Source organism: Brachyistius frenatus, unplaced genomic scaffold (genome assembly GCF_029030835.1).
Source record: "Brachyistius frenatus isolate BFR_SWC_R1_liver_20210118 unplaced genomic scaffold, ASM2903083v1 Contig_328, whole genome shotgun sequence".
NCBI classification, from domain to species: Eukaryota; Metazoa; Chordata; class Actinopteri; family Embiotocidae; genus Brachyistius; species Brachyistius frenatus.
The window spans coordinates 47,501-152,500 of NW_027210927.1; the positions used below are offsets into that span (position 1 = coordinate 47,501).

General features: G+C 40.9%; 1 protein-coding gene across 1 annotated transcript; it reads left to right on the forward strand.

Moving 5' to 3' along the window:
- Window positions 1-9,405: 9,405 nt before the first annotated feature.
- On the forward strand, window positions 9,406-90,624 carry plcl1 (phospholipase C like 1). The gene is made up of 12 exons (XM_069723451.1): window positions 9,406-10,209; window positions 65,690-65,764; window positions 67,388-67,675; window positions 67,807-68,094; window positions 69,903-70,294; window positions 70,799-71,915; window positions 73,239-73,415; window positions 75,825-76,187; window positions 80,656-80,859; window positions 82,001-82,076; window positions 82,752-82,861; window positions 83,200-90,624. The coding sequence occupies exons 1-12, from the start codon at window positions 10,033-10,035 to the stop codon at window positions 83,401-83,403; spliced, it is 3,471 nt and encodes a 1,156-aa protein (XP_069579552.1). The 5' UTR covers window positions 9,406-10,032; the 3' UTR covers window positions 83,404-90,624.
- Window positions 90,625-105,000: the final 14,376 nt, after the last annotated feature.

Here is a 105,000-nt window from a genome sequence, read left to right on the forward strand (position 1 = left end):
CCATAGTGTGTTAAGCTGATTTTTTTTTATTTATAGCCCAAAATCACAGAATTTGCCTCAAGGGGGTTTCTAAAGCTCCCCAGACAAACATTAATGGTAAATCGACCACCATTTTTACATTTGCGATAGACCTTTGCTTTGACTTCCTCACACCAGGATGGCAGCGTAGCACAAAGGCACGACTTTCAAGCAGAGGGACATTTGGAGACGAAGTCATGCCAGTTTTTTCTCTCACTGTGTCCCGTCACCCCGACAGGTCGAAGCAGACGGCCGCCGCCTCTGAGCCGGCTTCTGTCCCAGGTTTCTAACGTGAAGGGGGAGTTTTTACTTCCTATGGTCTGAACCTTTCTTTCTGTTAAAGGAGAAGTTGTCCTTCGCTTGTTGAATTGTTGAATGGTTTCTCTGTATAATGTTGGAAGATTCTGTTTTAAGGACTTTACTGAGTTAAGTGCCTTGAGATAAGTTGCGACTTAGGGCAACAGATATAAAACTGAATTGAATTGAAAACACCAATAAAAAAAAAAAAGTAAAAAAAAAAGTAATGTTGAAAGACCTAAAAGCACAATAGGTGTCTTCCTTAATTCTTAGAGATCTGAGGGAAATAAATGATGAGGGAACACAGCCTGTCACACTTTTAAGCAGAGTTTCTCAACCCTAGTCCTGGAAAGTTTGGAAAGAGTTTTCCAGATGATCTTTAAAGTTAGATTAAGGGTTCAAACTGAAATGCTGGAGAGCTTCATTTGTTGAATAAATGTAAGAATACAGGAGCTCTAATACTTACAGCAGATAGCAGGTCAGCCACCACAAACCTGCTGCTGAGGTAAGTGTCAGCTTTACCATGTACTTGTCTCATTCTCAGCAAGGAAGCAAATTAATGTATTTCTATGAATGTCCAGTGGCACCTTCACGTGTTTCCACGTCCTTGAACCTCGTTACAATTTCTTAGAAATAGTGACTAAAGTAAACCTCTGACTCTTTAACATTTACTGATAGTAGTAAATGGAAGTCACACAATAGTTCACACAAAGTATCATGTGGAAATAGGGCAGATATTAAAAATATGAAATATAAACAGAATACAAAAATATATATTTATGTAAAAAAAACAACACATTTGCTCCTCTTTGAAACAACGCTTGATAAAGATGGTATACATGAACAACCCCACTAGTAAAATCTACTTTTTAATCATTTATTCAATAAAAAAATCAATAGATGTGATGTTTATCAGAGGAAGAGGAAGGTCCTATTCACGAATAGCTTTATCGTAGGCATTTTCCATAACTATCCACCCCCTCTAACTGTTAGGATCGCTTTTCAACGTATGCACAGTATTTAACTGCTCTCTATTTGATCAAAAGCTGTTTACGCTATGAAGTCCTCCATGTTGTTCTACTGCCACTTGTACAGTTAATCGTTTCCCAAGAATGAGAGCTTGAGTTTCTGCAGTTTTATTCCAGCAGCACAACAATTGCTTTTTGGATTCAGTACAATAACCATGACTAGTGTGACAAGTACATGTTTCAACTTCCCACCTCGTTCACTCCTGGTTTTGAGACACAGCTTATTTCGTAAAGCTATATGAATTTGTTTGTGTTGAAATGTTCCAAACTGCATGTTTTATCAAACATAAATATAATTTCTAACAATCACTGATTCGATTTAACTTGGTTGCTTTATTCCTAAAAGTTATGAAGGAAGACTACATGCTGGAAAACTGAAGGGAAGGAGACCATGAAAAGAATATGCAGTGGCCATTGACAGTTCTGTTACTGTGCGGCAGCCCGAGCTGGCGAGTGACCTGGTTTGATCTCGCGGAGGCACAAGTTCACCTCAGAATTGACAGAACAACTGCAGTGCACTGGAGCATCCCTACCGACACACACCTGGGGGGGTCTTCATCTCATCTCGGCGAAGCCAGGTTCACATTGAACCACAAGAAATTGCAACTTGGCGCAAGCGTGAAAAAATGCAAATGCGCTTTGATCTGCACTGCACCGGGTACAAGAATAGGTCTCAAGATGTCTGACAGCTAAAGACAGGTTGAGGAGATTTGAATTACTGCCACCCTGTATTCTGGAACCTGTGATTGTAATTTTAAGGATTAAAAGTAGTGAAAGTAGTGGTGTACTTACTTTTTCAATGTCTGTAATCTGATATGTACTTTTCCTTTATTATGAAAATAACTGCAAAAGATTGATTTGATGTGTTTTTCATGTCTAAATGCATCAACTTTGACACTGTTTCAAAGATAATCAATCTTCACGTTCCCTTCTTGGTTTTTCTGTCATTATGAGAAAACATAAACATGACAAATTCCTCGCAGAACGAACGCTGGTTTCACACATATTAACAGCGAAGATACGACTGCAGAGCTTCATCCCCACTAGCCGGCCACATTCCACAGCTGTGTGGCTCAAGGTCCAAACACATTCATGTCTTCAAAGTCAGGAACGCCTTCAAATATTAATTCAGGGGATTCAGCGAGTTTAAGTCAGATCCCGACGACCTTCAAAGTGCTTTCGCAAAATGAAAAGAGGGCTCAAAGTTCAGCTGAGATTTAGAACACTTTCATCCAGGTTTTGTGGGATACAAATACATCACTTCAAGTGGACATCATAAGTGTGTCTTCTCATGCTGGAGTTGATCTTAACTGCAATATATTTTGCACAAGGATGTGTGAGAACAGTTGTTCCAAAACCATTCATTACATAATTGTATGTATATAATATTTCCGTCTCTTGGAATGACAGTGTTGGCCTGAGTCTGACCGCTGATAGATCCAACTATTCGGCTGTTTTGTGCAGATATTCACGTTCTCCAAAGGATGAATTCGATGGACCTGTTGATGATCCCCTGACTTTTCATCCAGCACCACCAGGATATTTGTATTTGATGTCTTGAAATATCTAAACGACTGTAACATGGGTCAGCATGACTTTTTTGAATTGTTCCTCTAGTCTTAATCACCTCCTTACCTTTCTTGCAGCGCCACCAAAGGTTTGTATACATTTCTGTCTTTAATTTACAAGAACAAGACAAAAATAATGAAAGACAGAACCTAACTGTTTTTGTCTGAACATACATGAGAGTTTTTGATCTTACTGTATATTCACAGCTGTGAGTTTTCTAAGCTACATTCAATCAGTTTAATAAGTCACAGGTGGACTTCAGGCAACTTCTAGACACATCTCCAGCACAGTTAAAGTAAACATACACCTGAACACAGTTTGGATCCACAACAAAGCCTCTGACCGCTTTTGTAAACGACAAGTTTTTTCATTTTCATATCGCTACAAAAAAAATACCTAAAACACGTTTTTCCTTGATTATCAGAGGTTACTGGGTGTAGATTGATGGGAAACTGTACATTTTATCCATTAAAAATTAAATCTGTGTGCCGAACATGAAGGGGTCTGAATACTTTCTGAAGCAACTGTATGTGTTACAAAAATCATCGATTTTGTTAACTTCAACTACAATCTTTCCACATTTCATTAGAGCCTGCACGTTTCCAAGAGGACCAGGCTTTGAGTTTCTGCATCAGTCCACCTGATGTGTCCATAAGCAGCCCGAAGGCCTTCAATCCCTGCCAGCTCCAGCACGGATGCTGCCTTTCTGACTCGGACCTCCTGGGAAGAGGCCCAAGAGGGAAAAGACCATTCTGCCCCTGCAGTGATTAATAATATATCAGTTTTATTACACCTCTGCAGAAATCATAACTGGTCTGCGTTTCACTCGGACAGACACTTCACAGACTGGACAATGTCATGAGGTCAGAAGTCAGGCAGCTCAAACATCTCAATGCTCAGATGTCTGAAGACAAAGAAGGCAATTTGTGTTCTTGGTTCACAGCCAGCAGAGTCCTTCAGATGTTGGAGGCTTTGTAATATTCAAAACTAGTGCATTTTTCAGTTGGAGGAAAAACAGACAGGAATTCAATGCACAAAAAGTTTGATTTGGGGATTTTAACTAAGGGTATGACTTTGACTTAAAAAACAAAACCAAAACAGACAAAGCCAGGTGTTATCACACATGCAACAGGGGACATCCTCTTTCTTCAAGAAACTCATCTTAAACCTTCTGATATCTCATGCATCAGGAGACCGTGGATGAATCTTATATTTCACTCTAAGTTTTCAGATTGATCAAGAGGGGCAGCTATTATTATCGGTAAATATACAACATTTGAACCTCCAAAATCAGTCGAAGACCCAAATGGTCGCTTTGTAGCAGTCTCAGGCAGGCTATTTAATACCCCGTGATATTAGCAAGTATTTATGTCCTTTTCTGGGACTATGTTAGATTCATCACCCACCTCTTCTCATCTCTCCCTCATAGACAGCCATTACTTGATCCTGGGAGGTGACTTCAATCTTACTCAAGATCCCAATCTTGACAGATCTTCCTCCAGACCATATACCATCTCAAATTCTGCAACAGTACTGAAGACTTTTACAGAACAACTTGGCTTCAGTGATCCATGGAGAGCCGCTAATCCATCTGCAACGTCCATCACACATATTAAAGAATTGACTTCTTCCTCATTGACAATAGACTTTTACACTGGACCAGCTCCAGTACATACTATAGTATCATGATTTCAGACCATGCCCCGACTTCAATTGACATGTTTTCCTAATCATTGCCTCTTATCGAGGCAATGGAAGCTATCTCCCACAATACTATCAAAAACACAATTTAAAAGATTTTTGTCAGAAAAAATTTCAAACATTTTACATGTCTCAGAATGTAAATAAACCCCGTCACCGTGGTAACCACACCGTCGATCTGGTTCTGTCGTATGGCACGGAAACTGAAAATGTAATAGTATTTCCTCCAAACCCTGTTTTGTCGGACCACTTCTTATTAACATCTGAAGTTACAATAATGGACGACACAGCATGTGGGAATAAATCCCACTACAGTAGATGTCTGTCAGATGATGCCGTGGCCAAGTTTAAGGAAGCAGTTACATGTTTATCCTCTTCGATGCCGTGTGTTAAAGCAGTGGAAGACATCTACGTTGATCTTAGTCCCACACAAGTGGATCATCTGGTAGAAAACACTGCAGTATCTCTGCTACAACTATAGATGATGTCGCCCCTCTGAAGAAGAGAGTCATGAACCAGAGGACGTTGTCTCCATGGTACAACTCAGAACTACGCTCTGCTAGGCAGCGACTAGAAAGATGGAAAGGAAATGGAGTTCCACTAATTTAGAAGAATTTCACCTGTCTGGAAGGAGAGTCTAATAATATATAAGAAAGCTCTTCGTAAGGCCAGGACTTTATATTATTCATCATTAATAGAGGACAACAAGAACAAACCCAGGTTTCTTTTCATCACTGTAGCAGGCTGACAAAGAGTCCCAGTTCTGTTGAGCCCTCTATTCCTTCAGCTCTCAGCAGTAATGACTTCATTAACTTCTTTACTAATCAAATTCTTCCTATCAGGGAGAGAATCGGGCCGACCCTTCCTGACACCATCACTGATGTGATGTTAAGCACAGCAGCACTGAAAGCAACTGTAGGACCAGATGTATACTTGGAACATTTCTCTCCTGTTGAGCTCTCTGAGTTAACTAGAATTATTTCTTCATCTGGATCCTCTAGCTGTCTGTTAGATCTCATCCCAACTAAACTTTTTAAGGAAGTCTTCTCTTTAATTAATATTTCCATATTAGATCAGATCAACCTATCTATTGTAACCGGCTATGTACCGCAGGCTTTTAAAGTGGCTGTAATTAAACCTTTACTTAAAAAGCCGACTCTTGATCAGCTGTTTTAGGAAACTACAGACCAATTTCCAACCTGATGTTTATTTCTAAAATCCTTGAAAAAGTTGTTGCAAATCAACTTTGTGATCATTTACAAAGGAATGATCTGTTTGAAGATTTTCAGTCTTTAGAGTTCATCATAGCACAGAAACAGCTCTGGTGAAAGTTACTAACGACCTTTTATTAGCCTCAGATAATGGACTCGTCTCTGTACTTGTTCTTCTGGGCCTCAGTGCTGCTTTTGATACGATTGATCATACGAACTTATTACAGAGATTAGAAGACGTTACGAGGATTAAAGGAACTGCATTAGACTGGTTCAAATCCTACTTATGGTAGGTAGGTAGGTAGGTAGGTAGGTAGGTAGGTAGGTAGGTATATACTTTATTAATCCCCGAGGGGAAATTTTTTCGCCACAGCAGCATACATACAGGAGCAATAATAGAAACAATAGAATAAAATAATAATAGAATAGAATAATATAATAGAAAAGCAATAAAATAAAAATATAAATATAAAATATAAAATGCACAGTACATACAGTATATATACAGTACATTAAATATCTATATATATTATATACAACAAACCAATAAACACAGTCAACATATATATATATATATATATATACATACGGTACAGTATATATCTATATATATAATATACATATAATATACAAGCAACCAAGAAACACAGTCAACAGTGTTTTTGTACTGTGATGGATTTTGCCAGAGGTGAGTTATTGTAAAGTCTTATGGCAGTGGGCAGGAATGATCTCCTGTATCAGGAATGATCTCCTGTATCTGTCCTTGTGACAGCGGAGCTGGAGGAATCTTTTAGAGAAAGTGCTCCGCTGTCCCTGCAGCAGGTGGTTGAGAGGGTGGACAGAATTATCCAAGATGGACAATAGTTTGTTCAGCGTCCTCCTCTCCACCACCTTTTCCAGACTATCTAGTTTGTAGCCGATGATGGAGCCGGCCTTCTTAACCAGCTTGTTGAGTTTGTTGGTGTCACCGGCTCCAATGCTGCTCCCCCAGCAGACCCCAGTGAAGTACAACGCACTGGCCACAACAGACTGGTAGAACATCTCCAGCATCATGCTGCACACATTGAAGGATCGAAGTTTCCTCAGAAAAAAAAGTCGACTCATCACCTTCTTGTAGACAGCATTGATGTTGGTCTTCCATTTCAGTCTGTTGTCGATGGACACACCCAGGTACTTGTACTCCTCCACCATGTCCACCTCCTCTCCCAGAACTCTCAGCGGTTGTGGAGCCGTCGCCTTCCTCCTGAAGTCGACCACCATCTCTCTGGTCTTGGCCACGTTCAGGAGCAGGTGATTATCAGATAGATTCCAGTTTGTCCATGTCAACAATGAGTCTTCCAGACAAACAAGAGTTAGTTATGGAGTTCCACAAGGCTCAGTGTTAGGCCCAATACTTTTTACTTTCTACATGCTTCCATTAGGAGATGTCATCAGGAAGCACTGCATCAACTTCCATTGTTATGCAGATGACACTCAGCTATATCTTTCTATAAAACCAGATGAAACTAATCAGTTAGTAAAACTTGAAGCCTGTCTAAAAGACATAAAGGCCTGGATGACCAAAAACTTCCTGCTTCTAAATTCAGACAAAACAGAAGTTCTTGTACTTGGTCCTAAACACCTCAGAAACTCTTTCTGTAATCACTTAGTTACTCTAGATGATGTTGTCTTGGCCTCCAGCAAAACTGTGAGGAACCTTGGAGTCATCTTTGATGAGGATTTGTCCTTTAGACACCATATAAAGCAAATCTCCAGAACTGCCTTCTTTCATCTACGTAATATTAATAAAATCAGGAAAATCCTTCCTCAGCGTGATGCAGAAAAACTCATCCATGCGTTTGTTACTTCTAGACTAGATTATTGCAATTCCTTGTTGTTAGGATGTCCAAATTACTCATTAAAAACCTGCAGCTGATCCAAAATGCTGCAGCAAGAGTACTGACAGTATTTAACAAGAGAGATCATATTTCTCCAGTTTTAGCTTCTCTTCACTGGCTTCCTGTTAAATCAAGAATAGAATTTAAAATTCTCTTGATGACTTACAAATCTCTACATGACCAGGCTCCATCATATCTTAGAGATCTTATAGAACCATATAATCTCAGCAGAGCACTTCTCTCTCAGTACGCTGGTCTACTTGTGGTTCCTAGAGTTTCCAGAAGTAGAATGGGAGGCGGAGCTTCAGTTTTCAGGCTCCTCCCCTGTGGAACCAGCTCCCAGTTTGTGTTGGAGGGGCAGAAACCCTCTCTAGCTTTAAGATTAGACTCAAAACGTTCCTTCTTGATAAAGCCTATAGTTAGGGCTGGCTCAGGTAGACCTGAACCAACCCTTAGTTATGCTGTTATAGGCCGAGGCTGCTGGAGGACCTCGTTACATGCTGAGCTTCTTTTCTTTCCTCCTACTCTTTAACTGACTCATACCTCACCATCTTCTTCTCTCCCATAGTTTCTTCTTATTATCTGTTGTCTCCATTCAGTTCCTTCGCTCGTGTAGTTTCTGTTCTTTCTTTTCCAGATGTCCCGTCATGTCTCTGCTCTGTGATTGTCATCTCCACCAACAGTTCTTCTCTTCTATCTCTATGCTGTCCTTTTCTCTCTCTGCTCTCCTCTCACCCCAACCGGTCGAGGCAGATGGCCGCTCACCTCTGATCCTGGTTCTGTTAACAGATGCTCCGCCCACCCCTGAGCCTGGTTCTGTTAACAGATGCTCCGCCCACCTCTGATCCTGGTTCTGTTAACAGATGCTCCGCCCACCTCTGATCCTGGTTCTGTTGGAGGTTTCTTCCTGTTAAAGGGAGTTTTTCTTCCCTCTGTTGGAGGTTTTTCTCCCTTAAAGAGGAGTTTTTTTTCCTCCTAGTTTATGTGGGAATTGTTGAATTGTTGGTTTCTCTGTATAATATTGTGATGTCTTGCTGTAAGGACTTCAATGTGTTAAGTGCCATGAAATAACCTGTGTTGTGATTTGGTGCTATATAAATAAAGTTGAATTGAATTGAAGTGCAGATTTAGTTGTTTTACCTTCTGTTCATAATGAAGCAAGATGTCTTCTACGTCTTGCAGCAAACTTGATATTTTAGTATCTTAAAGTATAAAAACGTTTGTTAATTTTGTTTAAATCTTGGTCATTTGATGTAATACTTATATTTCTGTCCATCCTTATAGCCAGTAGTTGGATTTAAGTCGAATTCAACCACAAACGAAGTGAATAGATCAGGTCAGCACATTGTTTCTTCAATTTGGACAAAATCATGTAAAGCTGCACGCAGCTGGTAAAAGATCAAACTCAAACAACACCTTATTTTTGCACTGACTCCACCCCACTTTAAGAAGTGTCAGGACCCCGGGACTCCCCCTCCACCTATCAGAGGCTCTGACTGCCTCCAAATCTCCACGCGGCTGAGCGCATTGGCTCCGTCGCGCGTCAGTCTGCTTTCAAGGCGGCGTGTGGGAGGAGCTGATGGGTTTGATGAAGGGAAGGGAAGGGAAGAGGCGGTGCGGCTGTCAGCGGTGTTCCCTGTCCTCCGCAAAAGTCGGCTGTTGTTGCTTTGAGTCCAACTAAAACGACTGTTTGTCAGAGCGACGCGCGAGTGGATGTTCAGGTAACTGACGTCCAGTGAAGCGCGAGCCGCTCCTCACCTCACTTTGACATCGATGTGTTTTGGGGAGAAATGAAAAGAGCTTTAGATCAAGGAGACTCGTGCTTTCGAACATTTTCTTTCCACGAGCAGCAGCTCGCTTTCTTCGCTTCTCAACACGCACCAGGCTTTCCGCGCCTTTCGATGTCTTGACCACGGAGAAGACAAGTCAGATTGGGACCGGAGAAGACTTGTTGCGCGTCCCCGGGGAGCGCACCACTTCGGTTTTTGTCCAAATCGGTTGTACCTGCGTGTGATGCTTTGATTTGAGTGGTTTTAGTGGCGCCGGGACGGACTGTCGGCATCAGCTCGGTCTAACAGCCTGGACTCATTCCGGATTGGAGCTCGCTGACAATGAGGATCTGTTCATAATTAAGGACATTGGGGTGATTAGTTTCCTTCAGGCCACCAGAGCTGCTTTGGAACCGCTGACGCTTTAGGGAACCAACAACCCGTTTCTCCCGTCAATGGCATCCACGCACCGACAAGACAAACTTTATTCGGGTCGGATCCAACGAGTTGATTAATCTTCCGTCCTCCGCTTGCTTCAAGTCGAGCCTTCCTCTTCGTTGACATGTCTGAACGGGATGAAGGTGGAGACGCGTTGTGCGGCGACGGGGCACCGGAGTACATGCCCAGAGCGTCCCGTGGTCGGCGCAGCGGTGTCGTCCTCCCCGGGGGCGGCCAGGACACCGACACCATCCTCCTCGAGTCGGCGAAGGCAGCACCTCGCCGGAGCAGTATCATTAAGGTAAAGCGCTGTTTCTGTGGCTCACCAGTTGTTTTGGCTCAGTTTGACCTGTAACCTCCTGAAGAGACTACAGGAAGCCCGAGTAGCCTCCAGCTGACTGGACCCATTTTGTTCAAAATGGTCAGATGTGGTGTAGAATAGCAGCTTTGGAGATATGCTAATTAAATATGAATATTGTACATTGTTTCAACAAGTGGGCAATTCATAAATGAGTGAAGCTGGAGGAAAACATTTCACAGGTCTGCTTTAAATTTGGTGCCTTTCCAATCCCCGGAAGACCAGTTCGTACCTTTTTGTGTCATTGTGCCCGTTTTTGTGTTGGACAGGCGTGTGTGTGTGTGTGTGTGTGTGTGTGCGTGCGTGCGTGCAGCTGCAGCATATCGCGGCACACCTCCGCTGATTATCCACCATTTTGCGTCCTTTTAGGCACATCACGTGCGTAATTTCAAATTCCACGATGTCCGTGTTTGTCCTTTGACGGGTTTAAAAGCAGCTATACCACATTCTCAGATGAGATGACATAGCTGAGCAAGGGGAAACAACTTTTTGACGCAGCTGCAGGGAGGGGAACGGCAACTAAAAGCCCAGCAAGGATTCATTTTGCCTTCCAAGAATGACATGTCTTTAAGAATGAAACGGCAATGACGGGAACAATCTCAGGCCATAGGCTCATCTTTAAACTGGAAAGATTGTTTTATTGTGGAAAGACACGTCATCTGTTCACCTCATGACATCGTGGTGACGTCACACCTCTCCAGCATCACCTGTGCTCAGGTTGTGAGGAGGATGATATTTAAGGGGTGATCATGTGTAGAAGTGCTCAGCAGGAGGCTCCTCACCACAGGTTATGCTTCAGGTGTTGCTGTTGTGGTGGAATGCAACAAAGTAGTCTGCACTTACAAATATTCTCCTAAAGTTGCGTACAATCTTAAGCCACTTGTACTTTATTTGATTTATTTACATTTTCTGCTACTTGATACTTCATACGCTACATACTTGTACTTAACTGTATTTTCAATTCAGTTTTATTGACATGGCGCCAAATATCAACTGAAGTCATCTCGGGGAACTTTACTTCAGGACTTACAACATTCTGTCGGACAGCTTTGGATTTCTGGTTTTCATTCTACATGACCAAAAATACAAGTTTATTAAATGTGACGGGTTTAACATTGAACTAGTGGATCCAAATATCACTCATAATCCATAATTAGCAATACAAAATTTAATAAAAACAAAAACAAAGTTAACATCTGAAATTCAGGTCAGACGAGGCGACAGTGGCGATGCGTTTTGTTCAGAGTTGTGCTGATGATGTCGATGTCACTCCGGAGAACTCGCAGCTCTCCCTCAGAAACAGCTGCTCATGTTTTATTAGCATAAGCTAGCTGCACTACATGTTTCATGGTCTTTGCCTAAAGAGCAATCTGTAAGATGTTTTGTTTAAAAAGTGTAAAGATGTACTAAATCTTTCCTCGGTATGTGAACAAATAGCAGAGTTGATGTTTCTTTTTAGAGATGTCTGCCCAGTCAGCACATTTATGTCACTGCAACGTATTTGTGATGTTTTCAAAATCCGCCGGAAAGACGATGTATGAGATCGTTTGCTCATCACGCCGACGTCCCTGAGACATCGCGGTCGCTCTTTAAACGTTGCACTTGAGATCTCTCTGCGACCTGTATTTATACATCCTTCCCACCTCATTTCGACCTTTTGCAGATCTCAGTTTATCGTTACATTACATTTCATTACATTACATTTCATTTATCTGACTCTTTTATCCAAAGCGACTTACAATAAGTTCATTTCAACCATGAGGGTTCAAACCAGAACAACAGGAATCAAGAAAATACAATTTCTTCCAGAAAGCCAAACTACAAAGTTCTATCAGTAAGTTCTATTTTAAGATACTAAAGTTCTACTGTTCAAGGTAAAGGAGGAGGAGTGTGAGTGAATCTAGGAGGTTAAAGACCAGTTGAGCTGCTGCATTCTGGATGAGCTGCAGAGGTCAGATGGTACTAACAGGTAGACCTGCCAGGAGGGAGTTACAGTAGTCCAGATGTGAGATGACCAGAGCCTGGACCAGAACCTGGACCAGAACCTGCGCCTCCTTCTGAGTGAGAAGAGGACATACATGTATTCTCCTGATGTTGTGCAGCATGTATCTACAGGAACGTGTTGTTGCAGTGATGTTGGCAGTAAGAGAGAGTTGACTGTGGAGTGTCTCCGAGGTTCTTATCAGTCAGGGTCGGGATACCAGAGTTGTTGAAGGTAGTAGTCAGGTCGAGGGTGGGAGAGTCTTGTGTATTGAAGACGTCTCACAGCTCTCTGCAAACTTCATCAGCCACGCCTTCCTCCTCTCATCCGGACATTGAACAGAGAAGGTGTACAGTCCACCATATGCCAAGTGCAGCACCCATTCTACCCTGGGCTCTGTATCCATGGTGATAATGGATTAAACTAAGTGAAAAATTCAGGGGCAACCACATACTATATTGAAAAAATACAGAAATATTTAAAGTTTTCAAACAACGACTCAGATTATGATAACGCACATTGTGATATAATCTGTAGCATATTGTAAAATAATGACTTAAAAATCACAGCACCAGTGGTGAAGAGGAGACCTCCAAACACGTATTAGAGGTGGACAATCACATGTATTTCTTTAATAATAGAAGATGTTTACATTTAGATCTGGATTTAAAAAAAGATACATTTATGTTTTTATTGTTTCATAGCAAATAAATGAAAATAGCAAATAATATCGTATTTGTGGGCCTACACTACGGCTGAGTTATTGGTACATCTCACAGGGCCGTATGTCCTGAGTGTGAGTCCCTGTTTGGGCCCCTGGACACCTGCAGTCATTCATCACATTTATTTTCAGTCAGGCACTAAATGTTTTTTTTTTTTTAATTGCCGAGTCATACAGCATCCCACAAACGTGTTGTTTGTAATTCTCTTAAACAATTGTCATTCTGAATTTCTGTCGCTTATAATTCAGGAACGGTCAGTTTGAGGCAAACAACAACAATGATCATGTTAGCCTCTGTTTTCAGAGCAGAGGGGCGAACTATAAAGTGAGATTAGTGGCTTAGTGAGGTATGTTCAGACTAACACAGAGGTTGTCAGTGTCACGAAGGTGGATCTCTTTTAAGCTGGCTAGATCACCATGGTAACTGATGCTGCAACTTGACCTGGTAAGGAGCAGGTTAAGTTGGCGATATCGGATCAAAACGTAAGAAAGTACCACCTACTGACCAATCAGATCTCTCTGAAAATGTTATCACCAACTGGAGAAAATCTTGTGGAGCTTGGTACACGGAGTGAGACAGTCCTCTGTGGCGTGAGGCAGTAAGACAGTGAGACAGTCCTCTGTGGTGAGATAGGCAGAATGTTCAGAGACTGATAAACCTCTTTGATTTTTGAGGTATAGATTAATATCATGTTTTTCACTGATATCTGGGACTGATTGATGAAGTTATAAGATATGATAGTAAACCTACCTCGCTTTGAATTATGTTTTTATATTTATTTGTTATTTGCTCCTTTTGACGCTCTTACTTTTTTGTTGGAAAATCTTCAGTTCATAATTATATGGATATGGCTCTATACATGTGTCTTTAGGAAGTGCCCCAGTGCTGTGATGAGTTTAGATCTTGATTCCAAATGCATGAGACAGAACTGGAGGTCAAAGGTGAAAAGGTTTATTGAGCAGAATGGAAATGGATATTACTGCTCAGTGTCTGTCAGCTGTGTAGAGATGAGCGAGGCAGCGCAGGTTAAATGTGTCCGTCTCAGAGGATGGAGGTGGAGGTAGGTGGTCCGGGATGACTCCAGGGAACACTTCAGGAGACGAAGAGCAGACGGCGACTGGCAAACATGCTAACTGGAACTGAGCAGAGAAAACAGAAGTCAGACTCGAAGGATTTGGGTGAGATCAAAAACTGACAGAGCTCCTTGTGATCGGAGTCGCAATACTGCCGTCACTCAAAGTTACAAAAAGACCCTCAGGACGACTTAACAAGACCCTAACAAAACATACACTCTCACACGCAATACACACACACACGGACAGACACACACACACACACACACACACACACACACACACACACACACACACACACACACACACACACACACACACACACACACACACACACACAGTCGTGGGAAGGTCTGGTCAGACATCTCCCTGACATGCCTGTGTTCGCTGGCTTCCCACTGAGAGGCTGAAGGACACGTCTCTATCTCTGCTGTTGTGTTTGGACTGCCACAGAACCTTGAAGCCTCACAGTTCCAATGTGCTTCTACCCACAATCTCAGACTTTGGTGGGTTTGAATAAGATAACTAGAGAATATAAGTGGTTCATGTGAGTTAGATCAAAATCTGACAGAACAGCGATTTGACCAACTTATAAATAATTTCCAATCACATTATGTGCAACAGGCACCGTGTTATTGGCATTAAGAATCATGTGCAATAGCCTCGGCTGCATGTTATTACTCCACCTTTTCTTCCCTCCATCCGACCAAACCTCATACCTACGGTATCGGACTTCCTTTTTTTCTCCCATCAATTGACAATATGCCCACTAGGGGGCGCTGTGACCATGAAACATAAGCATTGGTTGGATGTTGTTTGCACAAACTCACAGTTTCCAACATTTTGATTAGTCTTCGTATTCGCCAACGTTGGTCAACGCAGGCATCCACCCGATCCTTCTCATACTGACTTCATGGATCTATGACGGAGTTACCTGAACTCGTTCTTTGCTCCCATCAGTATTTTTATGACAACTCGGAGGCTCTGCCACAATGAAATGTAACTATGGGGTGTAATAGGTTTCCTGCCCATAGACTGTATATTGAGGTAGACATAGTTTCCAGGTCTGAAATGTGATGTCGGTGCAGAAGAGCCTTTAAGTCCTCTAAAAAGCATCTGGCTCCATAAACTCCTATTAACCTTCTCGGTGACCGGAAAAAAAAATTATGAATGTTCTTGTTCTGCTCATTCAACCTGCTGGCGTTCCTTAAAAGAATAAAAAAATATGCTGTACTCAGGACACCTTGGTGGACACGTGCTGATTGGTTCAAACGAACACTAGATATTCTCTATGCAGCGTGGCCACAATCATTTACGCACCAGGATAATGCCACATCTTACGCATGGTAAAATTCAAACAAGTCATAGTCATTGTGGTTCATCTCCACTTTAAAAGTGCAAAGTGAACAAATGTGCCTTTGATCCATTATGGAAAGTCATGGAATTTCATATCAAGTCCACAGTGGAGCCATGTTGATGAATGATACGACTTTAATTTGGTCCTTACTCAGACAGAACGCCATGCGAGCACCTCAACCCACTCTGCCTCCGTCTCCTCTCCCATCCAGCTGCTCTGTGTCTGAAACTCTCCAATCCCACTTTCTTTCTTTTATTTGGCACCACGTTAGTGATTTCTGTTGTTTCCCTTGGCATTGTTCTCACTCTGCTCTAATTCTCCATCTGCCTCCTGCTGTGCCGAGAAGTGAACAATGATTTGTTCCCAGTGTACTCCTGGAAACCCATCAAGAGTAATGACAATGCAGCCCCTGTGATTGTGTGTGTGTGTGTGTGTGTGTGTGTGTGTGTGTGTGTGTGTGTGTGTGTGTGTGTGTGTGTGTGTGTGTGTGTGTGTGTGTGTGTGTGTGTGTGTGTGTGTGTGTGTGAGAGCAGTGGTGGCCACTGAGGGCCCTCTGTCTCCCCGTATCATTCAGCTACTGGTGCACATCTCTCGGGGAACAGACCTCATCACAGCTGCTGGATTGTCAGGATTGTGTGAACGAGAGACGAGACGAAGCCGTTTGTTAGTGTTATCATCCTCAACACGTGTTCATCTCTCGGCCCTGGAGGAGTTCAAAATACTAAGATTGAGAAAACGACATTTCTTCGCCTCTCGGTATAGAACTCCAGTACACAAAGAAATGTTTAGGGGAGATGTTTGATCACGGTGTCGGGATTTTAAACTACTGTGTGTGAAAATGGAAAAATCAAGATTCACTATTTGTTCCCCTTGCACGTACAGCCTATTTAATTCATCTTGGTCTTAAAGGAGAATTTGTGTAACCATATATTTTCAATTCATTTGTCTGCTGCGGCTCTGTGCATAATGTTAGATTTGCTCTTTAAACCTCTGTTGTAGACATTCGGAACAACAAGGATTTGCATAAAACGTTGTATCAGGACAAAAAGCTTCATCAACCCGTTGCTGCTGGGTAAACACATCTATGAACAAAACGTGATCAACTTTCTTGCTGAACTAATCATACATATTTTCAGTAATATTATTTTCACTCCAATCAGAGGCTGCACAGGTGTTAACTTGTTAGTTTCTATTATCTTAGCTATCTGGTGTCTTCTTTTTCACTCCTGTATCATTAGATTTAGCTGCTACATTATTTATGTGATATACAAATTCAGATACGAACATGTTGGCGCATACAAGTTATTTTTTAAAATACAAGGAACACGAAAATTTGGTTAAATATCTTTAGCTATTGCTATCTCGCCAACTACCCAACCAACCTTTTTTTTCCCCACAAATTTCCGTGGCATGGTATTTGAGGTAAAATGATCTTTAGGCTATATTTATTATTGTAACTAAAAATGGCAACAAAGAAGTTAATCAACATGTTCAACTTTCTTGCCCGTTTGAACTGATAATACATTCATTTTAATTAAATGCATTTATTTTACAATACAATGATTCAGCTGCTTTATTATTTATATATTTAATGTAAGCTACTGACATGTTGGATCAACAAATTATTTCTTTTAATTCAAGGAACAGGAAAAAAGTGAGATTCTTAGTTACTTTGATTTGGACTTGTAGGGCAGCATAACGGGGACTTCAATTTGTGGTTTGTAAGGTGAAGTGACTTTATAGTAAAGTCAGAAGCTGTATTTTGTCTGAATAATGCACAGACAGCAGAGGGCGTCGAAAATATATTGTGTTTTGTTATTTTTCAAAAATACAAGAGGTGCCATTTACAAAGCAATCCTGTGTGCTGCTGCAATCAGAACTACGCATTGTAATCTTGGTTGGATTTTAACAGTTTACCAGATGACAAGCGTTCCTTGTGTAGCCTGAGACTTGTATTTCTGGAAGGTAGAATGAGCTGGAAATGGAGACGCTTAACACGTGTCAGACAGTTTTTGTGTACGTGACGAGAGTTAATGGGACTGTTGTGGGATTTAAACTGACCTTCACTCCCGAGGCTGCAAGGTCTCCAGTGCTGGAATTAAAACACCAGAGCATAAAGAGGATTTTAGATTTGAATAACACAAACTAGTTTAAAGTTGAGTGTCTTCCATGCAAAGAGAGATGAGAGCTGAATATCTACAAGTCAGCTCCTTGTTGAACTGCCTGCATCTACACACATAAACATGTCTCGAAGTTACACAGATCTCATGTCTTTGTTTCAGTCAGTCTTTTTGACTTTTCTCAATGAAAAAACAGGAAACAAAGAAGGAGATGACAAGACTGGAGTTGCTGGAAGTTTCAGTGGTCGACAGACTGAGAGCAGGGAAGTGGTGGACTGCTTTGAGGTGTGGGAATTACCATCTCCCATTAAATGTGGGGGAGAGGATGGAGATGGTTCTGGGCTTCAGGAGGACCAGGTACCTGTTGAACATCATTTTAATTGCGGGAAAGAGGTGAAGGTGTTGGAGGGCTACAAACACTTCGTGCTCACCTTGACAACAGATTAGAATGGAAACAGGACACTGAAGATGTTGATAGGAAGCGACAGAGTAGACGACTTCTTGAGGAAGCTCAGGTCTTTTACTGTGTGCAGCCACATGTTGCATATTTTCTTCAAGTCTGTAAGTGAAATTTTCATTGCAGCCATTTGTTGAGGCAGCAGCATCACAGCCAGCAACACCAACCTGCATTTTCCACCAACACGGGTCCGATATGTGGTGTGTGTGCCGTGTTGTTCCGTCAGCTGCTTCATACCCGACAGGGAGCGTTTCAAAATCAGAATCGGCTTTATTGACCAGGTATGTTAACACGTACAAGGAATTTGACTCCGGTTATAACTTCAGCTCTCAGTGTGCAACAAACAGACAGACATAAATAAACATATAAAACATAAATACAAATATAAAACATAAATAGACATAGAAAACATAAATATAAAACATAAATAGACGTATATACAGCTGAGAAAGAAAAATAAATATATACACCTAAAACAAAGGTGCAAATGGTGCTGATGGAGTTGGGTCTAGTGCAAAAAGGTCCAGTTATATTGAACATATTAAGTGTTGAGCAGAGTGACGGCCTGCGGATAAAAACTGTTGTGTTTCCCAGTGGTCTTGGTGCTCAGTGCTCTGTAGCGCCTCCCAGAGGGGAGGAGCTGGAACAGCGGGTGTCCAGGGTGGGATGATCTGCAGAGATGCTACTGGCCCGTTTCCTGACTCTGGATGTGTACAAGTCCTGAATGGAGGGCAGGAGAAGCACAGTGCTTTGTCTGCCGGTTTTTTCTTGCTTCCTGATTTGGTCATGTTTCCCAGATGTTTGTGTTTCCAGCATGGGTAAAAGTTTTTTAAATGTTTGTTATTTTGTACTGTTTTGTGTTTGTTGTTATGTCCCAATTTGTGCAGTCGCCTACAGACAAAGTTCATACAGCTTGTGGGGTTTTAGCTATTAAAAAACATTAATCTCTCTATTTGTGTTACTATTTCCCTGAGTGCTTGTAGCAGGAGAACCATTTCTTGGTCTAAATTAAATGGGTAGATGCCGTTTTATGGCTGATCTGCTCCAGCAGCGCAGAGATTGAAAAGTGCCTGTTGGTAAGTCACTTGGTTGAGCAGCGGTACGTCCGATTCCTGGTGGTCTGGACTTCTCCTGTTGTTGGCTCCTGTGATGACTCCTTTTAAATGGTGTACCACCGGTACGACTCCATCCGGCCTCAACGACTACCGACCGGTTGCCCTCACATCTCATGTGATGAAGGTGCTGGAGAAGCTGGTCTTGGCCCACCTCAGACCGCTGGTGAAATCTCTGGACCCTCTGCAATTTGCGTACCAGCCTCATGTGGGAGTGGACGACGCCATCATCTACCTGCTGCAACGAGCTCAGTCTCACCTGGATGGAACCGGTGACTCTGTGAGAATCACTTTCTTTGATTTCTCCAGTGCATTCAACACCATCCAACCACTGCTGCTGAGTGAGAAGCTGCGGGTGGAGGGGGGGGCACGTCATGTGGGGGGGGTTCAATCAATACCAATACTGCTTATTGGTACTGATACGTATTGATACTCTTAATGACACGAGTTTCTGAATGACCGCTCAGATGATGTTCGTATAATTTAGCAGATCTACTAACGACGTGCAGCGAGGATTTCATCTTCCAAATGTGCAGTTTAACACACGTCGTCCATTCTGCCTGTTTTCCTGCATCTTATGTAATATTGGATGTTTCTGCTTGAAGGGGTGAAATACTGAGAGGAAACATGCAACTAGAACAATTTACCACCTGCAATAATATTTACTGAACCTGGAAGTAGAAACAGGAGAAGTGATTGTTGTGTATTTTAGTACAACTGAAGGTTTTAATCGGATGAACATCAGGAGAGACGGCTGCTCTTATTGTGAAGGAGACACAGCTGCTCTTATTGTGAAGGAGACGCAGGAAACCAGAGAATACGTAGAGAATGATGTTTTACACCCGTTAAACATTTCTGATGGTAAATGGTCTGTACTTGTATAATTTTATCACCTTTCGGTCTCAAAGCTCTTTAACATGGTTTTTCCATTCAAACACTAATGAGACAGATCACCATGCAAGGCATTAGGAGTATATTCACACACCGATGGTTCACCATCGGGAGCAACTTAGGGTTCAGTGTCTTGCTCAAGGACACGTAGGCATGTGGACAGGAGGAGCTGGGGATTGAACCACCAACCTTCTGATTAGTGTGCGACCCACTCTACCAACTGAGCCGCAGCCTCCCTTTGTCTGATGTCAGAGGCAGAAATTATTCAGACATATCCTTTGACAGAGATGATATTTCTGAGTTATTGAATGAACTGAATGATGATTGACAGCCAACAACAAGTAAACTATATGTATGGTAAACACTGAATATTATATTTAAGGAATACCTGCAGGGAATTCCTTCAAATGTTACATAATCATTCACTTTGCCTCAAGGATACACTGATTGGAGTTTGGTGGCCACTGTCACCTCTCACCTCTCTTAACAATGAGAATACGATGAGGGAATTTCTTCAAACTTTGCAAAAATTTTCATTTGGTACCAACAATGAACTGATCAGATTTTCAAGGTTAGAGTTTAAGGTCACTGTGACCCCACGTCCTTCTTATTCTTGTGAAGTCTGCAGTGCATCCAGAAAGTATTCACAGCGCTTCACTTTTTCCACATTTTGTTATGTTATGAAGTTGGACTTTTCTTCCATATTGAAAGGAAAAAAAGTTTTTTTTTCCCTCAAAATGTATTTATTAATTGATCTATTAATTGATTCATCAAAATCAATTGAAAAGACAGGGTTTCCTTCCCTGTTTGAAAATGTATGGCAAAACATGTAAATAAAATTCATATGAAGTAAACAGCCTATGTATGTATGTGTGTATATATAACACACACATATATATATATATATAAAACCAGGTCTTTCTCTGAGAATGCACCTTCATTTGCACCTTCATTTTCTTTTATTCAAACAGACTTCCGTGGTTCAGGAAGCGTCTCGTCTGCGTTGCTGCTCTCAACTCATTTAACTTGCTCTATTCTTTGTGACAGGACTTCATTACGCGCTGTACAGTTACACGTACACTAGTTCTGCTCACGCTCTCACAGCCCTCTCCTTCTTTTAGCGACTTTCTTGATGATCCCACAGTTGGTTACAAGCTCGTCAGATCTACTAATGACTTTAGCTTCGTCTGCGGTAGATATAATGGGACATGTAACTAACGTAGTTTATCTCGGCTCACGTTATTGGATCATCCCCTTCGGTGTTTACCTCCACTGGCAGAGTCTCAAAGCGTTACATTAACCGTGGGAGAATATTCATTTTAATCACCTCAACTTCAACCTCAACATTATGCTCAAAAACTGAATTAAATATCAGATTTTATTTTGGAGATTAATGAATCAATTGATAAGGTTTTGCCATCGAATGAACCCGAAGTTCCCAGTTAATCCCATATCTTTCTCTACACACTTAGTCTGACTTGTTGAGTTGACATAAGCTCAGGAAAGGATGCGTTTTGTCCCGACGCATACAGTACATCCGGAAAGTATTCACAGCGCTTCACTTTTTCCACATTTTATGTTACAGATTTATTCCAAAATGGATTTAATTCATTTTATTCCTCAAAATTCTACACACAATACCCCATAATGACAACATGAACAAAAGTTTTTGGGAAATTTTTGCAAATCTATTAAAAATTTAAAAATTAAAAAAAAAAAAAAAAAAAAAAAAATCACATGTACATAAGTATTCACAGCCTTTGCCATGACACTCAAAATTGAGCTCAGGTGCTTCCTGTTTCCACTGATCATCCTTGAGATGTTTCTACAACTTGATTGGAGTCCACCTGGTAAATTCAGTTGATTGGACATGATTTGGAAAGACACACACCGTCTTAAGGTCCCACAGTTGACATGTCAGAGCACAAACCAAGACATGAAGTCCAAAGAATCATCTGTAGACCTCTGAGACAGGATTGTATCGAGGCACAGATCTGGGGAAGGGTACAGAAACATTTCTGCAGCATTGAAGGTCCCAATGAGCACAATGACCTCCATCATCCGTAAATGGAAGAAGTTTGGAACCACCAGGACTCTTCCTAGAGTCGAAGGTTCATCTTCCAACAGGACAACGACCCGAAGCACACAGCCAAGATAACAAAGGAATGTCTTCGGGACAACTCTGTGAATGTCTTTCAGTGTCCCAGGCAGAGCCCAGACTTGAACCCGATTGAACATCTCTGGAGAGATCTGAAGATGTCTGAGCACCGACGCTCCCCATCCAACCTGATGGAGCTTCAGAGGTCCTGCAAAGAAGAATGGGAGAAACTGCCCAAGAATAGGTGCTAAGCTTATAGCATCATACTCAAAAAGACTTGAGGCTGTAATTTCTGCCAAAGGTGCTTCAACAAAGTATTGAGCAAAGGCTGTGAATACTTATGTACATGTTATATTTTCGTTCTTTATTTTAATTAGATTTGCAATAATTTTAAACAAACTTTTTTCACTTCGTCATTATGGGATATTGTGTGTAGAATTTTGAGAAAAAAAAAGAAGAAGAATTTAATCAATTTTGGAATACGGCTGTGAAGGTCATGTCAGGGAGTGAAGGGAGGTTGGGGAGTGAAGGGAGGTCCGGGAGTGAAGTCTTTGCTAGGTGAGTGGGAGAAGCTACAGGACATGGCAGTTTGCTGTGAGGGGAGCGGATAGAGAGCCATGAGCATCAGAACAAGACCATCCAGCAATGGAAGAAGGTGGTGTGATCTGATGAATACTGTTGTGTTCTACATCATCAGTATGTCCTGGTCACGTTCTAGCCGTGCTATAAATGCTTGGTGTGTCAGATTTAGTCATGCCTCCTCGACCTGCCTCCTTTAGTGGAAATGGTATTTGTAATAATTGTCTTTTCACAGCATTGGCGGTGAACCTCACTGAATTGGAAGTGTAGTTCCCCACCATGAAAAACAACCCATTAGCTGTAGCAGCTAACCAGGCCTTGGGAGACTGGGTGTCATTGTGTAGGAAGGATAGCCTGAATGAGATGCCCATGGTTCACCACTAACCAGTTCACATTTCAAATCCATTTTCCCACCTTAGTGACACATGCACTGAGAAATGAACTCTGGTAATTGGCAGTTTTACTTTGAGAAATGTGAAGTTAGTGATTCTGGTGACCAAAGTTAAATGTGTTCCTGTGGCCAGAGTGAGCGATGCTGAATCCAAACAGAAAATGCTGGCTAAACCTAAACGTAAAAACAGTAATGATGCAATTCCTATTTGCGGTAATGAAACCGATTATGGAAATCACTAAAATTGAGCTTAAGTGGCCCTAAGAGGCATATTTTATTTTTCAAGCAACATTATCAATGCCAGTTAATTTGCTCGTAGGACTGTGTGAGTGTACTCAGTGTAAGTGTTTTAATGCCAATGTGTCTTTTTTTTAAGTTTTGTTTTCAATGGCAAAGTTTATTTTGAGCCTTAAAATGAGCTGTTACAGCTTTGGCTCTATGTATTCGAGAATTTTTCAAACAAATGAATTTACATCAGTGTCACTGACTTGCATGTTAAAATAAGTCTGTTATTCACTGTAATTTACAGTTTTGATTGGGTGGAAGTAAAATTGTCAGTTGAGCCTGGAGTTTTTCAAATGTGATGAGGACACAGAGACTTACTGCACTGAATTGCGCTGTGTTTTCACACCCATTTTGTTTGTTCCACACCTTTGGACTTTTCAGTTTGGCCTACCCCAAAATAGCAGGTGTGAAAGGTTCTTAAGACCAAAGGACCAAAATATGTTCCCACTTAAAGATGAGGTCTTGGTCCAGCTAAAGTTTCAGATTGGTTTGTTCTTGGTTCTTTCAGACCAATTGCAGAAAATTGCAGCAACATATCATCACTTAGTCCAGAATTTTAGGTGTGCAAATGCTCTCAATCCTTTCAAGTGTCTCTCTTCTAGATTATTTTGGCTTTACAGTTTTGATATTCTCTAAATAAATGTTTAGTTAGATTGATGTAGTCCTTGCTCTATTCTCTGTATTTTCTTCATGCATAGTCACATTTTAAATTGAGTTTCAGACACGACACAATAGGTGCCACAAATCATCTCATGCAACCTTACCATCGTTGAGTATTTTTTAGGGATCAAATACAAAATTATTGTTGGAATCTATTTAAATATTCATACAGCAGGTCCAGTTTCATACTGTTTATTTGAACACATCAAAAAATTAAATTACCTACATGAATGGCTATCCCAATTTTTATGTGAAAACGGAATAAGAGATGAACAGAAAAAGTGTTTTTCTGAAGGAAAAGAAGCACTGATGTCATCTTGTCAATTAAGTTTCATAAATACTAAATTCAACTATTAATCCATGATAAAGCCAATGTAAGACAAAACCCATGTGCAAGGATTTGTCACTTTTACAATATTTTCTTAGCTCTCAATTCTTCAAGACTTTTGGAGTTCTGAAATTATAAAATGTGTAATACCAATGCTTTCTTTTTCTCTTATTTCATCCTTATGGTCGGTCTCACCTCACTCGCTTCATTCAGCCTTTCAGAACTAATTGTTGGAGAGCGAGAGCAGAGAGGGAAATGATAATGGCATGAAAGGTGGATAATTTAGAGTATGTGAGGTATTCGAAGAGAAGGACTGTCAAGTCCATTTGAAGGAACAAATCACTATGAATAATCATGTGGAGGTAGCAAGTTGAGAAAGGAAAGAGCAGAAGAAATGGAGCAAAAGTTAAACTGGAAATGTACCAACAAAAGAAGCAACGCAGCTCATTCTGCTGCTGCCAAAAGGCAGTTTTTACCCCAAAAATAAAATTCCTAAAATGTCCTTATGTTTTCTTTTTCCAGGTGCATAATACTGCCTTTAGTTGATTGTCCTGTTTTTTTCTCTTTGCAGTCCAATAGACAGCTTATAAACTCCTCATCATGTTATGTTCTAGTTTCAAACCGTTTCAAACTTTCAAACCTAATACTTTTCCCATGTTGTTATCTGCTGCATTGTCTACACTGTGTGAAACCCCCTACTGTACTGCATATAGAGCTAATAACACTGCCGGCCACAGGAATTGTTACTATAAATACTGACTTGCCTCCTGTGCATTAGGCAGTAGTAGCATTATGAAATACAGAATTTAATTGCAAAACAACTGCCAAAATAGAAAACAAGATCAGCGATGTCTGTTGTTCGTTATCAATGTTGAATTAACCACACTTAGTCAAGGCCGGTGTCATTTGTTTTCTTTCAGAAATAGGTCAAATGATAGGGCGTGATATGAGTCACAAAAGGACAATATACCCAACCAGGGAGTGATTTTGGGTGTCTGTGTCATCATTTTCAACAGTCTCTCTTTCTGCCTATTTAGACTTAAATGCAATTCTGGAGCTTTCAAGCTAAAACGGTGTCAGCAGTGTTTCTAAAGGCTATGCAATGTAAATTCAGAGATTTGCTTCCAAACACTAATCTTCTAATTTTAGAAAGTAGTTGCTGAAAACGTAAAAACACCATCATCATTGTGGCGTTAGAACTTTAAACTATTTCTAATTTTTTAGTTCAGGATTCTTTTGGGCGGGGCCGACGTCTTGTTCACCTGACACTACATCTGTCAACTCCAAAAGTCCTACAAGAAAACAAGCTGGATGAATTTGCTTAAACAGTAACCGCCCATAAGGGACGCTGTAAGACGTAAAGCAAGTGCAAACGCAAGGAGGAAGTGACGATTTTGTTGGTTATTGTCATACCAGGCATTCTATTACTTGGGGAGTTTTGACAGGTTCATTTTGGGATACTTTGCAAAAATTTTAGAGCGCAAGCTTATATCTGATTGCGTGCATAAACAGTGCAAAGAATTTTGGGATTTCATCATCGATAGTACATAACATCATTAAAAGATTAAGAGGAAAAAATTCTTTCTATGCAAGGGACACGGCCAAAAATCATTGTTGAATGGCCATGATGTTCAGGCCCTCAGGCAGCACTGCATGAAAAACAGACAACTCTTTAGTGGAAATCATTGCATGGGCTCACAGACACTTGGCATGGTTATCTTGAACATCTGGGCAGTAACCATTATTGCTTGACTATATATCGGTTTGGCTGTTTTGGCCAACTGTATTCTGCACATATTACAACAGCAGGCTCTGTAGTATAGCAGTCTGCTACTAAACTGGCCTGCCTGCAGTCCGGACCCGTTCCCTATTAAAAACATTTGGTGCATCATAAAACAAAAGATACGCCAAAGGAGACCCTTAACTGTTGAGAAGCTAAAAGTCCCATGTTAGGCAATGATGGGATGACATTTCACTTTCAACACTCCAGCAACTGGCCTCCTTAGTTCCCAAACTTTTACCAAGTGATGTTAAAAGAAGAGTTCAATTAATTAAGTTCTAATCATGCCCTTGTCCCAATTTATTTGAAATGTGTTGCTGTCATCAAATTCAAAATGAGCATACATTTGTCACTAAACAATACAATTTCTCATTTTCAGTATTTGATACGTTGTCTCTGTTCTACAACCCCATTTCCAAAAATGTAAATAAATAAAAAATTCGATGATTTATAAATCCTGTAAACCCATACTTAACTGGAAATAGACCAAAGACAACATATCAAATGATGAAATGGAGAAATGTTATTGTTTTATGAAAAAATATATGCTGTCTTTGAATTTGATGGCAGCAACACGTCTTAAAAAAAGTTGGCACAGGGGCAACAAAAAACTGGAAAAGTTGTGTAAAGATAAAAGAAAAACTAATTAGGTTAATTGGCAAAAGATCAGTAACATGATTGGGTATAAAAAGATGATTTCAGAGAGGCAGAGTCTCTCAGCAGTGAAGAGGTGGTGCAGTGGTTAGCACTGTCGCCTCACAGCAAAAAAAAGGTTCTGGGTTCGAATCCGGTCCTGGGCCTTTCTGTGCGGAGTTTGCATGTTCTCCCTGTGCTTGCGTGGGTTCTCTCCGGGTTCTCCGGCTTCCTCCCATCATCCAAAAACATGCACCTCAGGTCAGGTTACCTGGCGCCGCGGTCGTGGCAGCCTGCTGCAGCATCTCCCCCCTGAGAGCCCCCCTGCTGTAGTGAAGAAATTTCCCCTCGGGGATTAATAAAGTGTATAAAATCAAATCAAATCAAAAAAAAAAAAAGAGAACAATCTAAGAATAATGTTCCTCAACGTAAAACTACAAAGAATTAGTGGATTTCATCGTCTACGGTTCATAATATCATTAAAAGATTCAGAGAATCTGGAGAAATCTCTGAACACAAGGGACAAGGCTGGAAACCAATGGTGGTGATCTTCGGGCCTTCAGGCAGCACTGCATTAAAAACACACTATTCTGGAGTGGAAATCACTGCATGGGCTCAGGAACACTTGTGAAAACCATCGTCTGTGAACACAGTTCATCGCTGCGTCTACAAATGATGTTAAAACTCTCCAAAGAAGAAACCACATAGAAACATGATCCAGAAACACCGCCGCCTTCTCTGGACCGAGATCATTGAAGATGGACTGAGGTGAAGTGGAAAACTGTCCTGAGGTCTGATGGATCACAATCTGAGATTCTGTTTGGAAATCATGGACGCTGCATCCTCCAGGTTAAAGAGGAGAGGGACCATCCAGCTTGTTATCAACTCAGTTCTAAAGCCAGCATCTGTGATGGTACAGGGATGCATTAGTGCACATGGCATGGGTAGCTTGAACATCTGGAAGGAAGCATTAATGCTGAATGATATATTCAGGTTTTGGAGCAACATATGCTGCCATCCAGACAACATCTATTTCAGGGAAGGTCTTGTTTATTTAAGGATGACAATGCCAATCAGTATTCTGTGTGAAAGGTGCATTGGACTAAAGGCCCAAAATTCTATCTGACCAAAAGTGGTGGTCCCAGACTGGATTAAACTTAACCATGGGTCGGGTCATCTGCAGTGTGAAAACACTTTTTGGATTGCTTGAACCATCGGACCAATTCCAGAAAGTAAAGGCAGGCTATCCTCACATTAAACAATAGGAGAAGAAAAAGAACCAGAAGAGAAGTAAAATGAGCTGCTAAAGGACATGGGATGAGGAGTAAACTAAAGTATTTAATTGTAATGTGCTCTGATGAAGAAATAAAGTCAACTTACAAAAAATGCATAAAAATGACAAAACTCAATAACTTCTTTTCTGGGAGGAAAATTTGTGTTGCTAGTAATGCCATAATAATAATAATAGTTAAGTCACAACATAATTCATTAATTCATTTATTTTTCTCAATTCAAACGGAAAAGGCTGACATCAGGCACACGGCTGTCTCCAAACCAATTAATGTCAAGTATATGGAGATGCAGCATATGTAGGTGATGACAACAGGGTACAGGTATGTCATACAAAGTTTTCTTGCAGAAGTGTAATGTAAAGCCAAAACTTAGGAGAAAAAAATGTATACAAGGTAACAACAATATTAAGCTTGGTCAAGACTTTAAGGTGTGAATACGCCCTCAGTCACATTAGTAACACAAATATACTAATAGCACTGTTTATACATACATACTGTATGATGCAGTTTTGTTAAATTAACTTTTTAAATAAGAGAAAATATACAGTATTCAGAGGCATCCATGATATAAATATGGAGACATAATAACCAAATAGTACATTTAGAACCTTACGAGTAAGATCCTTTTCTAGAAAGAATCATAGTCGATGAGGATATTCCACAGTTTTAATGAGGGCAGTCCAAAATGGTGATAGAAACCACAGATATGCATTAAACCTGTGACTGAAAAAACATTGAGCTTAAAAAAAAGCTGACAATGAAAAAAAACTGAACAAATCTGAAGATTGATGTGTGAAAAGCACATCGTAATGCAAAAAATATTTTATTTTGATAAGATAATGACAGTGTAAGATTACAATTTTTAATGACTTAATAACTTTTTCTAATGAAAGTTTTTCAATGCCAATGATTCCGTTTTCAGTTTCAGGTTTTATTTCTCAATGCTTGGTTTTATTTTCAATACCACACTATAGCTAATGGCTGGTTGAAATAACATGATTTGACACCACGAGTCATCAAATCGGACTTTGTTTAATGACCTTTTACAACTGAATCAAGTCTGATCTGGATCCAAAAAGAACTAAAGACGCATATGTTTGAATTGTATGACTAGGTCTTTACTCACTGCTGCACATATCGTTGTGGATTTAGATAGGTCATTATGCGTGAATGCTGGGTGGAGTGGATACTTCTTACATACTCCATAAAAACCTCCCCATTAAGACCGTTCATGTACTCCTCCTTGTCTCTGTAAAACTAGCTGGAGCTTAAATGATAGTCACATCTGTCTCCAGCAGCCATTTCCTCTACGTCACCCGCGACCTGTGACCTTGAATAAGGACATCTTTGTTTCCTTGGCCACCGAGAGGAGAAAAAATAGTGGCTTCTCCGACTTCCCCATCTGTCTCTTTTTATGCACACACCCACTTTTTTCTCTCAGTGGATTTTCGAGGGGTCTCAGCTGTGCTGAGAAATTGTCGGACGTATGATGCTGAGGATGGCAGTGGAGTTTCCATCCAACTGTTTTTAAGTGCATTTCCAGTTCTGCATAAAAAACAGTTGAAACATTAAAAATAAAAAAAAGCTAAATAAAGTGCAAAGATTTAGGCTTGGTTGAGGTGGAAAGGGGTATATTGATAATGGCTAAGCAGAACTTATGATGCACTCAAAGCATTTGACTTATCACTCAGATTTGGTTGAGACATTTTTGCAGTGATGGACAAATAAGCTGATAAGCTGTTTGTCCAGGCTTTAATGAGAACACTACATTTTGGTTTGTAGCTGCTGCTTGTCTGATTTGTCCTTTTTTCCTTTTGCAGCACTGCCTTGCTTCTCTTCTTCTGGCTTATGACTTTGGTTGATGAGAAATTGATACATTTTTATTGTTCTGGCACCACATTTTAGCTAGCATACAACCTTTAAACCAGTGAACTCCATCCATGGATCCATCTATTTTTTTTTAATCACTAATCTGGGGTCAGATTGTGTTTGCAGCAGGTTGAGCAAGTTAACCCAAATGTCCCTCTCATTCTTTCGGTCACGACCGTTCCTACTTCCTAGTTACCTCTTCACTATAATGGTCTCCTCCAATGGCTGCTCTGGTTCACTGGCCACACCATTCCGCCCATCAATCTGCCACTCCACCCTACCTCACTAGTTAAAAAGGAAAAGAACTTTGGGGATTTTGTATATATTAGTGAGTAATACTATTTAGGCTTTTACTTGCCCTGGCACATTGCTGATTTTAGATTTTACTTTAAGGGTTGGACACATTTTGCTCTATAAATTTTCACCAGACAACAAATTGAGAAATTATTCAATTTGTAGGATTAGTTTTTATGATAATCAGCTCATTGTTGCAGTTCTTTATCACATCATGTATCAAATGTAAATTTTTGCATCTTTTTGTAGTTAAATATTTATTGTAGTTTTTTTTAAATTTTCAAGAATTTTATAGACCAACTGATTTATTTAGAACAAGTATACTGTCACACTAGCAGTTCTGTCAAGGTAAAGTTGTGATTTGTTTGATTTTAAAATGATTAAAGCAATTCACATTTAATTGTTCAAATAGTATGTCAAAGAAAAGCATATATTAACAATGAATGTGTGAATTTATGGGAAACCCAAGCGGCAACTGACAATGATGTGAGTAATGCAATTTAAGGCACCTCCTCAATGGGGAAACCTAATGATGGTAGTTATTCTGTATAACTAATGACAATGTTCTGAAAATATATTGTTTTGAGCTACATACAGAGATGCTTTTATTTAAAGTTTAAAGGAAATATCCTACCCTGTGCACTGACGCTAGTTCAGAGATGATATGTGTGTACACCACGTTGGGTGCGAATCAGTTTATTTTCCTTTTTAAGACTCCAACATATTGGTGAGGAAAATGCGAACATTGGCATGCAAACATGCTGATTTTTAGGCATGTTTGCCATCTTAGTTTGGTGTTGCATGCTTCATTTTCTAATTTGCATTAGAGCTCAGGCTCATGTGAATGTCATTACTTACGCAGGTATTTATTTGGTCGCAAACCAAAGTATTGAATCAATTCACATTTTGTTCTGTGTAGTACAGAAGTGGCAACATTTTTTCCTATGAAGGGCCAAAGTTCTGGTTAAAGTAAAGTACAAATTTAAGTGAAATTACAGTTTATTAAAATGAACTCCCCTGGACTTGCAGCCCAAAGTCAGTGACTGACACAATAACAGCACATGAGCATTTGCAGGATCGAGAGAGAGAATATCATCATACTTTATAGATAAGACGTAGACCAATGTACAACCCTGTTTCCAAAAAAGTTTGGACGCTGTGTAAAATGTAAATTAAAAAAAAAGGTGATGATTTGCAAATCACACAAACCCATATGTCAAATGTTGAAACGGAGAACTTTTATTGTTTTCTGAAGAATATGTGCTTATTTTGAATTTGATGGCAGCAACACGTCTCCAAAAAGTTGGGACGGGTCCAACAAAAGATTGGAAAAGTTGTGTAACTTTAAGAAAAAAAACCCACCTGCTTGAACATCTCACAACTAATTATGTTACCTGGCAACAGAGCAGTAACATTATTGAGTATAAAAAGAGCATTTCAGAGAGGCAGAGTCTCTCAGCAGTCCAACCATGAAAGGATAATGTTCCTCAACGTAAAACTACAAAGAATTAGTGGATTTCATCGTCTACGGTTCATAATATCATTAAAAGATTCAGAGAATCTGGAGAAATCTCTGAACACAAGGGACAAGGCTGGAAACCAATATTGGATGGTGGTGATCTTCGGGCCTTCAGGCAGCACTGCATTAAAAACACACTATTCTGGAGTGGAAATCACTGCATGGGCTCAGGAACACTTGTGAAAACCATCATCTGTGAACACAGTTCATCGCTGCGTCCACAAATGATGTTAAAACTCTCCAAAGAAGAAACCAGATAGAAACATGATCCAGAAACACCGCCGCCTTCTCTGGACCGAGATCATTGAAGATGGACTGAGGTGAAGTGGAAAACTGTCCTGAGGTCTGATGGATCACAATCTTGACACCATGACAACTCCTCAATAGATACTCCTATTTATTGATGAGTTGTCATGGTATTGGAGAGATAATCCACTACGGTCAACACTGACAAGATAGCTGAGAAGTCATGTCAGCTTCCCCTCGGGTCAGTTTGCATGCCTAATTTTTCCCTATTCAAGGAAGGCACATGTGGGGTAGGAGGTCAACACTACAGGCAGCTAACTAGTGGTGGGTGGTATGACCAAAAAGTTGTATCACAATATATTTGTTTAAGATTTTAGTTTCACAGTGTTCATGGCATTCCTTTTTTCTCTTTGATGCCTGACTTGGTCTTTCTAGAGGTCTTTTATTCTCCTGTCAGGAATAAATATAATAATAATAATAATAATAATAATAAAAGAGTATAATAATAGTTTAGTGTCAACATGTGGATATTGCAGACTTGAATAAAGCCTCTGAGTTATTTTCTATTGGATATACTCGTTGCATTGCGGTTTGTCCTATGCGCGATGTATTAAATGACAATATCTCGAACATTGAGTATAAATGAAGCCGCCATGACTTTACACTTCTCTCTCCATCCAGCTGTGTGCCTCTGTCCCTCACACACACATCAGTGTTTCCATACGTATACTTTACTGTGTCGAAGCTGTAAGCGAGCGGAGGTGGACGGCTGTCGGTCTGCAGCCGACACTCACTCAGAGACACCCTCCTGCACTCCAGGCATCAGCGGACAGAGTCAATGTGGTGCGGTTACTCTTCACTGCAGTCCATGCTGACAGTCGTTTACATGTAAGGGCTGTAAGACGAGCCGTTTATCGAGATATCCTGAAAGTCCCTCACATACAGGCGGAAAGATGTCGGAGAGCATAGAGAGAAAAGGACAGCATAGAGATAGAAGAGAAGAACTGTTGGTGGAGACGACAAGCGCAGAGCAGAGACATGCAGCTCCATGACGGGACATCTGGAAAAGAAAGAACAGAAACTACACGAGCGAAGGAACTGAATGGAGACAACAGATAATAAGAAGAAACTATGAGAGAAGAAGATGGTGAGGTATGAGTCAGTTAAAGAGTAGGAGGAAAGAAAAGAAGCTCAGCATGTAACGAGGTCCTCCAGCAGCCTCGGCCTATAACAGCATAACTAAGGGTTGGCTCAGGTCTACCTGAGCCAGCCCTAACTATAGGCTTTATCAATGTCTGAATTTAGAAGCAGGAAGTTTTTGGTCATCCAGGCCTTTATGTCTTTTAGACAGGCTTCAAGTTTTACTAACTCATTAGTTTCATCTGGTTTTATAGAAAGATATAGCTGAGTGTCATCTGCATAACAATGGAAGTTGATGCAATGCTTCCTGATGAGATCTCCTAATGGAAGCATGTAAAAAGTATTGGGCCTAACACTCAGCCTTGTGGAACTCCATAACTAACTCTTTTGTTTGTCTGGAATATTCATTGTTGACATGGACAAACTGGAATCTATCTGATAAGTAGGATTTGAACCAGTCTAATGCAGTTCCTTTAATCCTCGTAACGTCTTCTAATCTCTGTAATAAGTTCGTATGATCAATCGTATCAAAAGCAGCACTGAGGCCCAGAAGAACAAGTACAGAGACGAGTCCATTATCTGAGGTTAATAAAAGGTTGTTAGTAACTTTCACCAGAGCTGTTTCTGTGCTATGATGAACTCTAAAGACTGAAAATCTTTAAACAGATCATTCCTTTGTAAATGATCACAAAGTTGATTTGCAACAACTTTTTGTAAACATTTCAGTCGTATGGAGCGGCAGCGCTGGCCGATTTATTCAGCACACAGCGATTTAGTGTCTGGCCACACATAACATGTTATGTGTAACAGCAGTTTCTCTGAAAGATAATAACTGCTCATCTTTGCAAAACCCAAAAAATTGCAGATTGGCAAAGTTTATTTTTTTTAATTCACAGGAGTGAATATTTTTTCATCCAGATAATTACAAGAAATCCTCCTTTAAACTCAAATATTGTGCTCGTAAATGTGAGGCACTGATTTACGAAGGTTTTTTGAGGACTACTTTTTAAGTTCCCTCAATACTTTTCTTCTTCCGTTCACTCTAGGCCATATGTCTGTTTGCACTCAGCTGTTCTGGTCCTCATGAACCGGTCCAGATCATTCAATTATCAATAAAACATCACGCGAACATGGAAGCGCATGGACCTGCTTACTCTTTTAACAGATGTTTTTGGAAGTGCCAACTTTATTTCTTCCACAAACGGGGGCTAAACCACACACATGCATGGGTTGTATTCTATAGCATTCATGTATTTTATAGAATATCTGTTGGTCAGAAACATAAACTGCAGTAAACTGCTCTTTAAAAAAAAAAAAAAAAAAAAAATTAATTGTCCATCCTGTAGTGTGAGTCTAAAGCTGTAGCTGTTTTAAACCAACATCAACCCAGAAAGGTGACATAATAACTTTATTGCAGCATGAGGTGACAAAAATAAAGAGGGTTTGCTTTCAATTTGGGCTGCAATTAAAGATTGTTTTTACAATTATTCTGTTAAACATCATGAAATGCTCATTTAGCAGAGCAAAATGTTAAAATGTTTCTTTTTGTTTAATCAACAGAATAAAAATATTTAGTTCAAAATAAGATTAGGCACAGAAAAGTATCAAATTCTGTCATTTGAGGGGCTGGAATAAGATAATGTTTGCGTTGTGTTTCTATCTGTGTCTCACCATATTTTATTCCTTCATGCTTGAGGAGGTTTTGTCTATAGACATCTTATTAAAGTCAATAACATGGAGCGAGTAGAAGAGATTCCTTGAGACAACTTTTTCTTCTTTGAAGGGTTTGTGCATATATATATATATATACAACACATTCACGTATATATATATCCTTGTGTGGATATGTTTGTATATGAATATGATTTTTTGTAATCTGTGTTGAGCCACTGGGAGAAGTTTGCTCTTATCTGAGGGCTGAGTTAGAGAGCTACCAGTGAAGCATGAAACTGGGGTGAATGCAGAAATTCTGACTGCACACCTTGGAGCTCCGCTTGGCAGATTGAGTGTGTCTGTGTGTGTGTGTGTGTGTGTGTGTGTGTGTGTGTGTGTGTGTGTGTGTGTGTGCGTGCGTGCGTGCGCGCGCGCTTTGGTGTGTTCCCACATTATGTAATTGAAGTTTGAAAAGGCATGACCCACAACATCCTTATTAAACTATTAGCTGTACAGCAGAGTGTGTCATTTTTAGATTTAGATAAATAAATGTTTAGAGCAGATGTGATTTTTTCCGTTTTAGCTTTTCTTTCTTTTGGGGAGTCTCTTGCCCGTTGTTCACATATGTGGTTGACAAGCATCTGGTTGCGGAAGACTCAGTCTGAAAGATGAATGACATGTAAAAGGTTTTTATTTACTCTTCCATTGTTTTTTCCTTTTGAATATGAGATGCCCACTGATGACGTTCACGCTTCCGGTCTTACCCGGAACAAGATCAGTCATACACATCTTATATTGTCTTTTTAGTTTCAGCCTCTTTATTTTGTGGCTCGTGTGGTCACTCAATCCTCCTGACCTCTTTTTCAAATGGTGTTCGCTTTTGCAAAGTGCTTTTGGATTTTGTCTGTGAAAAGTGCTATAGAAATATACTTTACATACTTACTTGCAACATTTACTGATGAAACACTGTAGTTTCCACATTTATTGACATAGATATTAAATGTATCTTTTGTGGACTGTATCCCACTTGTTGTACATGACAAAAAGCATTGTTTTAACGTATAACATTTTATCTTTGTGTCCATTTACGACGTAAATTGTATATTTTTAAGCTGATGTCCATTTTGGATCTCTGTTGTATATTGTCCTTGAGGGCCTCGGTGTGCTGCCCACATCCTGGCAACCTGCACGGAGGACAGATTTTACAGACCGAAAGCATTTGTTGTCAGAAAAGCTGTGAGCTCTCACATCTGTATGAGTGTATATGTCACCACTGTGCCACTTATTTCCATGGTTACGGTAATCCAGGGTGGGCTATGAAAGCCTGCATCCTGCAGACATCACTGTGTGCTCTCATTACTGCCCTGTGTGTGTCCTCTCCAGCTGAGAGGAGGGTGAGAGGGATGGAGGGGGCGAGGCGACAATGAAGAGCCTGTGGGAGAAAAGATGCATATACGGGAAAAGGAAAACAGCGGAAAGTGGAGCACAAAGGAGAAAAGAAGGCATCGGAGATGGAAAGATTACTGGAGGGCTTCTTGTGAGAGACACTTAGCATAACAATGCAGATAGATTGACGGCGAGAGAAGAAAATGTAACAGAAGCTGTAGCTGTGATACTGAGTGTCGAGATGGCAATAGACTTACAACCCTCCAGACAACTCCCCATTTATTTTTTGAATGTGCAGTATAATATTTATTGCAATTCTTTTAAACATGACTAATCTTCAATTTTGTAATTCATATCATTGAATTCATGCCACAAAGCTTTTTAATAGCCACACTATGTAGAAGTAATTGCAAGGTCTATGAAGGGGGGACCAGTCAGCGAGCAGCGTTGGTGGTGAAGCGTGTTTGTCCCGCCCCTCCTTCACTGTGAGTGGACGGCTGGTGACGGTGACATGCGCAGAGTTCAAATTCTATTACTCTTGATGACAGAACAAAACGCTGAACGCAGATTAAACACTCAGCGCCTCGTCACACTGCTGGTCATTAGAAACAATAAAAAAAGGAACTGCTCAAGAAAAGCTGGTTTGGTGGGCACGGGCGCTGGTAGCTGCAGCGGCGGGCCGGCCAGTTTGGGCGCATGCTAATTGGCTCAAATTAACCCGAGGTCTACGCCCAGTAGGATGGAACGACAGATCAATTTCCTATGGGGCGTGGCCTGACTCATATAGTCACACAGTGAATTTGGGTCACAGTATATTATAAGTATATTACCTCACAAATTCAGAAAGCAGTAATAAAGGGGGTATGAAGATTGAAGGCTCTAGTAATCATTATAGAAATGTAATGCCAAATGTTTGGACACAGAGTTTTAGTGGAGTGCGGGTCCTTGGCAAGCCTGGAATGAATAGTTTGTTTTTGTTCTTCAGTTAATTTTTTTTTTTTTTTCTTTATTCAGAATCAAAAACTCCATTTTGCAGTCCAGTCATCTTCAATTTAACAAAGCGATCCATGTTTTCAATTTTTTACAGTATAATAAGAACAAAATTGGAACTTAGGTTGTTTTGTTTTTTTATGAAAAAAAAATATACTCATAATGATGTATAAACAGATATACATGCATTGAAAAGATGTTTAAATAAAAGAAGGGCGTTCTTTCCATTACAAAAATGTCATACGTAATATCATACCAATCTTCTAGATGGAGTGTCTGGTGTAAGCCTTTCTGGCAGCTACACTGAGTATACTGAATACATATTTTGTTTTACCATTTATAGATGAATGTAGAAGTCCAAAAAGATCATGCACTTAAAGGTAACTTTTGACCCAATTCTGTATACATTCTACACCAACAAGTATTTACTTTTGGTCCAAACCCAAAACAAATGGCAATGAGTTGATTCTTCCAGCCAAACACTCTTCATGAGGCTGAACTTCATATCCTCCATTGAAATTCACGGTGTTTGTCAGGACTTCCTTGGGATACAACTGTTTGATTACCTTTTCCCATTTTTGTTTTATTTTGCTATTTTTATCTCTATAGTGTTGAGAAGATTTTGAGTCACAAATCCCCTTTGTAGTCACTAATTAATACTTGCAAATAAATGACCGAGAGAGAGCTGAAGACATCTAGAACTGAGAATACATTCAGATGGGTTATTCATAGGGGGAGATTTCAAACTACAGACTTAAGCACATCACACATTATTAATATTTATTTAATGTGGTCTGAACAGTTCACGGGTGATGACCTTAATAATCTCTATGGATTCATGTGTACAGTACTGTGGCTCAAATATAGGTAAAAAAAAATAAAATCAAAAACTGTGACAGACATGGATGGAGAAGAAGAGGGCCCATAGAGCCTGTGAATGTAGGAGCCTTGGAACAGGGACTCATTGCTTCAGTTTAGGATGCGCATATGCCGCTTGCTGTTGATTTAAATTTAGTCTTCAAATGAAAGTGAGATCTAGTTATAGACTTATCTTCTTGTGTGTTAGTTGATAAAAAAATTTAAAAAAACGAAGACATTTCTGTCTAGTTTTCCTCAGTCAAAGTTTAATCTAGTTGTTCTCAGTTACATTTTAGTTAAATTTTTACATTTGTAATTCTCATGTGCTCTACATGTGTTGAGGCTACAGCTGTCACCACCATGGTTACAAGGGTTATTCTGGTGTATGGCAAGGTTAAAGTCCCTCTCTTCTGCAGAGATACAATAGAGCTCTTGGAACAGAACCACTAACAAGTGTTAGTGGTTCTGTTCCAAGAGCTCTATTAAGTACCTTGTATTAGCTGCTACCTGTTATCCCTACTGAGGAGAAAAACTCCTTCAGCAGATGATTGCCTCACTGGTTCACAAAAATCCTGTTTCCTGTCTGGGTTAAACTGAGGACCTTGGGCTATGTTAATCATCCATATGCTCATCATCCATATGCTCATCATCCATATATTCATCATCCATATGCTCATCATCCATATGTTAATCATCCATATGCTCATCATCCATATGCTCATCATCCATATATTCATCATCCATATGCTCATCATCCATATATTCATCATCCATATGCTCATCATCCATATGTTCATCATCCATATAGTCATCATCCATATATTCATCATCCATGTTAATCATCCATATGTCATCATCCATATGTTCATCATCCATGTTAATCATCCATACGTTCATCATCCATATATTCATCATCCATATGTTCATCATCCATATGTTCATCATCCATATATTCATCATCCATGTTCATCATCCATATGTTAATCATCCATATATTCATCATCCATATTCATCATCCATATGGTAACCATCCATATGTTCATCATCCATGTTCATCATCCATATGGTAACCATCCATATGTTAATTATGCATTTGTTAATAATCCATATGTTCATCATCCATATGTTCATCATCCATATATTCATCATCCATATGTTCATCATCCATATGTTCATCATCCATATGTTCATCATCCATATATTCATCATCCATATATTCATCATCCATATGTTCATCATCCATATGTTCATCATCCATATATTCATCATCCATATGTTCATCATCCATATGTTCATCATCCATATGTTCATCATCCATGTTCATCATCCATATGTTCATCATCCATATATTCATCATCCATATGTTCATCATCCATATGTTCATCATCCATGTTCATCATCCATATGTTCATCATCCATATATTCATCATCCATATGTTCATCATCCATATGGTAACCATCCATATGTTCATCATCCATATGTTCATCATCCATATGGTAACCATCCATATGTTCATCATCCATATGTTCATCATCCATATATTCATCATCCATATGTTCATCATCCATATGGTAACCATCCATATGTTCATCATTCATATGTTCATCATCCATATGGTAACCATCCATATATTCATCATCCATATGTTCATCATCCATATGGTAACCATCCATATGTTCATCATCCATATGTTCATCATCCATATATTCATCATCCATATGGTAACCATCCATATGTTCATCATCCATATGGTAACCATCCATATGTTCATCATCCATATGTCCATCATCCATATGGTAACCATCCATATGTTCATCATCCATATGTTCATCATCCATATATTCATCATCCATATTCATCATCCATATGGTAACCATCCATATGTTCATCATCCATATGGTAACCATCCATATATTCATCATCCATATGCTCATCATCCATATATTCATCATCCATATGCTCATCATCCATATGTTCATCATCCATATGTTCATCATCCATATGTTCATCATCCATATAGTCATCATCCATATATTCATCATCCATGTTAATCATCCATATGTTCATCATCCATGTTAATCATCCATATGTTCATCATCCATATGTTCATCATCCATATATTCATCATCCATATGTTAATCATCCATATGTTCATCATCCATATATTCATCATCCATATGTTCATCATCCATATGGTAACCATCCATATGTTCATCATCCATATGTTCATCATCCATATGGTAATCATCCATATATTCATCATCCATATGTTAATCATCCATATGTTAATCATCCATATATTCATCATCCATATTCATCATCCATATGGTAACCATCCATATGTTCATCATCCATGTTCATCATCCATATGGTAACCATCCATATGTTAATTATGCATTTGTTAATAATCCATATGTTCATCATCCATATGTTCATCATCCATATGTTAATCATCCATATGTTCATCATCCATATGTTCATCATCCATATGTTCATCATCCATATGTTCATCATCCATGTTCATCATCCATATGTTCATCATCCATATATTCATCATCCATATGTTCATCATCCATATGGTAACCATCCATATGTTCATCATCCATATGGTAACCATCCATATGTTCATCATTCATATGTTCATCATCCATATGGTAACCATCCATATGTTCATCATTCATATGTTCATCATCCATATGGTAACCATCCATATGTTCATCATTCATATGTTCATCATCCATATGGTAATCATCCATATGTTCATCATCCATATGGTAACCATCCACATGTTCATCATCCATATGGAGCCATCCATATGTTCATCATCCATATGTTCATCATCCATATATTCATCATCCATATTCATCATCCATATGGTAACCATCCATATGTTCATCATCCATGTTCATCATCCATATGGTAACCATCCATATGCTAATTATGCATTTGTTAATAATCCATATGTTCATCATCCATATGTTCATCATCCATATATTCATCATCCATATTCATCATCCATATGGTAACCATCCATATGTTCATCATCCATATGTTCATCATCCATATGGTAACCATCCATATATTCATCATCCATGTTCATCATCCATATGTTAATCATCCATATATTCATCATCCATATTCATCATCCATATGGTAACCATCCATATGTTCATCATCCATATGTTAATCATCCATATGTTCATCATCCATATGTTCATCATCCATATGTTCATCATCCATATGTTAATCATCCATATGTTCATCATCCATATGTTCATCATCCATATGTTAATCATCCATATGTTAATCATCCATATGTTCATCATCCATATGTTCATCATCCATATGTTCATCATCCATATGTTCATCATCCATATGTTCATCATCCATATGTTCATCATCCATATATTCATCATCCATATGGTAACCATCCATATGTTCATCATCCATATGTTCATCATCCATATATTCATCATCCATATGTTCATCATCCTTCATCATCCATATGTTCATCATCCATATGTTCATCATCCATATGTTCATCATCCATATGTTCATCATTCATATGTTCATCATTCATATGTTCATCATCCATATGTTCATCATCCATATGGTAACCATCCATATGTTCATCATCCATATGTTCATCATCCATATTAATCATCCATATGGTAACCATCCATATGTTCATCATCCATATGGTAACCATCCATATGTTCATCATCCATATATTCATCATCCATGTTCATCATCCATATGGTAACCATCCATATGTTAATTATGCATTTGTTAATAATCCATATGTTCATCATCCATATGTTCATAATCCATATGTTCATCATCCATACGGTAACCATCCATATGTTCATCATCCATATGTTCATCATCCATATGTTCATCATCCATACGGTAACCATCCATATATTCATCATCCATGTTCATCATCCATATGGTAACCATCCATATGTTCATCATCAATATGTTCATCATCCATATGTTCATCATCAATATGTTCATCATCAATATGTTCATCATCCATATGGTAACCATCCATATGTTCATCATCCATATGTTCATCATCCATATGTTCATCATCCATGTTCATCATCCATATGGTAACCATCCATATGTTCATCATCCATATATTCATCATCCATGTTCATCATCCATATGGTAACCATCCATATGTTAATTATACATTTGTTAATCATCCATTTGTTCATCATCTATGTTAATTATACATATGTTAATCATAAATGTTTCTCATACATATGTTAATCATCCATTTGTTCATCATCTATGTTAATTATACATATGTTCATCATAAATGTTTCTCATACATATGTTAATCATAAATGGTTCTCATGCATATGTTAATCATAAATGGTTCTCATACATATGTTAATCATGCATATAGCTTACCTTCTCATAAATGCTGTCTGCATGTTCGTAGTTTGTCAGTTGCTGCAATTCAGTTAAATCTCAGGATCATTAATTAATATTTAAATTGTGGCGCTGATTTCTGACTCTTTATTAAATGTATTATTTAATACTGAGCTAGTTTAATAAAAGCTAGCAGCCAAACGTTGCCCAGGGGCTAGCTGGCTAGCCCATTAGAATTGGTGTTTGGACAAAGTGAGCTGGAGAATGGTTTGTTCAAATGACAGCCAAAAGCCACTGCTTATATTTATTGCAACAGTATTTTACCTTTATTACACCAGGTTGAAGATTTTTATATTGGCCTATATCTATTAAGTGGTATTCTTAATGACAAAACCAAGGGATTTATAGTAATGATGCTGCTTAAATAAAACTCAGACAGACTGACATGTGTGATAAGTATTATTTTTAGAAATATGACTCATGATATTCACAGTCTCTAGAAGATTGAACTGTTTCCCCAAGTATAATAATTTGCAATAATTCGGCGATACTTGTAGATTCTCCAATACATAGAAACCACAATACAATCGGCAGGCAAGTAGAGATACGAATATGGATGCAGCCCTTATATGAACTGTTTCATTTACTGCTCTCCATTTCATCTGTTCATCCTCATAAACAAACTGAATATGTTGTGTGCTTTCATGAAACATTTACATTTCAAATATGAAAACCAAAAATATTGACTCAGGAAACAGTATTAGTGATATAAAATAAAGACCCGTGGTCTCCATGGAGATAGTTATGTGAAAACTTGTGACACCCACAAAGGCTGAAAGACGCCTGCTGTTAAATAAGGACACCTGGCAGGAGGCTGCAATCCAGACATGAAATCAGTTTATTATAGAAGCGGTTTCTCTAAATATGCTTCTGTGCCAACATACAATAATTTAATGGCAAATTTGAAGTCAAAATGTCCTGAGTGTGTGGGAAAGGAAGAGAGCTGGAAGGAGCGATATGGGGCTTTCTGTGTGACTGTGCTTTGTTAAAGGACATGGAACATTATGGTCTAGATATAGCATTATGTATTATCACGTTTGTCTAAAAAATAAATTATGTCTTGTATATTGATAGTCGTGTATGCGAAAAAATGTGCAATGTGTGCTGCCAATGAGTTTGAAGATGATAAGAGATTGGTTCACTGACAAACAGCACTAAGGGGGGAATGTATGTAGAACAGCCTGAAAAGTAGACCGACTAGTGCAGTGTTGAACTGTGTGTGTGTGTGTGTGTGTGTGTGTGTGTGTGTGTGTGTGTGTGTGTGTGTGTGTGTGTGTGTGTGTGTGTGTGTGTGTGTTTGGCTGCAGGTGCACGTGTTTGAGAATCTATATTAGTCTTAATAGTTGCCTTGATTTATAAACCAAAGTTTAAATCTGCTTCTGTCTGTAAAATAATAGCAGGATGTTGAGTTTTGTCTTTTATTTTAAAAGAAAATGGAAAACTATTGAGTCCTGTAAACTGAAAGAATGGAGTTGTGATTTTAATTGAGTTCTTGAGCCGTCAAGAGCCTGTGCCACCAAATCTTTCCAATCACAACAGCTTTTTTTAAAATTTGTATTCCCATAACTTGCTGTTAAAGCAGAGTGAACTCAATTGGATGTTACACAGAAGTGAAGCATGATTCTGTTATTTCCTAGTGATTAATTGACTTTTGCTTAAAAACAGAACAAAAATCATGCTCAGGCTGTTTTACCAGTTTCTATGTAATTAGCGGTTTTGAACAGCACAAACACATTCTTTGCTAAAATTCTAGTATTTTTGAAAAAAGTTGTGTTGAGTGTTGGCTCATAGCAACTTAGCCTCATACCTTTAATATTGCTTTTCCACCAGAGAGGTTCTGCCATCGTACAAACGAGCCAAGCATTTTCACCACTTTGTAGCGAACTGATGCGTTACCATGAGAAAATATTTTTTTACAGTGAATATAGTTCAGGAAAAACAAGCAAGATGAACGATTGTAAAATTAGACTATCATTAATGAGAACTGAACAAGTTCTGTGCCCAAAGGTCAGAAAATCACTTGACCAATGAGGGAGGGAGGGAGTGAGGGATGGATGGATGGGTGGATGGGTGAGAAAGGGGGAGGCAGTAAATAGATGGGTGGAAAAACTGACACAAGAGAGGGAGGGAGCCATACAGCGAGGAAAAACACAGATTATGATAAATGTCATTCTATTATTGCCTGAATAGAATTTAGGATAGTGGAGGAAGGGACGGGGGACAGAGAAAGACTGAAAGAAATAAAGTGTCTGAAGCTACAGGAGGTGGGTGGAGGTAAGCGTATGATAAGTTCTAAAGTGTGTCATGAAATACTGAAACCCACAGTGACACATTGAGGCTGCAGATGCTGTCGTCCCTGAAGGGTGCTGACAGGTTGGTCAGTGTGTTGTGTTGTCTCAGCAGGTAGTCTGTGCTGTCAGAAAAAATGCCTTCATTACTGCTCCATTGTAGAAGCTACACCACAGACTGCATATAAAAGTGGACGCAGCTTGCAGGTCTGACAAACAAGGCCAATGCAAGAGTGCCATGAAGTAGAACTCAAGAACTTGAGGCTTCAGAACCGTAGGTTGGGTTTCACCAAGGATTTGTACCTCAGCTACTTACTGGAGATAAAGCAATTTATATTTTATTACAATATATTTATTACAATGTGTAAAATACTGGAAAAGTAAAAACAGAATGTGATGATCCAAAACATATTTAACTGAAAATAGAACAAAGGTAACATACAAAACTTTGAAACTGATACATTTTATTGTTCTATGAAAAAACATATACTCATTTTAAATTTGATGCCAGCAACACGCCTCAAAAGTTGGGACAGGGTCAACAGGATTGGAAAAAGTTGTGTAATATTTAGGAAACACCTGTTGAACATCTCACATCTAATTAGCTTAATTGGCAACAGATCAGTAACATGATTGGGTATTAAAAAGAGCATTTACCACTCTATGAAAGACTGCATGGGCAAAGGGTGCAACATCCATAATACATATATCATTCAAGATTCAGAGAATCCGGAGAAATCTCTATACAGTAGGGTAAAGGCCAAAAAACAATATTGGATGGCGATGATGTTCAGGCCCTCAGACTACACTGTATTAAAAATAGACACAATTCCGTTGTGGAAATCACTGCATGGGCTCAGAAACACTTACCAAAACCATTGTCGACAAATGCATATTAAAACTCTACCACGCAAAGAAGAAAGTAAATATAAACATGACACACCACTGCCTTCTGTGAGCCCCACCACATTTAGGATGGACCGAGGCGAAGTGGAAAACTGTCCTGTGTTCTGACAATTCAAAATATGAGCTTTGTTTTTTTGGAATCATGGATACTGCGTTGTCCAGGCTAAAGAGGAGAGGGACCATTCAGAAAGTTATCAGCGCACAGTTCAAAAGCCTGCAATCCCCGATAGTATGGCGAAGCAATCGTGTACACGGCATGGGTAGCTTGCACATCTGGGGAAAAAATATGCAAAGGTTTTGGAACAACACGTTTTTTTCCCGCAAAATAATGCCAGACCGAATTCTGAACATGTTAGAAGGGCATCGCTCTGTAGAAGAAGAGTCCGGGTGCTGAACTGGCCTGCCTGCAGTTTAGACCATTTAAATCATCTCGTGGATCATGAAGTAAAAAATAAGACAAAGGAGACACCGAACTGCCTGAAGTTTTGTATCATGCTAGAAAAGGACAACATTTTACTTTCAAAACTCTAGCTCTCAGAGTGTTGTTAAAAGAAGAGGTGAAGCAACAAATTGCCAGACATGTCCCTGTTTTTGGAAATGTGTTGCTGGCATCAAATTCAAAATGACAAAATATTTTCCAAAAAAACAATAGAATTTCTGAGTTTCAACATTTGATATTTTGTCTGTTCTATTTCCTGTTAATTATGGGTTTACATGATTTGTAAATCATTTTAAACTCGTTTGGAAATGGGATTGTACTAAGAGCTGATGACTAGTGGGAAATATCATCTGGATATATTTTAGACAGCTGCAGAGTGACAACAGTGCATACAAAGTTGTTTTTGAGTGGAAGGAGTTCCAGTGTTGCATTGTGGGTTGTTTGTTGCCTTCATGCTGTGAGACAACCAAGTGGTTTCAGTCAATTTACGATTTACTACTGTTTACTTGCAGAGTGCTTCCACACCTGGCACTCCATACTACAGTCCAACACCTGAGCCCAACGTCCAGTCTGTTTATAAGTGGGAGTGCTGCTGGGCTGAGTGCAGTGATCTGTGATGACCAACACCAATCAACACAATTCTGACACTTAATCTCGTACCAGGTTCTTGAGCTGGAATGTTAATGGTATGAACAATCTGGTTAAGCAAGCACAGCTGCTCTTTGATTTAATTCATTTAAAATACTACCAATAATACCACTGAAATAAATATTTACTGACATAGTATTCGTACAGAAAAAACATAGATGTTACTGAGATTAAACCAGACTCAGACGTCCTTCGGTGGGTGATGTTTTATTTTCTTTCTTTACTTTCAACTGTAAAGCTAGATTTGTAGCAGTTTGGGTTCAGGTCTACCAATATATGGGCCTCGTCGATCTGTAGAAAAAGAAGCAGTCACTTAAGTCAGAAAACATTTCCTTTGGGAGATTGTCAAGACAATATTAGTAATTGAAATATTGACTTTTTGTTTGTGAAGGATACAAAATTATTTGACTTTACATGTGTTGCTGCGAATCTCTGCAGACATTCAGTGTAATCTAGTCAACGGTTAGTGAGCAGAGATGCAAGTATGAGTGAAAAGAGGAAGTATGGTACAATGTGTGTTGATCGGCAAAAAAACTTAAGGTCATGTGTTTGTGATAAAAATAGACAGAAAAGAGTGAACATAAGAGCAGAGGAAGACAGAAGTAGTGTCCAGCTGTGTTTGCCTCACCCTGCTCCCAGCATGTGCGAACTGCAGGATGGTGTGTGTGCAGTTGGGTGCAAACTGTGATACGCAATGGAAAAAACACTCAGGGGTTATAGGTGGATGCCTGGGGTCTGCCAGCCATCGAGTGTCTGCTAAGCTCAAACAGGCACATATTCACTCACACTATGAAACACTGCTGTTTGTTCACTCTCCTTGAAAAAACAAAACAAAACAAAACAAGCATTACATAATATATTCTCCTTATGTAACAATTTACATAGTCACTACACATAGAAATGCATATGCACACACAGACATACTGTTAGTAAAAGAAATACATGAGACAAATGCAGGATACAAGGTAATGTACTTTAAAGGAGAGGCAAATTCAAATACAACAGTACACACAAAGACACAAACACATGGAGGAATATTAAAGATAAACAGCTGCTCTGCTATGTGCAGTACTCTAAACATTGGCTTTGCCATTATTCATTTATGTCATTTACAGGGTAAGCAACAGGCCCCACGCGCGCACACACACACACACACACACACACACACACACACACACACACACACACACACACACACACACACACACACACACACACACACACACACACACACACACACACACATATATATGTTGTGACCGGATGTTTGTGTGTGTTTGTGTTGCTCTGGAGAGAAACATGGGAACATTGGTTGGTTGCTCTAATTCCCACAACACTCAGACTCGTAGAAATAATTAATAACAACAAGCCTAACTCTTCATTTTGGTTATACTCGGTAATAAACAGCACACTCAGGTTTCTCTTCAAGATTTTTAGAATGTGACCCTTCTTTTGCAAATAATATCTGGTTCACAGTCCTCGAGACGATGCATCAAAAAAGGTCATTGACCAATCCAGAGATTTTTCGATATAATCTAAATTGTATGTTTCTGTACTGTCTGACAACACTCTCTCAAGTAATATGTAGTGTACTGTATTTACTCCAATAGTTTCAGTTTGAAATACCTCTCTGTACTGTACAATGTCATTGATGGAGAAAAAAAAATTGCTTTCTCCTAACAATGCCAAAATTGTAACATAAAAATAAAAAATAGACCAGTGTCTTAAATCCTAATTTACCGCCGAGTTATTTCCATGGACGTATTGAAGAGAAATGGATAGCAGACTCCAGAGTAGCTGATTGATCACTTGGATGAACATTTCTGTCATGATGTGGGCACCAAAGAAGCTTTTTAGCTTGTGGGTTTGCTTCTGCACTGTGCAGGCCACTGCACATGCTCATTAATGTTTATTCCGCTGACCTGCCCATGGGTTACTGCTTGGCCCACTGACTTCAAATTCAATTTAATTCAGTTCAATTTGACTTATATAGTGCCAAATCACAACCAAAGTTATTTGAAGGCACTTAAAATAGTAAAGTCTTGACAACAAAACAGAGAGGAACCCAACAATTTAACAATTCCCACATGAACAACAGCTGGTAGAAAAAAAAATAATCCCTTTTGACAGAAAAAGCTGTGGCAGTAACAGGCTCAGAGGTGGGTGTCCATCAGCCTTGACAGGCTGGGGTGAAGGAAAAGGAAGGAGCATAGTGATCCAAGAGACATTAAACTGTTGGTTGGTGGGGCCAGTAATCACAGACCAGAAACATGCAGCTCCAGGGCTGGAGGGATACCTGGAGAAAAAGCACCAGACCAGGCCAGCAAAGAGAACAGCAAACAATAAAGAAACCTCTGTGCTAGAGAAGGCTCAGTCCTGAGTCAGCCCGAACTGCATTTTGTCAAAAAAGGAAGGTTTTAAGCCTAATCTAAAGAAGTAGAGAGGGTGTCTGCTGAACTGAAGCAGGCAGCTTTCATTTTTCCAAATGAGGAAGTGAAAAATGGCTGGTCATCCTGGCTTTTATAGTTTTTAAACATGCTTCCAAATTTACCGATGTCATGACATGAACAAACTTAAATCTTTCTTATCGATATGCTTGGAACCAGCCTAGTGCAGTTCCATTGATCCTAATGACATTTCTTTTGTCTCTGACATAAAGTCTTTTGATCGATTGTATGAAAGCAGCGCTGAGACCCAGCAGGACAAGTGTAGAGATGAGTCCTTCGTCTGAACCTATGAGTAGATCGTTGCAGTGCTCTCTGGAACTGTGGCTGCGCGGTGGCACTCTGCCCCTGCTGCACCGGTTGGCTTTATATTAAAGTTTATTAATACTAACCTCATTGTATGTCCAAATCGCACCAAATTCCCCAGTGCACATTCTCGGGTCCCCAGCAATACCCCCAGCAAGGTTGAAGCAGATGGGATAGTTTTCTGGTGGTAAACCTGAAAATAATTCCAGCAATAATTAGATATTAGTCCTCAAAAAGCAGTAATTTTGGGGGCGTGTCTGCATGACTGACATGCCTGTGGTGCAGTCCGGTTCCCGCTACAGGTGGGAGGACGAAGTGTCCTCGGGTTCCCATTCAGATTCACTCTGACCCATCTCACCCCATCTTTCTCCATCTCGGCTCAAGGAGGCTGAGCAGCTGTCCTAAATTCTTTCAAAGATTACACCTGCCATAAGAAACATATCGTTTCTTATGCCGCTGGATGGAGACCAGCCTGTTGGCATAATGTACCGCTGTTAGGAAATGTTTGTGCCAGTGGAAAACGAGCGGCGCATGTTGGTGAAAGGACCTTGTATTACTGCAAAGTATTACTATGCAGTAAAGTTCTGTTGAGGAAGCGAAAACAATAGAAGGGATTTTGAAAAATTGCAAGCTCCCGCAAATATTATGGAGATTGCTTGAATTTGCGTTAATTATTGTGATTGCAAGATTGTGATTTCCTGGAGCGTCTGACATGATTGTGTGTGTGTAAGTAAAATGTGAATGTGCCGGAGGAAACTCCTAAAGCAGCAGAAATGTCTCTAAAAGGCTTTGCAGCAGACAAATGTTGGGTCTGACGGGCAAGTCGATCACTAGTAGAGACAGTAATTATGCAACACTCCAAAATAAATGCTGCATAAACACACACACACACACACACACACACACACACACACACACACACACACACACACACACACACACACACACACACACACACACACACACACACCACACACACACACACATCTCTCTATAATTGTGAGGACACGACAGCATGGACATGAGTCTCACAGTTAATAGGCTGCCAGGTTTTGATCATATTTGAGATATATACGTCATAAACACTAATATCTGGTTATTGTTTATAAAAAAAAAGGTTGGAATGCTGTGTAAAATGTGAATAAAAACAAAAGAGATAATTTGCAAATCACGCAAACCAATATTAAATAGAACAAAAACATAACAAATGTTGAAACTGAAAATTTAGTGGTTTTATGAAAAATATGTGCTCATTTTGAATTTGATGCTGCAACACGTCTCAAAATAGAAAAGTTGGGTGAATGTTTACCACTGTATCGTCCCAAGTCTTCTTTTAACAACACTGTAAATGTTTGGGAACTGAGGAGCCCAGTTGAAAGTAAAATGTTATCCTATTTTGGCCTGAAATGAGTTCAGCTGCTCAACAGTTCAGGGTCTCCTTTTTTCATGTCCTGATGCTCCAGATGTTTTCAATGATTGACAGGTCTGGACTGCAGGAAGCCAGTTTATCAGCGGACTCTTCTACTAGAGAACCATGCTGTTGGAATACGTGCAGAATGTGGTTGGACGTTGTTCTGCTGAAATAAACAAGACCTTCCCTGAAAGAGACGTTGTCTGGATGGCAGCATATCTTGCTCCAAAACCTGAATATATCATTCAGCATTAATGCTTCCTTCCAGATGTGCAAGCAAACCATGCCACGTGCACTGATGTATGTATATAACATCACAGATGCTAACTTCAGAACTGAGCTGATAACAAGCTGGATGGTCCCTCTCCTCTTTAACCTGGAGGATGCAGCGTCCATGATTTCCAAACAGAATCTCAGATTGTGATCCATCAGACCTCAGGACAGTTGTCCACTTCACCTCAGTCCATCTTCAATGATCTCGGTCCAGAGAAGGCGGCGGTGTTTCTGGATCATGTTTCTATCTGGTTTCTTCTTTGGAGAGTTTTAACATCATTTGTGGACGCAGCGATGAACTGTGTTCACAGACGATGGTTTTCACAAGTGTTCCTGAGCCCAAAGTTTTTCTGAGCATCAAATTCAAAATATTGAAATACTGCATGGAGCTGCTGCCATGTGATTGGCTGATTAGATATTTGCGTTAACGAGCAGTTGAACGGGTGTACCTAATAAAGTGGCCGGTGAGTGTATATGTGATATACTTGATAAATAGTGTCTGGTTACCAATGTATCCATAATAAATACAAGTATGTGGTTACTGATATATACATGATGGATACTTGGTTTCTCATGTAACCTTGATAAAGAGATGAATCTGATTTCTAATTTACAAATGACAATTACTTGTGTGTAGTTATTTTTGAAGGTGTGATATTATATATATATTGTGCCTGTTGAAAGTGAGTCAACCCTGGCCAATAACAGGCTTAATAACAAACACATAAAGCAACATTGCATTGCAGATTTGGCTCCTCGTCCATCTGCAGTAATGGGAGACAAGTACGACAAGACGGGTGAGGGAGCATTTGATAAAGACAGAACTGGTGGCAGAGGGTTGCCATGACGAATTTCAGGGATTCAGTGGAGAGAAACTTGCAGGGGGCTTTGAACTTTAACTAACAGTGCTTTTGAGGGGTGGAAGAAATATTTTGTGTTATTATAATGACCTGGTTACACACACACATGTATTGTTCAAATGTATGATACATCAGGATAAATGACCTGATATGGACTATCTTGGTCTGATAGCTTTTATAGTCATTTATTCAAAATGAGCTTTTCCCTCATGGTCCTCCTCCTCCTCCTCTTCCTCTTCATTTTCCTCCCCCTGCTCTCCACATTGTTTCTCTGAAAGATTCATCGAGCCATTTACTAAATGTCTCGTTTTCAGAAGCATACAGGGTCTAACTGTCTCCTCTCCTCTTCCTTCTGCTGCTCATCTTTATTTTCATGTCTGGTTCCCAGAGTGAGAACAGGAAAAGAGCACTCATATGTCAGATTGCTTTTCTTGTCCTTTTTTCCCCCTGGACACTGATTGTGTTTTTGCGATACCAACCTAACCACCTCCTCTCCGTTCTTCCTCTTGCTTTTCTCCCTTTATTCATTGAAATATATTTCTTCTCCTAGAAGGTTTGGCTTCGATTTCTCTGCTTCACTTCTCTTCGTCCACTTTCTCTGGTTTCCCTTAGTTCCTGCCTGTCTGTCCTCTTCCCCTCTCTCCTCCTCTCCTTTTCCTTCTGTTGCATGGCCCTCTTCTTGATCTCAGCAGCAGCTTAATCTTTCCTGCCTCCTCTCTCTCATTGAGTGTGTTTATCTGTACATGTGTGTACACGCGGTAGATATCAGCCGGCTGCGAGGCCCACCAGAGAAAACCGGGAAGCTTTAAGCTGTTACATAACACATGTACTCTTGACTTGGAAGTGTGTCATTGCTTTGGATAAGGGCCTCGTGTGGCTGCTGCCCAAAGACCCTTTCAGGCCTCTCTTGATGGCACTAATGCCCGGATGAAGGGATGGAGGAAAAGAAAGGAAGGAATAAAGGGCAAAAAACAGAAAGACATTATATTGATGGAAAGCGGCAAGTAAGGAAGACAGAGAGGATAAAATGAGGAGACGGGATCACCAAGATAAATCAAAGAAATGGAGATGAAGAGACACAGGCAGACAGATGGACAATATATGCAGAGGGAGAAATAAGAACTGGGTATGTTCGGTCTGTTCTCTGCTGCCACTTTAATTCATGGTTTGTGTTGCAGTAGGCTGTTGGAATTACTGGCTGCTAGAGAGACAGGAAGTATGTCAACACGGGGAAAACAATAAATCTCTATCTAAATCTAATAGCATTTTCTCTGTTGAACTCATGCTCGTCAATCTTACTGAGTGCAAATAATGCCTTTGAATGGTGGTATAAACAAGACAAGTGGTATGACTTCAGACTTGGTTTTTATTATGTGCAATGTGCATGATGGACACGCCACTACCTGCAGAACCACATGAACAAATGTATGCAATACTTCCTTCTAAGTACGGTGTCCCTGTGGGTCCACTCAGAATAATGTGAACACAGTGAAGAGTCTATATTCTGGTCCTACTGTGTTGTGTGATATACTTTTGTTGGCGATGAAACTTGCAGGACATTTCTGCCTGTTACACCTCCTGAGTACCAGCTTCATTATTATTTCAGTATCTTGTACAGCAATATAAAAATATTTTTAACTATTGACACTCATGTTTGAAATTTGAAGTACAGATTAAATAAACACAAAGTTGAATCAAAAGTCACAAAATGATGACCTGTAACAAAAAAAAAAACTGCTCCCGTGTTTCATGATGTAATTCGTAAGTGTTTAACAGAGATCTGCTGCACAACTTCAAACGTTCACGAAAGGGAATAAATCGGAGCAGATGTTATGCGTGATATGATGTGTGTTAGACTCTTTTAGTCCGTGAACACAGAGCTGATGTGACTTCACATAAATCTCCAGTTTTGTCTCATCTGTCCAGAGGACATTCTCCCAGAAGCATTGTTGTACTCGGTTTGTTTAAGTTTGTTTTTGTCAACGGTGTAATCAGACACTGATGTCCTTAGACCTGGGACCTTAGACCTCCAGCCGATATCTACATGGAAGTTGTACTTGCTTCTTTGTCTACCGTAACCCCCCTTCTATTCAATCTGGGATCCATTTTCCTCTTGTAGCCGCATGCAGCCAGTTTGACAGCAGTCCCATGGACCTTAAATGTGTTTATGGTATTTGCAGCTGTAGTCATGACAACATGAAGCTGCCTATGGATGGTTTTATAGCCTTGATCGTTGACATGCTTGTCTTGAAGTCTCTTTCTGACCTTCTCTGACAGCTCTCTGCTTTGCTTTCTGTGGTTCATGTTCAGTGTGAGCCAACAAAGTGACTATTTTCCTCCATTGAAATAGGCTGAACGACTAATTACAAAAGACGTGTGATACTAATGAAAACAAAGTCAGTTTGAAATATCACTTTAGCCCAATTAATGAGTTATACCTGGCACTTACTGGGTCTGAATATTAAGGAACAACAAATCCCTAGGTTAATAGTAGTTTGTATCAAAACTGTAGATTGTTGTCGACGTTACACTTTTTGCTCTGAACTCCATTGGAGCCAGATATTACTGAACATCTATGCTAACCAGGCGAAGGATGAACATATAAACAGACTGCAGGGAACTCTTGAACACGCAGTCAAATCAAAATATGTATTTTCACAATTTTTTTGCAGTCACACTAAACACATACCATGTATTGTAAACCAAGATCATAAAATAGGTGTTGTATGTAGGGTTGAAATGATACAGTTTTTAGTCAATTTGATTTAGTTTAATGGTAATTTATGCCTATGATTCTATGCTTTTCATTCAAAAATGCCAACCACTGTGTAATTCCAAACTGTCCAGTGTTTTACAGTGCTGTCAGCGGAATATCTTTGGGTTTTGGTCTGTTGGTTGGACTCGAACAAAACATTTTATGATGTCACTTTGGGCTCTTAAAAACCATAATGAACATTTTGTCACTTTTTGAAAATGTTACTCATTGCAAAATAATGCAGACAAATAGAAAATGCAGCCAGATAATAAATACAATTGATTAGAATTTGGGATCAGGCCATTTGACCAAATAATCATCCATTACTAGCTTTTAGCTGTATATCATGATAGGAAACATTGAGAATTTGCTGAAAGTACCAAAAAGCTAGTAATCACACCTTGGAACATGTTAAATGGCTGTAAACATGACTTTTGTTCAATCATAAAATTGTACTCAAGATATTTGATTTCTTGCTTGTTGTGCATTCATCGGCTAAAAGACACAATAAATAGTACACTTGACACAACATACACCAGTTGAAGCATAATAACAATGTTCACACGTTTGAAATACTTTCCCACGCATTGTTACAAACATTGTGCACAGAACACTTCCCATCCAGCTCTCTGCAGTGATGTCGGGGTTTTTAACACGCCTGGAAGATATGGCCTATTAGACCTGCTGTGGTTTTCACTGGTCTTAGATTATTTGATCATGATAGGTCATTGATGATGATTCAAACAGAGCGGAAGGTGTTGGTTGCAGATGTTCACAGCTCAGTCCAAGTTGTGCAGGAAGCAACAAACAATACCACGCATGGCAGAAATCACATCTTTTATTAAATGACTCACCTAAACACAATCAGTGGACATACACGGAAATATCTGCACACACACCCCACCTACACACTTTTACATTGACACTTTTGATCACAGTCACAATTAGTCATTCTGTTTTTGCACAACTCTTTTTTTTTTTTAATCTAATTTTTATTCTCGGAACCCTTTATGCTTCCTCACACCAACTTTTTTTTCTCCTTACTCTATGTCTTATACATGGTGTATGCACGAAGTTATCCAGTTTGTTTCCATGTGAAACAAGTCATTCGTTGAGGTCTATATCATACAAATGCAGATCTCTATTAGCAACTTCTAAGGTATATGTGACATTAATAGTTTTATTATTAATAAATAAAGTCTTCCCTTAATAGAACAGTGTATTTAAAATGTAAAAATCAAATAATTGGAGAAACAGTTTTTACCCCGAGTAAGATCAAATATTTATTTGAATGTTACAGTTGTATTTCTTATTCTCATGAATAATTAAGACATGTATGGTTATCCAGGCGTCTTCCTCAATTACCTTACGATACCCTGCCATTACCTGTGTTTACATTACACGTAATATTCTATTATAAATACAGGCTTGTAAAATCAAGGCTCAAAACAGCAATTGTGGAAAAGCGCTGGAGAGAAATGTCATACTGCTGTTTGTTTAAGTCATGTGTTGCTCTGTTTGTGTCCAGATTTGAACCTGCGATAACGAACACTTTGAGGCATCGGGAACAAGCTGACATGTTGATGTTCTGAGGTCATTCTGGAGTTTATACTGCCAGGTGTCGGTCTGCTTGTGTGTGAGAGAGAGAGCTTCATACACAAGGTCAAGAAGTCGGTCACTGGATGGAAAGAATAAGTTATATTCTATTATGAATAGAGGTTTTTAAAATCAAGCTGAAGTGGGCTCAAAACAGCAAGTGAAGAAAAGAGTTCAGGAGACATTTCATACTGCTGTTTTGTTTTGAGTCATCTGTTTCTCCATTTGTGTCCAGACTTAAACTTGCAGTAATGAATACTTTGAGGGATTGGGAACAAGTTGACATGTTGCTTTTATAAACATCCAGCCGTTAGGGAGCAGCTTGGCATTTATTTGGAGTCCACCAGAGTACTCGAAGTCCAATTTTCTCCTTCTTTTTGCTCTGTTCTTGGTCTCCACCAAGTCTTGAAGGAAATATCCATCTCTGTATCTGCCGAGTGCTCCACTGTTCACCAGCTAGTCGCCAACTGTGTCTTTCAAAGCAACATTATGCGAGTGGTGACAATAAACCAAAACAGTTACATTGCAGCTGGACAATATATATTATATATTATATATATAGTAAATATAGTAAATGAAATAACCTGTATGTCAAAAACACTTTTACTTGAAAAAAATGATGACACACAGAGTGCCACAAAACTATACAGTAAAGATGTTATTAGTTCAACCCAGGTCACTTCATGACCTATTGCTATGTTAGTCTTGAGGCACAGCAACTCTACATGTTACATTAGCCCACACAAGTTAACATCACCTGCTACATTAAAATCAATCAGATCATGTTAGCATTATGCCAGCCTAACAAAATACAACCAGCTGGTATGTTCACCTAAAGAAGATAACTTCAGCTAGTGTTCACCTAAAGAAGATAACTTCAGCTGGTATGTTCACCTAAAGAAGATAACTTCAGCTAGTGTTCACCTAAAGAAGATAACTTCAGCTGGTATGTTCACCTAAAGAAGATAACTTCAGCTGGTGTTCACCTAAAGAAGATAACTTCAGCTGGTATGTTCACCTAAAGAAGATAACTTCAGCTGGTGTTCACCTAAAGAAGATAACTTCAGCTGGTATGTTCACCTAAAGAAGATAACTTCAGCTGGTGTTCACCTAAAGAAGATAACTTCAGCTAGTGTTCACCTAAAGAAGATAACTTCAGCTGGTGTTCACCTAAAGAAGATAACTTCAGCTGGTATGTTCACCTAAAGAAGATAACTTCAGCTAGTGTTCACCTAAAGAAGATAACTTCAGCTGGTATGTTCACCTAAAGAAGATAACTTCAGCTGGTATGTTCACCTAAAGAAGATAACTTCAGCTGGTGTTCACCTAAAGAAGATAACTTCAGCTGGCATGTTCACCTAAAGAAGATAACTTCAGCTGGCATGTTCACCTAAAGAAGATAACTTCAGCTGGTATGTTCACCTAAAGAAGATAACTTCAGCTGGTGTTCACCTAAAGAAGATAACTTCAGCTGGTATGTCCACCTAAAGAAGATAACTTCAGCTGGTGTTCACCTAAAGAAGATAACTTCAGTTGCTGCACCAGTAGTATCGGTGAACGTGTTGTTATTCTTCAGTGTCTCCAGTAACTACAGCATCTTGTAAAAACAATCACAGTTACCATTTTGAACATCCCTTGCACAAAGCCATCATTAACGATGTTATGACAAAAAGTAAATGTTACTATGTAAAAAAACATTTTAGCTGTATACAGTATATTCACAATCTTACAGTATTTTTCTTGGACTATTTGTCAATATATGAATGTTTTTTTTAAGCCAGCTTTAGAGTCCCTTTTGCCTTGTAAAGATTTCCGTCAACCTGTGAAAGGGAAAGGATTTGTAAAAAATGTTGTTACCTAATGTGCCCAGAGGCCCTTATTGAATAATCTGAACTGAGTTTCCATAATATTGGCAAATGCATTGTGTTTACAATTGTAAGAGCCCAGAATCAGGTTTGGTTTTGTATTCAAGGAGCTCATTAATCTCAATTTGAATGCACACAAGGAGATGTTACAGCCATCTGTTGATTGAGTGAAAATGTACAAGCTGTTTTTATGTGGTGCTGTTTGTCTGTATGAATTGTGTTCAGTGTTTAAGTGTTTTGTTTGTAAGAAAGCCTTTGGGTTTACGAGATTTTGTATTCGAATGTAATTGATCAACAGTGAAAAGAGTTCCAGTGTAAATGTCTGAATTTCTGCTTTGAGTCCTGTTTGTCCGGAGCCCGGTGTGACGGCAGCGCCGTGGGACGTTGTGTGATTGTAATGCACGGTGGCGGATCAGTGGCTGAAACACTGTGGATGCAGGTGGCTGCGCACTAATCCATTGTGGTAATCTACTGCCAATGTGCTGAGGGATCATTAGCCAGATCACGGGATGAAATTGGGACTGAATTCATAGTGCCAGGTGTTGGTCTAGTGTGTGCTGGTGTGTGTGAGAGAGCTTTATCCACAAGGTTAACAACAGTGGCTGGAAACACTGAGCAGGGTGCAGGCACAGTCGAGGCTTCGAGGAGTGGAAGTATGGATGTGAATGTTTTAAATCACAGTTCAACACTATGTTCCAGGTTATCCTGTATCTGTGTTGGAGGTCAGTGTGCAGGGTTTCACCGTAGAAATGTTTGGTTTACTGGTTTGTAAAATTGTAAGGTTGAAAGTGAAAGGCCTCCCAAAGCCTTCATCCATTCACCTCCCCCTTTATTTGGTTCATACAATGTTACAACATGTACTTCAAGATAGACAAGAAAACACATGAAAAGAAAAAGATAAACTTAAATTTGAATTTCACAATCAAAACTAGTCCATAAGTTGCCTCCAGCCTTACAGATATATAAGTGCAATAAAAATAGAAGAAAGTCACCGCTGAGTAGAATTTTGTAAAAATCACTATTTTTACTGAAAGTAAAACCAGTTAAAGACTAATGTTTAACAACTCTGCTGAACTCTGCATCTCCACACAAGACATGACACAACAAATTAGGTTTCACCCCCCCACCACACACACACACACACACACACACACACACACACACACACACACACACACACACACACACACACACACACACACACACCTGTTTCTCCCACAGCCTCCCCCTGTATGGGGGCTGTGTGTCCCCTTGTGTCCTCCTGTGTGTCCCCTTGTGTGTCCCCCTGTGTCCTCCTGTGTGTCCCCGTTGAACTTCATGTAACGCTTCTAGTATCATCTGGACGCTCTCGGACTGACAAGGATGCTTCTTGTTTGCTTTTAATTTTCCAGATAAAAATGATTAGCTACTTGTAGCTGTCATGTAGTCGATGTTTAGACACTGAGGTCAGAGCTCACTACAGAGGACCGTCCTTCTTCCTGTTTCACTGATTGCATTGTTCTTAAGTGTAGAATTGAGCCTTTTATTAAAGCTCTCAATAGCCTTTTCTTTTTCTTACTCAAGCAGCAGCAGTCTGTCGCAGCTGTGCAGACAGAAGAACACCATTCAGTTCTTCAGAAAACATACGTACCAAATCATATTTACACCATTTACACATTTACAAGTCATTTCCCAAGAAAAATGCCAAAGAAGAAATGATCTACGTTCTCAAATTTGAGAATTCACTGATTGTCCTTGTTTTACGTCACATACTTTACTTTACTTATGTAAAGCCTACGTCATCATGTGTCCTTCACTGTGGTTGTACATGTGTCAGTCATTTTAAACATGCTGACTAGTTCATACCGAGTGAAAAGCCAGCTGCTGTAACCTCTTCATCTGCTGTCCTCGGCTGGCTGCTGTTCCCTCTCTGCTCTCGGTGTCCCCACTTGTTGATTTTAAGTCCTCTTTTCGTCTCTCATCTGTTCTTTCATTCAGTTTGCTCCTTTGCGTTGTATATTTTCTTTCTGCTTGTGTGCAATGTGTTTGCTCTTGTTTGTCTATTTCTTGCATCCCTACTTAAGAACGACCTTTCCTTTGGAACCCATTCTCTGGATTGTCTGTCCTGTCCTGTCGAGCGTCTCCGTTCCCCTCCAGCTTTTGGTCCCATTCGTTTCACCATGCCTCCATTTAGGCTGAGACTTTATTCCCCCTGGCAGCAGCTTTGTGCTGGAGAGAGTGATCCAATGTGAGTTAAAAAGAGAAGTAAAAGGAACCAGAGAGCTTAATGTAGTTTGTGGATTATAACTGATAGATGCTCTTTTCTCTGCATTAAAGATGAGGACTGGCCGTAGTTTCCTGGATGACATCTTGTCCCATGCAGCAATATGTCTAAGTGACAGTGGAAACATGCACCGTGTACACACTGTGTGAGGAACGACAGCTCCAACAAAGTCGGTGTTGCCAACTGTCGGTGCAGTCCCAGAGAGACAGAGGGTCAGAGAGACAGAGAGACAGAGGGTCAGAGAGACAGAGGGTCAGAGAGACAGAGAGACAGAGGGTCAGAGAGACAGAGAGACAGAGTGTCAGAGAGACAGAGACAGAAAGACAGAGCGTCAGAGAGACAGACAGACAGAGCATCAGAGAGACAGACAGACAGAGAGACATAGCGTCAGAGAGACAGAGCGTGAGAGAGACAGAGCGTCAGAGAGACAGAGACAGAGAGACAAAGGGTCAGAGAGACAGAGGGTCAGAGAGACAGAGAGACAGAGGGTCAGAGAGACAGAGGGTCAGAGAGACAGAGAGACAGAGGGTCAGAGAGACAGAGTGTCAGAGAGACAGAGACAGAAAGACAGAGCGTCAGAGAGACAGACAGACAGAGAGACATAGCGTCAGAGAGACAGAGCGTCAGAGAGACAGAGACAGAGAGACAAAGGGTCAGAGAGACAGACAGAGAGACAGAGAGACAGAGGGTCAGAGAGACAGAGAGACAAAGAGACAGAGGGTCAGAGAGACAAAGAGACAGAGGGTCAGAGAGACAGAGCGTCAGAGAGACAGAGGGTCAGAGAAACAGAGAGACAGAGGGTCAGAGAAACAGAGAGACAGAGGGTCAGAGAGACAGAGCGTCAGAGAGACAGAGACAGAAAGACAGAGCGTTAGAGAGACAGACGGACAGAGCATCAGAGAGACAGAGAGACATAGTGTCAGAGAGACATAGCGTCAGAGAGACAGAGCGTCAGAGAGACAGAGGGTCAGAGAGACAGAGAGACAGAGGGTCAGAGAGACAGAGAGACAGAGCGTCAGAGAGACAGAGCGTCAGAGAGACATAGCGTCAGAGAGACAGAGCGTCAGAGAGACAAAGGGTCAGAGAGACAGACAGAGAGACAGAGGGTCAGAGAGACAGAGCGTCAGAGAGACAGAGCGTCAGAGAGACAGAGCGTCAGAGAGACATAGGGTCAGAGAAACAGAGAGACAGAGCGTCAGAGAGACAGAGAGACAGAGCGTCAGAGAGACAGAGAGACAGAGTCCATGGCTGCTCCCCGCCCTGGTTTGTCCTCCTAAATACCCGCTGACCTGCTTTCTCTAAGCTCATCTGTCTGGCCTCCTCGCTGACCAACTTAATAAAAAAGACATTTTGTGGGACAGTTACATGAACAACAGTCCTTATTGGAAACTGTGTCCTCACTGTCTCTCTGTGTCTCCATGTGGACGTGTGGGACTATTAGAACAGGAAATCAAGACATGTTAGTGAATGAGATGAGGCAGTGATTTTCAGCTCGTTCTCTGCCTGGTTGTCTTCTCGTCCTGTCCTCATCTACGTGTTATGTGCTGCTCTCACCCTTTTTATTTGTATTTCCCCTGAAGAAAATGTACAGAATTTTTGAATCACAAAAATTTCCCCCAAAAACCCAGATAACCAACAGACTTAACAAACTGGTTAAGAAGGCCGGCTCCATCATTGGCTGCAAACTGGACAGTCTGGAAAAGGTGGTGGAGAGGAGGACGCTGAGGAAACTATTATCCATATTGGATAATCCTGACCACCCTCTCCACCTGCTGCAGGGACAGAGGAGGACGTTCTCCAAAAGACTCCTCCAGCTGCTGTCACAAGAACAGATACAGGAGATCATTCCTGATACAGGAGATCATTGATACAGGAGATCGTTCCTGATACAGGAGATCATTCCAGATACAGGAGATGGTTCCAGATACAGGAGATCATTCCTGATACAGTAGATGGTTCCAGATACAGGAGATCATTCCTGATACAGGAGATCATTCCAGATACAGGAGATGGTTCCAGATACAGGAGATCATTCCTGATACAGTAGATTGTTCCAGATACAGGAGATCATTCCAGATACAGGAGATCATTGATACAGGAGATCGTTCCTGATACAGGAGATCATTCCTGATACAGGAGATCATTCCAGATACAGGAGATGGTTCCAGATACAGGAGATCATTCCTGATACAGTAGATGGTTCCAGATACAGGAGATCATTCCTGATACAGTAGATTGTTCCAGATACAGGAGATCATTCCAGATACAGGAGATCATTGATACAGGAGATCGTTCCTGATACAGGAGATCATTCCAGATACAGGAGATGGTTCCAGATACAGGAGATCATTCCTGATACAGTAGATGGTTCCAGATACAGGAGATCATTCCTGATACAGGAGATCATTCCAGATACAGGAGATGGTTCCAGATACATGAGATCATTCCTGATACAGTAGATGGTTCCAGATACAGGAGATCATTCCAGATACAGGAGATCATTCCAGATACAGGAGATCATTCCAGATACAGGAGATCATTCCAGATACAGGAGATCATTCCAGATACAGGAGATGGTTCCAGATACAGGAGATCATTCCTGATACAGGAGATCATTCCCGATACAGGAGATGGTTCCAGATACAGGAGATCATTCCTGATACAGGAGATCATTCCCGATACAGGAGATGGTTCCAGATACAGGAGATCATTCCTGATACAGCAGATCATTCCAGATACAGGAGATCATTGATACAGGAGATTGTTCCTGATACAGGAGATCATTCCAGATACAGGAGATGGTTCCAGATACAGGAGATCATTCCAGATACAGGAGATCATTGATACAGGAGATCGTTCCTGATACAGGAGATCATTCCAGATACAGGAGATGGTTCCAGATACAGGAGATCATTCCTGATACAGTAGATGGTTCCAGATACAGGAGATCATTCCTGATACAGGAGATCATTCCAGATACAGGAGATCGTTCCAGATACAGGAGATCATTCCAGATACAGGAGATGGTTCCAGATACAGGAGATCATTCCTGATACAGGAGATCATTCCAGATACAGGAGATCATTCCAGATACAGGAGATCATTCCAGATACAGGAGATGGTTCCAGATACAGGAGATGGTTCCAGATACAGGAGATCATTCCAGATACAGGAGATCATTCCTGATACAGGAGATCATTCCAGATACAGGAGATGGTTCCTGATACAGGAGATCATTCCAGATACAGGAGATCATTCCAGATACAGGAGATCATTCCTGATACAGGAGATCATTCCTGATAAAGGAGATCATTCCTGTTACAGGAGATCGTTCCTGATACAGGAGATCGTTCCTGATACAGGAGATGGTTCCAGATACAGGAGATGGTTCCAGATACAGGAGATCATTCCAGATACAGGAGATGGTTCCAGATACAGGAGATCGTTCCAGATACAGGAGATGGTTCCTGATACAGGAGATGGTTCCTGATACAGGAGATCGTTCCTGTTACAGGAGATCGTTCCTGATACAGGAGATCGTTCCTGTTACAGGAGATCGTTCCTGATACAGGAGATCGTTCCTGATACAGGAGATCATTCCTGATACAGGAGATCATTCCTGTTGCAGGAGATCATTTCTGATACAGGAAATGCATGTTAATGCTGAACTGGAAGTGAACATTTCAACAGAATTAATAACCACACAAGTAAATTCACCAAGGAACGGCTCAAATGATGAAATGGGCTATAACAGAATGACCAAGATCCATGACATGAAACCCTCAAACACTTTGCAGCTGAAGGAATTTTGCATGAAAGCGTTTTCAAAAACTTCAGCAAACTGATATACGAGACGGGTGGACAATTATCCAAAACATCTACAAGTTATTTCTGCTAAAAGGGGCACAATTTGACTCTGAGACTAAGGCTGTACTTACCTTTTCTACAGGAATATATCCATTGATATTTTAGTTGAAAAAATGATTGAAATAGCGTCTTTCCCTCGTCGTTATATTCAAGTAGAACACCTTTATATTTAGGTACTACTTCAAAGAGACTCAAATATTTGTCCAAATATACATATAAAAAAACAAAAACATTTCGGGGTCTGCACTGACATTTTTACTTTTTTCACATGATTGTACAACTTATTATAATCAAAATACAACTTGTGGAAAACAGCTCTCATTTCAGCCATTATTTGTCTATTTACAGACTTATCAGATGAGCCCCAACAGATCTGAGGTCAGCAAACCAGAAGCCTTTTTGGTTCAGTTGGTAAAGAAAATTTGAAGAAATGAAAAAAGGCTCATCACAGTTTTCTAAAACATTCAAAAATGTATTTTTTGTCTAACAAATCTGCAAAACCCCAAAATATGAAAGTAGAAGTGAGGATTTTTCTCTGAAAGTCTGCACAGAAAAGTGAAATATAGCAGAATGCTGCTTCAAAACTACTCCAACAAGCATAATTTAATAAACTTACTTACTGCCTCCTGGTTGCATGTCTCTGCTTTAATTAGGTTGCATTTAGATCCACGGCTGCCAAGACTCATATAATATACTGTATGTAGTGAATACTCTGTTTATCTGTTCACATGCTTGGCTCATAAAGCTGATTCTGACACAACACAATGTTTCAGCTATGATTGTAGACGATACTTCAAATATAGATGTTGCTGCAAAGAAACTCCAAATTCCATAATGTGGGTGTTTGACTCGATATCATCAACCCGACAGCACAAAAGATCTTTACATTCACCACAGTTTCAAGGTGGTCACCGATTTAGTTTCATGTGATCACGATCTCACCTTCTGTTCCTGAGTTATGAAGCTAAACTATGTCCAGAACAGCATTTTTGAGGAATATTTCCATTTGACAGTGAAGTTGACCTTTGACCTTTTGCATATAAAATGTCATCATCTCATAATTTTATCCGATTAGATTGAATTTTTTTTTTAAATAAGTGTATTAACCCTTGAGTTATAACCACAAATGTGTTCATCTTATTTATTTTATATCTTTAAGGTTAATATAATTTTAGTCAGTAACTAACAAGGTCAGCTTGTTCCAGCTCTTCATTAACTCTATATGATGTTTACACATTGGTATGTTGGAAACTTTACAATCTGCTATAGGATTTATACCGTTGCTCTCAACATGCAGAAACTTCTCAATTGACCCTCAGGCCATCTGTCTTTGTCTTTTCCCAGGATCCCTCAGTGCAGAAGGTGGGCGGAGGCAGGAAGAAAACTGTGTCCTTCAGCAGCATGCCCTCTGAGAAGAAGGTAGGTTGGAAATGAATAATACAAAATCTATCAACCAGGGGAATATTTCACAAAAACATACCTAAGAAATCCAGAATAACCAAATACAGTAAGGCCTAACCTAGTCTACTCAATTCAATGCAGTTTTATTTATATAGTGCCAAATCTCAACAAGTTATTTACTGGCACTTAACATGGTAAACAGTACAACAGAACTTTACAACATTACACAGAGGAAACCAACAATTCAAAAATTCCCACGTGAGCATTTTGGGGGGAAAAAAACATCCTTCCAACAGGAAGAATTGAGCAGGTGCAATTAATTCAGATAAATTCACATTTAAAGCTGATGTGGAAACGGAGGACACACGTGCTTCATATTTTACTTTTAGTGAGCAACAGCTCTTAATGGAAGCGTATGTGGAGGTAAATGACAAAATACATTAAAAAAGAAACACAGCTGCTGTAGTTAAAGAGTGAGAAAAGGTGTGTCAGACAATAGTGGACTGACAAAATACGTTCATATCCTAAAGTAAACATTTCCAATCACTGATCCTTACTGAAACTGCCATCACAAAACCCGTCAAGCAGTTTTTTGTCATTTAGTCTGATTCATTAGTATGCACCTTGCCTTAAAAGCAGGCAGTGGAAGTTAATGTTACCGTCTGGCAAAGAAAAGAGCTTCTGACGATCACTGACTTCCACTGCTCACCAACAAGGCACGTACAACCGAGAATTTAAGTAATTCTGACTGTTTCAGTTTCCAGCAGTGGTTCCAACATATTTTTAGGATACTAACGCATTCAATCAGTCCCTGTCAGCCTGCCGCACCTTTTCTTGCTCTTTAATTACATCAACAGTGTTTCCTTTTTTTTGTCCTCTACCTCTTCATACACTTCCATTATGAGCTGTTGCTCACTGGGAGATAAGTATTTAGCTCGCCTCTTATCCATTTCCTTATCAGTGAATCAGAGTCTTTTGAAGAGAGCTGTGAATGCATATTTTTCCAGATTAATTACACCTGGCTTGGTCTAGCTGCACCTGATCAGCCAGGTTTGGCAATTGTGAAACCAATTACGCCAGGATGCACTGATGAAATGCGATCAAGCCTCGCCTTACTCTGTTATCCTGGATGTCTTAGTTCTGCTAATGTGAAACAGGTCTTAAGCAGGCTAACAGTTGGATCAATGATAACTGCTTTCATGAAACTGATTTGAGGCTTAATTCAGGCGGGAAATCTGAATATCGGAATCTTGGCTTAATCCCTTATCTCAGTTTTGTGAAATAGGGCCCAGTTTTTTTAAACCTCTTTCCACATGCAAACAAATGTGCATCTGCCAATCAATATTCAGGGTGATTAGGTCAAATGGCAAGTACCACTGGATAGAGATCCAGGCCTGATCCTGGGGGCGCCTATCCAGATTTACTGTTATATTATTAACTGTTTTATGTAAAAACAGGTTTGTTTGGAAAGCTGTAGGAAGTTTGCGTTTTTTGCCCCAATATATGCTGTTGTTTAGTCACAACGGACACGTTAAAACAAATTATGCCAGGTAGACCAAAACATAAAAGATTCTATTTGAATTTAAAAAAGTAAACTTTCTTGTACTTTTGCAAGTAAACAATAAAGATGTTCTGTTCCAGGTGAGCAGTGCAGCCGACTGTTTGGCGTTTATGCAAGGTGGGTGTGAACTGAAAAAGATCCGACCCAACTCCAGGGTTTACTGTCGGTTCTACACCCTGGACCCAGACCTCAGCTGCTTACGCTGGGAGCCGTCCAAGAAGGATGCTGATCGGGCTCGGCTGGACGTCTCCAGCATCCGGGAGGTTCGAACCGGGAAGAGCACAGAGACCTTTCTCCATAACGGTCCTCTCTCTGAACACCTGGCTGAGGAAGCTGCCTTTTCTGTCATACATGGGGATGACTACCAAGTAAGAAGGGAAGAGTTAGAAGTTGATACATGTAATGAAGTTGCGAGATGAGTGTTAAAAGATCCATACAAATTGATAAAGATATACGGTAAAGAAATAATGAACTATGATTTATTATTTGCTCCCTACAGTCTCTAGACTTGGTTGCATTGTCGGCAGATGTGGCCAACATCTGGGTGACAGGCCTTCGATACCTCTTGGCCCATCCATCAATTATTGGAGGGGCTGGGGGAGGTGCAGGAGGAGGACCAGGTGACGGAGGGGGCATGGCAGTAGAGGGCAGCCTGGGAAGCCAGATGAGGAGCGAGTGGTTGGCAGCAGAGTTCTCCCCGGTGGATGAAGATGGCTACGGCATCATATCGGAGGATGTAGCAGTTGCCACCATCTGTAAACTGTGCCCTGGCATCAAGGAGACCAAGGTAATCCCTTACACTTTAATGCGTTTGCTCCATGCAAATATGAATTTTGATAAATTGTGTATTTGTGGCCCGGAAAACTGGGTTTGCCTGTTGCATTGGCGATAAAACATGAAGCCCTGCCAAGTGCACAAATGCATTATACTGAAATCATCAGAGAAATATCATCTGATTCTGTGTGCACCTCTGCGCTGTGACAGTTAACAGTGAGTTTGTAGCTCATTGTTTTGGTTTTCCACCAGGCTAAAAAATAAATACTGGGACCTTTATAACCGTTATTGACTTTAAAGAGGCATTGGAAGCCAACATCATGGGATATCGAATGGCCATGCGTAAATGACTGGGAAATTAATTTGTGGTAAATTAAGACCCTAAAGATAGTTGTTTTTTATGAAAATTATTAGTGACTCCGGTGGGATGATGAATATATGCTCATTTAGAATTTGATGCCAGCAACACATGAAAAAAGTTGGGATCCCAAACAGCATTCTGCACGTATTCCAACAGCATGGCTCCATAGTAGAAGAGTCCGCTGATAAACTGGCCTCCTGCAGTCCAGACCTGTCAATCATTGAAAACATCTGGAGCATCAGGACATGAACAATACAACAAAGGAGACCCTGAACTGTTGAGCAGCTGAAATCCTCTATCAGGCAAGGATGGGACCACATTTCACTTTCAAAACTCCAGAAACTGGTTTCCTCGGTTCCCAAACATTTCCAGAGTGTTGTTAAAAGAAGAGGTGATGCAGCTCAGTGGTGAACATGATCCTGGAACAACTTTATTGAAACATTTAGCTGCCGCCAAATTCAAAATGAGCTCATATTTTTCATACAACAATACAGTTCTTAGTATTAACATTTGCTTACTTGTCTTTGCTGTATTTTCAGTTAAATATGTTTTTACAATGTTTGCACTTCTGTTTTTATTTACATTTAACACAGCGTCCCAACATTTTTGGAAATGGGCTTGTATTATGATAAAACTGAAAAATGGAGCCTCATAATATTCAACTCATTTAACCGAGGACGTTCAGTGAAACACTATTCATAGAAAACATACCACACTTAAAGGATAAAATAGTGAATGTAGAGTTCTGCCATAATGCTTGATTTAACAGGTAGCTATAGGTTTTAGACACAGGAAGCTAAAAATACAGCTGCCCACATACCTTGCATTAACAAACCTGAGATACTGTTTTTCAAAAAGCAAAGAAGAAACACTCTGTCATGTGCTGCAATAACATCTCTGTAATCATGTCAAAACTGCAGATTGCATAACTCTCTATTCACTTCAGGTACGACCACTGCAAGTATAGTGAGTTTATTAATGGTCTCTTTGGAGCTGCAGAATATTTAATCCCTCAAGGCAAGAGGTTTGTTGCTTTTCTGCCTTTGTTAGTTTGGATTTCTGATGTGCAGCCTCACAAAGGTCAGTTACTTCTCCCACTTTCTGATCCCTCCCTCCCATCCTCCCGACACACAGACAGACTGACCCTAGAAACATACTGAGGAAGAAATCTGTGCTGGCACAGACAAGTGGGAAAAAAAAGATATTCACGGGGGATTTCTGCAAGCTCGGGCGGTGTACAGAAGATAAAACGATAGAGATAAGAGGAGGAAAACGACCAAAAAACACGTAATAAAAAAGACATTAAGAGAGGACAAAGGAGGCCATTGTATTCTATCATTTAAAGTGGGTCACTGTAATCCTTAATGAAGTCACTGCAGCTCTCGCTCAATTAACTGTCTACATTTGTTCCTACCTGACTCTCCTCTCTTTTATCCAGTTTCTTTTTCTTCTTTCCACAGGTACGTCTACGTTTCAAGGAGATCCAGCGCAGCAAGGAGAAGTTAACCTCGCATGTGACACGTGAGGAGTTCCAGGAGGCCTACTGCGAGCTTTGCACCCGGCCCGATGTTTACTTCCTACTGGTGCAACTGTCTAAAGACCGTGAGTGTTTGGACCCTCATGATCTGCGCCTCTTTTTGGAGACGGAGCAGGGTCTGCCTCTGGCCACAACTGAGGGCTGCTGGGAGCTCTTGAGGCGATATGAGCCCTCCACCCAGGGCAAGGAGAAAGGGCTGCTGGGTCTGGACGGATTCGCCCGCTACCTGCAATCCCCCGAATGTCAGCTGCTCGACCCAGAGCACCTCGGTGTTTGCCAGGACATGAACATGCCTCTGTCCCACTACTACATCAGGTGTGTTAGACAGGTTAACAAGTCACCTTCAAATAAAAATGCACTCTGTTAATCCTCGCATCGTTTTTGCTGTAATTATAAAAGCCACCGAGGGGTTTTTGTAGAGGAACCACGATCAAAGTTCATAATTATGATACAGACAAATTTAGCTCACCTCTTGGTCTTGATCTTCGACATTACCCACGGTCACTATCATAAAATGCAACATTTTAATAACCCTAAAAAAACATTGAGTCAGAATTTCTTTTTTCTTTTTTCCTCCACCATTACCCATCTCACAAGCCATGAGATTTATCTGCTGCTCTTTGGAGTGGCTCAGGCTGGAAACCACTTGGCTAAACCAACTAAATGTTGCATCATACATAAGATTTCTTGTTATCATTCAACTCAATTTGGTTCAATTCAATGCAGTCCAATTCAGTTCAGTTCAATTAAATTAAATTACATTTATTTTAGTTATTTATACAGTGCTAAATGATCATTTTTTTGGACTTTTTTCCTCAGCACCTCGTACCGCTCCTACTTGCTGGACGATCAGGTCCATGGCAGAGCAGACCTGGGAGGGCTGATCAAGGCCCTGCAGTCGGGCTGCCGATGCCTGGAGCTGGGGGTCACTGATGGCCCAGAGGGGGAACCTCTGCTTGGGGTTGACTATGGGCCGGATATCCCCCGACACCATCATCATCATCACCACCACCATGCACCCGTCACTATCCGCTCCGCTCTGGAGGTGGTCAATAAATGTGCTTTCCTGACATCTCAGTACCCACTCTTGGTGTACTTGTGTCAGCGTTGCTCTGCAGCCCAACAGCGCACCATGGCACAGCACCTAAAGAAGGTATTTGGATCTCGTCTTTACACTCCAGAAGCACTGCCGGTTTGCTCAGGAGGGCGAGCCACAACCTTACCCTCCCCTGAGCAGCTGAAGGGACGCATCCTGATAGTAGGGAAGAAGCTGCCTCCAGAGCAGGATGGATCTGACGGGGAGGTGTCTGAGGAAGATGAGGAGATAGGGGGAGGAGGGCCTCTGGCAGGACGGAGAATGACAATTCCTGGCGAGGAGGATCTTGGTGTGGTCTTGGTGGTGCCTCCACCCTCTCAACCCAGGAAGCTCCGTCTCCACAAAGAGCTGTCAGACCTGGTGGCCATAGCTCGGACTGGCAGTCGCAGCTTCTACACCCAGAGAGCCAGTCACAAGCAGGCTCAGCAGCAGTCACCCCCCAGCAGTCCTTCCTCTCCCAGCACGCCGATACCTCCGGAGCCACCTTGCTGGACATTGTGCTCGCTGGGTGAAGGAGAGGCTGGGCGACTGACCAGCGAGAGCCCTGAGGACCTTGTAATGTTCACCAAGCGTACCCTAACCAGGGTACGGCCCAGCTCGGTGCGCCTGGACTCCAGCAATCCCAACCCGCAAGGACACTGGAAAGGAGGGGTCCAGCTCGTGGCCTTGAACCAGCAGACCCCTGGCGCCATGCTCGACCTTCACAGAGGTCGCTTCTTACAGAACGGAGGGTGTGGCTATGTTGTCCGACCTGCTGTAATGAGGGATGAGGTGTCATATTTCAGTGCCCACACGCAGGGCTGCGTGCCAGGAGTCCCACCTCAAACTCTACGCATTAAGGTCCGAATGTTATTCTGTTTTCTGAATGTATTCAGTCTTCAATGAACATTTTTCTATGTTAATGTCTGTCTTCAAACTAAATTCAGGTACCCAAATCCACACCGAAACAAGTATTGCTTGCTTTTATCATTCCTCTTTGGTCTTCGCACAATCGAATTTAGTTTAAATTGTCAAATATGAACAAGCTATGCCTTCTTCACTGTCCTTCAGTTTCAAGGTTTGGTCCTCCAAACTTTTCTCTGACAAAGAAGATGCTTTTTTCACCAAAATGTTCTGGTTCTAGACCCGGTTCTGTTCTGGAATCATGGAACCAGGGTGTCAACCTACCTGGAGGTCTGGGAAGATCATGATGGCAAACCTTGTATTACAAGCTTTTTACATCTTATTTCAAGTATTTACAGCAAGTGGATGCAAGACAAATGCTTTGTAAAATGTTTTTATTTTCGGACCTTTTCATTGTTTCCCACCACCCACAGATGACATCATCGTGGTTTGTGCTCTGTGCTAATAGTTTGTCAAACCAACATTTTTGGAGTTTCAAAGCTGCCTGTAATCCACGGCTTGCTCAGTTTTGCATGACTGAAAAGAATCACAAACTGGTTGTCCTCAATGAGCTCAATCTACTGCCGCTTAACAAAACACTCAGTTCAAATATGAGGCCTTTTGACAACACATGCATAGCATTTAGAAAAATAACTGCAAAACACAATCACCAGCAGATACTGTATATGGAATAGTGTCTGAATCCTGTGATCAAAATGTTTAAGCAAGTGAACAAAAAACCTCAAAAACATTTAGTTCATGTTCCAACATCACTGTTGGATAGTCACCTTCATGAGTCACCAAGTCAACAACAACAATGTCCTACCCTGTCCATCACTTTTTAAAATATTTCCTGATAACATTTTAATTGTGGTCTGTGCTACTTTTGTGGATTTTATTTTTATTGTTTTAATTGCTTGTAATTTGTCCACCTCCATGCGTCTCCTTAAGATGTACAAAGCCCCTTTACAACCTTTAATCCCAGATTTCCAAAAGTACTTTCAAACTATTGTGCAAATTAAAAAGAATAATACAAAAAAATACAACCAAGAAAGCCATCATAAGTGTTTGATATCTGACAATATCAACTAAATGAATGAAAACATCTGGCTCAACTTTTTTATCTTGTTAATATGAAGCTTCACCTCTAATGGACACTTTAAAAATATTACCCGGCATTTCTTTTAGACAAAATTGTTTGACTTCAAAAAAATATTGTGAAATACGTTGTGAAAAATAGTAATGAATTCAAAACGAGCTCCTTTGTGTTCCACTGTGCAGGTCATCAGTGCCCATAACCTTCCTAAGCCTCAGGGATCTGGGGCTAAGGGAGAGGTCATCGAACCATACGTGGTTCTGGAGCTGCATGGCGTACCTGCTGACTGCGCCGAGCAGCGGACTCGCACTGCTGCTCAGAACCAGGACGACCCGCTGTTCGACGAGACGTTTGAGTTTCAAGTAAGCCAAAGAAAGCACAAACAGACGAAACAAAGATTGAATAGAGGTTGTTTCCGTGTTGCGGGGCCTGCACCCCAAAAGGCTCGGCCTCCTCTGATTTTTAGCTGCAGTCATAGACTGAATAAAAAAGTAGACGCAGCTTCCAGGTCTGAAAAATGAGGCCAGTGTGGAACTGCCTTAAACTGCGATACCAGCGACGGGTTGGCTCCGAAATGGTTTCATAGACTCTCATTCAACTTCTCTCATGAAATGCATCATCAATTGGATATTTTTTTTAAATGGTGAAATGACCTGCACTTATATAGTGTTTTTGCACCTCACGGTCTCAAAGCGCGTTCCAGTTTACCTCCCATTCACCCACTCACACACACATTCACACCAATGACGGCTGAGCCGCCATGCGAGATGCCTGCCTGCTGTCATAAGCAACTTAATGTGTTTGGCATGTGGACATGAAGAACCAGGGATCAAACCACCAACCTTTTGAAAAAGCGCCATTTTACGTGGCATGTTTGTTTGATTGACAGGCCTGCCGTGCAGTCAGGTTTCTGGTGGGCTGTAGTGTCCTCGGGTTCCCAATCTGATTGAGTCAGGTCCAAACCCCCCCCCCCCCCCCCCACACACACACACACACACTAACCCAACACCCCACTTAGTCACTTTTTACAAAGCAACATTCTCTTATTTTTTTCTCCTTTGGGATTTGTTCTTAAATAAAAACTAAATCTACGCACACTCAAGAGCACATTAAGCACATTTGAGTGCTGATATGTTTGTGCCAACTTATTGGTTATTGCATTTTCTTCAGTTCTACAGTCGTATAATACAGTATTTTATGAACAATTAATTTTTTTTATAATTCTTGATTCAAATAATTGTTGTAATTACTTTATAAAGCATAATGGTTTTGAACAAACACTCCATTAACACTCCAAGGACCTGACAGTTCCACGTTTGACAGCAATCATTTGCTTGTTTGTGAATTATAATTAAATTACAGTGTGATTCTTAATATGTTAAATGAATCTCATAAAGTAAACACATCAGTAACATAACAAAGAGGTTTCAGTGTATCTTTCTTTTAATTTCTTGAAGTGTTTCTGGGATTGTAAGCAGTGTTGTTCCGTCGTGGGGAACAGGATTGAGGGCTGGATCTATTTCTGCAGGAGGATACGGGCTGCGAGCTGACGCTTATTTTTGCTTAATGTTTTTTGCACCATTCTCCTGATACAGTGTTCACTGAATGAACAATGAAGATCTTATGAAACTTTAAAATGTTTTTTTTTTTTTCAATTTTACATCCAGTGCTTGCGCTACACTATTAAATATGGCAGCACTTTTGTTCCCTTTCTGCAGCAGCACCTCGGCTTTAGAACCGCTGAAGTTGTTCTTCGGGACTGGATGGACAGATGAGAGCAACGTGTGGTCACAGTTACCTCGGACTTAGTGGGAACAGTTTTACGTAGATGTCGGTTTTACTCAACACTTCATGAGAATCCACTTGCAATAAGCTTTTTTATTCAATTTAAAACGGTTCTCTTATTTGCTCCTGGCATAAAACATTTAAGTTTGAAAACAGCATTGCTGCATTTGAAGAATTAAATAAGAAACTATCTATATCCATAATTTTCTTTTGTGAGTGTATGGAATAGTATCATCGTATCATCGTCAGATTGGAGTGCAGACGTGAGGATTAAGAAAAAGAGATTCAGTCTAAGAGAACGTTTTGTGCCTCATCGTCTTTACAGAAGAGCATTCGGTGTGAAACTGATTGAATGAACTGTCACAGAGCTGTTCTGTTCAGCCAGCGGCAGAAAGTAGAGACCATAGAGAACGGCATTGGAGTCATCACTGTATACACACACACACACACACACACACACACACACACACACACACTGGCTTGGGGCAAGTCTTCCTTTATAGGAAATGCTGGATTGATGCAGTTTCTACTATAAACATGACACAGATATCAATCCATGTTTTTGTATGTTTGTTATATTTTTTGTGGACATATTTTGGTTCGATACTATCCTAGTGTGGAAATGTCTGTATCGTGAGGATGATTTACAGATTGAAAGAGAGATGTGGTATTAAAGTCCTGCCTCCTGCCCGGCCCAAATGTGAGCACACATCCTGCCTTTAACTTCATGCAGCTCCAGTGACGTCTTGGACTGTCTTGCACTCTTGTTGTTTTCTAAATTAAAAAATATGAATAAGTGCTCGTTGTTTGGTGAGCTAGCTCCTCCCTTTCACACATATATTGATTGTGCTCTTGGCTTACTTACTATAACATTAGTATTAACTCACTAATTCGGTTAACCTTCAAAACACAAAGTGTCAGAGTGACACAATTTTTCAAATTTTTCAGAATGAATTTCATTTCCTATGTTCATTTCCTGTTTCCAGGTAAACATGCCGGAACTGGCCTTGCTGCGCTTTGTAGTATTAGACGATGACTACATCGGAGACGATTTCATTGGGCAGTACAGCGTGGCCTTCGAGTGCCTTCAGCCCGGCTACCGTAACGTGCCCCTGCTGGGCCTGGCAGGAGACCCCTTACCCCATACCAGCCTGTTCGTTCACGTGGCGATCACCAACCGGCGAGGAGGCGGGAAGGCTCAGCGGAGAGGCCTGTCGGTGAGGAGGGTGGGTCGGCGAGGGAGGGAGTACGTCTCGCTCAGGCACACTGGCATCAAGGTGGTGGACGAGACTTTCAAACCAGCCAGTGCCTCTCTGAAAGAAGCGACGGACCTGCGAGAGGATGCTCAGGTGAGAAAGAAACTGTTGATAATATAGACAATGTGACTGCTCGTCCAGGAAGGAAGACTATCTCACCAGGTACATTTGTTTTGCTTGTATGTGCAAAGGCTTGGTTTATCAAATTCAGACCATGTAGACCTCCTTACAAAACTAAGATGGCTGCCCTTTGGTGGTCTATGAGGAAAATGTTGTTTGGGATTTTTCTGTTGCAATACTGCAAATAACCACCTAAGTGGCTGAGTCGGGGCGCAGTATCCAGCTCTTTAAATATGCTTTTGTAGTCAAAATGAAATTGATCTGTTTGCAATGAAGGGCATTGAAATGGCAGGATGTCATGCTCGTGTGCTGCAGCATTATAATGCAAGACTGTGGGAATTTGACCAAAAAAACACGCTGAAATGCCTGGTGTGAAGCTGTGTTGTTTTTCCAAATTTGGACAGTTGTATACAATTATCAGGCAAGTTGTATTTTTGAGGATTCATTTTATTATTGAACAACTACAGGGCTCTCGGTCAATCTAAAATGTTTATAAACCTCAAACCTGAATATTTAAGAAAGTAAAAGTGAGGTTTTGGCTTTCTTAGGAGAATATCTGTGTGTGGACAAGTATTGGGTAACTATTAGTGTGCAGAATTATTATGCAACTAAATGAAAAACAAAATGTTCCCATCTCACTTGTTTATTTTCATCTGTTAAAGTGAGAATAATAAACAAACAACTCAAAATGTACAAATAAACATTTCTGACATTTAAAAAAAACAAATCAGTGACCAATATAGCCGCCCTTCTTTTCAATAACAGTAATAATCCTTCCATTCATGGATTCTGTCAGTTTCTTGATCTGTTGATCAACTGTTTGTTCAGCAGCAACCACAACCTCCCAGACTCTGTTCAGAGAGGTTCCTGTCCTCCTTCAGCAGAAACCTCCTGTTTAACCCAAGTTCTCAGTAGGGTTTAGGTCCGGTGAGGAAGGAGGCCATGTCATTATTCTTTCATCTTGAAGGCCTTTACTGGCGAGCCACGCAGTGGAGTACTTCCATGGATGTGATGGAGCATCGTCCTGCATAAAGATCATGGTCTTCTTGAAAGATGTAGACTTTCTCCTGAACCACTGCTTGAAGAAAGTGTCTTCTAAAAACTGGCAGCAGGTTTGGGAGGTGATTTTGAGTCCATCTTCAACCCAAAAAGGTCCAACTAGCTCATCTTTAATAATACCAGCCCATACCAGTACCCCACCTCCACCTGGCTGGCGTCTGAGTGGAAGTGGAGCTCTGTGCCCGTTACTGATCCGGCCACGGGCCCATCCAGCCACGGACCCATCCAGCCACGGACCCATCCATCTGGCCACGGGCCCATCCGGCCACAGGCCCGCTACTGATCCAGCCACGGGCCCATCCAGCCACGGGCCCATCCAGCCACAGGCCCATCCATCTGGTCCAAGAGTCACTCTCATCTCATCGGTCCATGAAACCTTTGAGGAATCTGTCTTCAGATATTTCTTGGCCCCGTCGTAACGTTTGTTCAGTGGTGTCGGGTTTCAGCCTTCCTTCCCTCGGCCAGGTCTCTGAACACTGAACATCTTGTACTTCTGGGGGCTCCAGGTCGGTTTCAGTTCTGGAATATGACAGCTGGAGGATCACGGCTTCCTGGTAGCTTCACGTTTCATTCTTCTCAAATCTTCAGCAGTTCATTTGCGTCTTTTTTTCTCAACACGTTTCTTGCGACCTTGTTGACTATTTGCAACAAAACGTTTGATGGTTCTGTGATCACGCTACAATATCTGAGCAATTTCAAGAGTGCTGCATCCCTCTGAAAGACTTTTTACAATTTATGACTTTTCAGAGTCCGTTAAATCTCTTTTTTGGCCCGTTTTGCCTCCCGAGGAAAAGAAGCTGCATAATAATAATGCACACCTTGATAGAGGGTGTTGATCTCCTTAGGCCACACCCTCCCTCATTACACTAATACACATCACCTCATATGCTTAAATGCAATAGGCATCCAAGTTTATACAGCTGGAGTTGGAAAATATGCATACAAATGATGATGTGGTCAAAATACTACCTTGCCTAATAATTGTGCACACAGTGTATTAAGATGTAGATGGCAGGTGAACGAGCAGCATAGTTCACAGCAATACAAAAAAAATTGTTGAATGATATTTTTAAATGCACCCATGCAGAACGCTCGGTAGCTTCCAGTTCAGCAGCATTTGTATGTTCATGCAGTACTTTTATGAACAGTACAAGACAAGTATTTGTTTATATTTCTGTATGAACAGAACCCAAAAAATGTTTTTGGGCTCTTGAAGTCCTGAAATGACCTCTGAGCTGTGATCAGTGGCTGTTCAGCGCTAACTGGTGTCCAAATCAGTGGGTCAAACTCCAACTTGCCCCTTTGTGCCATTCAGCTTTCTGTACTGACGACAATAGATAATCCAGGACTGACAGGTTTCATTTGGAATCTTTTTTTGGAAATGGAAATAAAAACGGTTCCTGAAAAGAGACTTTTTTTTTAATTGTCAGTGCTTAAAGCAGCACAAACGCAATTCCTTCATTGTTTTGAGGCAGGAAATCTTAAAATCTGGACACGTACAACAATTTTCACCGGATTCCCGGAGACGTGACCTAGTTTGGTGATCTGACCCCCATGTTCATAGGATGTGTTGTTCTAAAGGTGAGTTGGAGTATCTGAAACTAGCCTCTACCTGTCACTTCTCTGGAGGGTAAATAAGAAAGAGGCAGAGAAGAGGAGTTGACAAAATAGGAGTCAGCGAGAAGAGTGGAGGAGGATTATAAAGCCTCTATAAATACCAGCAAAATGAGAACCTGGTCGCACAGCACCCACCAGCTTACCTCCATCCCAACATGCATGGGTGGGCAATGAGATGCAATCCTCTTTTGCAGTGTATCTTTATCTATTTGGAGATATTTAATGTGATATAAACTTTTTGAAGGTACAAATTCATAAATATGTGGACCCCCTGGCCTTTCCTGTTTCAACATGATACCGTCCCTGTGCAGAAAAATGGTTTACATGAAAACATTTTCCGGTTTGGATTGAAAGGACTTGTCTGACTGACCCAAAGCCCTGACCTCAACCCCGTTCACATCCTTTTGGGATGAAATGAAAGGCAATTGTGGGCCAGACTTTATTTCAATCTTTCTCCACCAATGTTGTGGAAGAAGATTTCTACCAATTGTGTGTCAAAAAACTGGAAGGCGGGAAAAATATATCAGTTTCTTTAAAACTGACAAACATGTTGGATCACCCAGGTACCATCGCACCACAGTTCAGCTCATTTCCACCAAATGTTTCCCTCAAAACATCACAGGAGAACTTAGCATTGATAGAATGACTCTGGGGGACAAATTCACAGCGCGCGACCTCATGCACAAAATGTGTGTAACTCAGCTGCTGATGTTGATGAGGTGAGGAAACTTGGAGCACAACATTTTTTTTGCAATAAGATAACAAGATGCCTGCTTCAGTTGTAATGTTCTGATGTCCACATATTATTGGAAATGTGTAGATTTATGGATTAGATAAATAAATGCCAAATTCCTGTAATTCCTCATCAGTATAAATCACAGCAAAATCCCTATCATCTCATGTATCAGCTAATCCCACCCAATCATTCTGTCAGACATCCTACCACACACACACACACACACACACACACACACACACACACACACACACACACACACACACACACACACACACACACACACACACTAAATCCTACACAAACACACCATTTACTCATTCACAAACAGCTTTTAATCTTCCTGCTTCAATCCTGTTGTCCTCCCCCTCTGATGTGAACTCTCTCCTCTCTGTCTGTCTGCCATGAGTCCAGCTGTGGGCTCATCTGTCATAGTCAGTTATTTCTCATCATGCCTCTCTTGTTGTCTGTACATGCACACATGCAGACACACTCACACAGGTGGGGCATGATAATCGTTAGTTCGGTTGGAGCTCTGCCAGGTGATACTTGTGTTCGGTTTGACAGCAGTGTTCTTCTACTTTTGTGCTTATATGTGCAAAAATAAATCTTCAACCTTTTTTAGGAGGTGACCCATAATAGCAGTTCAGCACATGAATTATTTTCTACCTCTGTCACATCTGCTGACCAACTCACTTCTGCTACACAAGAAGCTTTTGAAAAACGCTCTAAATGCTATGATTTGTCTCTTCCATATTTATGCCATATTGCCTCCCCTCTTTGCCAAATGCGCTTAAACTCAGGCTGATTTCACTGGATTAAAAGCAGCAATGACTGCCATATTGGTTTAATTCACGAGAGACAGCTGATAACATGGGGAATGGAAGGAACATGTGTTTGAATGGGTTACAACTTTTGACTTTCCCTATCTTAGTTTTGCAGCCAGAACTATTAATCTAATCTGAGACTTATTCTCCCGTCCTCCTCTTCTTTCTCCTCCCCTGTCTTTTACTTTCACACCATCACCAGAGCACCACTGCTAGCTTCAAAGAGCAGTGTGGGCTCCCCACTGTGGCCAAGCTGAAGCAGTGCATCCAGAGCCTGGCCACGAGGCTTCAGAGCCCAGAGGGTGCTTTGGGGGCCACCATGCTGCTGAAGGAGGGCTACCCATGTCTGGAGCCCCTGGTCAACCTTTCAGAGCCGACCCGCAAACTCCTCGCTACCTACGACACGGTCAGTAAGACAAAGAGGTGGCGAAGGGTTCACTCGTGTCCATCATTTGGGGGGTCATCACGGTTTTCTTACACGGGTCTGCAATGTGAAGATGAATCATTTCTACAGTTTACTGAATGCAGTTGAACTTTTCTTCCATATTGAAAGAAAAAAAAGTTTTTTCCCTCAAAATGTATTTATTAATTGATCTATTTATTGATTCATCAAAACAACACACACATACACACACACACACACACACACACACACACACACACACACACACACACACACTCTCACTCTGACTGCCAGCTGCGTCTCCTCCTCCTCATGTTTTCATCCGATGAGGACGAGCGTTCTTTGTCCTCTGAACAGAGTTCCTTCTTCTCCTTCTATTCTTCCATGTTTGTGTGTCCGTCCAGTCGACCATGTGTTCGGCGGCTGTTGCTGTTTTGGCCTTTATTGTCATCAAGGCATATTTCGGTTTTATCTGAAGGCAACTGGACTTTCTGGAGGGTTCTTGAAGACATTTCACCTCTTATTCAGAAGGCTTCCTGAATTTTGCACAGAAGAAGCCTTTGAGAGGTGAAACTTCTTTAGGAACCTCAAAGAAGTCCAGTTGCCTTCGAATAACACGTGTGATGTTTGTGTGTGTGACTGCAGTATTTATCAAAGCCAAATCTGTGGCTGCGATAAATAATGCAGTCAAAATCCACTGGATGAAACCAACCAGGCCGAACGCTCGGCCGTCCACTGGGACGTTACAGCTCCCGTTACAATCAGGATGTGTGTTGACCGTCTTCATTGCTGCAGCCTCTCCAACACAAACACATGCTAAAGGAAAGCTGTCCGCAGCCTCACACATTCAAACAAACCACCGTGGATAAACATGTTGGTGACGAGGTCAACTAAAAGATGGAGAACATGGTTGGAAATGATATTTCAATTATCAAAAAACAATAAATGTCCTGTTGTTCTGTGTATTGAATTGAGCTGTCCTTTGGTCCCAGGCCTTTCTCTGGGAGTTTTGCATATTCTCCCTCTGTTCAAGTGGGTTTTCTGCGACTGATGTCACCTGTCGGCATGTTTTTTTGTAATTTCAGCGCTCGACAAAAGTTCTGCCCTGCAGGTTTAAACACAAACTGTCTTCCTGTCTCTTCAGATGATGGCCAGCCAGAAACAGCTGATTGAGAATGCAGACGGTGTTCAGGAGAGGATCGGCCAGGTGCAGAGGGAAGGTAAAGTGCTCAGAGATGGAAGAGTTGCTGGACAGGAAGACGTGAGGTGGTAATGAACTGAGCGTAAATTGTTTTGCTCAACGCTCAACAATAAAACGACTTAAGTACTGGAAATGCTTGAAACCTCAAAAGACCCCTAAATGAGTGAGTCTGACCTGAAGAGGAGAACTTATGAGGACTCCTCAGAGAACCCGTCGGCCAGTGGATCAACACGTGGCCGTTTTGGTTTCTTGGGGAGGATTTTTCTAATTACAACACAAAACGACACATTTTTTTACTTTTTGAAATTAGGATCCTCTGTGACACACATGAATAAAAGGGTCTCTGCTTGAAATGTTGTTTACAAAAATAGTCAGTTCTTTTACTTTTATATTGGATTTTTTGAAACAGTATGACAACTGAACATTTGCAGTAAAAAGAAGCAGTGTATTTCTGGAGCATCTCACCAGCCTGAAGCAGTCCTGACAATGTAAATGTCATGAGGGAGGACAATATGTCATCCATTAGGTGACAACAACCCATCAAGACATGTTGCTCACAACTTGTCTGTAGACATTTTGGCAACTAGAATAGTTCAGGCAGACTTTTCCTGTCGTAATATTTCACCTGAATTTAAGTTCCTGAGCAATAACATCTAACTGATGCAAAGCCCCTGTTTCCTTCTGTGTTTGGCAGGAATGGACTTTCATGAGGATCTGTCTCGGCTTGGGGAGAAGGAGGGACTGAAAGGACGCAAGCTCAGCAAAGCTGTGGAGAGTTTTACCTGGAACATTACTGTACTCAAGGTAATGGGAAACACAATTAAAGGAAAACTCATTCAAGCTGGAACTCGGCTGGAAAAGAAATGTTGTCAGAGTTTATAAGTGAGCTGTGGTTCTGATATAAAGGCACGGGCCGCTACCTAGCAGGAAGTATTATTAAAAACATAATGTGTTTTGATCAATGATTTGTGTGATTAACTTGAGAGTCAGATGAGAAGCAACATGAAATTATAGATTGTAAATAGGGCTGTTGTCTCCTGCACACACACATCTGAGCTAAAAAGAGGCTTTAAAAAATTAAAATACTGACTTTCCACCTTTTAGTTGACTTGAAGTGTCTTTCATGTGCCTTTGTGCTGCAGGGGCAGAGTGACCTGCTGCGAGGAGCTAAGATGGATTCTCTGGATGCCCTGAGGCAGCTGGCTTTGGCCTGTGAAGCTTGTGGACTCACCTCCTCCTCCTCCTCCTCTTCCTCATCCTCCACCTTCTCCACAGCCGAGCTGCGCTACTCTTCCCACCCCCCGTCTGGCCGCCGAAGCAGCACACACAGCAATGGACGCATCTGACACCCCCCGCCCCCCTCCCTGCCAAAGATGAAAAGGGAAAGGGCAGAGTGATTGAGTAATTACAGAAGATAGCAGAGATGAGGAGATTGAGACAGACAGAAAAAAGGGAAAGTGTGGGTGTAAAAAGCAGCAGAGACGGTCGGAGGATGTTTTATCCCTTTATCAAGTGCAGTAAGTGTTCCGACCAGCCAACAGCAGAGCAGGACAGGATGTTTGATAAAGCCTCACAATCATCATCAATTACCAGTTAAGGTTCAATCTGCTGACAGGATTTTGCCTGCAGTGAAAAAAATCTGACAGCTCATGCTTGATTTTCGGAGAGTATAATTCAACAGTGTTTATCCTCATTAGAGACACATTAATAGTTTGCGACTTTGTTGTGGATGTTAATGATCTTGTTGGTATTGTATTACAGAGGTAGAGGGTGCAGGAATGTAAAGCTGCTTCCTCCAGGTGATGAAATCACCTGTGTGTGTTGCAAATGGTAAAAAGGTTCTACATCAGATGGAGAAAACCACACGTGGAGCGTTACTAATTCAAGTCGCCTCGACTTTTAGTGTTTTAGAAACTCACTCAAGTTTTTAGATATAACTGCAGTTAATGCAACAGAAATGTTGCAGAAGATAACAAAAAAGATGAAGGCATAGACAAAGGTTATAAACACTGAAATGATCCCAGTCACCTTTTCCGATGCTTGAATGGCTGAAACCATAATTCACTGCTCCGTCTTTGGTCTTCAGACGGAACAGCATTGTCTCTTCTGGTGATGTCAAATTTCAACAAAGCTTTGGAAAACGATGAGTTTCAGATTTAAGGTATCAATATTTATTAAGGGAAATGTGGAAGTTCAGAGCGGTAGAAGGTCAAATCCTTCAAACAATTAGTCTGATTTATGTATCAGTGCTCAGATTTCCGTGTCTTGTCTGGTCTGTTTGAGGATCAACGCACTAGATCCCCTTCCAACATTTCTCCGTCAGACTACTGCAGGTTTGTGAAATGAGGAGCAGAAGGACGCACACTCAGCGGCTCTTGTTTTCTGCGTTGGCCTGTCGAGCTGAAACACGAGCAATCAGGGGCAGTAATTGGAGAGGTGGTGGATGTGTGTCGATAGTGTGATACCACATATCTGTTGTGGTGGATCACGTAACCTCACTACACCGACACGTGTTGTGACGTCTGCTCAGAGTCTGTCCGTGTGTTTGCGTGCAGGAACAGCAGATTTCCTGCAGCATTGATGAAGTAGGCTGTAATAATAGTGGCAATTCACAAGAAACCCACTGATGCTGTGCAGCGATCGGTCCACGATAGATTCGAGGTTAGAAATGTGTGTGGAAACAACAAAGCTGGTGTCTGACAGGTGCCACTTATTACAACTCATAGTTGTGCTCACCTGTCAGTGATTGTGTTCTTCTAGGCCTTTCAGTGTAAACGTGTGCTTCTTGCTAACACAGAAAAATACTTGTTCTCTTAACTCTGCTTTTGTACTTGTACTCTGATAATGCTGTGTTTTAACCAAACTGAAGCTAACATGAATACCAATAACTCCATTCTCTTCTAAACCAAATAATATCTCCACGTCCTGCTTTTTCTAAAAATCTCCAACCTGGACATTTTTTCTTAAGAAATCGGCAATTATTGAGATTCAAGTTTTTCATCTGACAAGAATGTCATGAAAACAGACCAAACAGTTCAGCTGGATTGACTTGTAATGTGGTGCAGCTGATTAAGTCTGCCTTGGACAAAGCAGACTTGAAGCTACTGGGAGACTGGAGGAAACGTTGGAATAGAAGACATTTTGAATGTGTGCTCTGCTCTTTGAGGGAGGCAGGAAGGCCTCGGCAGCCAGGCGAGGGTGACAGCTCAACATGGGAACAGCTGATCACCCCAGCTGGTGGCATTTGGAGAAGACGGTGTGTAATGAGCAGCACTGTGTTTACTAGCTTTTGTTCGGCCTCTCTACTGAAGCACTTGTGCAGGACTACTGTATCATCTGATTAACATACCATAACATACCATTTTGTTTTTGAAATAACCCCCCCCCCCCACCCTCTCCATCCTCTCCTTGCTGCTGCTCCTCCAGAGGCTCCAGGTGTGGAGTGACAGAGCTGATTACTGAGTCACAGCCACAGGAGGAAGTTGACCTAATAACATGTACACGAGTGTAGTGTGTGTGTGTGTGTGTGTGTGTGTGTGTGTGTGTGTGTGTGTGTGTGTGTGTGTGTGTGTGTGTGTGTGTGTGTGTGTGTGTGTGTCTGTCTGAGAGGAGGCTTCTAAAAGTAGAAAACATATAATGGGGAGAGAGCAAAGGTTGCAGGATGGAAGGAAGTGATATTGGATTAACGTTTGGTTGATGGTGTGTTTGGGTCGGTCACCTGCAGAGCTTCATAATTGGTTGTGAGCAATAGAGACAGAGACAGCACCTGCTGTTGTGGTCTATAATGATACTCTGACTCACTGGAGGCCTTGGGATGTGTGTTGATGCTGGTGTGCTTATGTCTGTCATGATGCCATGGTGTCCTAATTCCTGACCGAATGATGCAAACAGGTTCTTGGTCACTGCTCGGTTGATTTCCTCTTAAACGCATCGAGCCAGATGAGCGATTCAGGATTTCTTTGAAGGACCTTCACTGCCCCTGAGAGGCAAGTTTTGAAATACTGCCACTTTCAAAGGATCATATTATCACAGATCAGTTTACCTGCTGGGTGGATCTCTCTGCATTAATGATGCATCAGCACTAGTAAAAAAAAACAACACAGTGTTTGATTTCTGTGTTCTGGTGTAAATGCCTCCCGACACACGGAACACAACTGGGTCAAAGTGCAAACAAGTGATGGGATTTACTTTACCTGAGGAGATGCAGCAAAGATGGAGGCCACTGGGTTGACCTTTGTTGGAGTTAGATTTCAGTAATTAGGTATTTTCCAGTTAAGTTAAAGCTCATTCTCAGAATAATTCATCAGACACATGCTGTATTTACAAAGAAGATCTGCGGTAGACAGGAGCGACTGTCCTGCTGCATAAAACAAACTCAGCATGAAATAACCCAGCATAATGACAGCTTGGTGTTTTGAAACCAACGTTTGCAGTGTGTCAAGAAGAAACAACACCTGAGTACTACATGTTTACCTGGATAATCCAAAAGTACCATATGTGTGTTTTTGTTTGATTTAACTGACTTACTTCAAATTACTTTGCACACCTGCAATGACAAACATACAATAGTATTTGAAGTTTATAGCTTGAATGTGCTTTTATACCTTACAGGCAGCTATTGCTTTCAGTTATTGTCTGTGTGGTATTAAAATGTCAGCTTGCAGGGACTTGCTTAAACCATTACAGTGAACATCCTGCTCGGTTCTATTTGAATGGCAATAACATACAACCCCATTTCCCAAAAAGTTGGGACATTGTGTAAAAATGTAAATAAATCAAATGTGATTATTTTCTAAACATGTAAAGCCATATTTAATAGAAAATGTACAACAAAAAGACAATATATCAAATGATGAAACTGAAAAATGTTATTGTTTTTTGGAAAATATGTGCTCACTTTGAATTTGATGCCAGCAACACGTTTCAAAAAAGTTGGGACAGGGACATTTTTACCACTATGTGGCGTCGCCTCTTCTTTTAACAATGCTCTGGAAACATTGGGGAACTGAGGAGACCAGTTTCTGGAGTTCTGAAAGTGAAATTTGGTCCCATTTTTGCTTGATACAGGATTTCATCTGCTCAACAGTTCAGTGTCTCTTTTGTCTTATTTTTTGTGTCATGATGCTCGTGTGTTTTCAATGGGCGACAGGTCTGGACTGCAGGAGGCCAGTTTATCAGCCAGACTCAGCCATGCTGTTGGAATACGTGCAGAATGTGGTTGGACGTTGTTCTGCTGAAATAAACAAGACCTTCCCTGAAAGAGACGTTGTCTGGATGGCAGCATATGTTGCTCCAAAACCTGAATATATCATTCAGCATTAATGCTTCCTTCCAGATGTTCAAGCTACCCATGCCATGTGCACTAATGCATCCCTGTACCATCACAGATGCTGGCTTTAGAACTGAGCTGATGACAAGCTGGATGGTCCCTCTCCTCTTCAACCTGGAGGATGCAGCGTCCATGATTTCTAAACAGAATCTCAGATTGTGATCCATCAGACCTCAGGACAGTTGTCCACTTCACCTCAGTCCATCTTCAATGATCTCGGTCCAGAGAAGGCGGCGGTGTTTCTGGATCATGTTTCTATCTGGTTTCTTCTTTGGAGAGTTTCAACCTGCATTTATGGACGCAGCGATGAACTGTGTTCACAGACGATGGTTTTCACAAGTGTTCCTGAGCCCATGCAGTCATCTCCAGTATGGAATAGTGTGTTTTTAATGCAGTGCTGCCTGAGGGCCCGAAGATCACCACCATCCAATATTGGTTTTCAGCCTTGTCCCTTGCTTATATATATTTCTCCAGATTCTCTGAGTCCTTTTATGATTTGATGTACCATAAAGGATGAAATCCCCAAAATCTTTGCAATTTTACATGGCATGATTGGCTCATACAACCTTTCGCAGAGTGATGAAACTCTCCCCATTTGCACTGCTCTGGGTCTCTGGCATGCTCTTTTTTTTATGCCCAATGGTCTTACTGACCTGTTGCCAGTTTTTAACATTATACAACTTTTCCAGTCATTTGTTGCCCCTAACCCAACTTTTTTTAAATGTGTTGCTGGCATCAAATTCAAATTGAGCATTTCTTGTTCATAGAACAATACAATTTCTCAGTTTCAGCATTTTAAATGTTGTCTTTGTTCTACTTTCAATTCTATATGGTATTACGTGATTTGCAAATCATACAATTTTACAGTGTTCCAACTGTTTTGGAAACGGTTGTATTATGGGTGTAATTGAAAACATTTTTCAAGCCCTTTTTGTGCTAGAAATGACTAAACTGAAATTCTGAATTGAATTCTTGAAATCAATTTATTGTCATTGTGCATTTGTGCTTGACATTTGTTGTCTGGGTTTAAATTGTTGGACAAAAAAGCTCATCACTGCAAAACTGTGCTCCGACCAACTCTTTAGCAGCGCATGATTTTCCCAACATAGATTTGTGTTAAATTCATAAATGCTTTTTAGTTCCTCAGTATACAGTTATAATAAAACTTAAATAAAAATAAAGCTGAGCATGACGTCAACTGTGGTACGTTTCAAGGAACATTCAGGACCAAAGCAAATCATAAAGGTTTTTAGTAAATGAACAAAACTGGCAGGAACACTGGTGTGTTCCTTTAAACATTCAAAAATAGGGTCTTGGGTGCAAAGCATTTTCTCAACCTCTCCGGTCCCTTAATACACTCTGCTTCACATGTCACAAGACACTTGACCTGATGATGTGTTCATTTTGCAGTAAAAAAAAAAAAGAGTTTTTAACCTGTGCAAGTGGCTTTGCAGTCAGACACTCACTACAGTGCTTTACTATGATGTTCAGTTTTATCTTATTTGTAACCAACTGCAGCCCCTGATCCCTGAAGTGTGTCTACTTCCCTTTATAACTTCAAAAGTGGAACAGATTAACGTAAAACTATCCCTCACAGTGATTACATTTTAAAGGAATATTCAGATTTATTTAAACCTGCCGCATTTTACATTAATATGGCGCTTAATGCTATTTTCAGTTCTCATAAATGCCAGATTTGTACATGAATCATTTCAAACATGTGTTTTCAAATCTGAATTAAACACAGAAATGATCCACCTGGATCACTCATTTTAGGGATCTAATCACAGTGTGAATTCATCTGCACACAGCGGTTGGTTTGCATGTGTGCGGCTGTGGATAGCTTTCCATTTGGTTTGTGTTTGCTGGATACGTTTTAGCAAATGAGAACATAAAATGACTTTTTACTTGCGGTAAAAGCTTTCACCGATCGTGTGGAGAGCTCCGCGTTCAGTCTGATCATTCGTGGTATTTTCTTGCAGTTAGCTTTGGGAGGTGAAACATGATCTCCAGGATGGAAATATCTATTAAAGCTGCAGATTCATTAATTGTAGTTCCATGGATGACTCTCATCAATGGAGATTTTCCAAGTCTGGTATCAACAGCCGAGCAGTGAGTGCAGGAATACCAGCAGTTTCCAGAGGTAAATTCAGTTTCAGGGCATCCGATAGTCTCTCTGCCTCTGCTTTCATCCCCCAAGTCGTTTCTTTGATTTGGCTCCTTGTCTGTGGACTTTGATTCTAATAAATACGCTGATAAATGACGTATTTAAGCCTCAATGACTTGAGGCTGCCCTGATAACGGTCCACAGGGTCATCAGGCATTACATTTAGCTGAGTTCCAAGAGAATCAGCCTCACACATAGAAACAAATGCATACGTGGATGAATATTCCAGTGATTAAGTCAACGATCAATTATCAGAGTTCAGTATCAGTTAATTAATAGATGTTCCAGGCACATCATTTATTAGTTTACATTCAGTCAGACTGAAAACAAACACTTGAAAGGATTTATGTAAAAATCAGTTCTTTAAGAAAGCTGCATGCACTTTTGTCCCAAAATACAGTTTTTTGTGCGACTACTTGTTTTACCAAATCTCTACATTGGAGAGTCCAAAGCTAGCAGGACCCATAGAGCAATAACAGACACATATATGCGACCAGGTTCAAATAAAACAGATTTATCATTCATGTTGTGAATTTAAAGGTTGTGAGTCGTAGACTAAAGATCAGGGTACTGCATTGTGCTGTTTCTGTTACCCACATGTCTTAACCTAGCGCCAGCTCTCATTGTTCTCTTTGTGATGCTACCTATCTCTGCTGACCAGTGGTCACATAGCGCTTAATGTTAATTTGAATATTTGGACAGTTGTTTAGATCTGCCATAGTGTTGTAGACAAACTTGTGTAAATCACTTGGAAATGTGTAAAGGTATTCTAGGATGTGGATAACTCGTGGCATCTCCAGTGTATGTGTTGTCTACACCGCTGACCTTCACTACAGTGTTGATCCCTCGACTGCTCTTACAGTCAATTGTATGTTTTTGTAAAACTGAAAGGGAAAACGTACCAAAATAAGAAAACTATTTATTTGTTTTAAAAACTATAGAAAAAGACAAAAATTCAATTGACCTTGCTTTTATTTTGAAAAGCTACTGTTTTTTCTATCTCACAAATATAACAGTTTCAGATATAACAAAGATATGTATCCCAGACTAAATAAAGTTATCTTTTCCTGAGTCCTTTTGTCGCCTCTACTTTATCTCATCCCAGTGCTGGTTAGGGTTAGTTATAGTTGTGTTTCTTGTGTGTTAGTTCTAAGGCTTTTAAGGCACACAATTCTAAATGCAATGTTGCCAATAGTTTCTGAGTGGAATTGATCTAGCTGTCCTGCAGCTCTTCCCCACATGGCATGAGTAACATACACGACTCCATCTCGTTGCGTGTGTGCTGGGATTTCGTTCCATCCTCTGCAAGGCTTCTTATCCCACTGGGAGCGTTTCAGAAGAGGAGCGTTTTGTCTGCCTGTTTCCTGATTTGTTCATGTTCCCCAGATTTGTTTTCCTTCTAGCAGGGTTTTCTGCCAGTCCTTCTGAAAATACAATCCTGCTTTCTAAAAAGGTGGGACGTTAAATGAGTGGGATTATTTCCAATTCATGTAAACCCTTATTTAATCTTGAAAATGAGAACTTTTATTGTTTTAGGGAAAATATATGCTCATTTTGGATTTGTTGGCAGCAACGCTTTAAAACAAATTTGGGACAGGGGCCTGTTTACCACTATGGTTGCGTCAGCTTTTCTTGTAACCCTCTGAGCCATTTTTTGGAAATATTTTCAGGGTCATTTTATTTCCTTCACTGTTAAGATCATATCTTGGTCATTGTTGGGGCTAATCATTCAGGCTATATCTTGTTTTGTTTTTTCAGGACAGTCTAGGCTAACCAAATGTTTCATTATCCATCCATCCATCATCTTCCACTTATCCGGGGTCGGGTCGATGTGGCAACAGGCCAAGCAAGCTGACCCGGACATCCCTCTCCCTGCAACATCTTCCAGCTCAGCCTGGGGGATCCCGAAGCGTTCCCAGTTCCAGCCGGGAGATATAATCCTCCAGCGTGTTCTGGGTGCTCCCCGAGGTCTCCTGCCAGTTGGGCGTGCCTGGTAAACCTCCAGTGGGGAGGAGCGCAGGAGGATCCTGATCAGATGCTGAACCACCTCAGCTGACTCCTTTTGGCGCGAAGGAGTAGCGCCTCAACTCCAAGTTCCCTCCTGATGTCCGAGCACCTTATCCTATCCCTAAGGCTGAGCCCGGCCATCCTACGGAGGAAACTCATTTCGGCCGCTAGTTGCTGCGACCTCGTTCTTTTGGTCACGACCCAGAGCTCATGACCATCGGTGAGGGTCAGAACGTAGATCACCTGGTAAACTGAGAGCTTCGCCTTCCGGCTCAGCTCCCTTTTCATCAACACGGTCCGGTGCAGTGCCTGTTGTACTGCTGCAGCCGCACCGATCCGGCGGTCGATCTCCCGCTCCATCCTCCATCCTCCCCTCACTCGTGAACAAGACCCCGAGATACTTAAACTCCTTCGCTTGAGGCAGGCACTCCGTCCCCACTTGCAGGGAGCAATCCACCGGTTTCCAGCAGAGACCTCAGATTTGGAGGTGCTGACCCTTGTCCCCGCCGCTTCACACTCGGCTGCAAACCGCCCCAGTGAGTGCTGGAGGTCGCGGTCCGAAGAAGCCAACAGGACCACATCGTCTGCAAACAGCAGAGATGCGATCCGGAGACCCCCGAACCCAACGTGCTCCTCCCCCTGGCTGCTCCTAGATATCCTGTCATGAAGGTCACAAACAGGATCGGTGACAAAGGACAGCCCTGGCGGAGGCCGACACCCACTGGAGACGAGTCTGACTTATTGCCGAGAATACGAACACAGCTCCTACTGCGGTTGTACAGATACTGGATGGCCCGTTGCAACGGGTCCGGCACCCCGTACTCCCGCAGCACCCCCCACAAAAACCCCCGGGGGACCCGGTCGAAAGCCTTCTCCAAGTCCACAAAGCACATGTAGACTGGAAGGTTAAACTCCCAGGACCCCCCAGTAGTCCTGTGAGGGTAAAGATCTGGTCCAGTGTTCCACGACGAGGACGGAATCCGCACTGCTCCTCTTGAATCTGAGGTTCGACAAACGGTCTGAGTCCTTTCCAGCACTCTGGCATGAGCTTTGCCCGGGAGGCTGAGTAGTGTGATACCCCGATAGTTGGAGCAACTCTCCGGTCCCCCTTTTTGCCAGTCCATGGGCACTGTTCCCGACCCCCATGCAACATTGAAGAGGCGTGTCAGCCAAGACAGCCCAGCAATGTCCAGCGCCTTCAGCATCTCAGGACGGATCTCATCCACCCGCGGCGCCTTGCCACCGAGGAGCTTTTTGACAACCTCAGAGGCCTCTGCCAGGGATATGGCTGCGACCCCCCCCCCCCCAAGTCTTCATTATTTCATTTGATAATACTTACAGCTTTTTTTTTTATAATAGCCTTTAGCTCAGGGAAAACACATTTTCATTTAATGAAATTATGTTTTCACATGTATCTCACCATGAAATATTGGGAGTAGACATATATTTTTATAATTGTAGAGGAGATGGTGAATCTGGTAATATCTGAACCATATTTGTGTGACACATTTTATGACTGGGCAATTTGAAAGAATATATGTTGACTGAAAATACATGTCATGAATGACTCCTCGCCCAAACCAGGGACTCACACTCAGGGCTTACAATACGACTATGATATGTTATTTTATTTTATTTTGTTTCATACAAAGTGGGATGTAATGTCAGCCCTATGTTGGAGACAGCAACAGAGCGGGTGAGTTATGCTGTTAATTTATTATGCAATTAAAAGTAGCAAGGGTGGAGATGGATGCAGTGCTTCACGCAATGTAAAGACAATGCAACTTCAGCTTAGATCATCTCTGCGTCATATAGAAGAGGCACTGGCATTTCAGGAAAGCTCAAGTCATGCAATTTCATAGGATATGCGTGATATCTGTGATGAATAATCGCTGCTGAGAAGAAGTGGTAGTAATTCGGATACAATTGCATCCATCGAGTTCTAACGGTTAACAACGCTGTAAATGTTTGGGAACTGAAAAAAACAGTTGCTGGAGTTCTATAAGTGAAATGTGGTCCCATTCTTGCTTGATATAGTATTTCAGCTGCTCAGCTGTAATATATTTAGTCTCATGATGAGCAAAGTGTTTTCAATGGGTGACAGGTCTGGACTGCAGGAGGCCAGTTTAGCACCCAGACTCTTCTACTATGGAGCCAGGCTATCGAAATAAGAACAGAATTGTGGTTTGGCATATTTTCGCTGAAATAAGCAATGCCTTCCCTGAAAAAACATTGTCTGGATGGCAGCATATGTTGCTCCAAAACATATATCGTTCAGCATTAATGGTTCCTTCCCAGATGTGCAAGCAAACCATGCCACGTGCACTGATGTATGTATATAACATCACGGATGCTAACTTTAGAACTGAGCGCTGATAACAAGCTGGATGGTCCCTCTCCTCTTTAACCTGGAGGATGCAGCGTCCATGATTTCCAAACAGAATCTCAGATTGTGATCCATCAGACCTCAGGACAGTTTTCCACTTCACCTCAGTCCATCTTCAATGATCTCGGTCCAGAGAAGGCGGCGGTGTTTCTGGATCATGTTTCTATCTGGTTTCTTCTTTGGAGAGTTTTAACCTGCATTTGTGGACACAGCGATGAACTGTGTTCACAGACGATGGTTTTCACAAGTGTTCCTGAGCCCATGCAGTGATTTCCACTCCAGACATGTGACTGTCTGGTGCCACCTGAGGGCACAAAGATAACGGCCATCCAATATTGATTTCCAGCCTTGTCCCTTTTTTTTAGAGAGAGATTTCTTCAGATTCTCTGAATCTTTTGATGATGTTATGTACCAAAGAGGAGGCAATCCCCAAAGTCCTTGCAATTTTACATTGAGGAACATTATTCTCTAATTGTTTCACTATTTGCCGACACAATCTTTCACAGAGTGGTGAACCTCTCCCCATCTTCACTGCTGGAACCTTACTGAGCTCGTGCTTACAATATATGAAGTCGTGCTCACCGTATGCTTGTTGTTCAAGTGGTTAAGTCGTGAGAACACCACTGCCAAGCAACAGCGACGTGGATGGTGCCTAGAGGCTACAGAGGCTAACAATTTAGCAAACTAGCAGGTGGGTAATGGAATGCAGGAAATGCAAAGACATAATGACAGCGGGAGAAGAAGAGGCTATACAAATATCAACATTTTCCACAGATGCAAAAGTTGAGTCATGATGCGAAACCCTAAAGTGGAAAAATAACAATATATTTGCTTCTACAAAAATCTAACTTCTATAGCCTTCACCATTTCTGTAATTGTCAGTAAACATGTCAGCACTCAAGAACTCAGAGCCTACAGAAGATTTTGAGTACCGACGTTGTGAATACCACAGGGGCGTTCATATGGACTCTTCTTGTGTACACAGTAAACCCGACCCATTTGGACGCAGCATATGTCTCTCTTTTTAAACACAATACTGATCTGTTGCCAATTAACCTGATTAGTTTTGAGATGTTCCACCAGGTGTTTCTTTCGGCGTTACACAAGGTTTCCAGTCTTTTGTTGCCCCTGTCCCAACTTTTTTGAAAAGTGTTGCTGCCACAAATTCAAAACGGCATTTAAAAAAAAAAAAAAAAAATTTAAGAAAATAATAGAAATTCTCAGTTTCAACATTTGATACATCTTTGGTCTATTTTCAGTGAAATATGGGTTTACATGATTTGCAATTCATCAAAGTCAGTTTGACATTTTACATGATTGTCCAAACCATTTTGGAAGCAGAGTTGTGGCTGAGCTTTATTATTTGAAATAGCTATCTTGCTTGGTCAGTATAAAGCTGTTGATTTAAGTAGAATATGATATAAGTTTGAATCAGCTACAATGGGCTTAACTCCTTTTGGGCAACTGTTATGGATGTTTCCACTGATTCACTTTGTAGAAGATAATGTTGCATGTTATTATTATTTGATGTTGAATCCATTAATATAATTATATGTTGATCTACAAAGCACTGGGTTTATGTGACAGTTTGCTGTGCTTTTCTCTGCACACAATCATAATTACGTATTTCTTCATCTCTGAGCTCTAAAGAAGCTTTTCTCACCATCCACCCGGAACTTAGAGCATTGTGACCGCTGTATGCTCTATTAGTATCTGCTGCATGGCTGGTTAAAGAGACTTGCTTATACTAGTGGTAGGTTTATGTACTGTGTATGATGTTTGTCTGCATTTCCTGCAGGGGGAGCCAAATAGCAAGCTATTTTCTCTTTGGGTCAACTCCATTTCATTGGTCAACCAGGTACTCCAGTGCAAATAATTTATTCCTATCAATATCTTTGATGTTAAGTCCTAATAGCTGAGTAATGTCCAATAGTATTGTATTGCCAATATGAAACATTGACTTGTGTTCAAAACTCCCTAAACCAAAAAGGTACAGATTTCTAAAAACGGCATTATCTTTAAATTTGTGGAAACACTTTTATATTTCTCAGTATTATTTTGCAATAGTAATATGAGGTATTATTAATTACTTACAGACACCCCGTTTCGTAAGACTATCACATTCACAGGAAACTCTTATCTAATTCCTATATGTGTCAATAATTCTTACAATTATCATTATTTCATCAGTTGGATTGTCTATTAAAAAAAATACTTCTTGTTATTATTTTATATTAATATGAAACTGAGAAAATCCTTACAAGCTGAAACCAGTACATATTTGGAATCTTTTTTTTTTTTTTTTTTTAGTAATCAAAATAGCTGCTGCTCATCTAGTCAATGAAATGACTAATCCTTTCAGCTCTTAATAATGCAATTGCTTTTGAGTAACTTTACATTTTTATGAACATACAAATATTGACTTGACCTGCATTGTAAAGGATCATGTTTTTGAACTGGGGACTTTGCATGGTTAAATGGTCTGTGATGGACAAAACTATGTATATTACCGTTTAAAAGTGTTGCTTTCAGAAACAATGCTGTAAATAGTTTTATTTTCTAATTAACTTCATACAACGTGCAGTAAACAGGAAGGCTAAATCAATATTAGGTGTGAGCACCGTTTCCCTGGGCAACAGTTCTCCTCACTACACTTGCAAAGTTTTTCCAGGTACTTGCCAAAGTTCTTCAGTGTCTCCTGTCCCTTCATGTAATCACAGACGGACTCCATGATGTTGAGATCATGGCTCATGGGGGCCACACCATCTGTTTCACAACTCCTTTTCTTCCTGTTGCTGAAGGTATAGTTCTTGATGAATCTGGCTGTATGTTTTTTCTGAGCTCGTTGTCTTGCTGCAGATTGCGTTTGGGACAATCAAATGCCATTCTGATTGTATTGTGTGATGGATGCGAATGTAAACATCTGTATGCATTTAAATTATCATGAAATAACAGCTAAACAAGGCTGGCCATAATCAACTCAACTTTATTGTCAATCCACCATGACATACAGACATACAGATAGTTTGAAAAATTGTTTCTCACAGTCCCACAGTGTAAAATAAAAAAGAGGAAACAAGAAAAAGAATTACCTGTCAGTGTTGTGATGTTTGGTCTCTTACACGGGATGAAGGGCGGTGAAGTCTCTGCACCCCCTTCTCTCCCTAAGGAGGTGTTGTGCAGCAGATGGGAGGTGATGGAACTGTGTGGTACTGTAGGCGGTGACACAACAAGCTGTCAGGCCCTAATGCAGGCTAACATCTGGATGTTGTTGGCCACATCACTTCAGGGTCCTCTAGCCCGGGGCCAGAAGCCACCCTGAGGGACATACAGCCAGGGTAAAAAAAAAAACCTGAGCGCCTGAGACAGGAGCAGCGCTACTAATGGTGAACGTATGGCAGGAGTCACTTTGCCTTCTACTGTGAAATGAAAGCAAAATAAAAATCAAGGTTGTGTTGGAGGAATATTGAGGGAGCAGCATCGGACTGGTCTAAGTGGGTAATCAATGTATGTACATGTGCTGTATGGTGCCTAAAAACAGGAAAATACATTTTGAAAATAACTACATGGCTTCGCATACATCATGAACCATGTTTCCCTTTGTATTTATCACAATAAACAGCTGTGGCAAGCTAAAGATAGACCATCACAAGACATCCTCGATGAAGAACTGTTGGCACGACGACGTGCACAGCAGGATAATACAGAGCCTGTTAAAACTGTTAGTGCCATTGAGGCACTATGCTATTAGTGCTTTATGCTCGCCTTGAGCATCCAAGAAGCAAGTGCTTCTTCTATTTTAATGACAGCCTTCATCCAGAGGTAATTTCATAGTGATTAAGGCAGGGAAAAAAAATCATCTCTTAAAAGTCTCTAAATTGCATCTTATTTATCCACCTTTTAACTAACTGCAAAAGGCAGGCAGACAATGGCACTGCATGTTTCTACCTCTTCCGGTGAACAATTATACTTCAGACATTATCTGGTCCATTGTTATATGGGTATTAAATGTGGCACCCAGGAGACAACACAAAGAGAAGCTTTGATGGAAAAGTTAGGGTGAAAGTAATGTGTTTTTTAAAACTTCTTTAAATTTATTATTTTTTTCACAGATTACATTTAATCTGCATGAGCCAAAAAGGCCGTTTGATTTAGTTTTAGTACCGCGTCTCAAGGTAGAGCAATGTTTTAGTTGCCTATATTTCTATCATTCCTTATCGACTGTAAGATTTAAAGACTGCGTCTTATTTTCTGACCACAATGGTGTGGTCAGTCAGACCACAGCTTTGGCTCAGGCATAAATATCTTAACAACTCTTCATTCGGCGGACGAAGCCTAAACTCTTAGGTTTCCTCACCACCAGGTCAGAGTTTCTCAACAAGGATGCATTGCCATGATGTTGAGATTCATTGTAATATCTTCTGTGATCCACTGACTTTTTATCAAGTACTGTCATCCAGACTCTTCTCATCCCCAGGGTGTCAAACACCGCTGTTTGTCTCAGTTGTTGGCGTCAGAGAGATATGCACAAGTTTCCCTTTGAGTCTAGGAGGAGGAGGCCTGATCATGTTGGATTGAACAAAGCCAGGACCTAAGATACAGATGTTGGAGGCCAAGTCAATGTGTCAATATTTGTTTTAAATAACCCAAACCGTCATCTTTTCCAAACCCTAACTAAGTAGTTTTTGTACCTAACCCCAACCAAAGACTGATCATGTAACATTTAATCCAAATCATGTTTTTATCTCTAACCATAACCACATTAGTTTTGGTCCCTCAACATGAGGCACATATGTGTCCATACAAAATGCACAAGCACACAAAGTCTTTTAGCGTCCATATGTAACGCAAACAGCTTTCACAACAGTATTTGATACAACGGGAATTACAACGCGTGTGCGTAAAGTCAGAATTTGATTTGTTTAAGTAATATCACAAGAAGTGAAACTACATATATTGTAGCAATGCTCTCCACCCAACGTTCACAAAGGTAAACATTAGCTTGTTTTGGCTAAGTCACTGACGCTATCATGTATCTTGCACAGTCAACATTCTCTTATTTAGATGAATGTAACTAACGCTATATTGTTTTGGCTAATATAGCAAGCAAAATTATATTTTTTTAGGCTAACGTATTGACTAATGTTACTGTTTAGTTAACGTAGCGATAGCTGATAATGTGAGCTGGGTGCAGCTCAACATAATGTACACTCAGTTCTGTTCAGTCTTTCAAAATAGTGTTTTTAAAAGAAGAGCAGGCTTTAAATACGTTGTACGTTCATTTGATAATAAAACTGTTTATTCAAACTCTCTCTCTCTCTCTCTCTCTCTCTCTCTCTCTCTCTCTCTCTCTATATATATATATATATATATATATATATATATATATATACACACACACACATATGTATTGGAGACAGAAGAGCTCAGTGCATTATTGAAGGTCCCCGGCAGCCGAGGCCCATGCAGCAAGAGATGACTCAAGGTCACCGGAGCCGCCCCTGTTGGTCAAATAGGACAGTTTGAACCGTAATCTTGAAAGTAGAAAGAGTGTTTGCCTTCCAAACCCGAACTGGGAGCTGGTTCCATTGAATGCCAAAAATGGCTTCCTACAGTCTGACATTCTGAGAGAGAAGCACTCTATTGGGATAAAAGGGGACGATACAATCTTTGAGATAAGATGGAGCTTGGCCATTTAGAGCTTTGTAGGTTAATAGGAGAATTTTCCATTTAATTTTTGATTTTATGGGAAGCCAATGAATGTGCATGTGCTGTACATATACTGTGGGAATATAATATATTTTATATGATCCTGTCAGTACTCTCGCTGCTACATTTTGTTCCAACTACTGGCCTTTTTAAGATTAATTGGACATCCTGACCACAATGAAATACAGTAGTCCGGCCTGGAAGTAGAAAATGCATGGATCAACTTTTCCACCTTGCGCTGAGGCAGGATGCTCCTGATATGATCAATATTGAATAAATGAAAGAACACAGCCCTAGAGATTGGCTGAATGTGTGAGTTAAAGGATACATCCTTCAAAAAAGACTCCAACATTTCTCACAGTGGTGCCACAAGTTAAGGTAATGTCCTCTCAAGGAACTGTTTGGTTGGATAAAGGACTTCTAACACTCAAGATCCATCACGCCAAGGTTCAGGTCGTTTATACCAAATGGTTTCCCCGACATGCACAACCCAGCGGATGTCAAACAACAACAACACCTGGTCGGCTCCTGACCTCATGCACCTTTAGTGTTGAACAGTGACACGCTAACCCTCGGAAACACTCGTCAGTTAGAACACCTCTCCAGGCTCATCGTTTTATGGCCTCGACTTCAAGTTGCTCCGCTGGTCCGAAGTGTCTCCGCATGTCTCTTGCATGCTCTCCCTGTGCCTGTGTGGGTTCTCTCCAGGTACTCCGGCTTCCTCCCACCATCCAAAGACATGCACCTCAGGTTCATTGGTGGTTCTACAAATGTCCCTGAGGTGTGAATGAGAGTGTGAACGGTCTTTGTTTCCGTCTGTCTCTACGTGTCCCTGTGATGGACTGGTGACCTGTCCAGGTGAACCCCGCCTTCACCCTAAGTGAGCTGGGATAGGCTCCACCCCCCGTGACCCTGTTCAGGATAAAGCCGTGTGACAGACATCTCACTATCACAAGTGTTTTTTTTACCAGCATAACTGACAGCAGTCACTGGAAGTATGGTGTTTTATTTCACACATCACAAATGTCCAATAATCACACGCAACGTCTGTGTGCTCTGTGCAGCAGCAGCCACCCTGCTGCTCCGTGTCCTCCGTCCTCTTGTCTGGTCACCTGCTTGGGTTTTTATGCGTGTTAGGGAGGGACAGTCGGGGATGTGATTCAGCTGGGGCTAATTAAGCCTCTTCCAGGCACCGTTCCCTGAACCACTCCCCCAATCAGTTCCCCCTGCAGCTGAGCCAAACCACGACCCGCCACCACAAGCCGGTATAGATAATGGATGGATGGATGATCAACAATGTCATGATCAAATAGGAGCTGCAACAGGTCAAGCTGATGGTACTTTGATAGAGCGCCCTCGCCTGGATGACAAGGCAAACTACTTCAAATGGTCTGCTGCGCATATAAAGCCTGATTTACGAAGATCTCAAATAAAAGGTACTAAATTGTATGTTTATTGCAAACGTTTGCACATTTATTTTGCCCCCGTTTTGCGGGTGATTTACTGAGTAATTGCATCATTGATATCAGGTGCAAATCGCTGGATTTAAATGAGAGTTTGTGTGTTGAAGTGATTCCAGCAATGGAAAGTATGGAGGGAAAACAGAATGCTACATGGGAGATTTTTAGCGAGTAAGTCACGTTGCCGTGGGAAAAACAAAAAGAACAATAGATGAAATTAAGATAAGATGGCAAGCTATTAAGCAAAATAAAGGCAGGTCCAGATCTTTCTGTGATGAGCAGCTGATGTTTCATTCAGCTCCTGGAGGTCTCGTGAACCAGATGAAGCTACCTGTGAATTCTGCAGGACTCATTCAGGATGTGACAGCTCACCTGAATAACAGGACTGGAGGGAGATCCAAGCAGAGATACGCTGGAACCACCCAGAGGCAGCAAAATGCTGAGTCGGAAGAAGTTTTGACTTTGCTAGTATTTCTTGGCTCCTCCTTGTTGTTGGCTGTCAATCATCTTTCACCAATCACAGTGGAGGAGGGGCGGGACAAACGCAGTTAACCACTGATTCAGAGTGACATTGCGAATGCTAATACGGGCCGAGTATCCAGACTGTTACTCCCAGCATAGAAAGCTGAAGCTGTGAACCACAGTCGGCGCAGCCAGGCTATCAGCCCTGAGGAGCAGTCTCTGACTTTTTGGATTGTTTGATTCCCTCATGTATATACAGTGGGTACGGAAAGTATTCAGACCCCTTTAAATTTTTCACTCTTTGTTTCATTGCAGCCATTTGCTAAAATCAAAAAAGTTCATTTTATTTCTCATTAATGTACACTCAGCACCCCATGTTGACAGAAAAAAAACAGAAATGTAGAAATTTGTGCAAATTTATTAAAAAAGAAAAACTGAAATATCACATGGTCATAAGTATTCAGACCCTTTGCTCAGTATTGAGTAGAAGCACCCTTTTGAGCTCATACAGCCATGAGTCTTCTTGGGAATGATGCAACAAGCTTTTCACACCTGGATTTGGGGATCCTCTGCCATTCTTCCTTGCAGATCCTCTCCAGTTCCGTCAGGTTGGATGGTGAACGTTGGTGGACAGCCATTTTCAGGTCTCTCCAGAGATGCTCAATTGGGTTTAGGTCAGGGCTCTGGCTGGGCCAGTCAAGAATGGTCACAGAGTTGTTCCGAAGCCACTCCTTTGTTATTTTAGCTGTGTGCTTAGGGTCATTGTCTTGTTGGAAGGTGAACCTTCGGCCCAGTCTGAGGTCCAGAGCACTCTGGAAGAGGTTTTCTTCCAGGATATCTCTGTACTTGGCCGCATTCATCTTTCCTTCAATTGCAACCAGTCGTCCTGTCCCTGCAGCTGAAAAACACCCCCATAGCATGATGCTGCCACCACCATGTTTCACTGTTGGGATTGTATTGGGCAGGTGATGAGCAGTGCCTGGTTTTCTCCACACATACCGCTTAGAATTAACGCCAACAAGTTCAATCTTGGTCTCATCAGACCAGAGAATCTTATTTCTCATAGTCTGGGAGTCCTTCATGTGTTTTTTGTCAAACTCTATGCGGGCTTTCATATGTCTTGCACTGAGGAGAGGCTTCCGTCGGGCCACTCTGCCATAAAGCCCCGACTGGTGGAGGGCTGCAGTGATAGTTGACTTTGTGGAACTTTCTCCCATCTCCCTACTGCATCTCTGGAGCTCAGCCACAGTGATCTTTGGGTTCTTCTTTACCTCTCTCACCAAGGCTCTTCTCCCACGATTGCTCAGTTTGGCTGGACGGCCAGGTCTAGGAAGAGTTCTGGTCGTCCCAAACTTCTTCCATTTAAGGATTATGGAGGCCACTGTGCTCTTAGGAACCTTGAGTGCTGCAGACATTATTTTGTAACCTTGGCCAGATCTGTGCCTTGCCACAATTCTGTCTCTGAGCTCCTTGGACAGTTCCTTCGACCTCATGATTCTCATTTGCTCTGACATGCACTGTGAGCTGTAAGGTCTTATATAGACAGGTGTGTGCCTTTCCTAATCAAGTCCAATCAGTTTAATTAAACACAGCTGGACTCCAATGAAGGAGTAGAACCATCTCAAGGAGGATCAGAAGGAATGGCAGCATGTGAGTTAAATATGAGTGTCACAGCAAAGGTCTGAATACTTATGACCATGTGATATTTCAGTTTTTCTTTTTTAATAAATTTGCACAAATTTCTACATTTCTGTTTTTTTTCTGTCAACATGGGGTGCTGAGTGTACATTAATGAGAAATAAAATGAACTTTTTTGATTTTAGCAAATGGCTGCAATGAAACAAAGAGTGAAAAATGTAAAAGGGTCTGAATACTTCCCGTACCCACTGTATCAAGAATCAGAGAATCGTGGAATTTAAGTAACCAACCAACCAAGACATCCTTAATTTGTTTAATATTTTAGTTAAAATGTGCATGCAGATGTTAGCAATTAGCTTAAATCACAAAGCTGCAGTCATTGCTGGAAAGTTGTTTCATTTTGTTTTTTCCTGTATACTTTTTCCAGTGGCCTTTCTTATTCATCACTCTTTGTCCTCTTCCGATTTTGAAAGACAAATCCAATGCTGTTATCGATCAACATTAAATAAAAAGCGAGAACTGTTACAGAAATTTTAATTATAAACTAAGAACTACATCTGAGAATTGTCAAGAGTCACTTTTGAACAGGTTTTAAATTCCCGACAGACAAAATGTTTCTGAGTGAATGAAATCAGTTTCATGAACCCAGGAAGTGAGGATCGAGGTCCCATCAAAGCGGTTCATCCGTCAAATCACTTCCTATTGTGTGAGTTGGAGAGGAGTTGGGGAGCAACGTGTCGATAATTACACTCAGCAGAATCACAGTTGTACTTCTTTGAGCCCTCCTGGATCTGAGGAGAAGTTCCACCCCCCTACCTGAGCAATCACATCTCCACAGACATTTTATTATAATCACAACCATTGACAACTTGCTAAAGTTTGAATTCACCTCCCTATTATCCTCCTCAACCATCCGTCCTGCTCCACTCTTTTCATTTATTTTCTCACTTGATTGTGCGCTCATGGACTCATCAGTCAGTGTTATTTAGTGAACTAGTCACGCAGTCACTCCTGCAGTCAGTCACTGCTTTACAAATGATTGAAACACTTCCATATTGAATAGTGCTGCCTCTTCTTTTCAAGCCACAGGCTCTCTCACACACTCCTCTAGCTAATGTTGCTAATTTTAATAGCTTGTGCCAGTTTAATTGGTTCCTAAACGCTGTAAGCTGAGTTCCCACTGTGTGTTTAATGAACAGGTAGCACTCCATGATTACAGCAATCTCAACCCACCACCCCGCTGCTACAGACTTCCTTCATATGCACACATGAACAGACAACACACACGTTGTCTCCGGCCTTGTGCGCAAATGGACAAAGGCAATTTGAGAGGCTCCTCAGCACTGCAGGATGCTGGGTAAATTAGAGCTGAGGACGACAGGGAGAGAGGGACCATGCAAGAGAGATAACAAAAGAAAATGAGGGGAGATGAGAGCGAAAAATGATTACTGTTATTTTTTTTTGTAGCAAAGAGAGGGAATCATTTCATAGCACATGGCAGTAAGTATTTTGCTCCTAAGATGTATGTGTTCTTTGTCTCATTATCTTCGGGTTGTATTTGACGTTCACACCGTGTCCTTGTGTTCATTTCTTTATTCAAAATTTTCCCTGCAATTCATCATATTGTTTAAAGAGTTCTTGAGTCAAAGTTAGCCTCCGCTCAGATGTCCAATGTTCCCTCTCATCTGCCTGCTTTCTGTCCTCTCGTGTTTCCTCTCCTCACTCCTCCCTTCTCTTCTCTAGTTTCCTCCTCTCCATCTGTTAGTCCTTGTCTATCCCGAGGCG

Coding starts and splice junctions, on each gene's coding strand:
- plcl1 (XM_069723451.1), top strand. CDS start 10,033: ATGTCTGAACGGGATGAAGGTGGAGACGCGTTGTGCGGCGACGGGGCA. Junction 80,860..82,000: donor TCCTCGCTACCTACGACACG/GTCAGTAAGACA, acceptor CTGTCTCTTCAG/ATGATGGCCAGCCAGAAACA. Junction 82,077..82,751: donor CGGCCAGGTGCAGAGGGAAG/GTAAAGTGCTCA, acceptor TGTGTTTGGCAG/GAATGGACTTTCATGAGGAT.